This window comes from Hibiscus syriacus, unplaced genomic scaffold, assembly GCF_006381635.1.
Source record: "Hibiscus syriacus cultivar Baekdansim isolate YM2019G1 unplaced genomic scaffold, ASM638163v2 tig00110788_pilon, whole genome shotgun sequence".
Taxonomy (NCBI): Eukaryota; Viridiplantae; Streptophyta; class Magnoliopsida; order Malvales; family Malvaceae; genus Hibiscus; species Hibiscus syriacus.
The window spans coordinates 635,461-779,639 of NW_024062863.1; the positions used below are offsets into that span (position 1 = coordinate 635,461).

General features: G+C 32.8%; 13 protein-coding genes, 1 non-coding gene and 6 pseudogenes across 19 annotated transcripts; 7 read left to right on the forward strand and 13 right to left on the reverse strand.

The window, feature by feature from the left end:
* Positions 1–4,555: 4,555 nt before the first annotated feature.
* Positions 4,556–18,782, reverse strand: LOC120140923 (annotated as a pseudogene).
* Positions 18,783–21,364: 2,582 nt separating this feature from the next.
* Positions 21,365–22,743, forward strand: LOC120140704 (annotated as a pseudogene).
* Positions 22,744–26,846: 4,103 nt separating this feature from the next.
* LOC120140961 (probable ADP-ribosylation factor GTPase-activating protein AGD8) lies at positions 26,847–29,910 on the reverse strand. The gene is made up of 7 exons (XM_039155937.1): positions 29,695–29,910; positions 29,449–29,567; positions 28,563–28,998; positions 28,179–28,439; positions 27,564–27,689; positions 27,199–27,297; positions 26,847–27,098 (listed from the first exon to the last, which is right to left on the reverse strand). The coding sequence occupies exons 1-7, from the start codon at positions 29,764–29,766 to the stop codon at positions 26,991–26,993; spliced, it is 1,221 nt and encodes a 406-aa protein (XP_039011868.1). The 5' UTR covers positions 29,767–29,910; the 3' UTR covers positions 26,847–26,990.
* A 4,032-nt stretch (positions 29,911–33,942) lies between these two features.
* Positions 33,943–34,828, reverse strand: LOC120140751 (abscisic acid receptor PYR1-like). Its single transcript, XM_039155733.1, has one exon. It carries the CDS (start codon positions 34,767–34,769, stop codon positions 34,110–34,112), a length of 660 nt encoding a protein of 219 aa, XP_039011664.1. The 5' UTR covers positions 34,770–34,828; the 3' UTR covers positions 33,943–34,109.
* A 3,343-nt stretch (positions 34,829–38,171) lies between these two features.
* LOC120140819 (mitochondrial carnitine/acylcarnitine carrier-like protein) lies at positions 38,172–40,503 on the reverse strand. 2 transcript variants are annotated; one of them, XM_039155800.1, is made up of 5 exons: positions 40,487–40,503; positions 40,366–40,437; positions 39,422–39,844; positions 38,953–39,344; positions 38,172–38,852 (listed from the first exon to the last, which is right to left on the reverse strand). In XM_039155800.1, exons 3-5 carry the CDS (start codon positions 39,497–39,499, stop codon positions 38,354–38,356), a joined length of 969 nt encoding a protein of 322 aa, XP_039011731.1. In that variant the 5' UTR covers positions 39,500–39,844; positions 40,366–40,437; positions 40,487–40,503; the 3' UTR covers positions 38,172–38,353. The 2 variants fall into 2 exon arrangements, with proteins under 2 accessions (XP_039011731.1, XP_039011732.1); XM_039155801.1 differs by lacking the exons at positions 39,422–39,844; positions 40,487–40,503 and having other exon boundaries at positions 40,366–40,472.
* A 972-nt stretch (positions 40,504–41,475) lies between these two features.
* LOC120140817 (AP-2 complex subunit mu) lies at positions 41,476–45,745 on the reverse strand. The gene is made up of 13 exons (XM_039155799.1): positions 45,415–45,745; positions 45,051–45,228; positions 44,842–44,932; positions 44,383–44,477; positions 44,134–44,223; positions 44,000–44,048; positions 43,789–43,927; positions 43,389–43,505; positions 43,034–43,124; positions 42,808–42,950; positions 42,464–42,578; positions 41,984–42,028; positions 41,476–41,901 (listed from the first exon to the last, which is right to left on the reverse strand). Exons 1-13 carry the CDS (start codon positions 45,495–45,497, stop codon positions 41,821–41,823), a joined length of 1,317 nt encoding a protein of 438 aa, XP_039011730.1. The 5' UTR covers positions 45,498–45,745; the 3' UTR covers positions 41,476–41,820.
* A 532-nt stretch (positions 45,746–46,277) lies between these two features.
* On the forward strand, positions 46,278–47,278 carry LOC120140924 (annotated as a pseudogene).
* Positions 47,279–47,360: 82 nt separating this feature from the next.
* Positions 47,361–51,958, reverse strand: LOC120140590 (annotated as a pseudogene).
* A 782-nt stretch (positions 51,959–52,740) lies between these two features.
* LOC120140589 (lon protease homolog 2, peroxisomal-like) lies at positions 52,741–59,673 on the reverse strand. 2 transcript variants are annotated; one of them, XM_039155556.1, is made up of 17 exons: positions 59,513–59,666; positions 58,993–59,105; positions 58,781–58,883; positions 58,449–58,618; positions 58,054–58,145; positions 57,754–57,912; positions 57,591–57,686; positions 57,170–57,300; positions 56,710–56,911; positions 56,415–56,621; positions 55,761–55,891; positions 55,178–55,391; positions 54,411–54,713; positions 53,849–54,043; positions 53,352–53,597; positions 53,044–53,145; positions 52,741–52,831 (listed from the first exon to the last, which is right to left on the reverse strand). In XM_039155556.1, exons 1-17 carry the CDS (start codon positions 59,617–59,619, stop codon positions 52,748–52,750), a joined length of 2,655 nt encoding a protein of 884 aa, XP_039011487.1. In that variant the 5' UTR covers positions 59,620–59,666; the 3' UTR covers positions 52,741–52,747. The 2 variants fall into 2 exon arrangements, with proteins under 2 accessions (XP_039011487.1, XP_039011488.1); XM_039155557.1 differs by lacking the exons at positions 52,741–52,831; positions 53,044–53,145; positions 53,352–53,597; positions 53,849–54,043 and adding an exon at positions 54,060–54,293 and having other exon boundaries at positions 54,368–54,713; positions 59,513–59,673.
* Positions 59,674–67,242: 7,569 nt separating this feature from the next.
* LOC120140859 (BOI-related E3 ubiquitin-protein ligase 1-like) lies at positions 67,243–68,667 on the forward strand. Its single transcript, XM_039155855.1, has 3 exons — positions 67,243–67,301; positions 67,380–67,794; positions 67,882–68,667. The coding sequence occupies exons 1-3, from the start codon at positions 67,258–67,260 to the stop codon at positions 68,422–68,424; spliced, it is 1,002 nt and encodes a 333-aa protein (XP_039011786.1). The 5' UTR covers positions 67,243–67,257; the 3' UTR covers positions 68,425–68,667.
* Positions 68,668–69,155: 488 nt separating this feature from the next.
* LOC120140863 (FCS-Like Zinc finger 3-like) lies at positions 69,156–69,786 on the forward strand. 2 transcript variants are annotated; one of them, XM_039155862.1, is made up of 2 exons: positions 69,156–69,453; positions 69,553–69,786. In XM_039155862.1, the coding sequence occupies exons 1-2, from the start codon at positions 69,203–69,205 to the stop codon at positions 69,680–69,682; spliced, it is 381 nt and encodes a 126-aa protein (XP_039011793.1). In that variant the 5' UTR covers positions 69,156–69,202; the 3' UTR covers positions 69,683–69,786. The 2 variants fall into 2 exon arrangements, with proteins under 2 accessions (XP_039011793.1, XP_039011794.1); XM_039155863.1 differs by having other exon boundaries at positions 69,156–69,447.
* A 2,067-nt stretch (positions 69,787–71,853) lies between these two features.
* Positions 71,854–73,978, forward strand: LOC120140864 (annotated as a pseudogene).
* A 280-nt stretch (positions 73,979–74,258) lies between these two features.
* Positions 74,259–75,041, reverse strand: LOC120140861 (pectinesterase 3-like). Its single transcript, XM_039155860.1, has one exon. It carries the CDS (start codon positions 74,978–74,980, stop codon positions 74,306–74,308), a length of 675 nt encoding a protein of 224 aa, XP_039011791.1. The 5' UTR covers positions 74,981–75,041; the 3' UTR covers positions 74,259–74,305.
* A 3,715-nt stretch (positions 75,042–78,756) lies between these two features.
* On the reverse strand, positions 78,757–80,070 carry LOC120140862 (40S ribosomal protein S9-2-like). Its single transcript, XM_039155861.1, has 3 exons — positions 79,943–80,070; positions 79,211–79,592; positions 78,757–79,047 (listed from the first exon to the last, which is right to left on the reverse strand). Exons 1-3 carry the CDS (start codon positions 79,968–79,970, stop codon positions 78,864–78,866), a joined length of 594 nt encoding a protein of 197 aa, XP_039011792.1. The 5' UTR covers positions 79,971–80,070; the 3' UTR covers positions 78,757–78,863.
* A 233-nt stretch (positions 80,071–80,303) lies between these two features.
* Positions 80,304–82,530, reverse strand: LOC120140860 (transcription factor bHLH47-like). Of its 3 annotated transcripts, none has more exons than XM_039155856.1 (6): positions 82,301–82,530; positions 81,911–82,015; positions 81,220–81,335; positions 80,919–81,046; positions 80,574–80,818; positions 80,304–80,542 (listed from the first exon to the last, which is right to left on the reverse strand). In XM_039155856.1, exons 2-6 carry the CDS (start codon positions 81,976–81,978, stop codon positions 80,362–80,364), a joined length of 738 nt encoding a protein of 245 aa, XP_039011787.1. In that variant the 5' UTR covers positions 81,979–82,015; positions 82,301–82,530; the 3' UTR covers positions 80,304–80,361. The 3 variants fall into 3 exon arrangements, with proteins under 3 accessions (XP_039011787.1, XP_039011788.1, XP_039011789.1); XM_039155857.1 differs by lacking the exon at positions 82,301–82,530 and adding an exon at positions 82,166–82,246; XM_039155858.1 differs by having other exon boundaries at positions 80,371–80,818; positions 82,301–82,529.
* Positions 82,531–94,978: 12,448 nt separating this feature from the next.
* Positions 94,979–96,482, reverse strand: LOC120140685 (transcription factor TCP14-like). The gene has a single exon (XM_039155657.1). The coding sequence runs from the start codon at positions 96,375–96,377 to the stop codon at positions 95,250–95,252; it is 1,128 nt and encodes a 375-aa protein (XP_039011588.1). The 5' UTR covers positions 96,378–96,482; the 3' UTR covers positions 94,979–95,249.
* Positions 96,483–110,123: 13,641 nt separating this feature from the next.
* Positions 110,124–111,978, reverse strand: LOC120140736 (annotated as a pseudogene).
* Positions 111,979–113,048: 1,070 nt separating this feature from the next.
* TRNAL-CAG lies at positions 113,049–113,129 on the forward strand. Its single transcript has one exon. It is a non-coding gene; the product is annotated as a tRNA-Leu (tRNA).
* A 2,291-nt stretch (positions 113,130–115,420) lies between these two features.
* On the reverse strand, positions 115,421–117,680 carry LOC120140735 (eukaryotic peptide chain release factor subunit 1-3-like). Its single transcript, XM_039155718.1, has 2 exons — positions 117,596–117,680; positions 115,421–116,848 (listed from the first exon to the last, which is right to left on the reverse strand). Exon 2 carries the CDS (start codon positions 116,827–116,829, stop codon positions 115,516–115,518), a length of 1,314 nt encoding a protein of 437 aa, XP_039011649.1. The 5' UTR covers positions 116,830–116,848; positions 117,596–117,680; the 3' UTR covers positions 115,421–115,515.
* An 8,791-nt stretch (positions 117,681–126,471) lies between these two features.
* LOC120140700 (myb-related protein 306-like) lies at positions 126,472–139,261 on the forward strand. Its single transcript, XM_039155677.1, has 4 exons — positions 126,472–126,478; positions 138,020–138,177; positions 138,332–138,461; positions 138,551–139,261. The coding sequence occupies exons 2-4, from the start codon at positions 138,045–138,047 to the stop codon at positions 139,200–139,202; spliced, it is 915 nt and encodes a 304-aa protein (XP_039011608.1). The 5' UTR covers positions 126,472–126,478; positions 138,020–138,044; the 3' UTR covers positions 139,203–139,261.
* The last annotated feature ends 4,918 nt before the right edge of the window (positions 139,262–144,179 follow it).

The following is a 144,179-nucleotide window of genomic DNA, read 5'->3' on the forward strand; positions in this document are numbered from 1 at the left end:
CTTACAATCACTAACCTCTATTATTCTTTCAACTCATTGATTACAATAACTGTGTTAAATGTAAAATTCAATTTTTAAAACCATTCAGTATGCGGTATTTCAATTATTGTTATTGAAATCTTAAATCTAAGGTTCATAGTATGTTAATATTACATATGAATTTAAATCTAAATTTATTACTATTTAAATATAGAAATATTCTTATTATCAATCAATAGGGTATTGCAGTTAGATATGGTATAGGTCGGATCAGATTAGATTTTAACCCCACTTGAACTTGATTTAAGTTAACATTCATTCATCTATTAACTAAATCGAGTTTAGGGAAGATTCATCCAACCTAAGATCCTACCCAATTCATGAGGTAAAAATCTGCACCCGACCCAATATATATATAATATTCTTATTTTTTATTAGGTAGAATAAGGACCTAATTGAAAATATACTGTGAAGAATATTATAGTAACTATTCTCATAGATATAAAGGTTAATTATACAATTATTTTCTAGTTAAATTGGGTACTTTTTATCCTAAATCCAAATCTAACCCGAGCTTATAAAGGTTAATTATGCTCATAAAATTTGACCAAAACCCAAACCTAATTATTTTTTTAAAAAAAAACCGACATCGAAATTATTGATTTTGAATCAAATATCCATCCCTAATTATAATTATAATAAATACTTATATGATGGACATTACTTATAAATTTAGAAATGTATTTGAATAAATTGATAGAGTAAAAACGTTGAGAAGGCAGTGAGTGTGAATCTGAAAGCATGATTACAATTCCAATATTGTATAGTAACACACAACCTTATCACATGTAATCTGAATTGGCCAAGATTCTGAATAAGCAAGAATCTCAAGGGTTTGCTGTAATGTGTGGACTTTTGACCACTTTTGGTTGCTCCAAAACTTGTTTATCATTTATATATTTGATAGCACAAGTCAAGATTCTGAAACTACCACTTCATCTGCTTAAAATCTCCTACCTCTGATTTTCTTCTTTATATTAATATTTCATCTCCAAATTTAAGTATACAAGCTCCTACTCGATAAGTTTTGATCAAATTTGATCTTTTAATAAAATTCAGGTTTTTATAGAAAATTAATCTGGTTCCGATATAAGATAATTATAAAAATAATTTTTATGTACTGATATTTTATCAGTTAGGTTTTAAAAAGATATATATGTAGAAATTTAGAATATAAAGTGCTAAAACTATGAGGCTAAATTAAATTTTACTTTCATTTTATGTTATTAAATTGAATTAACTAATATTTTTTTAAAAAAAAAGGTAAATGAAAATTTTAAAAATATATATTAAATTAAATTAGGATCAGATTCAAATTTAAATTAAATTTATAGGTCGAGTCGGATAAAAAAATTGAACCTGAGTCAAGATCAATTTTATTGTTATAATATTACATCGTATATGGATAGATAGAAAATTCACTTCAATCTGACATGTGATCTCCCCATCAAGAATCAAATTTGGTCATACTTGTTAGACAACCTCAAATATAAGATTTAAAAGATATTAATTTATTTATCTTTTTTTATATTAGTTCAAGTGGTAAGTAGTTTGGTCATACTTGTTAAACAACCTCAAATATAAGATTTAAAAGATATTAATTTATTTATCATTTTTTATATTGGTTTAAGTGGTAAGTAGTTTGATATCGTTTAAACAAATCTCGTGTTCGAGGTTTTGTGTATGCAGAAAATTTCTGTTGAAAGACTCTCCCATCAAAATTAGATGTGCAACACGGATCGATCTGAATTAGTCAAGACAAAGTTTCGAAAAATAGTAGGACAAAAAAAATCTATTTATCATTTCATCGTATGTAGTTTGACATGTCTATTAGACTTAATTAAATGAGGGTATTACTACTGTGTCCATATAAAGAGGACAGTTGCAGCTTGCCAAGTACAACTCAATGGCAACTTCATGTTTCTACCTTTTCCTTTTGGTTTCAATTAATTATTAGACAGAATCTTTTCTTACAAAAGCTTTAAGTAAATGCGACAATTAGGTTACAGTATTTCCATGTTGGCCTTAAATAAATTATCCTTTTTGTTTTCTCTTTTGGAAAATGAATATAGTTTGCTTAATTATCCATTTCCAGGCAGGAAACAGCGGTGTGAGGCAAAGGGTACCCTAGCTGGGTGTGCGAAGAGAATCTTCATTCTCTGGGTTTCTGACACGTGGACTGGGGGACCTAGGGTCAACTTCAACTAGAAAAATGGAGTTCCAAAGTGCTTTTGAGAAACAGGTAAGCAAACTAGGACGAGTTACCGAGTTAGTCCAGTGTTAAGAGGCAAGTCATGTGGGGGGAGATGCCCCACGTTGAAGGTGGAAGTGTAGTTTTAGTATTTGGTGGGCAATTGCCTTTGCTTCTTCTTTCATTCTATGTTTCAAATCACACACCTAAAATCTCTTTTCAAACAAGTGGCACCCCAAAGCTACTGTTGTTCCTTTCTCATGTATCAACTTACCTGGCCATGGATGCATGTATGAACTCGAGATCAAACATCGGGACAGATTAAATTATTCAACTTCAAAAATACAAGTGTTTATTAAATATATGAACTCAAGATTAAATTTATAGGACCTAAATTATCATTTGACAAAAAAACTCAGAGGGGATGAAATTCTTAGTATTTTGAGATCTCGTATTCGAGTCTTTAGAATTTTTTTAAGATGTAATTACTCGAACTCAAAACCTCTAGTTATAACAACATTCTTTTTTACCACTGAGGTCATTTGATGAGTTCTCATCCTAGGTAAATTATGTGTGAATTATTTTCATATTTATTTTATATTAAATCTCACTGTATGTTACCATATCTAAATTTATTCTTATTATCAATTTGACCATGCATTATAATGATAAATTCTTATTATAAGTATTTAAATAAATATTATTTATAATTGTACTTTAAAAAATGTGATATGGATGCATAGGCTCTCCATAATTACCATGAGTGGGTTCATGAATTTCATGATCTCTAATTTTTCTATAAAAGAGAAAACATGTGACACAAAAAATCCAAGTTACAAATAAATATCTAACGTACCAAAAGATAAAACTAGCAAACTGTCAACATAGTTGAATGGATAGGCAATGATTGGTGGATTAAATTCGAGGAAACGTGGGCAAAGGCAAAAGGAAAGAAGCAATCCCAAAGCGACTTGGGTCCAAATTCCATCATAAACGATGCTCAATGAATAATAATGCAACTGTTCACCCATCAAATCCAGCAGCAAAAGAAACAAGAGTTTCTTAGCACTCGAATCTTTTAGGCACTGAACCGACGAGGTGAGTTTCACCATGCAGTCCCACCGCAATGAATGTTGCTGCTCAAAGCTTTCCAGTACGTGTTTCATTTAGGATGAATGCTCTATGCATGATTCTCTAGACAAGATAAAAAGTGAAGTAAATTATTTGGGAATGTTTTTCTCTTTGATCCAGACATGCATCTACGATGGACCCGTTGTTGTCCGAAGCTTGAGAGGAGAGGTGTTTTTTAATAGTTGGGATGATTATAAAGTAATATTTATTCTGAATATTTTTAATTAATTAATAACGTACATACCTTATAGATACAACTACTCAAATACAAGTCATGGGTGTTTTAGTTTGCTACGGACGTACCTTTGATAGCAGCAAATGATTTTTCATCCCCAGGTGAATGAGGCCTTGTATAATGAGTTTTGGGGTTGTGCATTTCACAAAATTTGGGTGGGTTCTACTTCTGTTCTGTGCTTCTCCAATGGGTCAAAAAGGTCCAATCCCATTTTGATAAAGTTTGGGATTGGGGCATTTGATAAATGTTTTAATTTAGTTTAGGATTGAGTTGAGTCCTATCTTATTTTAAAAACCAAACTCTTTTATTGTTAGATTTTTTACTTTTACAAGATTTAAAATCGATACATTATTTAAGGGACGTTAAACTCCTCGTTATTCAATTTAACAATATTTGTCTATTTTTTTTTTAATATTATTCAAAGTTGAATCAGGTCGAATCTTATTTTAAAATATTATTTTTGTCCATAATGATATTCTTTTGTGTTTCTGTGTCCAATACTTGAACCTCGAAAAAGGTTTGCCCTAAAGGATCACCTTAGAAATGGTTACATCTAAGGATGGGTCAGGATCAAACATCAAGAGTCGGGTGAGGTTCCGGCAGGGGCAGCATCAGCTCTAGTGGTGGAGGTGGTGACGGCTATGGTGAAAGAGGTGCTCATGGAGGCAGATATGGAGGTGGGAGTGGTGAAGGTGGTGGGCATGGGAGCTATGCTCCTTGAAAGTACCTTATCATCACTAGTAGACGACACTAAGAATATGAAATTTTATAAATTTTCTCACCGAAAGTAGTAACAAAAAACCAGTAATATGCGTAAGTAAATAAGCAAATACTAAATATTTGAACTCATTGGTTAACAAATCTACCATATATAAAGGAAAATAAATAATATTTACTACAAAAAATTCCTGGATTTACATTTTCCCTGTCTAAAGTTAAAAGTAAACCAGGAGCCCCTATGGGATTACCAAGAATCAACCACTTAAATTTAACCAAAATGACTCACAAACATTTCAGCGTTGGACGGCAACCGGGCGCATAAGATTATGGTTGCGTTTCATCCGAGGGCTGACCATTTTGCAAGGAGATGATCCCATTCTTTTCTTTATTTTACCTGCAGGTTGTGGAGTCAGCAGAGCCATTAATCTTGCTCCTCGTGCACTAGGCATCTTTTGGCATATCTCATTGCTTCGATTCTTCCTTGATTCATATCTGGTGTCTTGTCAACTGCTGCTCTTCTGCAAGCATCCCCACACTTCTCGTCTTTCGAATGAGCTCGTGGAACACATCCTGTAAATGCAAGCCATCTAGTTATGTTATGTTATCCTAGAAAAGAAAAACATGCTATGAAACTTAATAGTAAGGCATTCTTTTACCCGAAAGGTCAGTCTGAGATTTGGATGGCATCAAAGGGGAACCAACACCATTTGTAGCTTCATCAGAACAATTGGTTGGATTTGGTGGTGGTGTAGAAGCATCGGTCATAGGAATATCATCTATGGAGTAGGTGCACTTTGATACATGAAATTCTGATTCATTTGCAGGCACTCCAGAAATCCCATCGCCAATGACACATGGTTCATCAACCTTAGCTTCACAATGTGTTTCACTAGAGAACTGAGATAAGGCTCGATTGGCAACATCTTTAGATTCATTGGCACCACAATCAGCACTATCTATGTCATCTAGAACAGACTTTGGTGAAGAACCAGAGGTTCCATGGTCTGCATAGGGCTTTTGCACTTCTATTGCAGTCAAAAACCAAGGTATACCCTTCTTAGCATATAGCAAAATGTAGGCTTCCTGAGAAAGGACAGCTTCTTCAACACGAGTAACCTTAAAAAGGTTGAACACGACAATTTCAGTGAACTTATAGATTCAAAAATGTTTAAAACATCAGGGAAATTCAAATCTTCTGTAGCACCATTATCCTTAATAAGCAAGAAATTTTCAACAAGAAACATATTGGAACAATTTTGCAATTATGGTAACCATACTTGGTAAAAACAAAAATGAAAGTTATACTCGAACAAGTTTGTCAATCATTACCCTTGAGTCATTCATCTTATGCCATGTACCAGGAAAGGACCGAATGTAGCAAACATAGTGTCCAGAAGTTGGTCTGAATCCTTAATGCTTCACGACTGCATATAGTTGATATATCAATTCCTCCTGTTGAAAAGGATAACAAATTAGATATTCAATAATTTTGAACCAAATACAAACTGATCAAACATCAAATTGAGTCTTTTCTAAAGCTCACAAATGACAAAGGTGATATTGTAGATGATACCAACAAAGGTGATACTCACATTGTTTCCCTTTTTGACGATAGTGTAAGGCTGCAAATCCAACTCCAGTGGGAAGTCGACATGCTTGTCAATCTTCTCAATAAAAGATCCTTCAGCCTTAAATCTCTTCAAATGGAATGTCACAACTGAGGGAACCTCATCCAGCATTAATTGTTTTTCTATTGACACTTGTTCTTTACAATTCTCGCACCTAAACTTTGCCTCTAAATCATCTATCTTCTCCACTTTGGTGAAAGACTCTAGTGCACTTGGAAGGGTGTCAACATCTTCAATTTCCAAACTCAGATCATTGAAGGGCTCATAAGTGCACGAAATATGGCCACAATTGCAACAACATAGCTGAAACCATCAAAGCCAAACACATCCAATATATTATAAACATCCTAACTTTGAAAAGAAAAATCAAATATTTCTATAAAAACAACTGAACATGATCAAGTTGCATCATTCATACTCTGCTGACAAGGCGACCACCATAAACCTTCTTAACAAGGCAATCATCAACAGAGGACAAATCATTCTTGGGCTTTGAGCAACAGCTTTCAATCCTATCTATCATGCATTGCAGGAACTCATGAGCATCTTCCTGCTGATATCTCTGGAAAAATGATGAGATGTCTTGTTCGATGTGGGTCAAGAATCAAATCATGAACAAAGTTCAATTATATCATAATTTTCGAGCAACTATGTATACTTGAAAAGCACATTTCTACGCACATTGATAGCAAATATGGCAATCTCATCAAATTGCAATAACAAAAGAAGAAAATGAACAACAGTTACTAAAAAAAACCAATTTTGAATCAGAACTTATCAATACTTATCGGAACAGAATAAAGTGATCGACCAAATTATAAATCAACAAAGCTAATAGTAACTAAATAAAGGATACGGTTCAAGTAGTCGAAAATTTTGGAAGGCAATACAATTCCTCCAGATGAATTCAATGAAAGCTCAATGTGATCACGAATAGCACAAAGCAAACAAAAACTCTCGTTATCACCTGGAAATTCCAACAAGAACAAAACAGTGAGAAACCTGAAAAGGAACAAAGAAACGGAGATTGAAGCAAGAGACTTACGATCACAAGGCTTCTCGTGATGATTCAATGATTGAAGACCCAAAACAAATGGAACAGTGTGAGTAAAACATTGCAACACGGCATTGATAAAACATGTGTTACCCAAATTTTCCAATCCAGCACCCTGCATGAACAATATCAAAAAATTGATTTATACAATTATCGTTCTACCTAAAAGTATGTTTATAGAGAAATTGACCGTAAAATACTGAGACAGGAACATACCACGCCGGTCGGTTTATCTTCAGTTCCAGAAGCTTCTATAGGAGACAAGGGCTCTGACCACGAGTGTCCCCATGTAGAACATTTAGATGCGGGGGATTTGAATTCGTTGTCTCTGAGACCATTGTTGTAAGGATAAGTATAGTCACTATAAGGCCACTTATCGTCTTCTTCCTCTTGCGAAGAGTTTTTGGGTTCCTTAGATTGACAAGGCACGAATGCTAGACCCTGAGACGGCTCGGATTCAGTATGAGAACCCGACGAAGGAGGATAACCTCCGGCAGCGGTTTCTTCTCCGACGGCGGTTTCCATGGTTTTAGGACCAAGAGAATCAGCGTCCATTACTGAAACAGAGGAAGACACGGACAAGGAATCGGGCGTAAAAGGCGAAACTCGACTGAACCCTTCATTCTCTTGTGAAACAAAGGATTCGGAAGGAGATGGTTTAGTTGGCATTAGCGTTTCAGAAAAAGGTGTTTGGATTTGCCTGTTTTGATGAGCTTTGAGAGGAGAAGAAGAATGGGCTTAGTGGGAAACGAGATTTATAATTCGGAAACAGGAAAGCTCAATCTTGTTCTTAGAGGAAAAATATGAAAATCGAAGAGGGAACTTTGAGGAGGGAAATTGAAAAAAAGGGTTCTTTTTTATAAAACCTCATTTAAAGTGAGATTTTGAAAATGGAGGGAAACTTGAGCCGATCGTGATTGCTATTATGCCAGGCCAGCTCTGTCATTTATTTTGGCTTAATATACAATGTACCCCTCGAGATATAAATATTTCTCAATTTACACCATAAATTATTCATTTTTTTATAATTCCTTAGAAGAGAGGAAAGAGAAATTTTACTCCTAATGAATATTGAACTCATAATTTAGGAGAGATATGAGATATCAACTGAGAGATTTCAACTACTAACACTAGAGATTGTTGACAATAATTTATTGTGTAAAATAAAACTTATATTTAAGAAAAAAATCATGAATTAAACTTTTTCTAGTAACATGACACTAGATTATGACTAATTGGCTTCTACAACTCAGGTCAAGCTTTGTTTTATTAAATAATTAATTTTGTGTTCAATCTTTTAATATCTTAATCTAACATTTTCTTAGATGTACTGACTTGTACTTTGATTAAAATTATTCATATATTAATGATTAACGTTTGTTACTAACATGATATTATTACATCATCACGTGATATATGTCAGCTATTCCATCTGACATATTATAACTTTTGATACGTTATATGTGTTATGTTATCACTTTCGACACGTGAAATGTATCATGTTATCCTTTTTCAACACATGATGTATGTTGCATCATCCATTTTAATATGTGACATGTATCACGTCATTATTTTTAGATACATGATAATCTCACTTTGCGACATACATTAACTATGTCAATTAACGATTTTCATCAAGTCATGAGTATTTTACTTTACAATAAAATGTTGAGATCAAAGTGCGTAAAAAATATAAATACCAATAAATATTATACCAAACATTAGGTATAAATTCTGACATTATGTTGTGTCTTTGTGTTATATTTAATAAAATACAAAATAAGTGCACCAAATAGTGTTTTAACCCCTAAGTAGCGGTAAAAGTTACGCAATTAGTTCACTAAAATATTATCCATTTCTTAAAATATCCATTTCTTAAAATATCCATTTACATTTAATTCAAATATGTAAACTATTTGTAACTTTTACATAAATTGATTCGTTTATTTGTTGATTTTTGCTTTATAAAAATAGTAAGGTACTGAAGTGGCATGCCAAAACCAAAACTAAATGAATAAAAGGCAAAAGCTAATGGTGAACAAAACTCGACTTGAAAAATAAATTTTTTTTTAAATTCGAGTTATTCGAGTCAATTTGAATTTTTAATTCGATTTTCGAATTCGAGTCAAGTTCAAATTTTGCCGACTTTAAAACCCAAAAAAACTGAAATTTAAAACGGCGTCGTTTTACTATTTAGTTTAAATATTTCAAAAATTATGTTGTTTAGTTTTTTAAATCCCTTTGTAGACCACCTTAACCTAACGTGCAACGCCAACATTCACGCGAAAGTCAAAATCCCTAAAACTTTTCTCTTTGACAGCAATTGATATCTACGTTTTTGTTAAAGAAGTCTCACAAATTAAAGTAAGTTGTTGGCTGCTTTCCTTTGTTGATTAGGAGGGGTGAGCAAAATTCGAGTAAAAAAATCGATTTTTTTTACTCGAATTGAATTGACTTCGAGTTATAATTTCATAAACTTGACTCGAAAAAATTTAAAGTTTAAATCGAGTTGTAAAATACAACTCGAATAATTCAAAAAAATTTACTAATTAGTAGATTGATTTTCAAGTTTGACTCAAGTCCCTTGACTTTGTATCGTATATGTAAATCACATGGGAAAAAATATACACACATACATACATACATATACACATACATACATATATATTGTATGTGATTATAAAATATCATTTAAATAAGAATTAAATGATGTCATAATATTATAAATATTTACAAATAAATTTAAATAGAAACTCGAAAATTTGACAAGACTCGACTCGAAAAAATTTGAAGTCAACTTCGAGTTATAAAATATGACTCGTCAACTCGAATAACTCAAATTTTTTTGACTCGACTTGACTCGATTAAATGCTCACCCCTATTGATTAGTAATTAATTTCATTTATATTCAGTATTTAACATCTTTATTTTTTGTTTTCTCTCCCTCTCGCAAACAATATTATGAATTTTTTATATCTCTATGACATAAAGTATAAATGCATTTCATAGTAAAGTAACATGATAGATAAAAATGGGGTGGAAACAAAAAAAATTTAAGTGTGATATATGAGATCAGATAGCAGTTCTGGACATTTTTTTTCTAATTTCCATAATGATTAGTTTTGTAAACTAAAAATTGCATATATTCCCAAACATAGTCAACTGCACAATTAGTCTTGCATATATATCACATAATGATTAGCACTGATAATATCCATTATAAATTAAAAAAAATTATAAGTTTTTACTAAATTGGGCCATTATGCTATTAAAAGCAAGAGCTCTGCAACATTTGTTTTGTTAAAAACTTTGTAGATATTCACATGTGCATACCCAAAATAAGAGATTGTAAAAAAAAACTTCCACAAACATATGATTATTGAAGTCAAGTAGTTTCAATATTTAACTTGAATATGAATCATTATGATTATACTCGATATGAATCAAGAAAAACTCAAAAGCTAACTAAATGCATTAAGGTGTTGCCATACATAGAAAAATGATTATGTGAAGTCTTTGGTTGCCTTAGATGGATTTAACCATTGTCCAAACTTAAATTTCTTTCATTGTACAGAGATGTTATACCCCATAAATAAACTAAACAAGTTTGAAAGTTCGATTAATTGTTATTATTCTGTGAAATTGTTCTTGGTATGCCCATTGTTTCAAATAATATATTTGAATAGTGTAGTTTGATATTACTTTTTTGTTGATAGCAGAATTTTATATATATATTTTTTATAAATTTCTTGATTTTTTATGTGCGTTTAATCATTTGTTTTTGTCTTTTTTATGTTTTGTATATTCATCACAATTCTTATTTTTAATGATATTGTATATGAGTTAATCACTAGGGATTCAAAGCTCACAATCATGTGGTCAAAGTTCAACTCAAAGTTCACAAAGCTCTACATGTAAAGTCAATGATCCAACGAGTAATAAAAATGTTCAAAAAAAAAAAAAAACCAAGAGCAGCATGTTGAAATCATTTCAAAAAATATGTAACTGAATATAGAAAAAATACAATTATTGGGTTCTACAACTAGTTTGAATAATCATTTGAAGACATACTTAAAAAAACCTCGAGGTAACACTTCAGATTCTAGACAATCTAAAATAGCAGTACGTCGATCTGACCTTGAAAGTGAAGGGACAAGACTTCCAAATTCGAAGTTTAAAGAAGAGTCTATTAGAAAGACATTGATTCACATGATAATCGTGGATGAGCTACCTTTTCAAATTTGTAGAAGGTAAGGGTTTAGGTTATTTATTTCTTTAACATGCCCAAGATTTTATATCCCTTCTCGTTTTACAATTAGAAGGGATTGTCTCGATTTATTTAACTCCATAAAGATATTAATGAAGAATTTTTTTTTGAAAAATATACAAGCAGAATTTGTTTGATAACTGACATTTGGACTTCACTGCAAAGGGTATCTTATATGGTTCTAACGGTACATTGGATAGATAATGAATGGATGTTGCAAAAGAGAATTATAAACTTTTGTCCGATATCTGCTCATAGAAGTGAAAACATAGGTCAAACCCTTGAAAAGTGCATCCAGGATTGGGGGATTGAGAGTGTCTTCACTATTACAGTTGATAATGCATCTGCTAATAATGTTGGTATTGAATATTTGAGAAATAAGTCGAACCATCAAAATATTTGTGTTGTAAATGGGAAATATATGCATATGAGATATGTTGCACACGTTATTAATCTCTTTGTGCAAGAAGGTATTAAGTATGCTTCTTTGTATGTTGATAGAGTTAGAGTTGTTGTAAGGTGGTACATAAGAGCATCACCATCAAGGATGAAAAAAATTCTATGATCGAACAAAATAAGAAATGATAGATATTAAAGTTTGTTTGCGTTTAGATGTACCTACTAGGTGGAACTCAACATATATGATGTTGAAGGTGGCTGAAAAATATAAGAATGCATTTAATTCATATGCTCGTGATGACAATAATTTTTTCTCTCGACCTCACAGTTAGAGATAGAGTCCCTACAATTGATGATTGGGAAAATGTTCGAAGATATGCAAACATTATAACAACCCAACCCGTACCCGACCCGGATACAAGTCTGAAGTGTCACGTTGACTTTTCAAACTTTGACACTTAAAGAAAACATGGAAATTTTAAACTTTCATTAAAACAAAATACATTAATTTACATTAAAAAAAAGACCACAAAATACAAAATTGATATGAGCATTCGTAATTAACAACTTATTACATGCCAACACTCTATACACAACCAAAATACATACTTTGTCAATTACTTCTGATCTGATCTTTTAGTAGTGATATTGTCATTGCCACTTCTATTACTGCTCTTCTTGTTTCTTGGTACCTACGTGTAAATCACTTACACGCTAAGTCATAGACTTAGTGAGGCATAACATAAATATATGTATACACATGTATAACAATGAATTTATGAATATACATTCTTATCATTGATCAGAACATTTCAACTTTCATGTATCTATTACACTATAACATATATGGTGATAACATGTACTCATAACACATACATTCCCATGCTAATTTCACTTTAATTTATCTTTGGATTGCCCATGTACATTATTGAGAACAGAAGGTACGCGAGTACACTGAGGTTGTGCATAATGCTGTCACCATAGCTCGAATAAAATCCCACTAGGAGCACTGAATATTTGTCCCGAATGACCACTGATAATACCTCGACTCTTGGCATGCCAATTATACATACAGCTCTCATATTAAATAACATGGGCTTATTTATAAATGCATTTCTCATTTCATATCTCTTTCATCATTGTCCATGTAAACGCATAAGTCACTTCATATAATCATTTCTCTTATTACACATACCTGGAAGGATTCTTCGATGATGGCATTCATTCATATAATATCATGTTAAATCATAAATGAATTATACATGAAGTCATTATATTATTAATACATATATATATGTATGCATGTGCATGAATATGGAATTATAAATTCAATTCTAAGAGATAAACTTATCACAAGTCTTATCTCAATATAATTCTATCTAGGATAGACACTCACCTTAGCCTTGCGTACTTTGACCGATTCTAATCCTTTGATTGTTCTGGAACGAGATTACGTTCTAAATCTACATAATAATACATTGATACATATCAATATACTAATTGATATATTCTAAACTATCACTCCTTAGGCTAAAAAAGTTATTTTCATCTTTTAATGAAGGTATGCATTGATACACTGCACCATGTATCGATGCATCCGTTGACGGGTGCATCGATGCATTATCTATGCATCGGTACATAAATCCCATTCGATGTTTGTATTTTAAGCGGGTGCATCGATGCACTACTTGTGCATCGATACACTGATGACATTCGATGTTTTTATTTTAAAGGAGTGCATCGATACACTCCATATGCATCGATACACCTTGAACAATTTCTGGGATTTTACCCTTGATGCATCGGTACACATTGAATGTGTATCGATGCACATAGCCCAGAAATGTTATTTTAGCACGAAAATCTCTTCATAATCTTCTCAACACTTTATATTTCTCCTCTTTTTATATCCTTAACTTGCATACACCTACTTAAACTAATTAATACCCATTCAATACCTCTTAAACTTAAAAATCCAATCCTCCACATAGATTTCAAGAATCTCCCTCAATTTCAAACATGTTCTAAATATAATTATAACACTTTGTATGTCTTAATTAAGTCGATGACAAGTCAAATTCAACCTCCGATTTCAAATATGAACTCTATTTCAAAATTTCATTCAAGAACTCCTGATCTTTAATTCTTCCTACACCCTTCATCTTGTTGCTTAAAAGCAAATTAAGCTTTCCTTAAGCTTAATTAGCATCTAAGGAGCAAAACCAAACTTATATTTCAGCAAACAATTAGCTCATAAGAAATATCACCTTTGTTTTTACCTCTTCACGTGTGGAGAAAGAAGAGAAGAAGAGAACTCTGGAACCTTGTGTTTTGCTTACTTCTTTTCCACGTGTAGCTAATATATATATCCCTTCTTTAATTATTTCCTTGCAAATGACCATTCTATCCTTCAATTCTATCTTCCTTGCAATTTAACCCTATACCAAATTACAATATTATTCAATTATTATGCTTTAATTACCAAATTCTGAAGTTTTACAATTTAGTCACTAACCCGGTATTGAGGATGTTACAAATCTCCTCCCTTAAGAAAATTCGTCCTCGAATTTTCATTATGCGAAGAGTTGGGGGTACTGAATCCTCATGTCCTCTTCACGTTCCCATGTTGCTTCCTCTATCTTTTGATTCCTCCATAATACTTTAACTAATGGAATAGTCTTGTTTCTTAGTTGCTTAATCTCGTGAGCTAAGATTTTAACTGGTTCCTCTTCATAAGACAAATCTGGTTAAACCTAAACCTTTTCAGAAGTCACGATGTGGGAGGGATCAGATCGATACTTCCGAAGCATTGAGACATGAAAGACATTGTGAATTTTCTCTATTTCAAATGGCAACGCCAGTTGATATGCCACTGGTCCAACTCTTTTTACAATCTCATACGGTCCGATGAATCTAGGACTAAGTTTTCCCTTACGTCCAAACCTCAAAACTTTCTTCCATAGAGACACTTTAAGAAACACTTTATCTCCAACTTGATATTCTATCTCTTTTCTCTTTAAATCTGCGTATGATTTCTGCCTATCAGCTGCTGCTTTGAGATTACTTTGAATTACTTAGACCTTTTCTTCCACTTCCTGGATCAACTCAGGACCAAGAATTTCTTTATCTTTAAGCTCAAACCAATTTAGGGGCGTATGACATCTTCTTCCATAAAGAGCTTCATAAGGTGTCATTTTGATGCTTGATTGATAACTATTGTTGTACGCGAATTCAGCAAGAGGCAAGTACCTTTCCCAAGATCATTTGAACTCGATAACACAAGCTCTAAACATATCCTCCAAAATTTGGATTGTTCGCTCGGATTGCCTATCGGTTTGAGGATGAAATGTTATACTAAAGTTCAACCGAGTTCCCAATGCTTTATGTAATGATTTCCGAAACCGTTAAGTAAATCTAGGATCTCGATTCGAAATAATAGAAACAGATACTCCATGTAGACGTATAATCTCCCGGATATACAACTCGGCATACTTGTCTATGGTAAAGTCAACTCGTACCGGAATAAAATGAGCTGACTTAGTCAATCTATCTACAACCACCCAGATGGAATCTCTTTTATTCGGAGTCAAATGTAACCCCATTACAAAATTCATTATTACATTATCCCATTTCCACTGAGGAATAGACATTGGTTGCAATAATCCTGACGGAACCTGATGTTCAGCTTTGACTTGCTGACACGTCAAACATTTGGATACGAATTCCGTAATGTCTCTCTTCATTCTAGGCCACCAATATCGACTCTTGAGATCCATATAAATTTTGTTTCCTCCAGGATGCATGGTCAATGAACTACAATGAGCTTTCGTTAACAAGTCTTTCTTTAACTCATCATCATCTGGAATCACTAGCCTCCCTTGATAATATAGGTTCCCATCAGCTTTCATTTCATAATCCGTAACCTCTTCATTCCTTATCTGTTGTAGCTTCTTTGAATACTTTTCATCTCTAGCCTGCAATTCTTTAATTCGATCTAGCCATGATGGCTTGAGAGTTAACTCTGCATATATTGCACCGTCTCCGCTTAACGATAGTATGGCATCCATAGCTCGTAAGGCTGCAAATGTCTTTTGACTTAAGGCATCTGCTACAACATTTGCTTTTCCTGGATGGAAATCAATCACTACATCGTAATCTTTTAATAATTCCACCCATCTCCTTTGTCTTAAATTCAACTATTTCCGAGTAATCAAGTACTTTAAACTCTTGTGATCTGTATACAAATAACACTTTTCACCATACAAATAGTGACGCCAGATCTTAAGTGCAAACACTACTGTAGCCATCTCTAGATCATGCGTTGGATAATTCTTTTCGTGCGGTTTTAATTGTCTCGATGCATATGCTATCAATTTTCCCTATTGCATTAACACGCATCCCAAACCGTTATAAGATGCATCACTGTACACTATATAATTCTTGCCAGATTCGGGTTGAATCAACATTGGAGCTTTTGTTAAAATCCTCTTTAGCTTTTCAAAACTCTCTCTGCACTCCAGAGTCCACACAAAATTTTCCTCTTTCCTCAATAATTTAGTTAGGGGTAATGCTATTATCGAAAAGTTTTTAACAAACCTTCGGTAATAACCAACTAACCCCATAAAACTCTGGACTTCTGACACATTCTTTGAAACTTCCCACTCTAAAATGGCTTTGATCTTTTGAGGATCCACTCGAATTCCTTCTGCAGAAATTACATGTCCAAGGAACGCACTTCCTTCAACCAAAATTCATATTTAGAGAGTTTAGCATAAAACTTATTTTCTCTCAAAGTCTGTAAAACAATTTTTAAATGCAAACTATGCTCTTCTTCCGACTTTGAATGCACTAAAATGTCATCGATAAACACCACTACAAATTGATCCAAATAAGGTTGAAATATTCGGTTCATCAAATCCATGAAAGCAGCTGGAGCATTTGTAACTCAAAATGGCATTACGATAAAGTCATAGTGACCATATCTCGTTCTAAATGTTGTCTTTGGAATATCTTTATCTTGAATATTCAATTGATGATAACCAGAACGTAAATCAATTTTCGAAAACACTGAAGATCCCTTTAACTGATCAAATAAATCGTCAATTCGGGGGAGTGGATACTTGTTCTTGATTGTCACTTTATTGAGTTGCCTATAATCAATGCAAAGACGCATGGATCCATCATTCTTTTTGACGAATAAAACTGGAGCTCCCTACAGTGAGACATTTGGTCTGATAAACCCTTTGTCCAATAATTCTTGTAATTGGATCTTTAGTTCTTGTATTTTTTTGGGCCATTCTATATGGTACCATGGTGATAGGTGTAGTTCTTGTCATTACCTCAATCTGAAATCCTATCTCTCTGTCTGGAGGCAAACCCGGTAACTCTGCAGGAAAAGCGTCAGAAAACTCTCTAACTATAGGAATTTCTTCAATTCCCTTCTCTTTAGCTCTCACATCCAACACACTAGCAATAAACCCTTGACATCCCTGCAGCAATAACTTCTTTGCCACCATCACTGATATTAAATTAGCCAATGGGTTCCATCCTTCACTAAATACAATAATTTATATACTTTCTGAACTTCTCAACATATTCCTTTTTAGTCTACAGTCAACATTAGCATAATAATGATATAACTAGTCCATTCCCAGTATCACATCGAATTTATCAAAAGGTAATTCCATCAGATTAGTAGGGAATTCAATTCCTTGAATCCGTATGGGACACCCTCGACATACCATATTGACCCGAGCACTGTGCCCTAACGTATTAGTCACTATCACCTCGTTGCTAGTAGCTTATAACTGAATATTCAATTCTCTCACTAACTTACTACAAATTTAAGAATAAGTAGAACCTGAATCAATCAATACAAAAACATTATTGTCATACAGTTGAAAGGTACATGCTATAATCTCCGGGTCATCTCTATCCTCGCTAGTCTTGATATTATACACCCGAGTTGTGGAGCGTATCTCTTGTGGAGTCGAGGACTCTGACTGACTTCTTCATCTACCTCTACCTCTTTCCCTCGGAATAACCGAGGCAAACCTCTCTGGCTATACCGATTCACCAGCTATCATAGGATAATCCCGAACAAAATGTCTTGTGTCCCCACATTTAAAACAAGCTCCAGAAATCATTCTACATATCCCCGAATGGTTCCTTTCACAATGTGGACATTGCCTGACTTGGCTCGGTTTAGATCTCCCAGCTCCAGATCCCACAGACTGTTTCTGTCAACCCCTCATCTGATTTGATCCCCTTGCAGAAGATGCAACTGACTCTAATCTCGCTTGGGGTCGAGAACTCACATCTCTACCCCTTTTTAATGGTGCAACACTCGATGATGCGCCCAATTTTTTCAAAGTCTGAGCTCGAGAATCTCCGAACCTCTCATTCTGAGCTCTTTCCAGAGCTTTAGCATGATTCACCACTTCTTGAAATGAAGATAAGTTCAACACAATAAGCATCTCTTTTAAACGATGACATAATCCCTCTACAAACCACTCGCAAGCATCATTCTCTGTAGGAATTAACTCAGCAGCGAAGCGGGTCAACTTGTTGAATTCACATTCGTACTCATACACTGTACGATTCTATTACTTCAAGTTCATGAACTCTTACTTCATTTGTCAGATGAACTGATCTCCGATATATTTATGCTTGAACTCCTCTAAGAACAGGGACCAAGTTACTTGATCATCAGACATTCTCAATGTAACGTTGGTCCACCAAATCCTTGCTTGCCCTATCAGCAAGGAAACCACTCCATCAAGCTTATCAGCATCAGAACAATGAAGTCCCTCAAGCATGATTTTCACGTCATTAAGCCAAAGGTCCGCAGCAATGTGACATTCTTCAGTTTCACCTCTAAACTCTGGTGCTCCTAAACCCTTCAACTCCTTCGCAATATTCATTCTTGGAGTTAAAGTAACAAAAGGTTGGAAACGTACCAATACCGTGTCCAGTGTTCTAAAGAACACATCTTGACCACTTACAAGCACTCTAGAGGGTGCATGATCTTCACTTTGCCTCGCCAGGGCAGGTGAATTACTGCTTTCAGCGGGCCTATCGTCTCCTGTTTCACTCCTAGAGCTACCATGTCTGGACATCTATAAAAACATAATCATGTCGTTCTATTAGCAAGACAACATACTTACTATTATATCAGATCAGAAGTTTTCACTATTTTGTTGGCATACATACTTTATAGGACACTCTAGACTCCGGTTTATGCCGAGAATCGACTAAATCGTAGCTCTGATACCATTAAATGTAACACCCCCAACCCGTACCCGACCCGGATACGAGTCTGAAGTGTCACATTGACTTTTCAAACTTTGACACTTAAAGAAAATAGGGAAATTTTAAACTTTCATTAAAACAAAATACATTAATTTACATAAAAGAGACCACAAAATACAAAATTGATCAGAGCATTCGTAATTAACAACTTATTACATGCCAACACTCTATACACAACCAAAATACCTACTTTATCAATTACTTCTGATCTGATCTTTTAGTAGTGATGCTGTCCTTGCCACTTCTATTATTGTTCTTCTTGTTTCTTGGTACCTACATGTAAATCACTTAAACGCTAAGTCATAGACTTAGTGAGGCATAACATAAATATATGTATACACATGTATAATAATGAATTTATGAACATGCACTCTTATCATTGATCATAACATTTCAACTTTCATATATCTATTACACTATAACATATATGATGATAACATGTACACATAACACATACATTCTCATGCTAATTTCACTTTAATTTATCTTTGGATTGCTCATGTACATTATTGAGAACAGAAGGTACGCGAGTACACTGAGGTTGTGCACAATGTTGTCACCACAGCTCGAATAAAATCTCACTAGGGGTACTGAATATTTGTCCCGAAGGACCACTGATAATCCCTCGACTCTTGGCATGCTAATTATACCTACAGCTCTCATATTAAATAACATAGACTTATTTATAAATACATTTCTCATTTCATAACTCTTTCATCACTGTCCATGTAAACACATAAGTCACTTCATATGATATTTTCTCTTATTTCACATACCTGGAAGGATTCTCCGATGATGGCATTCATTTGTATAATATCATGTTAAATCATAAATGAATTATACATGAAGTCATTATAACATTAATATATATATATATATGTGTGTGTGTGTGTGTGTGTGTGTGTGTGCATGAATATGGAATCAATAATTCAATTATAAGAGATAGACTTATCACAAGTCTTATCTTAATACAATTCTATCTGGGATAGGCACTCACCTTAGCCTTGCTTACTTTGACTCGATTCTAATCCTTTGATTGTTCCGGAACGAGATTACGTTCTAAATCTACATAATAATAATTGATACATATCAGTATACTAATTGATATATTCTAAACTATCACTCCTTATGCTAAAAGAAAGTTATTTTCATCTTTTAATGAAGGTATGCATCGATGCACTACACCATGTATCGATGCATCCCTTGACGGGTGCATCGATGCACTATCTATGCATCAGTACACAAATCCCATTCGATGTTTGTATTTTAAGTGGGTGCATCAATGCACTACTTGTTCATCGATACACTGATGACATTCGATGTTTTTATTTTAAAGGAGTGCATCGATATACACCTTGAACAATTTCTGAGATTTTACCCTTGATGCATCGGTACACATTGAATGTGCATCGATGCACATAGCCCAGAAATGTTATTTTAGCACGAAAATCTCTTCATAATCTTCTCAACACTTTATATTTCCCCTATTTTTATATCCTTAACTTGCATACACCTACTTAAACTAATTAATACCCATTCAATACCTCTTAAACTTAAAATTCCAATCCTCCACATAGATTTCAAGAATCTCCCTCAATTTCAAACATGTTCTAAATCTAATTATAACACTTCGTATGTCTTAATTAAGTCGATGAAAAGTCAAATTCAACCTTTGATTTCAAATATGAACTCTATTTCAAAATTCCATTCAAGAACCACTACAGTAAAATGGGTTTATAGCGGCATTTTTAGCGGCGTTTTTTGAACAAACGCCGAAAAAAACCTAAGTTTAGAGGCGTTTGTATACAAACGCCACAAAAGATCTTACTTTAGTGGCGTTTGTATACAAACGCTGCTAAAGATTAGTATTGTAGTGGCATTTTTACACAAACGCCGGTATAGAATCGTTCTTTAAGGGCGTTTTTAAACAAACGCCGCTAAAGACTCGTACTTTAGTGGCGTTTTTATAAAAGCGCTGCTATAACTCATACTTTACTGGCGTTTTTATAAAAACACTGCTATAACTCATTCTTTAGTGGCGTTTTTGTTTACAAACGTCGCTATAGACTTGTACTTTAGTGGCGTTTTTATACAAACGCCGCAAAAGACTCGTACTTTAGTGGCGTTTGTACCGCAAATTTACAGTTTTAATACCCCTTTAACCCTTTTTCATTTTTTCCCTTCACCTATTTTTTTCATTCCCGCCGTTTACTCAAACCCATCTGCTGCTTCTTCTCCAATGGGGGGCTCTTCTTCTCAACGCTTCGTTCAAACAAATTCTCACTACAAAAAAGGTTGTAAATGCAAAGTTGTCTTCAGTCTAGAACTGTTTGGCATGACGTTATCGAAAAACATTGCCCCATTTTTGTTGTTAATCGCGAGGTATTTTTCTTCTTCTTCTTCCACCTCAATTTTTTGTGATGATTTGCATATAAATAAGGTACCTTTCTTTTTTCCTTTTTAGTCTAGGAATTCTTCGAAGTTCTTTAAAAATATATTGCTACCCACATGGGATTGGTTCCAAAAGGGAAACCCAGAATCGTAGGTCTCAAAAAGCAACAATAGTTATACCAATGTCAAACATGGATTCAAAATTGGGTTTAATCCAACAATCTTTCAACTCTCGTTATTTCGAATGGGTCTGGGAAGCTCTCGACGAATTGTCCGACAATTTCACCATCGCGAATCCTTTGATTTCAGGCCACCCAATCATTTTTGCAAGCCGAAACTTCTTGAAAATGTTGGGTTATTCCCATGAAGAAGTAATCTTTCAAAATGATAATATATTTCAGGGTCCCAAAACTAATGGGAGGGCGGTGATGGAGACAAGAGAAGCGATTCGAGAAGAGAGGGGTATTCAAGTGAATTTGGTGAATTACCGTAAAGACGGGACGCTATTTTGGATGTTGTTCCATATGAGTCTCGTTTTTGGGAAAGAAGATTGGAGGGTGATTCATTTTATGGTTGTTCAGGTCCCGATAATAAGGCGTAAAAGGGGGAATTGAGGGGTAAGCTTGAGTAAGGAGGCCTCTAGCTAGCTTGAATGAGATTATGTTCGGTTGTTGTAGGAAGAAAGTGGATACCAATTATGTGCTTGAATTGGGTCGTGTTTTGTCCTCGGATTCGAGTAGTAATGGTTCGTTTTCTCAACTTCAGCTTTTATATTGTAGCAATTATTGAATGATCAATTGTAGTACTAACTAAATATTTTCATTCTTTATGCTTTTACTAGTATATTTTTTATCAACTATTCATGTAATGTGTCAACATGTTCATAAATAGCAGGTATAACAAGTATGTTGAGTGTCATTATCAAATGCAATTCACAATTTTATTTCAAGTCACTTCTTTGACCTTCTGGATTGAGTTTTAGTTATATGCTACTTGATGTTTCACTCTTTGTTTCGATGATAATAATTGACACTATGTTATCATCTTTCATTGCAGTTGGATTTAGTTGTTTTGAGTTCTCAACTAAGTGTATTTTACAGTATTAAATGTTGAAGAGACATGCAAGGCAAGAGATTTCGAGAAGCGAATGGCAGCGAATGTATTTAACAACATCTTGTCCGTGCTAACCCACTATAGTGAGTCGACTGGCAGATTGGTCTACGGGAATAGATGCAGTGTGCCTGGGGTAGGTTACATCAGTTCATCACTAAATATATCACTTGGTAGAATCAAACAGAGCTTTGTACTGTGAGTTTGCAAAATTCTTTATTTTCAATTTTATAATGATAACCAACTTTAGCAGGGATTTCTGATGTCTCTTACAAGAACTACACGGTGGGTGGTTCCCTCGGCTGGTTTGACACCTTTGAAAAGCATGATGTCAATTACCAAAAATAGGCGGATTCCAATAACTTCAGCTTGGGTGATTTCCTCAGTAAGTCATTTGATGGGGTTTGGCTTTCACTTCCTTCTTCTTATTATTATTATCATAAGGAAAATTTTAAATTATTAGCGTAGGAGAAGTAGAATTATCTACTGAACTTTGATGGGGTTTGACTTTGACTTTTATTGTTTCTATTTACCCATATATGAAAATTTGTTGATTTCATTGTTTTATACTAACTTCATTTGATTTTTAAATGGGGCACCATCTCCATGAGATTATAATAAACCAATTTCACCCTGAAATTAATCATATTTAAGAGAACCCGGGATTATTTTAGGAATGGTGTCTTGTTTGGGGAAAATCTAAAAAATGAATATCTAATAATAAAAATATAATCTAAAATGTTATTTTTTATAATATTTTCAGTTGAATATAAAATATTATTTTTATAACATTTTTAGTTGGTAACATAAAATGTTATCTTTTTCGTAATATTTTTTATTTAACCGAAAATATTAAGAATAATGTAACATTTTAGGTTGTTATGATTTTTGATAATATTTTCGATCGTGTCATTCATAATTTTTAACATTAAATTATTAGGTTGTACTGCAAAATTACTCTCTTGTTTGAGCTACCATCGGCTTTGCTTATAAAATAGATTAACTTGACGCATCTAAGTTCAATAGTGTATGTTACCATATCTAATCTAGATTTTAATTACTTGGGTTATTTTACTTTGATCTTAGGTTCAACCTTGTGTTGGTGTTTGGAGTGATAAATGCACATCAAAGTATGGAATGAGACGGCCTTTTATCCTTGCTGGATCACTCATGATCTCTGTTGCTGTAAGCATTGAAGTCTTACATGATTCATTCTTATATACTAGGTTTTTGTGTTTTATATCTGCTAAATTGAGTTTTGCATTAGGTGATAGTAACCGGGTTTTCTGCAGATGTTGGATACATTTTAGGTGATACAACAGAGCATTGCAGGTATTCATTCCTGCTTTGATTTCTTCTTAGCTCTTATAGTCCCTCCCTCACTCTCCCAAAAAAAAGGAAAAATTTGAATGATATTTTCCCCCAAGGGCGGCTTTTGTCTTTGTTATTGGATTCTGGATGTTGGATCTTGCCAACAATACAGTGCAGGTAAGCCTTCCATGGTGATTTTTTCTTCCTTCTGCATGCAGAAATGTGTTGTTAACTTTTTTAACGTAAGATATAATGGATTTTCATGTAAACTGATGATTTATTTGGATATGAAACTAGAGATCGGGTTTGCATTGCCATGGATGGGGCCTTTTCAAGTGGCATGCCAATTGGAGTAAGACCTCATGAAGCAAAATATTTGTGCAATAAATGACAGGACGATACTAGCTCTGCATCATTGTTTTCCCATATAAACTGGATTTATCTCTTTGAATTTAAGCGCCTCATTGTGACGAAGAGTTTTGAAGAATGTGTAAGATTAGAAGCAAAATATCTTAGATATTATTGTTTATTATAGTTAATAATGTTGAACTACATTATATTTTACGTTAATGTAAACTTTGATTTATTATTATGGATTTCATTTTTCTTGTTATGGATTTTAAGTTTGTTGTATGGATGTCAAGTTTATTGGAAAATGCTACAGTTATATTTGGGTAATAAAAGAGTATAAAACAACATTTGACAAATTAGTTTTAATTTGCAAAATCAATTTCTTTTAGCTATAGAGGTAATTAGCGGCGTTTGTATCTTAAAACGACGCTATAGATATGACATTTTGCGGCGTTTGTTCTAAAAAAATCCGCTATATACCAGATCTTTTGCGGTGTTTGCGGGAAAAAAGTCACTAAATCTAAAGACCTATTGCGGCGTTTGTGGGAAAAACGTCGCTAAATCTCAACACCTATTGTGACGTTTGTTGGAAAAATGCCGCCAAATATCAACATCTATTGCGGTGTTTGTTGGACAAACGCCGCTAAATATCAACACCTATTGCGGCGTTTGACCTATATATCGTTACCTATTGCGGTGTTTTTTGTTACCAAACGCCGCGAACTATAGCGACGCTATTTGCAGCGGCGCTTTTTGCGGCGTTTGTCATAGCGCCGCAGGTGTTTTTTGCGGCGCTTAAAAACGCCGCTATAGGTAAAAAAAACGCCGCAAATGTACAGTTTTGCTGTAGTGAACTCCTAATCTTTAATTCTTCCTACACCCTTCATATGGTTGCTTTAAAACAAATTAAGCTTTCCTTAAGCTTAATTAGCATCTAAGGAGCAAAACCAAACTTAAATTTCAGCAAACAATTAGCTCATAAGAAATCTCGCATTTGTTTTGACCTCTTCACGTGTGGAGAAAGAAGAGAAGAAGAGAACTCTGGAACCTTGTGTTTTGTTTCATTCTTTTCCACGTGTAGCTAATATATATATCCCTTCTTTAATTATTTCCTTGCAAATGACCATTATATCCTTCAATTCCTTCTTCCTTGCAATTTAACCCTATACCAAATTACAATACTATTCAATTATTCTGCTTTAATTACCAAATTTTAAAGTTTTACAATTTAATCACTAACCTGGTATTGAGGTTGTTACAAACGTTTTAGAGTCTTTTTATAATCTTACATTGAAGGTGTTCGGATCATTACATGTCACCTCTAATTTCTTTTGGGAAACATTGATAGACATGCATTGTTTATTTGATGAATGGATAAATTGTGAGGATTTAGAAATAATCTACATGGCTTCAAAAATGAGGGAGAAGTATGACGAATATTGAGTTGATGTCAAGAATATCAACTTTATAGCTTACTTAGTCATTATCTTAGATTCACTACGGAAAATGAACTTTGTGAATTTTGGGGTATACTTGCTTTTTCCTAACGTTGCTAACGAGGTTATGAAGATGATTGATAAATAATTACATTGTTTGTTTTGATGAATACTCTTCCACTGTCGGGAGAACTGTGAGCGCTCATGAAAGCCAATAAAGTATTTCGACAAAAGTGTCAATGTCTATGGACTTACATCAATCAATGGCGAGTTGGCTGTGCAACAATATTTGTTGAAGAAGCAACAAGTTGGTTTGGAACAAAAGTCTGAGCTGAATAAATATTTAGCTGAAGAGGAAGATGAAAACAACTTGAGTTCATTTGATTTATTATTGTGGAGGAAAATGAATAGTCCAAGATACCTTGTTCTTGTACAAATGGCTCAAGATGTTTTCTAGATTCCTATTTCTACAGTTGCCTTAGAAAGTGCATTCAGCACCGGTGGACGTGTTCTAGATGGTTTTAGAAGTTCATTAACTCCGACGATGGTTGAAGATTTGATTTGTACTCTGAATTGGCTTCGAAAATCTAAGGATCCCATCAATCGTGACGAGTATGTTGTGATACTTCAAGAAATGGAAGACGGTAATATTTTTGTTTTGATTTGTAATATTAATTTTTTTACTTTATTTTATATTATAAATTTATTTATAATTTAACTAACATGTTTGTTTTGAACTTTTCTAGATTTATCAAGAATAGTTGATAAAGAAGAAGGGTTTTTTTTCGAAGTTACCGATAGTGCATGAAAAAGAAGAGGAAGTTTAGGGTCTTTGACAAATTCAAAAACTCAAGATGTTGTTTGTTGTTTGACTTTTTAGACTATCACTTTTTTTGGTATCGTTTTGTGATGTTAAATTTTATAAACTCTACTATGTAATTGTTCGATTTAGTTATTAATATATTTTGAGTACTCTTTTCCTTCCTTCCCATGTCTTAGGTTTTACTTTGGCATAACTTAGATAAGAAGGGGTTTTTAATGAGACTTGTTTTTTAAATGAAAAGAATATTATTTTATAGAGAAACTCGAATAACTAGACTCGAATTTCTTAAACTCGACTTGACTCGAAAAAATTTCAAGTCAACTCCAATTTGTAAAATAGGACTCGTCAACTAGAATAACTAGAAATTTTTTTACTCGAATCGATCAAATGCTCACCCCTACTAAAAGCAAACATAATCAAATCCTAAAATATCATAAAAGTATACTTGGTGGAGGATTTTGAAATATTTATTTGTCCTGTGAAAGAATTGTTATTATAAAATCAGTCTACATCCACTACCAAAAGATATTGGCCGGTGATCTAGCATTACACACTCAGATATATATTCAAGAATCAAGACCAGATACAGTGCATTAGAGGATTCTGTCCTGGAAATCCGAAAGAAAATTGGACGCCAACGAGCTCAATTTCTTTCCGGTCTCTCCTGCTATGTTCTTAAGGTTCGAGATATCCTGTTGTGCCTGAAAGTCGAAAGAAACGAGATAGAGATGAATTTCATGACATCACATGCACAAATGAGAATTCAGGAGATGCATAAAAGAAGTGTTATACAAAACAGACCTGGAACGAGAGTCGGTTGATGAGGTCACTCGCAGTAAGGTCAATAGAATTATCGGCACTTTGACCGAATAGATCGGCACTAGAGATGGCTGTTGAACCCTGCCAAAAATACATACAGGTTATTAATCTCAAAAAGCCACATTTCATGCATAAATTTCCTTCTATTACAGAAGAATTACAGAAATAAGAAACAGTTTACTATTACTGTTATTCTAAGAATCTACTTTGTTTAATGAAGATTGCAAACAGAAAACAAGAAGGAAAAGGATACAACAAGATGATGGTACGAACAATCCCAGATGGATAAAGTCTTTCAAGCCTGAAAAAAGAAGGTTTTTCGAAAAAGGAATAGCTACCGCACATACTGAGAATTTCTGCAGGGTAACTTGAGTTTCATTGTCTGCTGCTCTAGTCGGATCACCGAAAAATTGGGCAGATGAAATAGATTTCGCATTTGAGAACTTCTTCCTAGCTTCATCGGTTTCCTCAATCTGAAATTAAAATGAAGCAATAAGAAGAAATAAAATAAAAATGCAGAAAAAGATACAAACACACTAAAATAGTGAGCCCAATCTCTTCCATCAAATTCTCACATTAAATTACATGAACATGTACAGTATTTAACATTTTCTTTTCAAAAATTCAATTGATTGGGGATGTGCAAGCAATACACTCTACCAGGTTCAAGGTGCCCCATAATGTCACGCTAAAAGAAAGATGACATGTCTTGAAATTAGATTTTCAAGGAAAAAGTTGCAACTTCACATAAGCTCAAAGCATGACCGGACTAAAATAGTGAGCTCAATCTCTTGATTCCAGACATCAATTTTATGAAAGTTCAAATCACCTCCAGCAGGCAGCAGTACATGTATAAATTCGAAGAAGAGCAAGGTTCTAAAATCAAAGGAGACAGTTCTATCGAACTAATCAGATGTATAAAAAAATAGGAAGGCTCTTGGTATCTATAGATGTAGTATTACTTGCACTTTTGAGGAATTTGAGCTTGATTTCTTCTGAAAACCACTGTCCATTCCAAATTCTGAAAAGAAACTTGACGACTTTGGTGGAGCAATATGATTAAGCACTTGTGGACCGCCATGATTTGACTCATTGGATTGAGCATTTTCTACATACTCAAAACGAGATGGGAAAGATGAGCCAGTGGGTGCAATGTCATTAGTTGAGGAAGCAACAGGGGCAACTGAGTCTTCAGGCTTCTGTTCGTAGAGATTTTCACTTGGCTAGAATTAAAGAAAACCACGTTAACATGAGGAAAGGCATTCAAAATAACTCCAAAATTAAGTAACTATCCTAACGATGATATCCTTCCAAGCATTCTACAGTAATCACATTGCTCACTACACCTTAGTAGTAAGCTTCCGGGCACCAAGCCCCCCAGTTTTCCCAGCAAGCTTTCTGGCACCAAGAGGCTTTTTGACAGTGCTGGTAACAACAGTATGAGAAGCTTTGGGGGCAGCAGGAACTTCTGGTTTTTCTTGCTTTCCTATAGAATTTTCTTTAGGAACTTCATCAGTCCTGCTATCAGTAAATCCATTAGGTGCTTGTGACGACTGAGAAGCGACAGGAGATGAAGGCAAACCGGCATCTTCTGCCATACTTTTAGCGACTTCTTTTGATAGTATTTGCCTATATAAATCGGCAGCTCTTGAAGTATATTTGGCCTCGATTTGGCCTCCATCAGTCCATCCATGTTGCTTAAAGAAAACTTGTGCACGGTTGTTTCCACCATAAGTCATCATTTTCAATTGTTCAGGAGACCATGAATCTAAATTTGTAGACCTACATAAAATATACATGTTTTTCATAAAATAAAAGAGAAACACAAAGACTAGAGAATATAAGCAGCAGCAGATGCATCTTCAATCATATGTTGGTATAGTTATTACAAAATCCAAAAAGAGTAGCTCTTTTTCTCACTTTCATTCCTTTTGAGAAGCCCAGTAGATAGAAAACGACAGAATATAATATGCTCAATGAAACATTGCCATATGATAATTTATAAATTTCCACAGCTGATATTTCATTTTTATCCATAAATTTCCTCACGAAAACAAGAAGTGAAAGCGAGAAAAAGCCTTTTGTGTTCCCCTGTGTAATAATAAAACAAAAATTCCAACTATTTTCAAGCATAATTTGCGAATTCAGATGCACAAAATTAAAAAGCATCAATCGATGCACAACATGAAAAAGGTAAAAGCATTCGAATTAAAAAAAAGGCTAAAAAAATACCTGACAAAGCTGATATGGACACCGAGACTCCGGTGAACGGCTGAGCAATCGATGCAGAGAAAGATCCCATATGTAACCGACGCCCATGTCGGATTCTTCGCATTACAATCAAAACACATCTATAAAAAAAATACAAATGAGCCTAATTTTAAGATGCAGTGACAGAAGTTCCAGATCTGAATCAGATCTAAAAACATATTATAATAAAAATCCAAAATCCAAAACAAAAAAGAAAAAGAAACAAACCTTGTTTTCTGATTTTGCTTTCAGCTTTCTGAAAACAGCGTTCTTGTCGCTCAGGCTATCCGACGACGCCATCTTTTCCTCTCTTTTTTTTTAATTTTCTCGTGGCTGGTTTTGGAGAAGATATAATATTTTTCCGAAGAGGTGTGGGATCGAACACCTCCTCCTCGGGCTTTGAGAATTAGAGAAGAAGAAACCTGGTAGTATTAAAAACAAATAGCAGACGCTAACTCCGAATTTACTACGAAAACAAATTAATAAAATTATTATTATTAAAGTTTATAATATGAAAACCACAGATTATTATTAGACTTCATTTTTAACTTAAATGTGAGTAATTTCATTGTTGAATATATAAATATTTTTGGTGAAGTGCTCAAACGGTACCTCGATTATAGGTACTATTTTGTTGAGTCCCTAAATTATTAGAAATTATAAAATGATCTTTAAGTTATAAGTTAATGCTTTATTAAATCTATCGACTATTAAAAGTTACAAAATAGTAACTCGACTATTCATATATTTCAAACTCGTCATTTTCTGTTAAGAAATTTATAGTCGTATGAACAAGACGTTAATCTGTTAACTGTAATATGATAAAATCTAATCCAGAATCTCAAAAAACTGCATAATTCAAACGGTTATGAAATTATATTTTATAATATCTCATTCAATAAATTAATGTTTAGCTCAGATGACCTCCCATTTTTTTAACAAAAAATAATGAATTTAAAACATATGAATAATTGAATAATCATTTTGTAACTTCTAATAGTCGAATGACTCAACAAAATAGTGACATATAATCAAGAGACCATTTGTGTACTTTACCCATATATTTTTAGCACAAGTTAAGTGAACTTACTAATTATAAAATTATTGTTATTTCTTAAAGTTTCAGATTTGAACATCTTGTATACAAAGATATGAACGTTTAATGTCAAATAATTAAAATTTTTTGTATAAATACTATCTTTTATTCACCTAAATTAATTAAAAATATTTTTAGAGTTTAAGGTTCTATTTTCTAGGGAAAAACTATATTATTTTTAAATTAAATATAATTATAATATATATAATTAAATATGATATGAAAATTTTAATTATAGTTATAATATAATATACATTATATTATAATGTTACCTTTTTCATATGACGGATTCTTTCTTTTAATTCTTTTTCTCGTTCTTTTTAAAGTTATCTAAATTTTATTTTTTAATATAGTCATTAATCGACAAATTTTTATCTATCTCAGAAAGAGTAAACGATTTAAAAACATTACGATCACCATTTATCTTATTAACAATAATAATTATATTTTAATACAATTATATTATAAAAATTGAATATATTATTATTTGAAAATAGAATCAAAAGGAAACCAAACAAATAGTAGTGCGCTTGAATCTGGTTTTTAGGGGGATTTGGGTCCATATAACGATTATGGCCTTTGGGTTTAGGGTTCCCAAAGACCATATTCAGGTTACTAATGGCTCAAATTTAGATATTTTGCAACCCATCATTTGTTTTCCAAATAGCATAATTATAAATATTATATTATTACCGTCGTATAATTTTTCTTAAAATGTTATAATTATAACTTAAATTGATATAATAAAAATTAATGGAGTTTTGTTTTAATTAATATTTATAGAAAGTCATGAATTCAGATGTATTCATAGGTAATTGTCTCTCAATTAGAGATTTGAAGAGATTATAAATAATTTAAATATTAAATTAAAAAATTAATAAAATGTAATTATATGTATTCATAAGCAATCATTATAACGTACAATCTAATTAATAATTAAAATATATTCAACTATTTAAATAAAAGTCACAAATAATGAGATTTTTTATTAAACAAATTAACGAGGAGACTTGATCAGTATAAAATTAAAATTCAACTCATACATGATATTTATAAATCTTAATCATCCAAAAGGTACTACTATTATTTATCCAAAAAAATGGGTTCTACTAAAAATTCTTTCATTTTCTTAATCAAAATATTATAACATGTTGATTGGCTGTGTCGCATAAAGTAAAAGAGCAACTAACAATATGTGTCTTACGTAACACAAATAAATTTTATTTTAATAATAATTTTAAAATTTGTCAATTAAAATATTATTATATTCTGATTGGAGGTGTCGTGTAAAGTAAAGAAATAACTAATAATCTTTATCCTATGCGATACAAATATATGTTATTTTGATAAAATATCAAAAGAACCTTAAAGGAGGGAGTCATTAAAGTAAATAAGTCAAAAATCCAAACAACTAACGGGTGTCACGGTAGGTCTTATAACCCAGATATTACTTAAAAATTAATTTATGGATTAACATTCAAGACATATTAATTTTTAAATTTAAAATTTAAAATATATAAATAAATATGATCTTATAATTATTTTAAATTATTCAAAATAAATAATAATATATAAGATGAATTTTTTTTTATCAATTCGCAACTTAGAGAGAGGGGAGTCTGAGCCTATAAGATTGAAGAAAAATATGCAGACGGTTGTGATTGGAGTTGAAGTTGGTCGAAAGAGTGGAGCCAGCATGGCCTCTTTTTGCACGAAATGAACCAATTAATAACCTAAGGAAACGCCTAAAAACTAGGGAAAGATTCTCTATGACAAACGACAATCCACCCAACATTTTTAGTATATATATTTTCTCTCTTTAGAAAGCTGCTCCTTGTATGTAGCTTTTATTTCTCTCAAGGGACCTACCATTATTACTACAAACACACAAGATCTTGCCTCATTTGCCACACAACTTGCCCCCCTAGCATCCAATACCAATTTGGCCTTTCGCCTTATCAAAACGCCAAGTCGTTTTCCATTAGACTTTGTTGTCAAATCACCGGTGAACTCAGTGCTCCATCACGTGGTTTCGAATTATATTACCAAAATAAGAAAGAAGGGTCAATTATTATGAATTATGATCAAATATTAAAATAAATTAAATTATAAAACTTAGATTGCTATCATGAAATACAAGACGGATCAATTATAACTTTGGACCATATTACTATCTTGATGAATCAAATGGTATTGTTCGAAGAAACCCTAAAAGATTAATCTTTATAGTCAGTAAAACAAATATGAAGATCCTTCGTTTAAACGATAAGAAAAACAATGTAACAACTATGCCACTTAGAAGCCACCCTATATAAATTTACCCTAACATTAATTTAATAAGCTTAGCAAGCATATATTATTTTCCTCCTAGCATAGAATAATACAACTTAAAAACCCATATTTGGATTCACCATAGGTTCCAAGTTTAATTTCTTAATGAATTGTAATAGCTAAGTACGTGCATTTCAAGGGCCATCTAGTAGGAAAAAAGAATAAGAAACTAACATTAACGAGCTTAAAAAGCTTTAAAGAGAGATTTAAAAACATAAAACAATGGGCAAGTAAAAATAATTTGGGGAAACCTGATGAGTGAACCCTAGACGTTTTCTTACGGATAAATCCCATGATCCAAATCTCAGAGAGCAGCTGAAAACTCTTTAACAACATGAAAAAACAAGACAGCTTTTGCTAAAATAGTCATGGCCGGCCCAAATATGCATCTTCTTGGTGTTACAGTTCATTAATGTAATTATGTAAGAGCCGGCCTGCATGCATAAACTAAACAATATATGATCTCATATAATTAGAAACCCTACGGATTACGACACTTAGACAAGGAAAATAATGGCATTGATTGATAGGTAGTCCTAACAACGATCTGTGCATGATTGTGATCCAACGGTTCAATACCATTTGTAGGGTCAATGCAGGCACTGAGAAACCCTTACCAGAAAGAAACCGCCCCTCTTCTCTGTAATTTTTAAGCTTTCTATGAAATTCCATCATAGGTCACCTACCCTCCCTCTTTCTCTTACTTTTTGACAGTAGATTCTCGATGCAGGAAAACGCAGTCCCACGCTGAAGCTACTAATGAATCATTTCTTCATATATAGGTAAACATGAAATTGTGGACGATGGGAAGGTAGGGGACGCTCATCTTTTAGTTTATCAAGGATCAAAATTAACAAAGAAAGCAATATCCGAATCCCTAAATAATATATAGCTGTTTAGATAGTAATTTAATCTAAATCTTTGCTAAAAGAGTATCTAGCTCTTTGCCATTTGACCCGATAAATATCAGGGTCTTAGTCACTTTTAGCCGTTAGGGTTAGACGATCATTATATATATGTATATACATGCATTATATAAAAATATAAAACAAAATGCAGTTTAATAATGGTTCAAATGATCAAACATCCATGTACAAATGCAATAGGAGAAATACATTAAAATTAAAAAATTTCATATCTTCTTTTATTTTTAAAGTATTCTTAGTGTCACTCCTAACCCTAGTTGTCCATTTTCTTTTGTTTTTTCTCCATTTTTTCACATCACCTGTGGTTTGTTATTACTGTCGGCAGCATCACGCGCTAAAGCTTCGGTGACAGAGGCCAGCTGCTGCAAGTTTAGCTTGACGACTGTATCAGCAAACAGCCGTGTGTCTTCTTCGGAATTTCCTTCCGGGATATCAACGACGTATGATTCCAAAACGATGGTCCAGATCCTTCCTTCGCTCTCGAAACCATGCACCGTCGTCACCGACCGGTAATTACGCAACCGATGCTCGCCCCCGAGAACGCTGAACCCGGTGACTTGTCTCTCGTCATCTAAAACATCGAGTCTCTCCGTGCTCGTGGAAGCCGGCAACCCGGAGATCACGGTGACGTCACGCGTGCAACCCACGGCCATTTGGAAACCTTCTTTGACCGAACAGCTCTTGATGAAGTGTTTGTATGTCTGGGGTTTGTCGAAGCGTTGGACGACGGACCAGACAACGTCGCGAGGGGTGTTGATACGTTGGGTTAGCAAGGAAGAACACTGACCCGGGCTAACTGTGTAGGTGTGGAACTGAGTGATGGAAGGGATCAACTCGGAGAACTCTTCGTGGGTTAACCCGGTAGGGATGGTGAGGTGGTGCGAGGTGGGTTTGGAACAAAGTGATGGGTCGGGCATTGAAGAGGAAGGTTCGGGTTTCGGGTCTGCCATTTGACCTGAAGAAAAAGGACGATGATGAGAAGGATAAGGGTTTAGAACTCTAGCAGGAGCTTATAATGGACGGCGATTACGGGAAATGGTCGAGGGCAAAATAGGAATTGAGCTTTTTACTAATATAAATTTTTAAGGGTTAATTTCATCTAACATCCTCAAACTGTGCTCTATATTCTAAATTGGTTCTATATCTTTAAAGTATTTTAATATAATATTCAACTTATAAATAAGTGTACTTACTATATGGATAAATTTCACATTTGAAATGTTAAAGAACAAAAATAACCGTTCTAAATTTTATTAGCATTATATTTTCTTTTTTTAGAAATCGCTAATTTTATTAAAAATAAAAAATATTCAAATTACAATGAAGATTACAATTAAAATGGTAAACAAAATACTTAATAAAAATATTTTTCTTAACAAAAAAAAAATTTAAGAAAAATAGTCACTTAATATCACACAATGATCATACAAGGAAAATGTTAAAAACCTAACCAAAAAAACTCGAACAAAAGTTAGATATGAACAGATCTGACTATATATATCGATAAATAGACCACAAAAGAGGATGAATATATTGAAAGACCACCAATAAGCTGCAAATCAGAATCAAGCGACGTGAAAATACTAGCTACGAACACAAATTGAGTATCCAAATTCAATTCGATGGTCCAAAGAATATAAACGTCATCTTGATCAGTCATGTCGATGTTAAATTCAACCCTAAAACAATAATAAACAAAAACAATGACTAAATAACTGAAAACGTGATATAAAGACAGATAAAAATGTGTAATAAAGATATAATTATTAAAAAAAGAAAAAAAATAAAGATACATTATAATAAAACAAAAGAACAAAAATGAATATCGACGATTGACAATCAATATCAGAATTAATGCCATCACCGATTACAAAGAAAAAAAGAAGTAAAATGAGTAACAATAACTAAGGAAAAAAAAAGGAAAAAAAGACAAACCCTAGATGAGAAAGTAGTTTTTTTTTTTCAATGGCTAAGCCATTGTTCCCCTAAACTTATCACATTCAAATTGTTTATATAATAATTATACACTTATAATTTAATAAATTATTCTAAATACATTTGATATAAAAAATAAAATTATATTTAATATTAAAATTGACTGATCAACCTGATTAAATGCTTTAATCGATATAATATTAAAATTTAATAATTTAATTAAAATATTTTTAAAAATAACGATAATTTAAAGATATCATATACGATCAACACAAATTTGTTTATTTTAAAAGGCGATGTGATGGGATGGATCGTTGGGAAGCATGTGAAGTGTCACAGCCCGCACGTGACAAAGTGAACAATTAGGTTCAGATTCAGAGAATTCGATGTTAGGTTGCCGAACATGAAAGTCTGATTTAATTAAGACTCATGGGAAAATAATTACCTTTTCCGACTCTAAATTAAAGAACAAATATTACTTGAATAATAACTAAACGTGAATTTTCCATATTAATTGTAATCAATCAATTAATTAACGGACTAATGCTGTTTTCATATATTCAGCTGATGTTCTGTGTTGGCTGTTTCTTTATATCCTAACTATCGAAGTCCATTTCAAATGACACAAGCCAAATTGCTTTTCTTTAAATATAGGTAGAATATCGAAATTATAAATATTTATGGTTCTCCATTTTCTAAGTTTTGCCTTATATAATAATTTTCATAAATTCGTATGACCAGACAACTTTGGCAGCTATGAGATTTATTATTACTTTTTGAGATTTTAGATTCGAGCACCATATATATACAGTGTTATGAGCGTTCATTGTCAAAGAATTAAAAATATTTGAACAAATATTATCTTGTATATACTAAATTAATCAATAAAATGAAATAAAATAAGCGTGTAATAAATTCGAGCCAAAATCATTTTATATATATTAATGGTGGGGAAAGAAGGACAATGATTATTTAAATATTTGCAATTGTTTAAGTGAAATGTGGGTTCCTTGAATCTTGAATTGAAATATGCATGTTGTCCACTTGCAATCTATGTTTCCATATATTTTTGACTTGTAAATCATGGGAAGCTTCAAGTCCCCACGAGAGATGCCTTGGACTACAATAAAAAACCAGCTCATGTTTAACCATACCATATCTTGCTCAAATTTTAAATATATACATACATGTTGCATAAAAGGATTAATAGAATGTATTATATGCCAAATATTAGATTAGAATAAGTTCAGGTAAGATTTGTATATAATAAAATTTAAATTAAATTCATTTATAATATTTATGTATGGTGACACTTAAACTATAATCAACGAATATATATATATATATTGATGGATGCTTATATATTATTCAATGGTATAAATACATGATTATTTGGTGGTTCAATTACTAGGCCTTGACATAGAAGGATTTTCAAGTCAGATACGTTTGTTTAATATTGCCTAATTCCTGGGGAAGAATTAAGTGACAAATTAGGTCTAATTTCTAAAAGCGAGAACATTACCAATTAGGCCCCAAGTGAAGAGCATATACTATGATGAACTAAATTAGTCGGGTGTGATGATTAATATTGATATGTAATTTTAAAGATAAAATATAAAAATGATTATTTAATTATATTAAAATATTTTTTTATTATTAAATTTTATAGATTATAAAATAATCACTAATTTTTTTTTAAATAATTACAAAATGATTATTAAACTTATTAAAATGTTATGAAACAATCTTTAAACTTATCAAAATTTATCACTACTTTATAACGTGTAATTATAATTTAATTGAAACTAAGAGTGAGACATGGTCATTGTGTTTCAAACAAATATGTTTGCATTTACGAAATAAGGAAGAGGAGAGTTTTTTTTTTTTGAATAGTCTAAGGCGATTTCAAGATAATATATGTTAAGAATCTTATTAGTTATTGACAACACAAACCGAAAATAACTTTTTGAATCGAGTACTTCTAATGAAAGCATCACTCCCTTTAACCTATAATGAATGAAGGGTCCAGCAAGATTGACTTCGAATATTTTGGTTGCTTCAACTTGTCCTAAAGCTGCTTTCACATGCATAGGTTAAAGAATTGGTAAAAGTGGGGTCAAGGCCTAGATCAAGTTGATCATCCAAAATTTCTATCCTTTTTGTCAAAATCCCAATTCCGTTTGCCGTTAACTTGAAAATTTAGCCAACACGTGGTAAGATCTTATTGGATTTCAAATATCTTCATATGGACAAGAGAGAGAGTGATTATGGTTTACACGAAGAATCATAATCTTTGAAGAGCATAGAGGAACTGCTGAGAGAGGGGAAGGAAGATGGCGATTGATTTGCTTTGGCGAGGCCCCTCAATCAAATCATCTACCAATGAAATCCTTTAAAGAAAAATAAGTTACTTCATAGAGTTGATGTTAAATTGATGAAAGAATGTTGTTTTCTTCCACTCATTCAATGGAAGCTACAGCAATCTCGATGGATTCGGGTCACAATATTTCCGAAACTTCGATTCAAACATTGTAACTCACTGGCGATGCCAAACTTATATCAATATTTTGTGAGAATCAGAGTGCAGAGAACAATTGATTTAGGCCAAACTAGACTTGGTCACTTCATATGCCAAGAAGCATGCTGCGTTTGCAGGAACGCTTCGTGCCATGGCAGGGCCAAACCCTTTGTAAAGGCCTTTCAGACCTTCTGAAGCCAATATCCTCTTGAAGGCGTTTACGGAGCCTCTGTATTTGGGGTTATTGTAATCATCGACTTGGATCACACTCTTGACAACATCAGTGGGGTAGACTGCGAGCCAGAATGCAGCGCCAGCCAAGCCTCCTGCCGTAAGAATAGAGCCTCTTCCTAGCTTAGATGTGTCTGGCCCTCCTGCCATGTATTGCTTCAGCGCTTCGTAGAAACCAAACACGACGGCGTTTCCGGGAACCTCACGAGCTAAGGTTGGAACCATTCCCTTGAAAAGACCCCTTACGCCACCTTCTGACCTGAGGACATGCCTCGCTACATCCATCGGCCCTCCGTACTTTACCATTGCACCGGCTGATCCATCTGCCAACGCGCTCTGTGCCTGCAATCTGATCAACTTGGTTTAAGCACTTTATGCATTAATAGTTATAGCATCCAAATGACAAAGGGAACAATCATGTAAAAAATCTCGTTAGCCAAGATGCCGACCTGCATTTGATCAACTCAGTAGGACAAGCTAAGAACGAAACAGCAACACCAGCACCAGCCCCACAAATGACCTGCTGGCCGACTGTAAGAGTGGCACCGGGTTCCGATCTTAACAGTGCTTCTATTTGCCCTCTCACTGTAAAGAGGACAGCGTTAAAGGCTGCCACAGTGGCCAATGGAGCCCCCATTCCCTTATACAAACCCCGTAGCCCTTCCGCAGCTGTAGTTTGTCGGACAGCATCCATAGCACCAGCATATTTGGGTGGCTGCCCGGGAAGCGGAGCAGACTGGCTTTGAAGCTTAACCTTGATGGTATCAAAAGGGTGCCCAACTATCAACTGCGCTGCTCCTCCAACAGTTCCAGACGTTAGATCTTTTGCAACATCTCCCATCTGCAGAAGTTAAACATGGACTAAAACAGTTAGATTTACCGAAGTGGCATGGAATGCTTTAAGCAGAACACAAGAACCTTGAGATAGAATGTCTCCACTTCACTTAAATGTCTGCAAACACAAGAATAAAGGGTGATAACTTCCAATAAAACCATTTCTCGGTATCAAATCATTTTCGAGTTGAATGCTTCACTTATAAATATCACATTTTGACATGATGGCCATCATCTGCAACTAAAAAAGGCTTATCCTAGGGACCAATATGCAGGGTTTCGAAACAAAAAAGATAACTCGTTTTGTCATATATGGATATACTAGTCACTCACCAACTAGGCTTCCACTACTACTCTCCACATTGTTTCTATCCTAGAGAACAACTACAGCTGGAATAGCTCCAAAACAACATCATCCTCACTAATGAAAGGGACAGATCCACCAACATATCTTTCCTCGTCGAATGTTGGTGGAATGCACCCATGGCACATCTCTTACTTGCAAACCTTTATGCAAAAAAAGCCATTCGAGCTTAAATTTGATCCGCAAAGTTAGACACGACGAATACTTTTTCTTCGATGAGGGAGGCGAAAGGGGTTAGATCGAATTCAAAAGATGTCTTTTGTCACTGCACCACAATGACATTAAGAACTGCAAGCAATATTGATTGAAGAACAAACTCGCAAATCCCAACAATCAATTTACTAAGCACAAGTCACAATTAAGAGCTAAAGCAACAAAGAATCATCCGATAAAGTTGTAATCCAGAGAGATTGGTCCGAAGAATCCATAAAGACAGTAACTTTGGGTCTCAAGGATTCTGCTAAAAGGTCCAAAGCTTAATCCTTTACACCATTTAAAACACGCACTTTAATCAAAGTTGCCGAAAGATTTTACGACAATTGAGTTCGAAATCAAAGCTTCAAAGGGTTTGGGGAAAGTGTACATGAAAACTCGATCTCAGGAAACTAAGCGGATGTTCTACTCACGTTTCTCGTTCGTATTCGACAAGAAGTAAGGACCTTACCTTGAAAACGTAATCAAATGAGGAAGGAATCGAAGTCGATGGATGGTTAAGACCCAAACCAGGAGATCAAATCTGATGAAACGAAAAACCAATAAGATTCAACTTATTAACCGAAGAGTACAGACACGAGGAAAACTCTGCCAGAAAAATGACAGCGCTAGTTCCCACAAAAAAAATCGCCTAAAACTTTTCTTTATATGGATGTTTGGTGAGACTTTACGGTCAAACTTGTTACTAGTCCCTGTACTATGTGTAAATTACTTATTTAGATTTATACTCTAATTTGATCGTTTCTTTACAACAAAATCATATATTAACACTCCACCTACATTCGTTTATTAATAATTTAGTCATTTCAATATGTATACCTTTCAAACTTCGAAAATTTGGTGTTGATCCAAATGATAACCGTTAAATTTGTTATTAATTCTTAGATTGTGAGTAAATTATAGACTTAGTTCTTCTTCTCCAAATTGATCATTATAACCATCACATTAATGTTTGGCTAACACTAAAATTTCAAAATTCAAACCATGTAAGGACTAAAATTAATTATATTAAAATATATAATCTAAATTGTAATTTCTGCATAATATAGAGATTAATAATATAATTTGACCTTTTTATAAGTGGTCTTTTGAGGTGGGCGGCGGCTAATCGTTGTTGAAAGAATTCAGCAACGATTCAACGTACGCTACTAGCTTGCTTCATCAGCCCAACACGAAAAGCAGTTTCGGTACTACTTTTGGATTTTCCTTTGGATAAAACAAATTTTAGTCCGTAAGTTTGACGATATTCTTCAATTTTATCCCTTATTTTCTTTCCTCTAGTGCAGCTTTTCCAAGTTATCTAAAGCAACGATAACTGAAATATATTATTTAATTAATTTAAAAGTATAATAATTTCAACATAAATACTATATTGCAATATATGTATAAAAAATAAAGTTAATAAACTTAAATATAATTTAAATTAATATGTTTTAAATTTTATAATATAGTGTCTAAAACATATATATCTTTTTAGAAGTACTATTCTACAAAGTTAAATTTTAAACCAAATTTTTTAAAAACAAATAGCAATGTCAAACTGACTCGATCTCGAAAAGAGAAAATGTTGAAGCTTATCCCAATCATAATTGTCTTAAAACGGACCCATGTATGGTTACAACAAAATGTGTGCCAACATGCAATTGCAAACAAATAACACAGCTTTGTGAACAAAAGGGCTTAGCCTTAACAAGAGAAACATAACAACAACCAAATACTCACTCTTCAAATCTAATAATATAAACAAAATGCTTTCGGAGGGAAAAGAAAATGCCTATTAAATTCACCCAAGCATATAACACAAGCCTGCATCCTTTCGGAGAGAAATGTGGACTCATGGGAGTAAATATTATCATCACTGCTCATGTTTCTCTTGTACAACCTCACGGTACCAATCCCACGTTTTCTAGCACCTGATCTCGTATGAACCAGCCTTGGTAATATAGCGAACCCATTCAACCGTGTTATACCCACTCTTTTCCCACACCTGCGAAACAATGATGAAGGCAATTCAGCAAACTTCACCTAAAGGAATCACTTGTACGTTTAGAACAAATATGTATGCTTACCTTAAGAAACCGGACACGTAAACCAGAGGCTGTAAACATTGGAACCTGAGAAGAAAATGCAAATAAGTTACAGATGTGTTTTACTAGTCTGAAGGCTTTCATAGATGTGTGCTAAGCTGTCAATATCCCCAGTTTAAGTCACCTAAAACTTATGTTCTTCGGCATTTTCATGAAATGTAATTAACCAAATAGGACCTTGATTCTTCCTTTTATCTCCATTAACCATCCAATTGTTCGGACTACCCCCACCAAATTTCCAATTTTCTATTCATGTATCATGAATGGAAATTCAAGGATCTTTAGGAGGGTAAAATAGGGAGTCTAAAATACCAATGACATGGATTACAAAATAATACATGAACTAAAGCGTATCTAATAAGTTTTTTTTCCCTTCTATATTTAACAAGAAAAGATATTGCATCAAAACAAGCAGAATAATTCAACATAATCAAGAAGTAAAATATTAATCAATTTTGGCACCTGAAATTCCATCTGAATTGGTGGCCTAGTCCAAGATTTCTTCTCTGCCATCGTGGAAATTAACTCAACTTCTGCGCTCAAGGTTGGTTCTGTTTGTCCGGGGAATTTTCTTATCCTAAAATACCAGACAAATATAACATTGAGCAATTGCTTAAGCCAATCTAGAGATGAAGCATAAGTAGAGCTAAAACTACTGATTATTGGCAACCAGACCAGATGGCTGCAGCAGAGAGTAAACGCTTTGGCTGATCCACTTTGTGATGAGAAAAAAGCAGGCAGCAAGAATTTCAACACAAAAGTGTAGTACAGAAGATATGCATATATTAACAAACTGAAACACTTACTTCCAAACCAAGCAATCGATAGAAGCTTGATACTTTGCTCGACCTGATGTTACTTGGAAACTAGTTTTCGCGGTCTGTTTTGGAACGGGAATTTTGATGACAACCCCAAGAGCAAACATCTTTGCTCCAAAGACACTTTTAACCTAAAATATTAATGACAAATAAGTCAATTACAGATCCACGGGCTTCAATATTTTGGCAAATTCCAAAACGTTTGATTACAAACCTTAACATTTACTTCCATTCGTGTTCGACCAAGCTCCTTGATTGTTGGCAACACCCGGAAAGGAAGATTAACTCCCTCAGTGATTCGGTACCTTAGCATCATCGGGTTAGAAGGAACATTAATCATGCATACGTAAAAGAATTCCCTTTCACAAAGTATATCCAGATTTCTAGGTTCAAGGGATCTATGATCAAGAAAAGCATTCTAAAAGTAACATGCTAAGAATGGGCATACCGCATTAGCGTAAGAAGCAAGCTACGAATAACATAGAACTCACCAAACATGGCTTTTCATGATACTATATAACATAAACTAAAACCATAAGCTAAATAAGGGATAAGACTTCTAAGCTTACTTCATTAATTCGAATTCACCATCTGGTGGCACAAAACTAACAGTCTTTTCTGAGTTGAATCTTGTAAGATTTACGCACTGATGAAAAGTAACATCATCCAGCTCAATTGTCTTGCCACTGCAATAAGTAGTAGCATTGTAAGAGATTAAAAATTAGAAAGTTCAACTTGCTAGCACTGAAACCAGTATCAGAAGATTGACTTCATGGCAATAAGAACAGTATATAACCAGAGTATACAAAATTCTATAAATTAAGCAGTTTGATATGAAACCCTTTAGAAAGCCCCATGAAAAAGCAAAATTTAATCATAAAAACTGCATCATTGACAAGAGAGCAAACAAGAAGATATATGAATAAGGCAGAGAATAAAAGATGAGAATAGCAGGCAATTAGAAGCCACCTTTTAGCAGGCCGGGACTTTAATTGTGATTCTTTCTCGAGCCCAATTTTATCATTCAAGCCCAATTTCAGATCAGGCATTCCAGAAAGGAAGCACTTCATAAGAATCTTCCCTGTAACATCACATCGCAGAACACTGCCTGCAATCACAAAATGGTTTATATTAGAGCAAGCAGACATCAACAAAAACACTTGATATAACCAGTACCAACCTTTTGAAGACATCAGTAGGTTTACACTTTCCACAATGTCCAGAAACACCTGAAACAAACAAATGTTAATACCATTGAACAGCCACACTCAATATAGAAAGGAATTTGACAGAGCTCAGAAGCAAGATCATCACCTCATTCTTTTTATAAACAAGTCCCTCTCTTCGCCAGCCAACCGCACCTGTGACTTGTAAAGTTGCATTTGGAACAGGCTTATCCGAAGGCTAATTATTTGTTCCACACCACAAATCAAAATGGTTAATTATAATGTAACTTTACATAAAAATAAAAGCACAAACTAAATCTACATATGTTATACAAGCATTGCCTTCATGCATTAATCCTCAAACACAATAATCCATAATTCAAAAATTATAACTTACCTTGGATGAAAATGGAGACCGAACTCCTTCCTGAGTAATGTAAAGCTTTAAAATTTCAGGAGAAAGATTTTGTGGGTAGCCAAAGTCCATGATCTCTGCAATGGTAATCAATGAATCAAACATTTAGTAACTCATATGAACTCATAATTAAATGATTTTCTCTTTCCTTGAATCCTTTCTACAAAACAAATGCCTATATTATTATTTGATTTTCAGTTTTTTTATCAACTGATTCTACGAGCAATCTTCAATCTTTCAGCAGATACAACTAGTAAAAACAAAGTCAACCAAGCTTACTATCGCAATCCATAAGACCAAAAGTCAAGAATCACATAGCTAATCAGCACAATAAAGCACCACAATAGAATATCATCAATCAAGCCGTGTCTAAACATACAAGAAATCAAGTAAGACAATGCATGCTGAAGTATAAGCATTCATCTTGCATTGAATACATACCATCCAACAACTCATAAATCAGAACGAAATTATTACGAATAGCATCTTCATCAAAAGCACCACCGAAATATGATTTAAACAAAGCAACAGCCTGCAAAAAAGGATGCAAGCATCAATTATGACAGAGGAAAAGAATTGCACATTTTTCTAGTGGATTATGAGGCTAATATTTTCATATTAAACATAAAGAACAAGAAATCTTCCACTACCTCAACAACGAACTTGAAAGCACAAGCTACATTAGCATTACTGCTGACCACAATTACGATGTATACATTGCTAATTCTCATATAAAAGAAAGAGCAGCCTCCAATCTGTCGCACGGGACAAGTTCCAAGTTCTTTTGTCTGCATAATGTGCATTCGGAAGGCATCCACCATATTTCCCCTAAATGAAAAATTATACGAATAAAAAACACTTATATAAAAACACTCAGCAAAACTCCTTCGTCTCATGGAAAAACATAAACCTAGCTATGCGGAGAACCCTCGATGCGTTCACGGCAATACTTAGCTTACCTAATTCTATAATTCAATAGTAGGTAGAACTGAAAAGAAGAAAAGAGAGAATTACCCGACATCGTCGCGGTAGAGACGATTGATGAGGACATCACCGCGAAGATTCAAGAGGTAGATTGCAGAAGCGGCCACCGGCATCTTCGTTCCAGTGGATCGCGTAACACGCTAAATGAAGTGATATCAATTGGTGAACTAATTGGATCGGAGGTTGCTGAAACCGGCGACGGGACCGGATCTGGAAAAATAGAGAGCGTTCGCGTTCAACTTCAGTTCGGTGATCAAAGCCTCGGCGAAGGAGATAATTTGAAAGGAAAAGGATATTAAAGAGTAAAAAGAGCTTTGAACAGTTCGTTGTTGGAAAGATATACAGGTCAGGTCAAGGGACATTTCGGTCTTTATGGATATAAAAAAACAGCTAGGAATGTCTTGGTTCGGGTCGGATTGAGTATACCGGGTATTATACTTGACTTCACCTGACATCCAATCTGACCTGACACATACATGTATATTTCATTTTTATTTGATAAAATAAAAAGTTAGTTGAATATATATGTATATATATATAATTGATAATATTATAATAATTATTTTTAAAAATATAAAAATATAATTTTATTATATTAATATTTCAGATCAAATAAAGAGTTTTCACCTTAAATCCAAACTTAACCTCATCATTCACAAAACTTGATCTGGACTTGAATTTCAAAATAAAAATTCAACCCTATATCGGATCAAAAGGCTCACCTTTTGGATGAAGACCAAGAATATGTTTCTCATGGAAACTATATTCTACAATGTCATGGATGAAGTCTTCGAGGGTCGGGGGACAGGTTGAGCTCGTTGTGGAACTTGCTAATGAAATGGTAAGCAACGAGATTCCACTACTTATTCGACTATTATCAGCCCTTCTAGATGATGCTATCGGTTCGATATGGCCGTAGATTGGTTCGAGAAAATTTATGGATTTGGTTTGATGCCTACGAAGTCACTTACTCTGCAATTCTAGATGTTTATGCTAAATTTGTGTATATAATTGGGAGCAACACTGCAACGCTAAATATATACGGAAGTGGAGGAAATGTCGATAAGGCGATGCAGTTGTTTCAAGAGATGTCTGAGGTTGGTGTTGAGCTTAATGTAATGGGAAGCATTTGTTTGATTCAATGCTTGGTTAAGGCCGGAAGAATAGACGAGTTGGTGAGGGTATTCACTGTCTCGATCGAACAAGGAATTAAAGCAGATTACAGGCTCTGCTGATGCCTGTTATCCGTGTTGTCACTGTGCAAAAACAGAGAAGATATCGATAAAGTTCTTGCTTTTTTGGATCAAGCCAATTCTCAGTTAGTCGCATTCGTGGAATTCATCGAAGATGAGAAAAGTAGTCTCGACACTGTCAAAGAAGAGTTCAAGTCTATCATCGGTGACACTCAAGATGATGCAAGAAGACAGATTTGTAATTGCTTGGTCGATTACGTCGAAGCAAGAATCTCCATGAGAGACCACACGATCTGCTTTATCTAGGAAATCTATACGGGTCGTATCCACGTTTACACAATAAAACAAGGGACGAGTGAAGTCTGAATGTCCGAACGCTATCTGTAGGTGCAGCACTGAATTCGCTCGAAGAGTGGTTGGGGACTTTGATTCAGTGATTGGGGACTTTGGCCAGAGTCATTAAGCGTGGCCAAGAGATGTCTGAGGTTGGAAGTGGAGAAGCATTGCCGGAGCTGCTCTCGGCTCAAACTGGTACCAGAACTCATAAATTCGCTCAAGGACTGTCCAATTCCTTCGGTTCTCATTTGAAGAAACTTGGGGCACCGTTCAAGCAAAGTGAAGGCAAAGCTGGCTTCTTTATCGGGGAGGATTTGGTGCTGTGGTTGCAGTCAAAGATTGCATCATCAGCTGTTACATCTTAGATGGTTATTCGGCTCAAATATATATTTTTCAGAAAATTGTCACAATTTTCATCTTTCTTTACCCGAAAAGGAAATTACAAACAAAACTGAAAACATGTCTATAATTTACCAACTCTTTAGTAACTTCTGTGACAAGAAAAAGATAGTCTTTACTCTTTACATAAAGAGAATCATGGTTAGACTTTTCGAACTTGGATGTGATGGGTGGATTCGCGACGCCAGATCGGTTGTGCTCCACTTTGGACGAGAGTAACAGATTCCCCCTCTGTCACCATGTTCTTGTCCTAAAAGTCATAGAAATTTTGTATAACAAAAGCATATCAAGTACTGCATTTTAGTCTCTGTGAAGGGGATGAAACTCTTATAATTGAATAGAAACACAGGACTTTTTCACAACACAAATCTTGGGGCATTCTTAATCCGTTCAGAAGGAGTGCCAGCTTAGCACTGACATTGTGTTTTTTTCTTTCTATAAGCCCCCTATATTTGGCTACTAACATCTAGAACTGAAGAATCTAGATAGGATATTTACCACTAACAGCTTGAGTGCTCGGGAAAAGTCTCCTCTTCATCACCTGAAAACTGCATATATATCGGTATCACAACTTGATAAAGTGCCAGTCTCTGCTTAATCCTTTCCCTGCCAAGAACAAAAATTATGGCACAATAGTGGAACAGGGAACGAAAACAAGTTCTAATTTGGAATACCTAAACACTTCTCAATTAGACTATCATGAATTTGTAAATTGATTGTCGGGAATAATTTCCATAACTACAACGTACTGAAGCCAAGCTGCAACCATTCAAACCCTAAACCAAATCCAAATAATGTGAAAAGAATAGTTTACGTAGTACAGCTACTAAAACTTACTCGTTTGTGAAGGCAAAGATCGAAGAGGAAGGACGGTAATGACTCAATAGTATAGCCATGGATCCGGTTCTTGTAAAAACCAGGACTGGTGTATCAAGAGTGTTAGCCATGGTTGTTGAATGGAAAGCAAACATTTCACCCATATGACTCTGCAAAAGAATGCCATAATACGGCCGGGTTAGGAAACCAAAACTATAAAAAGGCGATAAAGAAACTGAAAATTAAAAGAACTAGAAAAGATCTCTCAGCTCTCTTCAGCCCAATGTCATATATCTGTATTATCATGGCATACAGCAAACAAAACAAACTTGAACGATATATAACAAATTCGGAAAACCAATTACCTTGTGAGCATTAAAGTGAACTGGAGGCATAACACTGACTGGAAGACTTAACTCTGTCCTCAATGCCACGGTGCATAACTTTAACAGCTTTAATTGGATACCTTTGGTTGTTGTCATCAATGGAAAATTAGCCAATATTTAAGATGCAAATACCAAAAAAATTATGTCATAATGTAAATGTTGGATTAAGTTATCTAAAACGACCAAGCATCCACAATTCCAGCGGAAAACATGTATTCCTAATAACATCTAACAATTACCTAAATATCAGCTGGCACACTTGATCGAGATCAGCTTATTCTGCCTATATTAATTACAAATAGATAGAGAAAGAGTTGAAAAATATCATATAAGTTATAACCGGGAAATTAAGTACCGCTCAGTTAGTTAAACAACAAGTTTTAGCCAACTTAACTCACTTTCCATGTGCGGTTTCTCCGGAAAGCATAACATCATCAGCACCTTCTCGAACAGCAATCGCGATGTCAGAAACTTCAGCTCTTGTTGGTGTAGGATGATTAATCATACTTTCAAGCATGTTCGTTGCCACGATTACTGGTTTGCATATCAAGACACCTTCTAATGATATCTTCCTGTTAGAATGACAAGAAGACAAGTTGGTATATATTTGGAAATGTATCTTCCATAAATTTCTTAGTTACGGAAAGTATATGGTGTTTACACCACTTCATCTTTCTTGGTATGGCATTCCATTCAAATTTTTGGGGAAAAAAAAGATGCCACATGCATTCTATCAAACCTATATTCTAATATAGAGTTAAAAGGAGGCGCATCAAGAATCAAAAGTTACCTGCAATAAAGGAACCTCCTCAATTGGAAGTTCGGCTCCAAGGTCTCCTCGAGCAACCATTGCCTAAAATAAAATCCATGCCAGCAGTAAAGTTTGAGTTCAGACACCAAAATCTCAGTCTACATGTCCTTCTAAAGCTTTTCGAGATTATAAATACATTGTTCAAGAATATCGAAACAGACCCCATCAGAAGCGGAAATTATCGAATGAAGATTCGGAATAGAATCAGCACTTTCGATTTTCACAATCACATCAATGTCTGCATTGCAAACTGCAAAAGAGTTTGGTAATGAAAAAGTCACAATTGTGGAAACCGTATAATAATATTGTACACACCTTCATGATTAAACAAGAATTATTTTACCTTTAAGATAATCTTTCAACTCATGGACTACTTTAGCATCCTTCACAAAAGAAACGGCATAAAAATCAACTTGGTTGTCCAACCCGAATTTGATATCTTCCCAGTCTTTGTCTGTAAATATGATGCATGTGATCCAAATTTTGATTAGCAAACAGAATTGGAAAGAACAGACCAGGTTTCAGGATGCAAAACGCCAAAACGGCTGCATGAATAACCCGTTATTGACGGCAGAGTGGCACTTTTTCCACGCACGTTTAAATGACGCCTTCACTTTAGTTCTCCACCATCAACTACTACACACGTAACCAAGTCCTTTGTCTTCGACTTTACCGCTAACGACATCATTCCACCTGCCATATAGACACAGTGTACAAGTAAAATCTTGACAAAAATTGAACTTTTTTTTTATAGAAATAGGATAGGCCTCGTTAAAACCCCCCTTCTTATCCTCCATGTTACAACAATAACATGAAGGGCATAGGAAGGAGGAAAAGAGTGCCTAAATATTCATTAATACCAGAATAATACATAGCCATATCCTAAGAAGTTTCTGTTACAACATAAGACTTAAAAACCAAACAAAGAACATAAATAACCAACTCAATAGCCGTACAACCTAGGCAATACCCTAATATTCATCCTATTCCTTCTTTAGCTAATTTATCCGCTTCCCAATTAGCAGCTCTCAAATTATGCCTGACAATTACACCTCTGCTCTCCACTAAGGCAGCAATATCTTTCACCAATGACTGGAACATAGGAGTACATACAGCCGGATTTTTAATCCATTTCAGAGCATTAAGGGAATTCGATTCAAGGATGACCCTTGGAAATGAAACCAAAGCTTTCTCCTCAATATACAACAGCCCTCTTTTGATAGCCAATAACTCTCCAAGAATAGGAGGACCCCCCCAATCCTTTCGGAAAACGAACCCTGCTACAGCCCTTCAACATCCCTTATCAACTCATTTTGATATTAACAACTAGAAACATATTGTGAAAACGAATTTAACAGGATAACCGAATCATCGGTTTCTTCATGTTAAAGATCAAATACATCAAAAGCAGGAGCAGAAAACAGGATGAGGTTAAAAGTCAAAGATTTTGTCTATCCAAGAGGAAATGACAAAAAAAAACAATTAATTTTATCTTTGATACGAACAATTCGTTATACTTATTCAATCGGTTCAGATTATAGCATCATACATTGGAAAAAAATATTCTAAAACAAAATACAAAAACTCAGCTTGAGCTTACAAAGACATCAAAATAGAAATCTATTCATACCATCTACCAAGAGTATGTCTCCAGCTTCCTCATTGTTAACAAAGTCGTCGTAGTTTATGCTGACGGTATTTTCTGTACTAACTCCTCTTTTGATAGTGAAATTGAACTCTTGACCCTCTTTAAGCTGAATCGGTCGAGGAACATCGCCACTTCGAACCTCGGGAACCTGCATAAAGAACAAATCGGGTATACTTCAACAGGAAAACAAAACATCCTGTTACAATAATCAGACAATTGTTCCATTCAACATGAACATATGTTGTCTGAAGATGGATATACCTTGGTGTCCAGCATGATGGCAACGACTTTGTCTTCAAATTGAGAATTGTATTCCTTAACAAGATCAATGTTTTTCTGATGAGAAGCATGGTTTCCATGGGACATGTTCAATCGAGCCACATTCATTCCAGCCTCGGCCAGTTTCCAAATCATCTCACGCGAGCTCGTCCAAGGACCGATGGTACAGACAATCTTGGTTTTCCTCCGAGGACCTTCTGAAAACCGGAGATTTCACCTTGTCCTGAAAATCGAAACAATCGAAAACAACAATCATAAATACATAAATAAATAATAAATTAAAAAATGAGTCTGAAACGAAAACCGAAACTGACGGCGTTGAAATGGCCGTTGGTGGAAGTAACAACGCCGGTTTGGATGTTTTGCATGGATCTGATGGGAAAAAATGAGTCTCCTCTAGAGATAAATAGACGCCGTTTATTATTCCGATTGGTTACGGATTCAAACAAGGAATGGTCGGTTATGCTACGGAAAGACGACAAATCAGCGGCAGCGTCGGTTAAGAGAGTAGTGATAGCCGCCATTTGGAAGTGGAAAATCACCTGAGCAGAGCAGAGCAGAGCAGAATAAAGGAAGATTTTTTTAGAGAGGAAACAGAGATGGGTGCGTATTAAGACACTTGAAAGAGTTGAGAGCAGTTGCCGTCGGAGTGGCGCCGTCGGTGTCTTGCTAACACTTAAAGCAGTTGAGCGTCATGCAAAATGTCCCCTTTGCTAACACTTACAATTCAAAGATTTTTCCCTAGATTACTATTTGTATAAATATATTGGTAAACTACATCATTTTGTCATCGTACTATTACATTCCTCCTATTGTAGTCACTATATTACCGTTTCTATATAATTAGTCACTAACATTTCTTTGCTAATAATCCAATCCCAAAAGATGCCGTCTCTTCCATCGTACCATGATTATGAGAACAGTGCACGTGATGTTGCAGACGTAATGCTTTCTCCTCAACTCTGCTATCATTTTATTCATTTCCCTGTCTTCGACATCGATTCAGTATCGTATTTACTGTTTTCTCCGAAGTTTTCGAGATAACGAGATACTTTTATCGTTGTACTTGCTCTTTTATATATCGAAGTAAATGAAGAAAATGAGCTTATACGAGAAATGCTAATATTTGATCGTTCATCAGAATCTTGTTAATGTATTTCTTAATTGAAAGTTAAAAGTAAATGCACGTTGCATGGTAAAATTATACATATAGAAGGGAAACACCAAAAGGTAAAAAAAGATAATTAGATGGAATCGGACACCTTGCTTCAGATGTACAAGAGAGCAATGGGAAAATATGTTTGACGATCAGCAATTTTCCGAAGCCGGGGAACTTGTAAACACACCTATATAGGAAGGCCCATTTGCCAGACCATTAACAGCTAACCTCATGTACATGTTCCAAAAGGCAACCTGTTAATCAGACAAAGCCGAATAAACCGGTCACCTGCCACGACACTTTAGCTGGATGTGCCTTTTGAGTTTGAAGGCTTTGTCATAATTTAGCGTGCTGTCTCCAGGGACATCCCCCATCAAATGCATGCTCCAGTACGTCCTCCATTCGCTTTGCCACCAGAATCTGGCAATATAATATGTTATACACAGTGAGCGAAAAGGGGAATACTTTCATTCAGTTTTACTCTCTCAACCATCATAATTATGTCGGAAATGCCTTAGGAACTCACACCAACAGCAGAGCCGAATGTGCAATAAACAGAACCGAATTTTAGTTACAATTTGACATGCTTGAGGACATTTTTGCTTCAAATGGGGGGGGGGGGGCAAAATTACCTCTAGAGTGGAAAGCACAGCTGCAGGTACTTCAACCAAGTCCTTGAGATTTCTCTCTGGTAGAATAACTCTCTTGATACCGTAACGGTGTGCTGCTAGAACCTGCAAATTTCATATTACAGAAACAAGATGTATTGGAAACGATGAGAAGAAAAGGCATTTCCAGTCTATCTGTTTGTTGTTGTATATTATCAGATTGTAAAAATCAGATGAAATCAAACATATCAAAATATGTATTATTACTCAATGCCGTGGACATATTATTTGTTGGACAGGAAGAAATAGTAGGAATAACTCACTATACACACCTTATCCTTGACACCGCCAACAGGTAACACAAGACCCCTCAGCGTCATTTCTCCGGTCATTGCTGTATCTGCTCTTACACTTTTCTCGCTAAACAGTGAAACTAGCGCTGTTACGAGGGTCACACCAGCTGAAGGGCCATCTTTCGGCACAGCCCCAGCAGGAAAATGTATATGAATATCTCTACCCTGCAACAGATTGGTTTCCATAGCAACTGCCAAGTTAAGATCTGCAGCCCTGGTTCTTACCTGAAAAATAGGGAACTCTTTCTAATAAAAAACCCACATAAGGAATATACACCCATATCGGTTCAGATTGTCAATCGGTAAAGTTGACTGATTAGATAGCAGTTTGAAGAAAATTTCTGGTCCAAGAGATAATACACCCATACTAGCAGCAATTTCATTTAGCAACTTTTAGATTATCAGAAGAAGCATTGATAACGATGAATTTTACACAGCACAAATGTAGAAAATACATGTGATTTAAGAAAAGATACCCATGTCAGTGCTATCTGTGCTGATTCTTTAATAACATCACCAAGTTGTCCGGTAAGATGCAATTCACCGTTTCCAATCACTGATGTGGCCTCCACAAACTGAACCTCTCCTCCAAAATTGGTCCAAACAAGCCCAACAGATACTCCAGGAGTGGCAACGCGATCTGCAGCTTCTTGGTCATCAAACCTAGGAGGCTACATTAGAGAGAAAATTAACACCCTCCGGCATGTTAAGAAAGAAATATGAACTCAAATGCAGTAACCATTAACCTACTCAAGTCATTGGATCATATATACATGAAGAACTTAAGCTTGAAGCAGCGGGAAAGGAGAACTCAAAACCAAAATCTTTTAGTCAACTCACTTCTCGTTTTTGAAAGCTTTAATACCATGAAAGTGTGCCCCTCCCCAGAGTTTAAGTTAAAGAAGGCAGAATGATGGTTAACTAAATTAATAGGACACCAAATGAAGAACACCAGTTACAAAGATTTACGAAAGGGAATCATAAGGCATATCCGAAAAAAGTGAATGACCTGATAAGAGTCAAATGAGGAATAATTACCCCCAATATTTTTTCCAGCATAGCCTCATCAACAACCAAAGGTGAGGCAATTCTGAATGCATTTGATATCTCATGATTATTTACACCCATCGGAATGACTTCCATTTCCATTTCAGCTCCCTCAGCAAGCCTGTTTTCCAGCAGTGGAGAAGTTAGCTTCTGAACATCTTTGCTAACTGAGACGGCATGTTCTTGCTCAGCGACTCTTACTGCAGCAGCACGAGCCAAGGCAGCCAACTTCCTTTCCAGATTACGGACACCAGCTTCCCTGGTGTAGCTCTGAATGACAAGTTTAACTATGTCCTATAACCCAAAAAAAGATGTTAAGAGAAGATTACCTAATGTTAGGTGTTGGATTGCATCGAAATAAATAAACTTCAATGCATTATACAGAAAAATTAATGCTTATATTCTGATCAAATTTGCATCTTTTATCTAATGTCTTACTCTGACATCTCAATCTAAATTTTAACAGAAGAGTTCAAGAAATAAAAGTAGCTTCATTTTGACATATGTTGAAAATGAAACAGTTTACAGATCATCCATGGAGGTAATAAAAAAAGGCAATAGTGTGCAGACCTCAATACATTAGTACTGTAATTGTTTATTCAACCATAGAGGTGATAGGGATGCGGAAATTCTCAAAGCATCTCAGTAATCAGGGAGGAACTGCTTTTAATGAACTTAGAGTGACAAGATACCCGATATTATCTAAGTATGGAAAAATAAGCTTCAAAATGTAGAAAAGATGAATGTGTGACAAATACCTCTGGAATTTGAAGGGACGCAGAACTCAATCCATGCTGATCCAAGACTCTTGGGATCAAATATTGCATGGCTATTCTAAGCTTTTCTTCAGCTGTATATCCAGGCAGCTCAATGACTTCCATCCTATCCAAGAGTGGAGGAGGAATAGGCTGCATCCTATTTGCTGTAGCCACAAAAATCACCTTTGATAGGTCAAAGGGCACATTCAAATAGCTATAGACCTCAGTTAAAGAACCCCAAGGCTGTTTTGATTGCTTGTATTGGATATTGCTGGTATTAGTGTTACTTGTTGGTATATTAATAAAATTCTGGGCACTCTTTTCCCCCTCCGCTGTCTCGAACGAGACTTGCCTCGATCAAGTTATGAGGGGGGTTTTAACGAGGCCCCTTTTACTTTAAAAAAGAAAAAAAGAGCCCCAAGGCCCAAGGGATCAACTGACATTAATGAAATTGTTAATGATGAAGGTAATAGATGCAAAATAAACATGTAAATCTTCAACAACATTATATGCCGTTAAAAAAAGATATTTGGCGAAATTGAGGCCCATCATGTTAATCTAGACTTAGAAGAAAGTAGGATACTGATCATTAAATGATTTATTCTGCTCAGGATCAAGAACCTCCAGCAGAGCTGAAGCGGGATCACCACGCACATCAGAACCTGTCTTGTCAATCTCATCCAATAGCATGACTGGGTTGCAAACACCTACTCTCTAGAAGCCAAAAGGTACAAAGACCATTATGGTAAGAACAAAAGTCATTGATATAATATAAATGCTCCCATGACTCCATGAGGATGTTGATTATCTTAACTAATCAGAGATTCAGTTCTCCAAACTTCAGATTCTATATACTCTCAACAGAAGATCATTCAGCCAACGGTAAATTTGATATTAAAATCTACAAATTCAATTTCCCTTCATCTCTAAGCATGTCTTTAAGGTTTTTGAACTGACCGATGGGGCAAAAAAGCACCATCTCTCCCACAATAACATACATTAATGCAATAAAGCACATAATCACTCAGCACAATGCAGAATGAAATGGTAGAATATACAAGCTGAATAAATCAAATATATGAGCATATTTAAGACCAGTAATTGACAGCTAATAAAGTTGCAGATACTAATAATGTCCCTATAGACCAATAATTCTTAACCAAAAGGTAGTTAAATCACATTCTGTTAAAACAGTATGCAATATAGCAGAACATCTAATTCATAAAATGAGTTATACCTTTAGTCCATCGATAAGACGCCCTGGCATGCTTCCAATGTATGTTCTCCTATGTCCTCGTATATCAGCCTCATCCTTAACACCACCAAGGGATATACGTATAAATTTTCTACCCAAAGCAGAAGCAATTGATGATGCTAATGATGTTTTCCCCACACCAGGTGGGCCAACAAAGCATAGAACTGGACCTCTTGCATCTGGCTTAAGCTGAAAAAATATTCAAATCAAATGAACTTCAAAAGCGAAAATACAAGATTTAACCTTCAAGGCAAGCTGATAGAGATTGTTGGTCAACCTTACGAACAGCCAAATATTCTATAATCCGTTGCTTGACCTTCATTAAACCATAATGGTCACAGTCGAGTTGGTCTTTTGCAGCCTTTAGGTCCAATTCCGGTTCTTCACTGGCCTTCTGCCAAGGCAGATCAGCAAGAAGCTCCAAGTAAACACGTGAACTATTATATCCAGGTTGCTGCGGTTGCATCTTCTTAAGCCTCCTGGAACAAAAATAATTAAAAAAATGAACCTTGTTAGACATCATATCCAATTGAAATATAGGACAGTAACAAGTTCGGATCACATAGACACAAGAGAAACAAGAAAGGCCAGTGATATCACCACCAAAAAATTTGAATGCCGTAAGATAATTTGCTTAAAGCTTCCATTAATATCCCCAGGACTTAGAATGCTATCAAAAATACTTTTCTTCTATCCAAACATAATTGTACCCTTTGTACTGTTATCTCAAATTATACCTCAACTCCCTCTGTGCATGCTTCCAGACACTTGAAGGCATCCCAGCATTCTGCATCTTTCTTTCCAGGGAAGCCAAATCATCTTCATCATCATCATCATTGTCTCCAAGCTCCTCTTTTATTGCTCTCATCTGTAATATATGTGAATAGTCAGATGAAGAATAATTAGGCAGTAAAACTTTGTAAAAATATGTAACCATCAAGTGACGTTTTTTCTTTTCAGGAGCCAACTCAGCACCAAAAACTAGGCCTCAGAAGCCACCAAAAACGATTATTACATGTGGACTATATCCACCTCTACTGGCGCTATACAAACAGCTGGACAAAAAATCATAATTTATTAATAATCTCAATAACGTCCCAAAGCTATAGTGCTTTCCACTCCATTAACAATACCAGTAGCAGAAGTAAGAAAGCTAACCTGCTGTCGCAAAAGATATTCCTTCTGTGATTTTGATAATTGCCCTTCAACCTTTTGTGTAATCTTCTCTGCTACACGTATTGACTGCACAAGTAAATCATTAAAACATGGATTAAGTCCATAAGAATTAAAGTGACAATTTAACCTCAAGTACACACTCAAACTCAGTAGCTTTCGAAAGCCTTACTTTAGGATCAACGGAATCCAACATAGAGAGCTGCTCTTCAAAACTCATCTCAAAGCTAGCAACAAATATATCAGCCAACTTGTGAAAAGGAAGTGTCTCCAAAAGAACTTTTATCCTTCCACCAGTTTTCTGTTTCTACAAGCAGTACAGGAACATGAAGTATCAGAAGAATGACAACATAAAACCTAGCTGAAGTTTTCAATCAACAAGAGAACTAACACTTATGGCATGTGAAAAAGTTACTAATAAGTGAAAAGAATGGGTTACATATTTTACCTGCTCAAGAATAGAAATTAGCTCCATGGCAGTTGCTTTGAACTGGCGAGACAGTGTTACAAACTCTGGATCTTGTTCCACTTGCTCCATCTCTAAACAAGTTAAATAGAAGATACAGATCAGAATATAGCCTAAAACCAATGTATGATATAACCATAAACAATATTCCATTAAATGTTTTTGAAAAGAAATCTTGCAACTATAATAAAATAAATTACAGATTGTAATCTGGCATGCTACTTTAGACATTCCAGAGTTGATTGCAGCCAAAGACCTTAGGAAATAATAGTTATTCTGAAACTAGAGATTCAGAAAGAGAGACTTGTTGAAGAAAATATATATGCAATAGAAACAGAACTATGCGTACACAAGAAAAAACCCTGTTACCAACTTACCAGCCTTAGTCATCTCAAGCGGAGATATCTTCGCAGTGCAGTAAGGTCCTCGTGTGCTAAGTTCCTCTATATTGAATCTGCATAAACCTTCAAGCACGACAATGTATGTCACCCTCCCACTTGGTTTCTCCACTCCTCTTGACAGATGCAAAGCACGTGCCGCCACACCCCTGATACATGCATACAAGCAAAATCCAGAACCATAAGTAGAGAATTACCTCATGACAGGAACTAAATTTCCTGTCATGAGTAAATTACAAGATTTTTTTGAATCTAGATGCAACAATACTCTGAATGCAAGAAATGATAGCAGAAGATGGATTAAAAAGTACCTGTCATGCCAATGAATAACTTCTGGAGGACTTTTCCCATCAACCTTGTGTGCATCAGATGTGCTTACCTGAACTTTTGAGCTTCGCTCACCTGATTCACTTCCAGTATCTAAAAAACCGTTGAAAATCACCTACTAAATCTAGACGTTCTTCTCAAATTTAAACAGTGGAAACTGGACTTTTGATAGCAAAACAAATCCATAAATAACCACCTTGAGATAACATCGAATCCATGGAGGTCGTCTCAGCAGCATCACGAACCGGAAGAATACCTATTAATCCTTTATCCTCTCGCTGCCATAACTCTTGCTCCACCAGTTTCACACTGCGTAGTCAAACCTCTTTATTATCTAATATTCAAGTTTACAAGAAGAGCAAATAAAGAACCGATTCCTGATTCTACTAGCTTTATATTTATTATCCAGCTAAAACAAACAGAAATTTAAATGAACTTAGATAAGTCAACAATTACTAAAGCCGCAAGAGTTTCCCGAGAGAAAAGCATCAGAGTGAGAAATAACAAGTAGGATCGAGCCTGATATTGTAAGTAAACAAATTTTGAAAAGCTCAGTATTGATGTTCTGAAAAGAGAGAATCATAAAATATCATAATTCATAGTTTTGACGCCATAAAAATTTCTTCAGCTGTGATTTTCTTAGAAAACAAACAAGAAAGGAAAATTCATACCTCCTGAGAAAAGTTTAGTCAAATATCAAAAGAAAAAAAACGGACCTGCTGAGTGAAGTGCAGCGAATTCGAATAAAGGCACCAGGCAATAAAACTTTGTTTCTGAATGGAAGAATGGCTAAACGACCTGGTAACTCCACCGATTCCGCCATTTTTTCAGCTTCTAAGAAGAAAAATTATAAGTAAACAGATACCAGAGAAAAATGAGATCACTAATTTGTTCAGCCAATGCTTAAATAGAAGAATAAAGAAACAAGAAATGGAAAACGTCTTGGGTGCCTACCACTGCCTGCTCTGCTCGGGTGCAGATTGCGGGTGGGGCTTTAACTGAACCAACGCCGACCCATTTTTGCCTCTCTGTTTTCTACTTATTTATTATTATTTTAAAATTAGATAAAGTACATTAAATGTCACTAAATTGTGCTTAAATATCTTTTTAGTCATCAAAATTTAAAAAAAATTATAAATGAATCATTAAATTTTAAAACGATTATAAATTAATTATAATGAAGTTATAATAATAATAACAATAATAATAAAGTTTGGTAAAACTAAAGATTAATTTTGTAATAGTTATATAAAATTTATTGACTATTTTATAATAGTTCAAAAAATTAATAATTATTTTTATAATAATTCAATAAATTTAATGATTATTTTGTAGGTGACCATTTTAAAATAAATTAACAAAATTAATGATTTTTTTATAATTTTAAAAGTTTAGTGACCAAAAAGATAATTTAAGCATAGTTTAATGACCTCTAGTATACTTCAGCCTTTAGAATCCAATATCGGGGGGGGGGGGGGGGGGTAACTATTATCGAATTAGGGATAAAACGACTTCTATTGCCTTTACAATATTTTTGAATTTGGTTTCTTAAATTATTTTTGCCTACTTTAGTATTTTTTATATTAATATAACGTGATCATAAAATAATATTTTTTTAAAAAAATTAATCATTTAAAAATAAACATTTAAGCTTTCTATGAACGATGTACTCAAACTCAAGATATTTAAAAATAATATTTACTTATTTAACCACTAAAGTTACATTATTCATATTTATATACCTTAATCTTAATTTTTTTAATAAATGCTACACAATCTCAAAACGCCACGTTATCAAAATGACAAAAATAAAAAAGTTAAACCAAAACTATAATTATTATAAGCAAAAATATCTATGGATTAATTTGAAAAAGCTGTCAAATTTGAAACTCATAATTTACTTTATCCCTTTAATTTATATTTTAATTCTGTGACTTACTACTAAAATAGGAGCACTTTGTATGGTTCTTTATATCAATTCCCTTTATAAGATGTTTACATATTAAAAATAGTAATAAATAAATAAATACAATTACGATGATGTAGATTGAACATAATAGTTGAATTTAGTGACCAAAAGTTACTTATTATTAACATTTATTTAATAATAATAACTAATTTCAAGAATAATTTACAAAATAAATATAAAAATGGTTCCAATGATATGTTCTGATTAAATAATTATTAATAATTATAAAAATATATAAAAAGATTAATCTCAATAATAAATAAGTCGTACTATACTACTATTGAAATAATAATACGTTACAAGAGTGGATAAAATTATCTGCCAATTTCATGCAAAAATCTTTAATGATGTATAATTTAAAAGATTATAAAAATGATGTGATGATTTTTTTAATTCGATTCTTATATTTATTTTTATTTTAAAAACTTATTAATAGATTGACAATTTTTTACTTTAGAAAGTTATTTTATTACTATCACTCTGTATTTTACTTGCCAAAGTAAGGGGGGCCATACAAAATATTAAGTAAAACGTGAGACGTTTTCCACCGTCCGATGAGGAGACTTCGGCTACATAGGAAAGTTATGAACCGTCGGATATCCGGATAAGAAGAGGAGGAGATACGCGTCAGCATGCCGATGGATATGATGATCTAATAGCTGGGGCTGCTGCAACATGGAATCCACGTGGTAAGTTCTCATAGGAGTAAAGGCAACGTGTCTAGATGTCATTGGAGGTTTTGGATAATTCAATTAATCTTTAATTAAAAAAATTATAGGAACTCTAAAATTCCACGTTTCAAGGATGGCTAAATTTCGATTGGCCACTCATCTGAAGGCAGAATTTAATATACCATAGTAAACGATAAGAATTAAAATAAAAGAAAATATTTATATGATAATATTCAAATTTAAAATTTAAAATTCGCAATAATTCAGACTTACAATAAACAGAAGCTTTATTAATAACATTAGAGTATTTGAAGATTCACTGGAGTATCTCCGAATTTTTTTCATATAGTAATTTTAATATTTTGATTATGTTCGTATAGTCTATAGTGTTGTAATTATATTAAAGATTTGTATATCTGGACGAATTTTAATGTGTTACAAAATCATATTTGTCGAGTAATATTTTTTTTTCTGATAGAGAGATTAATATTCATGTATCATGTTCTTACAACCAACTTTTAATACAAAATAATAGAATGTTTCGTAGCACTCAAGTTATTTAATGATTGCAGGTCGAATCCCAGCCGGTTTATTAATATCAAAATTATGCATCCAAGCCATATGATCATTTTATTATTCGGACCATGTTTTTATTCTGCTTAATATCATAGGAGATTTTTTTTTAAACAAAAAAGTCATTAGAACTAAAAACATAAAACAAACAGTTTTGTTTTTAACAAACACTTAAAGTAACTAAAATTGATTAATTTATAAAATGTATATAATTAAACAGTTCATAAAATTTGAGTTCTGCAAAACTAAACAGTTTTACAAACTATTTATAATAAAACAAATGAGTTCACAAATATAAATTACTACGTAAGGGTTTTATCAATATCATGTGCCCAACTAAAGTAAAAAAAGTGATAGACGTCGTTAAATAATTATAACATGAAGCAAATAATGATAACAGGTTGAACATAAATATGACATCAAATGTATATAATTTGTGAGTCAATTGTGTGGGAGACAACATTTGTCGACACATATGCAACTTGGAAACAACCCAACCTTAAAAATATAATTATATCTTCTACTACACATGGATTCTCTACTTCAATTATGACTCCTTCACTGTATACTTAGTGGGTAGCTTCAAGTTTAATATTCAATAAATTTATTTTCTCAAAAAAAAAATTCAACAAACCTATCATTAACTAGGCTGCTTTCACTAGTTACCCACTTATCTTCTTTGATATGTGCTAAACAGATTAATTTTCATTTTAAAATACGAAGATATATTCCTTTTGAATATTTAAAATCATTATATTATTTGTTTCTCTTTTCCTAAAAAAATATTATATATATAGGTATTATATATTAACCGATTGAACCGAACTACTTAAAAAATAATATCAATCGAATTAAAATTCAGCCAAAATTAAATAAAATACAATGTTAATTTTCTTGAGTGTCTATGGATAACCCGAAACCTATTTAGATAAGGCCATGGTCTAAGCCCACATTATTGAAAACATTGAATCTCGACTATTCCTAGTCCAAATAAGCCCATCCTTCTGTTTCACTTAACATGGAGGCTCAAAGCAATGAACTTAAAATTTCATTAAAATATCTTTGTTCGAGTTACCAAATTTTTTGTTGATCAACATATCATATGATGAATAAAGTGAAAACATCTTAAAATTAATTTTTAAAATAAGTACTGAGATAAAAACAAGAAAGCATCAATGTCTGGTGGTGTTTGGTTGGATTTATATTTTTTTTCCCTCTTTCTAAATATACATGGATTCATTTGCCTTTTTGAAAAGTTTCACATGTGTATGTGAAGGCAAGAATCATGGATTCTCTATAATTGTGTACTATTAGAGCATTGATTGATGCCATTTCAATGCCAAAACTCCCAAAGGACCGCATGGCCATCAACATTAATACATTATTCCCATTATAGCAAAGCACAAAATAGACACACACACACACACATATATATATATATACATCATATTTGATATGTTTCGTCAAAAATTTTAACAATTTTTTTCAGAAGAAATCTATGAAATATCGTTTATCATAAATAGTGAGATATTTTTACTGTGTGAGTCATATAAAGTTCTCTGTAGAATTAGAGATAAAACCCTAAACGTATACAATATCATATATTAAAACTGCAAATAAAGTATGAACAAATACATATAATTGGAGTCAAACAATCATCCATTGATTGAATTATTTGTGCCCAAAAACGTGTATGTTGAGCCAACCAAACGTATCCCATTTCTTGGTCTGATATGATTAAATATAGTTGGAATTTAATGGCAAACTCAAACCATCAACCCTTTCCCATCTTTCTTATATAATGAAAGCGACCTAATAGAAATGTAAATAAATAAGTTTTTGGTTAGGCAAACACGATGAGATAAGCCAAAGAAAATCAACAATAATATTCAAGATAAGTGTCCTTACCATGTATGCCATTTAATCAAAGTATATATTCCCCTAGACTAATGCTTCATTGAGACAGCTCAATTTGGAGTTTGTAGATTATATTTTTAGTCAATCGAGGCCGGTGAATGTACTTGTCGGTTCAAATGGCGTATTTGAACGTGTTCTCTAAAGGGATTATCCCAACTTTAATCAAATTCAAACCCAAAATCAAAACCTAAAACTAATAAAGAATTTATGGTTTTGATTATCAATTTTAGAAATTAGTTTCTTTAATTAATGACATCAAAACAGAAATATCTATTTACGGTCAAATAAAAATATCAAAAAAATATAATAAAAGATTTAATCAGACTTAGAATTACATGTATTTGGATTTTAAATGATTATCAGATATTGACGAGTCATGTATCAAAACATAACATAAGAAAGAGGATTAACCACAAATATTAATTATCAATATTTAAGCACCAAAGGGAGTATTAGATGTCAATTAGTGCATGTTTCTCTCACAAATTAAACAGTTTCTTAACATTGAAACCAAGTTTTCAATGTCTGCCACTGCCCACCTTTGCTATACAATAAAGCAAGAAAAGGGTTTTTAGTGGGACATGAAAGCAAATTAATTCAATTAACCATTAAAAAACAACTAATCTTTGGGTAAATTATGCTAGAGATTGCTAAATTATGTTCAAATTATCACCTTGGCCATTAAACATGTAAAAGTTATAAAATGATAATCAGAGTTATCGAATTATTACAAAATGATTATTACATTTTTATCATAACTTCAAGATTATAGTAAAAATAAATCAAGTTTGCCCATCATCTATGAAGATAATAGGAGGATCACATCTAGCTATAGGTATAGAAATTACCCCACTTGACATTGCTTTCTATTCCTATTAAGACTTCAACTTGGAGAATTCATGTTTAAGTCTCATAAAAACACATGTATACCGTTTTTTTTTCTAAAATAAATCAAAGAAAATTACCTAAATCAAACATGTCACTGTAGTAGAACTTGTCCCATTTCGAAAATGTCACGAGCGATATAAGTATAAACCTTTTTCATATCAAGCTAAAATTATTGGGAACAATCAAAAAAGAAAGTGCAACACAACACGATGAATCAAAGTAAAGAAAAAGAAACAAGATCGGACTGAAGATATGCTCTCACTTTTTCATCTCAACGAGATATATTATTTTCATAATTCAAGAATAAAATAATATATTTACTCGAATTTCCTCTCAATTTTTTAGTTCAGGCTAAATTTTGTTACTGATCTTTGTATCATGTGTACGTTATGATTTTAGTTCTCATACTCTAATTTGATTAATTTCAGTTCGTGCGCTTTTTGAATTTTGAAATTTCAGACACGTTCTAAATGAGACAAAGACTAAAAATGATCAAATTAAGAAATGAAAACAAAATCTACAACTAACACGTAGTATTGGGACTAGTAACTGAATTTGACCTAATGAATTTTGCAGTTGGAGTTAAGACCGAAATTTCAAAACTTGAAAAGTACGGAAATTAAAAATGATGAAATTAGAATTCAAAGACTAAATTCATAAATTATACATAATACATAGACTAATAACAAAATAAAAGTTTTACTTTTGTTCAGTGCATAGAAGCAGAAACTAGAGAAAAATAATATGTAGAGTAGTTTATAAAATAGAATCCACCAAATACCATTTACCTTGGCCTTTAATATAATCAAGAAAATAAAAACAATTTATTTAAAAAAATGGAATCAAACAATAAAAATGATTAAATGGAAATGTGCCCACAATGAATATGAAAGGTCAAAGCCCCCACTCATTTGTTCAAAAGTCCTTTTGTTTCGTTTCCAATATCTTTTACCCCACCTCATTTGTTCGTTCATAAAATACACATGAACAATAAGATAATATAGTATATTGTAACAGATCTTATAGGCTAATCTACCACTTATTCCTTGCTTTTCATCTCCCACCACAAAAGGGATATATTTATTGTTTGAATAAAGTGCAATTATTTCCCATTTAATCACCAATGTTAATAATTTGATGGCATGGAAATAATGCATTTAACCATGTATAGAATAAACACCCCAAGGTTTATTTTAAAGATAGTATTTTATTTATTATCAATAAAAAAATTAAAATAAAAAATAGAGTTAGTATGATAATATCGTATTCTTTAAGATATATGAAAAATGTGATAATACATAATTTTGATATAATGATCTGATTCAATTTATAGATGACTAATATAAAAAAAATTATCAAAAAAATATTACGAGACAATTTCTTCCATTCTATTTATATTATTTATCACATCGTAATTTAAATTCCAATTTGTATTTAAGATTTTTCGGCCCATCTAAATATGTGATGAAGCAAATTAAAATTTTGGTTCATTTTGATCTCGATCACCCAATTTAAGAGTAGATATAATGTACAATTAAATAATATAGTCATAATAAAATCTAAAGCAATATAAAGTGGTTCTCAAATAACAAAGAGATGGCAATTAGGGAAGCTTCGGGGTTGATCACTTTGTTATTGTGGTTAACTTTTTATCGTTGTATATGAATTCTGGAATCTCGTGACCTTGTTTATGCCCCAATCCCATGCAAAATAATATTTATTGCTTTTTACCTCTGTAAAATTGAAAAGAGAGAGAGAGTAAAATTTGATCCTAAAACGTGTGGACTACCCTTGTTTTTGTTGTTTCTCGATCGGCTGTTTCTGTGTTGACTCGGGCAAACAATTGATTGTTTTTATCAAAACATTATGTATTCAAATTTCCCATTAATCTAGAATATTTTTCACTCTACCTGAGAAGATGCTTCGATTAATTAATTAGTTATTGTAGTCCACGCCAGATTACCTCAAATCTTGCTGTAACTTTGGATGATTTCACGTCTGGGTTTGTTTTAAAAAAAATTTACAACTTACAATCCTAAAACCTTAAAATTTTAAATTTTAAATAGAATATATAAATTTATATATAAGATAATTTTTTTTAAATATGTACAAAATGAAGAGAGATTTGATTTTTCTCCGCACACATCTGATTTAAAATATTTATTTTAAATTATAAAAAACAAAATTTAATCTAATTAATCATGATATTTAAATACTTATTTAACTCTGATTCTTTCCGATTAGCATCTTGTATTCCTCTCGTTCCCCGTTGTTCAACCTATATATGAAAACTAAGAAATAAATACAAGCAAACGACGAGCCAGAGCCAAAAACCACAAAAAATGAAGAAATGAGAAGCAAGAAGTGTTCTTGTGCTTATTATCATCGTTGTTCGTTCTTGATTGAATCTTCACCATCGTCTCCAAACTGCTCATTTAATATAATGGCCGTTCAAACTCAGTACCCTTCAAATGCCCTTTTAAACAGGTTCCATCTTGGTCATTTATGTCTCTTTCTTTGTTTGGGTTATCGTTTCTGAGCTAATCAGTGTTCTTATATTTACAGAAATGGACGGGAGGAGAATGAGTTTCCATTCCAGCAACAAGCAGGGGGGGTTTTTCTTGATCAATCCCATATGCTTTTCAACAACAATTCCGATTATAATAATCCACGGAAAAGAGGGAGAGAAGTTGAGGTGGCGGATATAACAACGACGCCGATGAATTCGTATTCTTTGCAGACGCAGCCGACTCAGTTGATCGACATTTCTCAGCTCCCCCAGCCGAATATAGTCTCCACCGGCCTCCGTTTATCTTTTGACGACCGACAACAAAAATTACAGAAAAATCATAATCAAAGCTATCGGCAACAACAAAATTTTGTCTTGGATTACTCTGCTTTTTTGCCTATGGTATCTGATGATTTGGTTACCCAAATCAAACGCCAGAGAGATGAATTGGACTATTTTCTTCAATCCCAGGTACTGATTCTCTCTCAAATTGGGTTTTGGTCAATTTTTTATTAGGGGAAATGTGAAGTTGTAATATTTTGTTATTGTTTTTGTTAGGGGGAAGAATTGCGACGTACTTTAGCAGAGAAAAGGCAGAGACACTACTGTGCACTACTGGAGGCGGCGGAGGAATCGGCGGTGAGGAGTTTAAGAGAGAAGGAAGCTGAAGTGGAGAAAGCAAAGCGGCGGAACGTCGAATTAGAGACACGGGCGGTTCAGCTTAGCTTGGAGGCACAGGTTTGGCAGAAGAAAGCCAGGACACAGGAGGCGACGGCGGCTTCCTTACAAGCGCAGCTTCAACAAGCTATAAAGAGCGGCGGAGGAGCTGCAGGGCAGGATAGCATGAGAGGAGAGGAAGGACGAAAGTGCGTCGGCGGAGGATTGGAGTCCCAGGCGGAGGACGCCGAGTCAGCTTATGTAGACCCGGAACGGGTGGCCGCTTCGGGCCCGTCGTGCAAGGCGTGTAGGACGCGCGTTGCGGCGGTGGTGTTGCTGCCATGTCGACATCTTTGCTTATGTACGGCATGTGACCGACTGGCTCAAACCTGCCCGATTTGCCTCACTGTCAGACATTCTAGCGTCGAGGTTTTTCTTTCTTGAAAAAAAAATAACCTTCCAAGTAAAATAATGGAGTAACCGAGTAAGAATTTACAGTCCCCTCAATATTTTTTTGTCTAATATTTGGTTGTTTTACTCAAGAACCGGACATTTTACCCTTTTTCTTAATTTTACTTCTACTTGGTTCTCCCTCTTGGAGGTAGTGTACATGGTCACTTGGGCAGTGACATTGTTTCTTCATCTCTTTTTTATTTATTTTATTTAATTAATATATAAACATTCTTTATTTGATAAATCCGTTGATTTTAGTTATCTTTTATCATTTTACTTTTGGAATGGTAAATAGGATTATAGAATAATTAAATTCCACAAATTAAAATATCACATTAACCATAGTTCCTATGTTTGAATAGTACATGGATTTAGGACATATTGAAATAAAAATTCAAATGTAATATAACTCTCTCTATATTTACTAATTTTCTCATTAACCATCTTCTTAAAATACCATAATAAATCTTTTTAAAATCTTTAATTAAAAAGATAGTTGTCCTCATCTTCAATTAAGCATAAAATAGGGTTTATATATAATTATAGATTATAGATAAGGTTAAGTTTTATATATAGTTCTATATTACAATAATTTTTCATTTAATATTAACAATATTCACCAAATTAAATCAAACACAGTTAATTTTAGTCACCAAAGCACGAATCATTTCCCTATTAAAAAACTAGCCATCTGGTTTCTTCTTCACCCCCCCCCCCTCTCATCTTGTAATTTTCTGTTCCTCCCTCGTTTCCTTCGATCACCATAACCATGGAAGCTGGATGTTCAGGCAGCAGCCGTTGCCGAAACCATAAGCGGCGAAATGGGTTTTTCTTCAGATTTCTTTGTTACACAAGGAATAGCAGTGATGATCATATAAGCCCCAAGAATCTGTCTTCTTCGGTTTCTTCAAGGTCGTACGATCATGGCGGATTTGAAGAACGTCAACAACCCCATTTCTTGGAAGCTTGTTTCCTTTGCAAGAAGTCTCTCAGGGGTAACACAGACATCTTCATGTACAGGTTCGTGTCGTGTTTTACGTGTCTTGTTAGTGCTTATCGTTCGGATAGTATAAAGGTATCGTCTTCTTCGAGATGTTTTTTTTTCTTTTGAATGTGCAGAGGGGACACGCCTTTTTGTAGTGAAGAATGCAGATACAAACAGATGGTGATTGATGAAGTTAATGAGAAGAGATTAAAGCTTTCTGCAACGCTAAAAGCTTTGCGTACAGGCACTGCGGTAGCTGCCTGAGATCAATCACCTTGTAATCATATTCAAATGGTTGAAGAAACAAACGATATAAATGGGAAGATCCATGAAGGAAAGAAGAGGGGAGGGAGAAGGGAAAATAACAAAATTTGAGGGCTAAATATCCAAATATATATATATATATATTTAATTTGAACTGTACAATATCATGGATGAAATTTAATTTATTTTTAATGAGAAATGAGACTTAATAGGTTTATAATTAGGCCTTTGTTAAGGTCTGGGCTTAAGGCCCAATGGATAAGTTTAAATGTAAATCATATGCTAAAACAAGTGAACGGTAAAGGAAAAGTGTCCTAAGCAACCATTATCAAATGTTAAAAGGAAAACATGTTTTCAAGCTTGAATCATATATTTGCCAATGAAAATGTTCATTCTATTTCATTTAAGGGTAAGTTACCTATTTAGTCACCACTTATATATATATATATATGATTATTTAATTATTTTTAAAAATCATATCTAACGTTATGCTACGCTATTGTGTTTGTCAATTTTTTTAATTAATCACTGGTATCCGATCTATTGACCAACTAATCCAGATTGAGTACTGCAAAGGTAAGGGTGACCCTCCCAACACAATTTGCTCTATTCAAAAACACAGGGTTTGAACTCCTGACATTGCTTAAGGAATCAAGTGCTTCATCCCACTGCATCAATCGATTGTTGATTGTTTTAGTCAATTTTTTATTGTTGACTTAATGGAAATGATGATGATGTGTTATAATATAATAAAAATTTACTCCCTAAAACTTATATATTCTATCAAAATGATACTAATTCAAAATAATTCAATGAATCCGTTATAAATTGAAATAATTTAATAGAATGTGTAAGTTTTGGGAACTAAAATTGTTATTATATTATGTTATACCATCATTTTCGTTAAGTCAACAGTCAAACCTAATAGCTTGTGATCAGAATAAAAACGAAAGTAACACGTTAGATATGATTTTAAAAAAAATTAAATAGATTATCAAAATAAAAAATGTGGGAATAGATGAATGACCAAATAAATAATTCACTCTTCGTTTAATCAAAGAAAGGCATACTAAAGTTCAAATGTTTTGATGTTGAATTAAGATCAATATTGGTATTATATAGTTTGAGAACCTCAAAGCTTGTTTCCTTGGACAGCAACTTTATTCTTATCATAAATATTTTTCAGTAAATTACATATTTAATATCTAAATTATTACTTTTGTTTCATTCTAATATCTAAACTTTATTTTTTTTGAATTATGTCTAGCGGTTAGTTTAGGTTTTAATTTAGTATCCATCATTCAAAACTTAACGGCACCGATGAAGTGGAATTTACATTACAAGACACATGGATTATCAAAAAAGGGAAAATAACTTAAGGTCATGGTTGCCGTTAAGTTTTTAACGGTAGGATACAAAATTGAAACCTAAATCAAATGTTAGGTATGATTTAAAAAGTAATAAAGTTTAGGTGCTAAAAAAATAAAAGTAATAATTTAAGTACTAAACGTATAATTTACCCATCAATTTTCAGAGTGTAATGTTTTCCACCATACTTATCCGCCATGATTACTAGCTTTAGGTTGGCTGCAAGTTCTACGTAATCGATTCAATCATATAATTATCCTTTTAATAATATAATATAAATCATTGAAAATATCATATAGTTTAAATTTTATATTAATAATCTCACTATCTTAATAATTAAATATTTTAACCGAACCAATCGAATGAATCCGAACATATTTCGGATTAGTATGGGGGAAATAAGGCAACGCGTAAATGACATGGAAAACCATAAATCCTATCTACCGTGCAAGAAATACATGGAAGTAATTGATTAAACATGAAACATGTAATACCGAAAATAACACATAAAATGATAACATTTTAAAAATTTCAAAGAGGTTTTAAAAGAATTTAAACTGATAAAATAATACATGATAATAAGGTGAATTCATCATTGTGTATAATCAATAACATTAATAAAAGACACGTAAAATGATAACTTTTTAAGATAATTGAAATTAAATGAAAAAACATTATTTAAATAAAGAAGATAATATATATACATAACTATCAAGTTATTTTAAATTTAACAGTCTAATGATTTAGTTAAACACAAAATCAAAAATTACTAGTTACGTCACCTTCAAAAACTTAACCAATATTTTCTTTATAAATGAAAGCAAAGCCATCTTCAATTGATTCCGACATCATCTCCATTTCTCTAAACTGCAAAACCATGGCATTAACATTACGTTCTTCTACTTCCTTCATCAATCCAAAAGAACCCAAAACCTTCAAATCTCCCGATGATTTCCTAGGCACCACCATTTGCTTCGCTCCAATAAAGCCATCGTGCCGTCTCCGAGCCAAGCAGTCAATGTCGATGCAACAAGTTTCTCAGGCTAAAACCTCGAACTCGGAGGAGAAACTACACGGTTCACCGGTTCCCCACACCGGAAACGACTCGAAGGTCCCCGTTTACATCATGTTACCGCTCGACACGGTGACTCACGGGGGTCACTTCGAAGGTGTCATGCTGGACGCCTGGTGGGGTTTGGTGGAGAAAGATGGACCTTTGAAGTACAACTGGGAAGGGTATGCCGAGCTTGTCCGAATGGTCGAACAACATGGCCTAAAGCTCCAAGTTGTCATGTCGTTTCTTCAGTGTGGTGGCAATGTCGGAGACTCTTGCAGTCATCTCTTCGACCGTCAAAGATAGTTAGATTATGGTTTTAGGAACATAAATTGATGTTGTTTTGTTGCGTTTGCATGCTTTAGCATTCCACTACCGCCGTGGGTGCTCGAAGAAATCAGCAAGAACCCGGACCTCGTCTACACCAACTGGTCCGCACGGAGGAATCCGGAGTACATTTCTCTGGGATGTGATTCCGTACCGGTTCTCCGAGGAATAACACCGATTCAAGCTTACACAGATTACATGAGGAGCTTCCGTAAGAGGTTTAGATATTACTTGGGACGAGTTATCGCGGTAAGCTAAACATCCGTTATATCCGTAATCCTCTGATTCAAAACAGAGAAAGAAAAAGGGAATTTGATAAGAAAAGGAACTAAACAAAGTTGTCAGCATCATTTCCACACATTGATTAAGATTAGTGTCTAAAATCCAACCAAATGTGGACCAGTGGTATAACAAACATCAATGTCATGTTTTATGTACTTTTTTCATATATTTGGAAACTTGTAGGGACTTAAATGCAAAGTTTATTACAGGAAATTCAAGTGGGAATGGGGCCTTGTGGGGAACTGAGATACCCATCTTATCCAAAAGAAATGGGACGTGGAAATTTCTTGGAATTGGAGAATTCCAGTGCTATGACAAGGTAACTTTAGCAGTATATAGAATAAACTGAACTTGAGTGATCAAACTAAGAATATTGTTGTTTTAAAACTGTTTAAATAGTACATGAGATCTTCACTTGAAGCAGAAGCAGAAGCAGCAGCAGCAGCAGCAGCCATGGGGAATCAAGACTGGGGGAGAAGTGGACCACATGATTCAGACCATTACAAGCAATTTCCCGAAGAAACTGGGTTTCTCCGAAACGACTGAACATGGAACACCGAGTACGGACGGTTCTTCCTCGAGTGGTACTCCGGGATACTACTAGATCATGGAGATAAACTACTTTCTGCAGCAAAAGGAACATTCCATGGAACCGGAGCTAAACTGTCGGCCAAGATTGCTGGAATTCACTGGCATTACAATACAAGGTCCCATGCTGCTGAACTAACGGCGGGGTACTATAATACTCGGCATCGGGACGGTTACCTCTCCATAGCTCGAATGTTGAGCAAACATGGAGTTGTTTTCAATTTCTCCTGCACGGAAATGAGAGATGGGGATCAACCCCAGCATGCAAACTGTTCGCCCGAAGGGTTGGTCCGGCAAGTGAAGATGGCAACGAAGACTGCCCGAATCGAACTTTCAGGAGAAAATGTATTGGAAAGGTACGACAGCAGTGGATATGCGCAAGTTTTGGCGACTAGTAGATCGGAATCGGGCAACGGATTGAGTGCTTTCACGTATTTAAGAATGAACAAAAAGTTGTTCGAAGGGAACAATTGGAGGCACTTGGTGGAGTTTGTGAAAAACATGTCCGGAGGAGGTCGGAAAATATCGGACAGCGACTTTACATCGGGTTTATAAGAGAGAAGAATGCTGAGAAATTGAAGGAGGCTGCTCTTGCATAGAAGTTTTGTACAAGTCCATGAACAAGTATACATATACATATGGAGTTTCAATGTACTACACACAAGGAAAACCAGAAATAAAGAACGAATACTACAGTACATTATGTTATATACACTCATGCAAAATTAGCAGCAGATGGGTAGAAAATAAAATAAAATGATTGAATCTCCAAAAATATATGGAGATTTCCTTCAATCTATGCTTAGGTGGGGGGGTTCCAGTTCATTTGTTCATCCTTCAAGATTGAAACAGTGCAATTCATCTTGTTTAGTATCATTGTAATCAATACAAAAGAGCTATAAACTTCTTTTATATGTATTTCAATCAGTAGAGCACTTGCAGGAAGATAAGATTTGCATTGAAATCTTTTCAACTGTAAAAGAAAAATTACATATTTAGCAATTTCAGTGCATGGTGAGACCAAATTTTTGTACAAGTTTTTGCAAATTAGCAACAATAGCCAAACTATTACTAAGAGACTCTTTAAAGGTTCGAGATTGGGATTTGATTTCCTCACCAGCCGTCCATCCCATCTCTTCCAGTCCATAATTACACGTGTCCTGATCAGTCATTGCAGCACTTATCCAGGTCTGGATATCACTGATCTTCTCCTTGGTAAATTGAGCCTTCGTTGCAGACACTGAGTCATGGAGTCGAGTCAGGGCTTCATCGAACAGGGTCAAGCAGTCTTTTAAAGCAGGCTGAGAGTGGAGATCGTTGAGGGACCTGAACGAGGAAGAGAGATTCGAGAGGTGGGTGATGGCCAGTCGGAGAGAGAGATCGAGGAAGGCTTCTGGGTCGGGGTTTTTGGAGGCGTTGAGAGAAGATAGAGCGGCGAAACAAGACTCGGGGTACCGGGTCACGTTGCAGATGGTCTTGATCGAGTCAACTGAGTCGGCGGGGTGTTTGTTGTCTTTAATGGGTTCTTCCAACATCGAAACAAAAAGGGTTAAGACGGTGAGCAAAGTAAAGATGAGAAGAGCAGAGACGATTATGGTGGTTGAGGAACGCCGTGGCGAGGTTTTAGGGTGGCTTTGACTGATTTTGTCATAGCCTTTGAAGTGGTTAACGGAAGCCATTGTTTGAGTTGCTTCTTTTTGAAGTCGGTGGATCGGAACATCTGCTTTCTAATGTTTCGTTTACTTTTCAAACGTCCAGCAGGCAGCAGCTGTGGGTTCTTTTACACATTCACTGTGTTAAGGAAAAGGTTTTCTAAAAATAAAGATCCGCCACTAGTTTATTTAATCTTTATCTAAGTTCATTCATACGTAGGGATTTACATGGGTTAGGTTGAGTCGGGTTTTTGATCTATACGATATGACTCAAGAATAAGGGGTCCTCCACCCAATACTCGACCCGACTCGATTAAAATAAAATTTCACTTGATCCGAACTCAATTCGATACATAATTTAAAAATCAGACTCGACCCGACCCGACTATACCCGATTTTTTTTATTTACTAAAAATTCGACCAGACTCTATCTAACCAACACTACAAACTTCAATTTTTGCTTTTAAAGATTGAAAATAACTTAATGAAGAAAACACTATTTTGCTTTCAAAGAAAACAATAAAACTTACTGAAGAAATAAAAATTTCTCGAGTTTTGAAACAGATGATACAAATTGAAGCAGAATACTCCTCGAATTAGCAAATTCTGAAGCCATGCCCTGGGAACATTTGAGAGAAATATAGGAATCTTCAGCACCAGCAATGATCAATACTGGCAACTCTTCAACCGTTTTTAGCAGTGATGCTGTTTTTTTACGTTTTTTTTTTTTTTTGAATTCAGACACTTTAATGGAAAGTAAAGTAAAGAAGAAAAAAAACACTATAATTGTTTGGGAGTAAAGTAAAGCTGTAAGCAGGGAAAGTAAAAAAAAAGTTTGCACTAAGATATTGATTGTAATAATTAAATGTATAAAAGGAGAAGGGATGTCCACTTTTAGAACATTGAATGACAATTTAACAACTGACTAAAACAAGATCCCGTAATTAAAGAGCCCGAACCCGAACTCTACAAAACTTTAGGTTTCAGGAGATGAAACATGTTTTAACACTTTCCTTTTGATTGCTTCTTGCATGCTTTTTCATCATATTTCGCTCCACTTTGAAAAAAATAATAATTGGGTTACTGTTTGGATCTGGTCGGTAGGATTATTTTAACCCTAAACCCGACTCCGACTCAAATTCAATTTTTTTAATATAAAATCCGATCCGAACTGATTTTTTTTAAAAAAATCCGACTCGATCGGGTCGGATCGGTTTTGAGCCCGTCGGCCTCGGTTCCATGCTCCCTAGTCATATGAGTGGTTTTTCGGTGTTAGGCAATGATAAAGGTTTCAATAATGAGGTCTCTTATGATCTATAGAACTAAAATCAATCAATAATCAATTATATTAATTAAGTTTATTTAATCTCTCAATTAGCTTACGAATAATTATCATATACTTAATCTCACACTAATATTAAGATAAAATATAAAATTTTGTTCCCATCACCAATCATCCAACTTTTTATCTGCAGCACTCTGCGACAGTCTAGGAATTACAAGCAAATCGACGGGATCTTTCCCGCCCTTTTGTTCCCATTTTTCATTATTTCATTTTATTTTTACTAGTTTTCAATTTTAGTAGTAATGTAAACGAATCGAACGAACACGAACGGAAGTATGTTCATGTTCATTCATTTAATAAATAAACGAACACGAACATAAACGAACAAATTTTTTTTGTTCATGTTCGTTTATTAAGGAATATAACTTGTTCATGTTCGTTCATTTAATAAATAAACGAACATAAACGAACACGAACATAAACGTTGGAGACTCTACCTTCCATTGTTCTTTCATGAAAAATAGTCGACAATGCAAATCAACCAAATCTACAGTGATAAATAGCGTAAGAGTTGATTAGCAGTGATGAAATGTTTGAAGATATCAAATATTTCGATCGATCTTTTAAAGATATTAAATGATTTACACGACTTTAATTTAATGCTATAACATTTATCTTAGTGGTCCATAATTACATATGAACAATCATTTTTCACTACGTTATTCTAATAAATTCGCCGGCTAAAAGTTTTGTGACATCAATGTTAGACTTTAGTGATGTTTGTTAATAATGGCTCTTTCCGTTGGTAGAGTAGAAAATGTAACAGCATGAAGATTTCGAACGGTACAAATTGGACTACAAGACAATAACATAGATCCGAAATCCCTTCTATGCTACATATCGTAACTGATATTATTGCTAAACCACCATTCAAAATTTTAGCGTACCTAAAGTCTACTCTACAACTAAAAGTCATACAAGAACTATGAAAACAAAAGTTCAATGTCAAAGTGTATTTTCTATTTATTAATGAGTTCTTCTTGGAAAACCCATTACTTCCGCTATTACACTCTTTTTCAGAAATTGTATAGAAACCTTTGTTTTGTTTTCAGGCAAATTCTATATATTTTTCTATTTACTAATGCTTATATACTTTTGATTGTTACATTTATCTTCCTATCTATTTCTAGAAAGAAGTATGATGTTTTCTTGAGTTTTAGATGTGAAGATACCCGCAATAACTTTACATATAAACTATTAAGCCAAATAAAATAGAGAAAGAGATGAAAACAGACCTGTAAAACTTCATATTGCACTTTAATATAACTTGTTTTGAAGCTTTCAGCGATCGTCTTCACTCTCCAGTGAACACTAGGGTTTGGGAAAAAAAAATGAGAAAATGAATATAGGTGCGAGGTGCGTCAAGGGTTAACATATTGAATTTAATCTCCAAATAAAATTGGGTTAATTATGTAGTAGGTCATCAGAATATCAGATTAATTAATATTTTTAAGATACTTACAAATTGGTCACCAAAATTGATTTAAGAAGATTGAGTTAAACATAAATAAACATAACCGAATGAACATAACCGAACGTTCACGAACGTAAATGAACGAACGAGACTTATGTTCATGTTCGTTCATTTAATTAAACGAACACAAAATCTTGTTCATGTTCGTTCTTTTAATAAATAAACGCACATAAACGAACTTCTCGCCACACGATTCATGAACGATTCGCTGAACGTTCAGTTCATTTACGGGCCTAAATTTTAGTTTTATCATAGTTTAATATTAATGTTTTCTCTTGATTATATTTTTTTAGTAAAGGGTATCATAGTTATCGGTGTTTGTAGATTCCTGTGCATGTTTATTTATTGGTTTTTCTACTTGGTCTATATTTCAACATGCTTCCATGGATGAGATTGTCTTTATGGGGAGATCACCTTCGCTGTTTGTCGTTTTGAATATTCTTCAAGTTTTATTCTCTATGGTTGGTGCTCGGAGCCGTTGGTGTGATCAGTCTATATACATCGTTGCTTTATTTGTTCATACTTTTGCTTATCAAACTATCATTAGGCGATCATTATAAGATTTTATGATAATTCCGACTGTATTTGTTCAATCTACAATTGACAAGACGTTATTGATACGGTTTATGATAAATGAATATTTCTTTGTATTACTTTAAAACAAACTTTTTCAGAGTTCAATCCAACATTTACATATTTTATAATTTAATTACTATTCATTTCAATTAAGTATCATTCAATGTAATTGTAGCACTTAGATTAGTATCACTCAATTATTTAAAATCTAAATCTGTCCAATTTAGAAACCTAAAATGCTAAACTAGCAAACACAGTGGAATCATAGGCCACCACACCAGTTGGAGAAAAAATATTTCTTTGATGTAATTCTATCATTTAGATTAGTATCATAATGCGGGATACTTCTAAACTCATATTTATGTGGGAAAATAAACAAATTAATAATGCCTAAAAATATTATTAATCCAGAAAGGGGGAAAAACAGACATTACTTTCTAGATCATGGAAAACTAGCTTAGAATGAGAATAGAGTCCTACAGTGACCAGCCACGAAAGAACAAAAACCCCATAACTTATTCTTCATCTTCTTCGTCTCCATCTCCGCCGGCAGCCTTCTTGGCAGCAGCCCTCTGGTTCCTTCTCTTCACTCTCCCAGGACGTCCGCCGCCAAATGGACTAGTGAGAGAGAAATCAAGGTGCTTTTGCGAATCAACCCTCACCATAAATGAAGGAATGTTGACTACCTGCCGTCCGAACCTGTAAGATCAGAGGAAATCGAGCAGAGTATCAATCAGCAAATGATAGATACGAACAGAAATAGAATTGGATCGAAATAGTATCAATCAGAAGCATGCCGGAGAAAACTCCAAATCGATATAATCCTATGAAGCTGTCAACGAAAAAAGTTTGATATGCCCACCTGATATGCCTTTGCCTGATGAGCACTCGGGCATGGTGGATGGATTTGGCCATACCAGACTTGAACACAAGAGTCTGAAGGCGACGTTCAAGGAAGTTCTCGACAGTCAATGCCAAGACATAATCAAACTTGTTCTGGCTCTCATCGAGGAGTCCATATCGGTTCATCCTGCGAAGAAGGGCCTCGCCCTCGAAGATCCGACGCGGGTTCTTCTCGTCAAGGGTCAGGAGATCTCTAGCAGCATTTCTGATACGGCTCAAAGCATACTGAACTCTCCAAAGCTCCCTCTTGCATCGCAGCCCGTACTCTCCCACCAGCCTCAGCTCGGCATCCAATCGTTCCTTTTCGTAAGGACGACGAGGCTTCTTAAATGTCTTCCCATTTGTTACCATTCATGGAATCGCAAAGAGAAACGAAATAATAATCCAAAAAATCATTTAACAAATCGAACACAAGCAGTTCAGCTCAAAGCACCCAATTTTATCAGAGCAATGACGACCCAAGAAACCACATATCCTCTCCTCCGCTCAACCCTCCATTAACTATGCAAATGTAACTAAAATCACATACAAAAAGGAACCCAATTCCTCTTCTTCCAAAACAAGAAAACCCAACAAAGAATTAGCCTAAAAATAGTGGTGGGGAAAACGACAAGATAATGATCTATGGAAAATACCCAAAGCAGATCAAAGTAACAAAATTTTGTTAAATAAAGAAGAAGAAAGAGCTTACAATTGCGGTAAAACGAGACGTGAACCATGGTTTTTAGGCGGAGGCGCCGTTTCTATTTAACGCTGTGGCACTGCTAATTGCATCTGACAACGTAAGTGTAGAAATATCTTATAAGGCAACCCTAAGTGAAACAAGTGATGTTGCTAAACAAAGGGATTTTACTCAAATTGGTTTATTTTCTCTTTAGGCCCAAATAAAAAAAAGCAAAGAGTTCAAAAAGCCCATTTTTCCTCGTGGGAGTATTCATATCCAAATCTCAATGAATTTATTTTGATTGTGAAGTGTTTTTGTTTGACTTTATAAAAAAACATAAATTAATTTTTTATTGTAAATTCATAGTTAATTGTGATGGCACCTTCATTGAAGTTAAAATTAAATTGAATTCATCCAAAGCACATACAAAACATGCTATTAACTCATCATCCATTACACCCATAAGAAGAAATGTACAAGCTTGGCTTGAGTTTTCTATCATCAAAGTTGTCACTCATTCCTAATGTCTGATTGCTCCCCAAGAAGTTTAGAAGGCCATGTATCCGCAGGGGTTGGATATCGAGCATGTGGTTTCCTGACAATGGAGTTTGGTTTAGCGGCAGGTTGTGTCTCTGGATCAAGCATAGGATATCTCCGGATGTCAGGATGTAAGGGAACAACGAGGAGAGCCGATGGTTGTTGCGGGGCAGGTTTGACAGCGGGCAAACCGGGCTGATCTCCATGAAAGTGTGAAGGTAATTGGGTTTGCTGAAAGTCGGGGCGAGGCTCTTTCAGGTTGGGTTTAGATTGAGCCATCTTTGTCCCTATATCACTTTGCAGCTCCCGGATTTGAGTTTCTAGGGTGAAATTCTCCTCCTTCAGCTCATTCTTCTCAATGTTAACCTGTCCGACATATATTCAAGAACATGGATGTAAGGATATCCAGCATTCACTCCCGATAGTGATTAAGCAAAATTATCAAAGACAAGATCAGGAGTCGTACATAGTGAGATTCAGATAACAAAGAAGAATTTTCCTTTTTGAGGGACTCGATTTGGCAGAATAAGTCCTTTAACAGTCGAGTTGCTTCACACAAAATAGAGGCCTTCCCATTATTCGGTTGATTTGGATCTGAGCAAAGAAATTCCCCGAAGTTAGATATACCATAATCTCTGAACACAAAAAAGAACCAATTTTACAAACAGAAACCTATTTAGATCATACCCGAGAATCATTTCTACGATACCATCGAAACAAAGTTCTAGTAAATCTTAAAGATTGATAAGATGGACTTAGGACATTACCGAGAGCATTCGCCAAGTCGAGGAAGAGTTCGTTCAAATGCTCACGCTTGAGCTTCTCCCTCTCTGCCTTGTGAATTCTTTTAGGAACCTTTCCCTTGGTCTTCGGAGCACAAGATCTGCATAAAAAAACAGTTTTCAGACAAGCCATACTCGCCGCATATTTTCGTTGGCACTTCTGAATATGCTTAAATGCACATGTTAGCTAAAATCCCATTCCTAGTAATTATGTCACCAGGATTCGGATTATGAGTGTATGTATACTACAACAGCAGTTAAATCCATATCCCTATATCCATGGTGGATGAGATTTCCGGTATCAGACACAGATTCTTCGGAAAACGAAGAATCAGAGCAACATAGCCTATATGTTGTTATGCAGAACAATTACTAAACATTAGCTATCCAAAAGGCTCGAAAATCTTTGAAACCAAAAACTACAAAGAGTTAAGGCTTTGTCACAACTATGTTACTGTAACTCACCGAATCGGGTGAGTTACGTATCCAGCACAGGTATGATCAGATTTCTTAATTTTTCCTATGTATCTAGACATCATTGGAGGCCATATACCAATACACAGGTGCCGATACTTGAGAGCAACATAACCCATGAAAATGAATTCAGACACAAACCAGGAAATTACAGAACAGAGAGGTAACCAAGGTTGGTTCCTAAGATGATTCAAACACAAACCTCCCAACAGATGTCTTCACTGCTGCATTTGTCTGCTCAACCAATGTTGCTGGAGTCTCAGAACCCATGTTTTATCAATTAGTTCGAAAACCACCAAAGATTTACCTACAAAACACCAAGAAATTAACAGTTTCAAAATCAATAAATCAGAAAAAGGGTTTCCTTGATTATCACAACAACAAACAGAGATTCCATCTAAAATGCTGAAATTTTGGATCAAGCTAGTAAATAAGATTCAGATAATGAAAGGGTAACTTTAAAATCATGAAATCATTCATCTCGATGAATCAAACGAAATAACCAAAACCGAAACCAAAGACCCATCAAAGCCCAGTTCAAGATCAAGTGTTAGACAAGACAGAACTGAGAAGACAAAGATGGTGGAGTAACCTTTGAATAATAGAAACGCGTGGATTTAACAGTACGAATGGGGAGGAAAAAAAGCTTTTAGTGGAAATGTGTTTTAGGGGATAGAGAGAGAGTGGCGGGAGAGAAGGGTACACAGGGAGGCGCGTGGCCAGCAACTGATGAGTGGTGGATGGAGACAAGACACGTGGAATGGACGCGTGCCCGTCTCATTTTCACTTTTGTCGGGTTTCATTTTGCTTTTGCGCCATTTTGCTTGTTGCATATTCTTCGCACCTCAGCTCTTTTTGTCCTAAATAAATAACACAGAAAAATAATATGTAAATAGATATTTTAATATTTAAATTTGATTTTAAATTTTAATTGACCCTTAAATTATTTTTTATCTAATTAGATATTTATTTATTTTTAATTAAATATTTAAATTTGTTTTTTTTGTCAAATCATTCAACCTTATCGATTGTTGGACACGGCCTAACTGACACAAGGCTTATGTAATTTAGGCTATGACCCAAAGCCTCAAGCATTGAAGTGTTCCAGCATTTGGGCAATATACGCAATCAACAAAGGATTTAAAATTTCTGGATTGCTTTGATTGAGCTCAAATTTAATAATAAAAAAATATATTTTAATTATTTTACTTGTAAAAATATATTAATGTTAATATAAACTGACACAAGTATTTCCCAATTTAACCATGAACTGGAAGAAAACGAAAATAAAAATAGGGATAAAAAATAAAAAACAATTTTTAAATATATATTAGATGTCAAAAGGATCAAGTCGAGTTTGAGTTAAATTTATGTATTAATACAATCTATGTTTATGTAAGTTTAGACTGATTTTAAATATGAACCTTAAATTTTGTCTAGATTCATTTATATTTATAAAAAGTTAAGGTCAAACATAATTCAATGTTTATTACATATGATTATAGATTGAATAATCAAAGGATTATATAGAAATTTATTAGTCATGAATCTAATTTTTAAGTATAATTTTTAGTTGTTTTTATTTAAACGTTATTATTATATAAAAAGGTTATATGGTGCACGATAACGGAACTCTCTCGGTGCACATTAGCAGGTCTAATGGAACCTCAGTACTCCGTTGATCTACCGACGTTCATTTTTGATTCTCCTCCTAGATCATCTCTACCTCTTACCTTCTCGTTCGTTGTGGTTCTTGCCGCTCATTATGGTTCATGTGGTTCTTTGCGGCTCTTGCTTGATAGATGGATTGGCGTAATTTGTTCGGAGGCTTGGCAGATCAAAACCTAGACTTCCTCCCTAACTTCGCGATGGAACCCCGACTATCTTCCCTCCATCAGAGATCCTCGATGAAGGAATTTCCGAGTGGAAATCTTCTCTAGTGGGCCAATTCATGGGGTTGCTCCAAGCTTCACTTCTCTTCATCGGACTGTTGAAAAACTATGGAGTAAAGCACAGCTGGGATCTCGAATCCAGGTCAGTCTTACCGGAAATAACATCTTCATTTTCTCTTTTAGTAATGAATCTATTAAAGACTGTGTACTTGAACATGGTCCTTGGCATGTGCATAATAAGCCCTTAATTCTTAGGAAATGGGAACCAAACCTGAAAACCCTTAGCTTAAACTTGTCTAAAATCCCTGTCTGGGTTCAATTGTACAACGTTCCCCTTGAACTGTTCTCTAGATCGGGCTTAAGTTATATAGAAAGTGCCATTGGAGTTCCAATCTCTATGGACTCGATTACTGCTGCAAAAACAAGGCTTGAGTTTGCAAAAGTCTGTGTAGAAATAGGTATTAAAGACTCAATTCCTAAACACATTGAGGTAGTTCTGAAAGATGGGCAAACAACCTCGATCAGTATAGAGGTTCCTTGGATACCCCAATCTTGTAAGTAATGTAATGTTTTCGGCCATAATGAAAAAGGATGTTTGCATAAAGCAAACACAAATCCTACTGTTTCACAAATTTGGAAGAAGAAAGGAGAAATCATTCCCAATTCTGCAGTCATTCATGTTGGAGGAATAGAAGCTTTACAAGAACCTGGAAAAATAGAGAATCACGACACTTTTATCTCTGAAGCAAATAATCATAATACCACAGACTCATCTACTGCATTTAGGAAAGTTAATGCTGCTGGAAGTGATGCTAATGCACTGAGTAAGGTGGTTGTTCCTCAATGCGACACTAATGTTCCAGTTATATTAGAGAATATTATTTCTTCTAATGAATCTGCTGCTGCTGGAAGTGATACTATTGCACTGATTAAGGAGGTTGAGGTTCAATGCAACTTTACTGCTCCAGCTATAAAAGAGAACCTTAATTCTCCTAATGAAGCTGCTAATAAAGAAAACGATGATAAAGATGTTGTCTCGCCCCCAAGTTATTGTTGCTGCAATAATCAAACAGCCTGCTGCTATTGATGTAATTGATAAAGCTCAACCCACTGTGCTTAAAAGGAGTCGAGGCAAAACTGAAAAAGCTAAAGCTCAATTTACAGGGTCAACCAACAGGTTCGATATCCTTAATTCTGCAGAAGATATTCCAAATTGTTCAGAAAGCTTGCAAAGAAAACCGAGAGTTCCTTCATTGGGAGTTGCTAACCTAGTGAAAGAACTTAAATAAAAAAAGAAGGAACAAGTTGATAAAGCTAAAGGTCTTAAAGCAGGAGGTCAAGGGGATCCTTTGGGATCACCTACTCAATGATAGTTAGCTTCTGGAATATTAGAGGACTGTTAAGTCCTCTAAAGCAGAATAAAGTGGTACATCGAGCCACTCAGAATAATGTTGACATCCTTTGCCTTCTTGAGACTAGTGTTAAGGTGGACAAAGCAGAGTTATTTTCACTTATAAATTCCAGAACTAGAATTATTGTTCTAACTATGATTTTGCTTATAATGGTAGAATTTGGGTTCTTTGGAGGAAGGGTATTCATCTGTCTATCATTCAAATTATCGATCAATTTATTATTATTAGAGGATCTTACCTTGGTTCCCATTTATTTATCTCGGTAATTTACGGTAGTAATGATGGGACTGCTCGAAGACAGCTCTGGCATAGCTTACGACAAGTTGATTCTACTGTTAATAAGTCTCATTGGATTCTAGGAGGGGACTTTAATATCATCATGCACTCCCATGAAAGCTCCGACCATGATTTAATTGGTCATTATCTCACTTCTGATATGAAAGATTTCCAGGACCTATCTAATGAGCTCGAACTCCACGACCATCCTTACTTTGGTCATTCTTACACTTGGAGTAACAAGCAAAAATAATTTTTCCTTGCAAGAAAACTCGACAGGGTCATGATAAACTCTAATTGGGCTTCGATATTTCAGAACTCTTTTGTTGAGTTTATTGCTTCAGGACCCTCGGACCACTGCATGTCTCTTACTTGGATTTCCAAAGAAGTTCCAGCTAATAGACCAAAGCCATTTAAATTCTTCAATTTTTGGACTGCTAATCCTTGCTTCTTGAATGAAGTAAGGCAATCCTGGCTACAAACTGCTTATGGAAATCCTATACAAATTCTCCTTACTAAACTCAAAAGGCTCAAATCTTGCCTTACGAGATTTAACAAGGATAATTACAGCAATCTCTCGGTATGAGTAAAAATGAAAAGAAGCGAGTTGGAATAGCATCAAATCCTCACTTTAAAGGGAGAGGAAACAATCGATAAGGAACTACTATTATTAGAAGAGTTGAAAACCTTAGAAGATGCGGAAGCTTCATTTCTCAAGCAAAAGGCAAAAGTCCAGTAGATTAAAGATGGAGATAAAAACTCCAAAATATTCCACTCGATGATTATTTTTAAAAATAAAAGAGATACAATCCGTATTCTTATTGATGAACAAGGCAATCGATTGGAGTCCTTTGAAGCAATGTCGAAAGAAATTATCTCTTTCTTTTCTAATCTGATTGGAACAGCTGACAACATGGTGAAAGAAATTGATCCTAACCTCCTAAAAGAATTACTCAACTTCTCACTGACTTCTGAAGATTCAACTAGCCTTGTTAAAGAAATTACCAGAGAAGAAATTCAAAAAGCTGTTTTTTGCCAAGGCAACAACAAAGCTCTAGGTCCCGACGGTTTCACTCCTTACTTTTTCAAGAACACATGGAATATAGTGGGAGAGGAAGTAGTTGCTGTAGTCAAATTCTTCTTTCGTAATGCTATAATTCATCATACTTTCAATTCTACTATTATTGCTCTTGTTCGTAAAAAACCAAATCCGAGTGCTGTTAAAGATTACCGACCGATCTCATGTTGTTATGTTGTATACAAGATCATTACTAAAATCATTGTTAGAAGACTGACTGATTTCCTCCCAGAGATTATTATTTCGAATCAATCGACATTCATCAGAGGAAAGAGCATCATTAATAATACCCATCTTGCTCAGGAGATGGTAAAAGGATATGGAAGAAAGTATATCTCCCCGAGATGTGCTTTGAAAATTGATCTTCATAAAGCTTTCGATTCAATTCATTGGGCATTCATCTCACAAATTCTTAAAGCCCTCCAGCTACCTCATGCATTCATTGCATGGATCGAAGCTTGCTTTAGAGGAGCAAGGTTCACAATTTCTTTTAATGGGACCTTAATTGACTACTTTAAAGGTGCAAGAGGCCTAAGGCAGGGAGACCCTCTATCCCCTTATCTTTTTGTTCTTACAATGAATATTTTATCTCGAATGCTTAATTTAGCTGCCAATCGAGGAATATTTGGTTACCATCCTAAATGCAGGAAAATTGGACTTACTCATCTATCGTTTGCCGATGATTTAATGATCTTTTGCAAAGGTAAAACAAAATCTGTTGTTGGTGTTCTCACTATTCTTGATCACTTCTATGTAATCTTTGGGCTTAAATTGAATCCTTCCAAATGTGAGATTTTTGCTGTGGGGATTACGTCAAGAACCATTGAGAAATTAAAACAGATTACTGGGTTTCTTATCGGAAGACTTCCTGTTCGTTATCTTGGTATTCCTCTTGTCACTCGCAAACTTACCGAAAAGGATTGTCAACCTTTAATTGAAAACATCAAGCTCAAGATTCATCACTGGACTGGGAGAAATCTCAGTTAAGCAGGGAGATTAGAGCTCATTATATCAGTCTTATTCAACATCAGCAACTACTGGTGCATACAACTTGTTCTTCCAGCTTATATTCTTAAAAAAGTATAACAAATTTGCTCAAGGTACTTTTGGAAAGGAGCAGATAAATCTGCTGCTGGTGCTCGTGTGAGCTGGGATTTTATCTGTTTCCCCAAATCATAAGGTGGCCTAGGACTGAAAAACATTAAAGCATGGAATAGAGCTTGCCTCATTAGTCTAATTCGGAAAATATTGACAGAAGACGGGTCACTGTGGGTTGCATGGCTTAAAGCTTATGTTTTTAAGGAGCAAGACTTTTGGCACTTCCGAGCTGCTTCAAATATAAGTTGGAGTACCAGCATAATATTAAAATTAAGAGCTGCAACCCTTCCAATTATTTCAGCCAGTTCACCGAATGTTAAGGAAATTTGGGATTTGACTCGATTCAAAAGGCAGAATGTTTCATGGCACAAACTTATTTGGTTTCCATTACATATTCCCAAGTTTAGCTTGATAGCTTGGATGGCTTTATTGAACAAATTGCCTACTAGAGACCGACTTCTTCGAATGGGAATTAACACTGGCGGTCTTTGTGTTAATTGTAGCAACTCAAACGAGACGAGGGACCATCTCTTTTCGCAATGTTCTATGGCAGTGGAACTCTTGTACTCAATTTTGAAACTTAACGGGATGAAGACCAATTCCTTCTCATGGGAAGAATTGGTTTCAAAGGCATGTTCATCATGGAAAGGGAAGTCTCTAATTACCACCATTTTGAAACTTTCTTGGTCTGCTTTTATCTACTCTCTATGGCAGGAAAGAAACCAGAGAATATTCCAAGGAAGGCGTAGAACGATCGATTTCTTGCTCAAAGATGTTAAAGACGTTGTTGGAAACTTGGAATCCGACTTAGGGGAACTAATACTAATAGACTTGATAGTACTAATTTAATGCTTTGTAATGCTTGAGGTATAGTCTAACCAATCATTTTGTAGGCAGTTTCATTCTTTCATTGTAGATTGGTGGATTGATTGTAACTAAACCTTGATTTGGGTAATAAAATCAGAATTATCCCAAAAAAAATTATTTTAATTAATATTTATACAATTAAATTGATGTCGAACGAATTCATGATATTAACTTGGTCTAGAGTATTATTATAGTATGCATTAAAAGTTTAAAATGTTAACACATACCTATAATATTAAAGTTTGAGTCCGACCAATATTTTAAATAAAGATTATTTTTTTGTCGGACCTTCTTGAATTTTCAGATGAGATATAATATGTAAGTAAATGTACATTTTTGTCCTTGAACTTGGATTCAAGATGCAATTAGGTATATGAACATGATTTTAAGGACCAATATGATATTAACTTCTTTGTTAGTTCAAAGTGGTTCTGAATTTCATTTTTTGGTCCAAATTAATACTTCGGACGAATGATTTATTTGAACCATAAAATTAAATTAAAATATCAATTCGAACCAGAAAACTAAATATAAATACATAATTGGAAAACAAATAGAAACCAAATTGCACCTTAAAGCAAAGTTAATGTACCAACAAATATATTTACACTAATATATTGTACGATTCAATATTGGGTTTATTGGCAACGGGCAGCAAATAAACATTACACATGCAAGTGCGAGCTCAATTAACTAAGCTTTCACCTTTTGCCACCTACCACTTTTGATTGATACTTTATGTCACGTGAGATGTCTTTCATTTTTATCTTTTTGTTTATATAGAGAATTGAGATATCATTCTTAAGGATTTAAGGCAACAAGTTTCCCCCCCTAAGATATAAAGATATATCTTTTCATAAAATTGTTTCATGGAAAAACCTCAATCTCAAAATTTATTTATGTAGTTATGTTCATGATATACGTATACACACACATACACACACAAGGGAGTATCGTGTAAAAAGTTGTTAGAAATAAATTATTACTTTAAAAATAATTTTATCTTGATCGTATAATTAACGAATTAACTTAGCCCCTAAAATAAACATATAACTTCGCCCCTAAAATAAACATATAACTCTTAAATTAGTATACTCAAATGAAGAATGTGAAGGACAATTACATTACTCAAAATCATGAAGAGAATAGGGTAAAACAATAGAAAAAACAAAAGGAGTAAATATCTTATGTATCGAATGAAGTTATTTATTTCTCTATTTATAAGTAAAGTCGGGGGTTAAAATCATAAAGACGCTGAGAATAATTTTCATAGAACTTGTAATAGCAGCGTACATGTATGAGTCTTAGCTCTGACTACTTAATGAAAATAAATTATCAAATTATATATAAACACCGGAAGAATAAATAATCAATCGATTAGAAATATTACTTATTTGTATAGATAAAATTAATCGAATAAATCTTAATCGTGAATCGAGTAAAGGATTAAGAGATCTTATGGGGCCTAATAAGGGCATTGAAAACTGGTATTAAGGAAACCTTATGGACCAAAATTAAAAGGATTTGCTGATTGTTATCACCCACTAAGCAAACACTAAAGGACTAATTTGCAATGCCAAAAAAACCCTTACCCACTTGCTCGAGTGCTGTTAGGATACATAGGTTGAGATGGACTAATCATGCCACTTTAATAGATTCTGACAAGGACCCTAAATGTAATTTAAAAAGAATTTTATAAGAAAAAATATGATATATCTTAAAAATAATTTAAAAAATAGATATACAAGACAATATCATGTATGGAGAATTGAGATAATCTTATTAAAATTAAAAGAAAATTAATTGAGATACCACTAAACTTTGTTTATTGATTTGTTTATATCATTAAATATTCAATTTTGTCAATTATAATACTGAACTTTACTTTTACATTCAATTATACAATTCTACTATCAAATTATTAATAGGACGATGACATGACTAACAATTGTTGACGAGGAATACAACACAAAAATAACAATTTAAAGATCAAACTTAAAAATTTTATTTTGAAAGAATGTAAATTAAATAAATTGTTTTTAAAAGAATTAATATATAAAATTCATCAAAATAACATAAATAAAAAATAAATTTATAAAATGATAATATATAATTAGTTTATCTTTTTGCAATTGTAGCAAACAGCGATGTTAAGTCCACGTGCACCAATTGTGCAGGAAGCAGACAAGTTTGTATTAGAAGAGGGTTTAAAGCATTTCCCTACACGGAAACATTGTACCCATTGAGACATCAATGCTAAAACATGTGCCTGCATTTATTGGATCCAACAATTTACATGCTACTCTCGTACACTGTTTTATTACCATGCACGCATGCACCAATATTTTTTGGGTGAATTTGTATTTGGCATAATGACAAAAACAGCCCTAATATTTATTAAAATGATCATTTTAGCACATATTCTTTTTTCCTTGAACATTTTGGCTTCTAACATTTTACCTTGGGGTAAAAAGCTCCCTCTATAGATGAAAACTATTACATAACACACGATTAATGCTCTAAAATAATAGCATTTTTTAACCTAAATTGAAACGTTGAGAGCTAAAATGACCCATAAAAAATAAGGGACAATCTGATTATTCTGTCAAATGTTAGGGCCATTTTTCTCTAATATGAAACTTCGGAGGCCAAAATGCTCCAAAAAATAAAATATAAGACAAAATGATAATTTTAATAAACGTTAGGGGCTAATTTTAACATTACGTGTCTTTATATTTCTTATTCCAAACTCAATCACAGTAACATCATCAGCCTATATGAAACCTCCAGACCACTAAATATCAATCAAACCGCCTCCTTGATTTGATCAACCAAGCTACCCACAGATAAAAAAACATCTTTGAAATATAAAGATAAATGATCTCCCTCTTAACTTCAGATATGCCTAAAGCAGCTCATCACCCCAATCAAGAACGAATCTAAAATGTTGGTATAAACTTGGAACACCAATATTAGTTTTAAAATATATATAATTTCAAATATAATAAATATTTTAAGAATTTGATTGTAATATTTCATATGTATCCTCCATTTTTATCATACCTATAGAGTTTTACCTAAATTAAAAGAATATGCAATAATTTATTTGATATAAACAATTTAACTGTTAAATGTATAATCAATAAGAATAATAATATTTTTAAATTATAACTAATATAATAGAAACACCATATTACCGTAAAAATTTACATATATAATAATTAAGTACAAACATATCTAAATTTTACTATAAAGATTATAAATTATTTTATTACAATTTAGGTTAAATTTAAACTCAATAGACATATTTATTTAAATATCATATAACATATTTGAATTATCATAAACCTTATATTATTGATCAAAACTCTAAATCATAAACGTGACATATTACATATGTTATACCTCTGAAGATAAACTTCGAAAATTATCATTTTTCTGCCAACATAGACTTTTAGACTAATCTTTCCACTCACTAAAGTTTCTACGGAACCCACGTCCTACGAGCACTAACTTCTGAGTCAACCACATCATGCAAACAAGACTAGAGTGATATTCAAAATGTGACTACCAGTCTATCAAGTCTATTTTGTCCGTTAAGTTGCAGATAATTTTAATCACCAGCAGTTAAGAGTAATAAAGGGACGAATGTTTAACAATATATATATATATATATATATATATATATATATATATATATATTGTTTTCTTCTTTATAATCAATTTTATTCCGTAGAAAACATCAGTCAATAATTAACGGAATAAACTTATGTCTGTCAACAACGTTAACACAATTCCGTTTTGTAGAATACTTCTTCACTGTTAATAATTTTAAAAAATTAAACTTAAAACTTTAAATGAGTCACGATTTTGTTTGAATAAAAATATTTTTATTACTAAATCACGGACTTGATTGACTAATTGATAATTTTTTAATTTATCTTAATGTGTCACTTTATATATATAATATTTCTTTGTCTTTTACTTTTTTTCCCCAATAATAACCCCTGGTGTAATGATTTGATTAATCTACTCATAAAGTAGTGGGTTAATTATGGCAACAGCTTTCATTAATTTGGGATTAGAATTTGTTGAGCTTTTATATTAATGCATAACGACAAAACTAATAAAAACTTTAATCAAACATTAAAAAACTAAGGGTAAACTACACAAATGGTCACTAATGTTTGAGCAAATTTTCGTTTTTCACATTGGAGTTTTAAAACTAACAAATTGATCACTAACGTTATCGATCGATAACAAATGAGTAAGTCAACGTTAACATCCGCTAAAATACCGTTACTTGTTTACTTGGCATCGTTAATGAGTATCCTTCTCAAAATCAAGTCAAACTCATGGTCAAACATCTCAACAACAACAATTGATCTTCATTGTTAACGAAGGTCCTTCACTTCGCAAAAAAATCAAAGGAAAATCATGAATTACTCGCTAGAATTGATTAATTTTTCATCAAGGTGTTTGATTTCATGAGGAATGAGGAATCCCAAATTAAAATAGTCGAAAAAGTTTTAAGATTTTGGATATATTGTCAAGTAACATTTTTTTTAAGGATCCATCGGTGGAAACGAATTGCTTGTCGACGATTCTTCTGGTTTTACAAAGAGAGAATTCATATTCACAAATTCCAACGATTCAAATACTAGAGTCTGCAGCGGTCGATGGAGAACCCAAGCTCAAAAAGAGGGATTGATCCCCGAATTGGTGAAATCTCTAAAGGGAAAGAAGAACCCAAGATTGATCGAAGCGAGCTTATCTGGTTTGATCACAATCACAATGCTGAAACGCGTAGAAATCAAACTAATTTAACACCAAACAAACCCATAAATAAAGAACCTTTTATCCTAACCAAAAATCATCATTTCGATAACCGAAAAGTCACTGAAGCTATTGGAAGTGTTGTCGACATGCAAAAAAGAAAGATCTTTTCGAGATGTGGCAGAATTCGATGTTTTACAAAGGGTTGTTGGGAAACTAATGAAAGTATCAAGCAATGCAACAGTGCACGCGGTGGCCAAGGATTACAAGGGACTGGTCGGGGAGTTTGTTGAAGTTGGTATGTTCGAAAATAAAGGGCATGTTGCTCTTTTCTCACTTACATTTGTAGATCTAATGTTTCTCGTTTTTCTTTATGGTGTTTTGAGATGCCATAGCGTGTGGGCACATGGAATGGGTTTCCAGCGTGGCGGTTGACGTTGTCAGGTAAGCGGTTAACGGCCAGGTAAGCTTTTCGTCGCTAATTTTAACGAATGTTAACGTTGACGGATTGATTTTTTATAAATCGATAATATTAATGATCAATTTGTTAATTTTGAAACTTTAGTAGGAAAAACAAAAATCTACTAAAAAAATTAATGATTATTTGTGTAGTTTATCCAAAACTTATTTGGATTTATATTTATGTTTACGCGTCGATAATTCTTATATATATATATATTAAATCATGCCGAGACTAGTACGAGATATTTTGTTTTAGTAAGGTGTCGGTAATTTGAAGATATTTTGTAACAAGATATTTTTGTTACTTTCAAAGAAAATCACCAAATTTAAAAAAATAAACCAAATATACAAAATAAAATAGTTCGAGACAATTTAATTTATATTTGAAGAAGCTTTTATTACTAATTGCACTTTTAATATTATTTTAATATACTGATTAATTTATATATATATTACTAGATTTTTAAAAAAATAAGAAAAATTTAAAATTTAAAACATAGATTTTTTTATTAACTATTTAGGAGAATAGACAAATTAATAATATTAAACGCATATTTATGTATTTTAATTTGTAATGATCGAAAAGATTTATGCAAATATTCATTAAATGATTTTAATAATAAAAGAAAGTAATATTTTATAAAAAAATTATAAATTTGAGCAGTTGTATTTAATATATATAAATTTCATTAATCTACAAATCTGATTAAAGAGGGAGAGAGAGAAACTATATTGATCAAATCCAATCATACAATTAAAGGTGAATGGACTAAAATAAATAAAAGAAAATTAAAAAAAGAAAAAGAAAAAGAAAATGAAGGGTTCCTTTGTCCAAAAGTAGGGTCACTCAATAACACCCACCACTTATCTCTATGGTGCCAACTAAACATTAATATATGAAAAAAAATGTAAAGTCTCTTCTTTATTCTAATTTCATCTTGTTCTTAATTAAAATAATAAATATTATTGAAACTCGTGTAATTATGAAACATGTAGGAGAAAATAGAAGAAAAAGTCCATCTGTTTGTTGTCAGTGAGAGAACATTGGTTTGTGAAAAATGAACAGAAAAACTGGGTTCCACTTGCTGACACCAACACCTGGAAACTCGTAACCTTCTCTTTTTCTCTTTCCCATTTCTCTGAAAAATCTTAATCATTGATGCAGTAAAAACCTTGACATTCATGCCACAGATTTTACAGAAATTCGAAGGAAAATAAAAAGGGTTTTTAAGACAGGAAACCAAAGACATGCGGGGGGGGGGGGGGGAATAAAAGAATGTTTGGGAACACAAGTCTAAATTTACTGGAAGTTGTTTTTAACTAAATTGATTCAAACTCCAAAGATGTAAGAATTACAGGGGGAGAAATGGGGAAAACAGTCGATGAAATGAAATTAATACGGTGTAAACAAAATGAACGTGAGAAATATTTAGCAAAACAAGCCAAGAACAATGTTAATATTGTCTGTCTCTTGTTCTTTTTCTCAAACCCTAATCTCATATTGATCTCACACAAAAATTAATTAATTTCTTGTTTTTTTATCAGTATAGTAAAAACTCGATTCTTGTTTTTTTTTTTTAAAGAAAAGCAATCAAACCTCACGTGCGTTACACATCAAACTAACACAACTGATCGAAATTCGAATGAAGCAAGGATGATGAATGGTGGTGTAGCACGTTGTTATTCATCACCGCCGCCGCCGTCTCCACCGTGCTGTGAATGTGACCCGCTCAATTGAGATTCCGATATGCCGTTGCCGCCGGAGACTTGCCTATAAGGATTCAATCCGGCTAACATATTTAAATGCCCTTCACTTATGCCACTACTTCCACCGCTGCCCGAACCCAATTGTTGGCCCGGCAACAAGGCCATCGGAGTTGGAAAATTCATGACATGTAACCCACTGGACATAGTTCCCCTATACAAACCACTGTTGTTAACCGAAGGAAATGTCCATATGGGATCACCGCCACCACTCATGACTTGATTACTGGGATTAGTTAACATCCAAAAGTTAGCCGGAACCTGTGTGTGGGTCGCCGGGATCGCCCCGGTGCTCGACTGCAACAAGTAACTCCCCATTTGATGTTGCGAAGATAAATCGTGTTCGGGTCTTCTTTTCCTTCCTATACTGCCTTCTTCGGCTTCGGATATTTCCATGGAAGACTCTTGCTTAGCTTGGAACATTGGATTCAAATTACTACTCGATTGGAAGTTAAGGAACGTCGTGGACGGTGTCGTTTCGAGTCCGATTCCGGGAAACAAGCTTCGACGTTGTTGCATCGAGAAGTTAGAGTTGAAACCCGAGGACCGAAGCTGAGAAGGGATCGACATACTCGAACCAGAGCTACGGAGCGAGATGTTGAGGGAAGTGAAGTTCGCTGGGATGGTGCCGGTTCCCGTGGCGGCAATCACGGCTGGTTCGGCTTGTTGGAGCAGCCACTCGATCGTTTCGCCATCGGATTTGTGGCCCAGCTCACGAGTGAGTTGAAAAACCCTAGCTGCACAAAGAGCCGGCATGCGGATCCTACGACCACGTCCATCTACCTTGGTGTGACGGTCTTTGGTTGAAGTACGCTTAGGTGGTGGGATTTTGGAAGGCTCCGCCGAGATCTGGTGGCTCGAAGCGGAACGAGTTGCGGTGGTGAGTTGATCAGCTGAGGAGGAGGGAATTGGTAGGGAAGGGAAAGGAAGGGTGGTGGAAGAGGTGGAACAAGGCTGGTTATCTTCTTCTTTCTTCTCGAGTAATTGGAATGGGAAAGTAGGACGGTGGTGGTGGTGGTGATCATCACTTCCTCCTCCTTCCATGATAGCATGAAAGTAATAGGTTGTTTCTCCAATGGTGATGAATTATGAGTGATGGAGGTGTATTTAGATCCAACCTTTTACTTTCTGTATTATATTGAATGTTTAAATGAGTCTTTTAGGGTTTTGTTTTCATAAAATAAAATCATTTTCTTAAAATATTAATAAAATCATTTTTATATTTGAATTATAATTCTATTGATATAATTATTATTTTAATATTATTATTTGTGTATGTTTAAGGATCAATAAATATATATATTAAGAGAGGAGGGCAAGCTTTAAGGAACAAAGGTCCTGAGTGGGAATTATATGGGTTAGCTTTAAAAACAATTAATTTTTTATTTCTATAATTTAGAAGAAAAAATATTTATAAAGACAAATAATAAATTTAGTAGTTGTGATGGATCGAGAGGTATTAGGGTTGAGATCACACTCCCTAAAAAATTTAAATTTCTTTATATTTTAAGTTTTTTTCTTGTATTTTATATAAATTATTTAATTTCGCATCATTTTAAATTTTATAATTTCCCACCCTTAAATTTTTAATATAATTTCTTAAGTTTACACATCAACATAAATTCTTATGTCCGTTCCCAATTTGAATCAAATCGTATTTGTTAATTTTAAAATAAATAGTCATTAAAACATTTAATTAATGATATAGACTATAATTTGATCTAAAGTTCATTTATATATTAATATATTTTTTGTTTATTTTAACATTGAAAATCAGGGACGGGGTTAGTGTATCATAGAAGGTGTTATGTTTTTTTAAATTGAGTTTAACTATTTTTAAATTCCTATTAATTTTAATATTAGATAAATTAAAATTTTATTCTTCTATCTGTTTTGAATTTAATTTCGTTTTAGGTCCTTTCAGTTTTGAAATTATATGAATTGGATCTTAATCCTTCATTTTTTTGTACAATTATTTTTTAGGATTTCATAGTTATGAAATTAGGTAAATTAAACTTTATCCTACCTTTTCGGTTTAAATATTTATAGGTCCATTTCAATTTTAAAATTAAATAAATAAGATACTGTAACATCCTCAATATCGGGTTAGTGACTAAATTGGAAAATTTCAGATTTTGGTGATTTAAAATAGAATGAATGAATAGTATAAAGATTTATATGTAAATTATTGTGTAGGATTTAATTGAAAGGAAGAAGGAATGGAAGGGCCAAAGAATCATTTGCAAGGAAAATTAATTAAAGAAGGGATAAGGATATATATGAGTACAAGTGGGTTGAAAATGAGAGAACAACAAAGGCTTCCAGAGTTCTCTTCTTCTTCTTCTTTCTTCCTTGTGCGTGTGAACCAAAGCAAAGGTAAGATTTCTGATTATTGAGTTTCTTGTTAAATTTAATATTGGGTTTTGATTATTGGATGATAACTAAGCTTAAGGAAAGCTTAAGTTATCTTAACATCAAAGGATGATTGAGTTAGGAGAGATTTAAGATTTGAAGTTCTTAAATGAAATCTTGGAATAGAGTTCATAACTAGAATTGAAAGTTATATTTGACTTGTCATCAATCTATTTAAGATATACGAAGTGTTAAAGCGGAATTCAAACATGTTGATTTATTAATGTAATTCTTGAATTACATATGAAGGATAGGATTTGAAGGTTTAAGATGAAATAAATGAGTATAAATTGGTTTAAGGATGTGTACTAGAGTTAAGAATGAAAAAGAGGATTAAACATGAAGGATTTAATCCAAAATGAATGAATTTTCGGGTTCAAAAAGAGGATTTTGGGCAGAGTGCATCGATGCACATTCATAGTGCATCGATGCATCAAGGTTAAAACTCAGAAATTGTTTGAAGGTGTATTGATGCATTGGTAGTGCATCGATGCACTCTTTCAAAATAAAAACATCGAATGCAATTCATGCATCGATGCATAAGTAGTGCATCGATGCATCCCATTAATAATAGAACATCGAATACCTTTTATGCACCGATGCATCAGTAGTGCATCGATGCATACCTTCATTAAAAGATGAAATTTACTTTTCTTTTAGTCTAAAGAATGAACCATTAGAATATATTAGTTATAATACTGATATAGATCCATGTGCGATTATGTAGATACTAAAAGTAAGCTTATTCAGGAACGATCAAAGGGTTAGAATCGAATCAAAGCAAAGCTAAGGTGAGTGCATACTATATGTATATTATAATGGAATAAGACTTGTGATAAGTCTAATCCCTAAGTTGATTTTTATAATATAGTAGTGGTGAACATGCATATATGATAATTATTGTGATACATGCATAAGACATATATATGTTCATGTGATATGATATGTGATATGACATGTGATATTAGAACATGATATGAAGTGATATGAGATACATGATCACAAGAGAAATGATATGAGTACATGAACATATGAAATATAATAATAATGCCCATAGTATACGATATGAGAACTATAGGTGTAATTGGCATGCCAAGAGTCGAGGGTATAATAGTCATTCGGGATGTAGTCATTCGGGATGTAGGGGTCCTACGGGACATAGATAATAGTTATACGGGACGAATACTGAACTAAGGTTCGGTGCCCCATGAGGGAATTGATACGAGTTGTGGTGATAGCATTAGTGCACAACCTCAATGTACTCACATACCTCTATTCTCAATAATATACATGGGCTATGTAATTGAAATACCGATTTACAGTGAAAGTGATACAAGAAGGTAAGTTTCGTATGTGCATTATATGTTATCGTACGATAGATACATGCATATTGAAATGTCATGATCCAATTGTAAGTATGAACATTCATAAGTTTATTGTTGCATATTCATTTATTACCTCACTAAGTCTATGACTTAGCGTGTAAGTGATTTACACGTAGGTACCAAGAATCAGGAAAAGTGGAAATAGAAGTAGCACGGACAACAATACTACTAAGAGATCAGATCAGAAGTAATTGACAAAGTATGTACTTAGTTATGTATAGAATGTTGGCATGTAATAAGTGTTAGTTACGAATACTTTGATCGATTTGGTATTTTATGGTCTTATGTAAATTAATGTATTTCGTTTTAATGAATTTATCGTGATGCCGTTTGGAGTTACGAATGCACCAGCTGCTTTTATGGATTTAATGAACAGAATTTTCCAACCGTATTTGGATCAGTTTGCTGTGGTGTTTATTGATGATATTTTAATATATTCAAAGTCAGAAGAAGAACATAGTTCACACTTACAGATTGTTTTAAAGATTTTACGAGACAAGAAGCTTTATGCTAAATTTTCTAAATGTGAATTTTGGTTGAATGAAGTGGCATTCCTTGGACATGTAATTTCTGAAGAAGGAGTTCGAGTGGATCCCCCAAAGATTAAAGCTATTATGGAGTGGGACGTTCCAAAGAATGTATCAGAAATTAGAAGTTTTCTGGGGTTAGCTGATTATTATCGAAGGATTGTTAAAAACTTTTCGATTATAGCATTACCCATGACTAAACTGTTGAAAAATGAAGTAAAATTTGTTTGGACTCAAGAATGTCAAGAGAGTTTTGAAAAGTTAAAGAAGATTCTTACAGAAGCTCCAGTGTTAGTTCAACCCGAGTCTGGAAAGAACTTTATAGTGTATAGTGATGCATCTCATAGTGGTTTGGGATGTGTATTAATGCAAGAAGGCAAAGTAGTAGCATATGCTTCGAGACAACTAAAACCGCACGAGAAAAATTATCCAACACACGACCTAGAGATGGCGGCAGTAGTGTTTCCTCTAAAGATCTGGCGTCACTACTTGTATGGTGAAAAGTGCTACTTGTATACGAATCATAAGAGCTTAAAATACCTGATGAATCAGAAAGAGTTGAATTTAAGACAAAGAATATGGGTGGAATTTCTCAAGGATTATGATGTGATGATTGATTTCCATCCTGGAAAGGCAAATGTGGTAGCTGATGCCTTGAGTCGAAAGACGTTTGCAGCTTTGCGAACTCTTGATGCTAGATTATCGTTAAGAGAAGATGGTGCAATTTGTGCTGAACTGACAGTCAAGCCCGTATGGCTAAATCGAATTAAAGAATTGCAAGTTAAAGATGAAAAGTGTTTAAAGAGGATACAACAGATAAAGAATAGAGAGGGTACGAATTATGAGATTAAGTCTGATGAGAACCTGTATTATCAAGAAAGATTAGTAATTCCAGATGATGATGAATTAAAGAATGATTTGTTAACAGAAGCTCATTGTAGTCCATTGACAATACATTCGGGAGGGAACAAAATGTATATGGATCTCAAGAGTCGATATTGGTGGCCGGGAATGAAGAAAGACATTACGGAATTTGTATCAAAGTGTTTGACTTGTCAACAAGTCAAAGCTGAACATCAAGTTCCGTCAGGATTGTTACAACCGATTTCAATTCCTCAATGGAAATGGGAAAACATAACGATGGATTTTGTGACGGGTTTGCCTTTAAATCCGAACAAAAAGGATTCAATCTGGGTAATCGTGGATAGATTGACTAAGTCAGCCCATTTTATTACAGTACGAACTGATTTCTCCATGGATAGGTATGCTGAGTTATATATTAGAGAGATTATACAGTTGTATGGTGTACCTATTTCCATAGTTTCTGATCGGGATCCTAGATTCACATCACGGTTTTGGAAGTCATTATATAGAGCATTGGGAACTCGGTTAAACTTCAGTACAACGTTTCATCCTCGAACCGATGATCAATCCGAGCGAACTATTCAAATTCTGGAGGATATGCTAAGAGCTTGTGTTATTGAATTCAAAGGATCGTGGGAAAGGTATTTACCACTTGCTGAATTTGCATACAACAATAGTTATCAATCAAGCATCAAAATGGCTCCCTATGAAGCTTTATACGGAAGAAGATGTTGTACGCCCTTGAACTGGTATTAACTTAAGGATCGAGAAGTTATTGGTCCTGAGTTGATTCAGAATACGGAAGAGAAAGTTCAAGTAATTCAGAATAATCTGAAAGCTGTAGCTGATAGACATAAATCATATGCTGATTTAAAAAGGAAAGAAATTGAATTTCAAGTCGGAGATAAAGTGTTCTTGAAAGTGTCTCTGTGGAATAAAATATTGAGGTTTGGACGTAAAGGAAAGTTGAGTCCTCGGTTCATTGGACCTTATGAGATTACTAAGAGGGTAGGATCAGTAACATATCAGTTAGTTTTGCCAGCTGAAATGGAAAAGATACACAATGTTTTTCATGTCTCAATGCTTAGGAAATATAGATCTGATCCATCTCACATTGTGACTCCTGAAGAAATTGAAGTCCGACCAGATTTAACTTATGAGGAAGAACCTGTTCAAATATGAGCTCATGAAGTTAAACAACTAAGGAACAAGACTATTCCATTGGTTAAGGTCTTGTGGAGGAATCACAAAGTAGAGGAAGCAACATGGGAACGTGAAGAGGACATGAGGATTAAGTACCCCTACCTCTTTGCATAATGAAAATTCGAGGATGAATTTTCTTAAGGGGGAGAGTTGTAACATCCTTAATACCGGGTTAGTGACTAAATTGGAAAGTTTCAGATTTTGGTGATTTAAAATAGAATGAATGAATAGTATAAAGATTTATATGTAAATGATTGTATACGATTTAATTGAAAGGAAGAAGGAATGGAAGGGCTAAAGAATCATTTGCAAGGAAAATTAATTAAAGAATGGATAAGGATATATATGAGTATAAGTGGGTTGAAAAGGAGAGAACAACAAAGGCTTCCAAAGTTCTCTTCTTCTTCTTCTTTCTTCCTTGTGCGTGTGAACCAAAACAAAGGTAAGATTTCTGATTATTGAGTTTCTTGTTAAATTTAATATTGGGTTTTGATTATTGGATGATAACTAAGCTTAAGGAAAGCTTAAGTTATCTTAACATCAAAGGATGATTGAGTTAGGAGAGATTTAAGATTTGAAGTTCTTAAATGAAATCTTGGAATAGAGTTCACAACTAGAATTGAAAGTTATATTTGACTTGTCATCAATCTAGTTAAGATATACGAAGTGTTAAAAGCGAAATTCAAACATGTTGATTTATTAATGTAATTCTTGAATTACATATGAATGATATGATTTGAAGGTTTAAGATGAAATAAATGAGTATAAATTGGTTTAAGGATGTGTACTAGAGTTAAGAATGAAAAAGATGATTAAACATGAAGGATTTAATCCAAAATGAATGAATTTTCGGGTTCAAAAAGAGGATTATGGACAGAGTGCATCGATGCACATTCATAGTGCATCGATGCATCAAGGTTAAAACCCATAAATTGTTTGAAGGTGTATCAATGCATTGGTAGTGCATCGATGCACTCTTTTAAAATAAAAACATCGAATGCAATTCATGCATTGATGCATAAGTAGTGCATCGATGCATCCCATTAATAATGAAACATCGAATACCTTTTATGCACCGATGCATCAGTAGTGCATCGATGCATACCTTCATTAAATGATGAATTTTACTTTTCTCTTAGTCTAAAGAATGAACCATTAGAATATATTAGTTATAATACTGATATAGATCCATGTGCGATTATGTAGATACTAAAAGTAAGCTTATTCCGGAACGATCAAAGGATTAGAATCGAATCAAAGCAAAGCTAAGGTGAGTGCATACTATATGTATATTATAATGGAATAAGACTTGTGATAAGTCTAATCCCTAAGTTGATTTTTATAATATAGTAGTGGTGAACATGCATACATGATAATTATTGTGATTCATGCATAAGACATATATATGTTCATGTGATATGATATGTGATATGACATGTGATATGAGAACATGATATGAAGTGATATGAGATACATGATCACAAGAGAAATGATATGAGTACATGAACATATGAAATATAACAATAATGCCCATAGTATACGATATGAGAACTATAGGTGTAATTGGCATGCCAAGAGTCGAGGGTATAATAGTCCTTCGGGATGTAGTCTTTCGGGATGTAGGGGTCCTACGGGACATAGATAATAGTCCTACGGGACGAATACTGAACTAAGGTTCGGTGCCCCATGAGAGAATTGATACGAGCTGTGGTGACAACATTAGTGCACAACTTCAATGTACTCACATACCTTTATTCTCAATAATATACATGGGCTCTGCAATTGAAATACCGATTTACAGTGAAAGTGATACAATAAGGTAAGTTTCGTATGTGCATTATATGTTATCGTGTGATAGATACATGCATATTGAAATGTCATGATCCAATTGTAAGTATGAACATTCATAAGTTTATTGTTACATATTCATTTATTGCCTCACTAAGTCTATGACTTAGCGTGTAAGTGATTTACACGTAGGTACCAAGAATCAGGAAAAGTGGAAATAGAAGTAGCACGGACAGCAATACTACTAAGAGATCAGATCAGAAGTAATTGACAAAGTATGTACTTGGTTATGTATAGAATGTTGGCATGTAATAAGTGTTAGTTACGAATACTCTGATTGATTTGGTATTTTATGGTCTTATGTAAATTAATGTATTCCGTTTTAATGAAAGTTTTAAAAATTCACGAGATTTTCTGTAAGTGTCAAAGTTTGAAAAGTCAATGTGACACCTCAGACTTGTATTCGGGTTGGATATGAGTTAAGGGTGTTACAGATACTAACCTCTTCAATTTTCAAATTTTAATTGATGATTTAACAATTAAATTATCGTCATCTTATTTTTACTTATATTTGACTCATAAAGTTATATCCTAACTTCATCTCTACCGATAATAATAACATATAATTTTATATAATAAAAAAACCAATCCTATATCTTTTTTAAATACTATGATAATTTTGATATAATTAAAATTAAAATTTAATCAAATAAAAATAAATTAACTTAGATAGTATAACGAATTAATCGATGGTATATCAAACACTTTCTCCACTAAATTTATCTTTTTTGAATTTTAAAAGTTTTTCATAAATCAACAAAGAACAATATTTATACTTCATTTTCCCTCTTATTTGTTCTGCTTTTAACACCTATTAAAATAAATGTCAAACCTATTAACTATTTTTTAAAGATAGTTTGATCACTTTATTTATTTTATATAACTTAATATGTATATCTTAAAATCACATATTTAATCAAAATGTGATGAAAAAAATAGAACAGAGAGAATTAATTTTGTTATATGAATAGGAGAATCCTTTTTATTACTATGGAAGGACAGCCCCTTTGGTTCAGACTCCACATGAGGTGCTGTTTTTTTTATATAATTGAATCCATAAAGACAATGGTGGGCCAAGAGTAGGTCCAATATTTTCAAGTCAAAAAATAAAAAATAAAAAATAAAATAAAATGGTTAATAAATAGTTAGGAAAGATTATAATATGGGGACCCATATCCATTCAAGTAATCATTTCACCCTGCCTTTCTTCTGCAACCTTTGCTGGGATGAGGCTTTGGGATTCCCCAACTTTGCTTTCCCCACCTTCTTTATTAGGGGTTTTAGCCACCTTTTGCTTATGTTCCCCAAGGATTTTCTTTCAATAATTCTTGGACCCCTAATAATATCAAATTTACAAATTAAATCATTTATTTTTTTCAGTATCTGATTTACTTATACTATATATCCTATTAGTTTACCCTGATCCTTGAAAATATTATATGCATATATAAAATTATTATATATTTTATAATAAGATTCATCTATATTATGTAAAATATGTTAATTAGATAAACTTAAATAGGCAATTAAGATGAAATTTTAATAAATTAATAGTGATGTTTTTTTTAATTTTAATTTATAAATATGATTAATTTTATTCTTGTCGCGCTCATCTATTTAGATTCATTCAACGATTTTTACGATTAATATTTTAACAATTTAATTTAAGAATGATCATAGATCGAGTCGAATCAGATTATTGTTCTATTCAAACTTTATATGAATATAACACCCCTCCACTCGTCACATGACTCGATGAATATGGTACTAGGTAGGCAGGGTATATGGTTCTATTGCAAAAGTAGTAAGCTGGAAATTCCTGACTTGCATTCATTTGAACTACCCTTTTTTACCCCCCGGTGTTGTGTACTTGTTGGCTTTTAAATCACCATACCATTACTGCTTCTGGTAAATTTCTTTAATTTCGCCATTGCTACATCATGCCAACTATGAATCTAGTAAACATATCCATAGTTTTAATAATTTAATACAATTATCAATGTGACATGTTATAATACAGTCGAGATTATGCTTTAGAGCATGTTTTCTTTTTGTTGTTTTTTCAAATTCCAAGGGGGAAATTGGGATTGCAGCTTTATTTTACACACTAAACAATAAATAAATTAAAGTTATTGGATCAATGATAAATTATGTTAAAAAGTGTTTTTGTTGTTGAAGGTATCTATTACCTTTTTATTAAATATATATAAGGATACTATTATATTACACAATATAAAACTCATTTAATTTTATTTATAAAAATATTATTTATGTCTTACTCTATTATTAATATATTTACTAAGTATAAATTATGGATTTAGTATATATATTCTAGTTCAATTTTAATTGTGAATTGTTCGACCCTTGAAATTTTAATTTGATTCAAATAAAACAAAAATTATATAATTAAATAATATGATTTAAAATTATCAAATTAAATAACAGAGACTCAATATAAAACTAATGCACAATGCATAGACTAATTAGAATTTAATTTAACAGATTCACGACTATTGATTATATCAAATTTATAAATTGATAATTAAAATTTGATTTGTTCCTACGAAATTGAAATAATTAATTCATTGCTTCAATTAATAAAATAATAGTTTCAGAGACACTGGTAGCTGCTTTTAATAAAATTCAGGCTTTAGCTTTTTTTCTTGTTTTTTTTTTGTTGGTCGGATCTATTCAAAATCTCCCACAAAGATGGCGATTTTCCCGATATATCATCGGTCTATACACACGTGGCGTCAGCTCACCGTATAGCACGGTGCAGGGGGCGTGCTATACCACACGTGGTGCCAAATCATCGTATAGCGCGATGTAGGGGGCACGCTTTACTACTAAGGGAGTTAGATCGAAAAATATAGTCTGACCGGTGTTAGATCGATAATATTACCAGTCAACGATGATATATCGGGAAAATCGCCCACAAAGATCATGCTTTGTAATTGAATAATGTTAATTTTTTAAGTCATGGCGTTCTTTATATATATCTATATGAATATAAATATAAGATATTATCTGTTTAAGAATTATTGATCATTTGATAATGAATGCTTATACCACTGTATACATGGTGTTTAAATTACCCGATACTTCAAAAGATAACAATAAACCCCTTAATCATTGAGGTTGTTTGATTCGTACAAAAATTATATGTTTAAATAGATTGAATTGAATTATTAATCTTTTATAATGGCTGAAAATACATTTTTTGTTTTCATTTGATTAAAGTTTGAAAATAATTAAATTGAAATATTAATTTTAAGAGGGACTAAAATGTGTATGTGTAACGTTAACCATATATTTTATTATTATCTTTCAAATTAAACAAAATAAAAAACTTATCCTTATTTTTAGGAGGAAAAATAACCTCTTTCTAATAAATTTGCAATTTCTTAAAGGAAAAAAGGGTTAATTAATGAAAATAGTTAGATAAACGTGTATAGGTAGGAGTAATTAATTAACTGACGCGTAAGTTCGGATTATTTAAGCTAACAGTTTACATTAAGAAAATTGTATGTTAGTTGATTTAGCTTCACATGCTATATTTAATAATATTTGTTTAAATAAATAAAACAAAATGTTCCATTTAATATACTTAATTATTTGAGTTAGTGTGTAAAATTAAGTTGAGCCGAATAATCTAAGCTTAGTTTTAAATTCCAGATATAATATTTTGTTGAATTTTATTTTTAAAATCTGAATTTGATTCCAAATAAAAAATAAATATTAATCAATTAAATTTGTTATTGCTCGTATTTTTTTAAATAACATGAAGTGATTATAATATAATAAATGTTCATAACTTTCTTAATCAATTAATGCGTACATACCTTACAAATACATTTGCTTGAATCTAATATCTATTGGAAAAATAATATTCTCTTTTACCAATAAGACCACTTAATATGTTCATTAACGCTCATACTTAAACTCTAATTGGTTGTTGTATGAGTATTAAATTCATTTTTTAGATAAATACTCAAAATTCGATTTTTAATGACTAAGTTTGTAGTGTATTAACAAAAAAAACATTGTTTTAGTTCTAGTTGATATTAAGTCTTGACAATTTGATATTACTTTTGAAAAGTGATGTAAACAAATATATTTAAAAGTATTTAAAAAAAATAAAATTTAAATGTTTACGATTGGTGTTAAAATATGTTTTTAAAAAGATAAATGTTCATTTTAGACATTATATTGTAAATTGAAATATATTATTTAAATTATATTTACACTTATTACTAACAAATTTGAAATAAATTTAAAATAAAATAAAATAATTATATACTTAACATAAATATTGTAAAAAAGTACATTATTTTGTATTCAATGAAAATATTTAAAATTAAATAATTTGAACATTAACAAAAAAATAATTAATAAATAATTTATATATGTGTATTAATTTCAAAACTAATTAAAATCAAACAATTAAAGATAAAAATATAACTTCACCTCAAAATTGATTTTTCACAGTAAAAATTATAAAATTTAACTTTTAAAATTGGGTTAAAAATCACTTTCTCTTGCCAAAAACATTCCCAAATTGGAGTATAATACTTATAAATACATTATATAAATGAATTTGACTTTAATATTTAGTCTAATTAAATATTTAAATTTCTCTTTTTATTGAAAAATTACAAACGCTTTTTAATCTATTTGAACAAAAGAATTAAATTCAAGAATTTAATTAAAAATAAATATTAAATGAAAATATAAAATGAACTTCGGTTATCAAAATGTATATTTACTTAACGTGACTACAATTTTTGCATGTATAAATTCTTTTGAAAAATTACCATGCACGAGACTTTAAAAAATGTTAATTAAATTAATAAATGAGCTGGTATTGCATTTAAATGCAAAAACATATCAGCAAAGTTGACAGCACAAACTTGCAACAATGTCAGAGTAAAAGATGTTGTCCTCTGTCTTCATCAGGTCGAAATAACATATTAATTTTATAAAATAACTTTTTTAAGGAAGAAAACAATTTATACATTAGTAAACAGAACATCCCGGCCCATAAGACGTAACAGCCACACACACACACACATATATAATAAATTTGTACAATAATAAAATCAAATTTCAATTTCATTCAATTCGATCCATAAATATCTCTATTTGTGACGTTGAATTTTTTTTTTAAATTTTCTTATTTGAACTCTACGAGAGTTGGATAGTTAATTTTAGATGAAATAAAATCAAAATCATAAACAGTGTTTGAGACTAATAGGAGAGAAGCTGAAATATATGTTGGGGGTGTCCTACAAAGTTGAAAGAGCCATTGGATGCTGAGATCACATGCTTTGCCACTTATGTATGTTGGGTTTGTGAAGAAGACAGGTTACCCTCCAACCTAAGCCTTGGACTCAAGAGAGTATTTCAAGTATTGTGATAAATCTGGTGCTGGGAAATTTGGTTTTGTTGCAGAACCAGCAGACACCAATCTGGAGCCAAATGGGGGGCACACAGCTTTCTGATTTGACTCATAATTCATATCCATTACCTGCTCTTCTTACCATTCTGATCCTGGTAGGGAGGCATTGGATTAATGATAAGGTTAAATCGAGATGGAATTAGGATTAAATTATTTAATTATAGATTTTGAAGGGTTTATTGGTTGTAAAATTGAAGGAATATGACTTGAATACGAATAAACAAACATCATCAGATTTATTCTACTTTACTGACGCCATTCCAAGGAAATATTTTTTCAAGGAAAACAACAGCTGGGTCACAGCATGCATATCTCTCACTTTCTGGCCATCCCTCTCTTATTTAGCTTTTTAAATTATTAATTTTCTCGAGTATATCCTTTTGTAATCCAAATATCCAATCTTGTATTTTTGAAATATATTTAAATTGGATAAAATTTAGATCAGAGTCCACCCACCTTTCGTACAAAGCCACCACGTGAAATTCGTGAATCAATTTGCTGTTATTATTTAATCAATTTCGTACCTTTTTCTGTATAAATATATTGATTTGATTCCTTAAATGTTGATAGCTCAAATACCAACAGAGTTCAAATTAACACAAGTTCGATTTGGTAATCCAACTAGTATAATTATAAAAACTGATATCAACAAACTGGTGTGTGTGTGTATATATATATATGCATACTATTTGTATGGTTTATCTCTTGAAATTAGCAGAGTTAAAACAAAATCTATAATTGGTATTCAATAGAGTTGGATGTTGCAATAGGGAAGGAAACCAGAAAAGAAAAAAAAACTTGTTAGTAACTACAAGCCATCTTAAAGAAGGTTATCCTCCCCACAACCTTACTAACTACCACGACACAACTTTACACTGTAGGTCTTATGCAAATGCAACCAGCTAGCCATTATAAGGGCGGGAGTGATTTTAATCATCATCTTTTCCCTATTAATGGTGAAAAATAAGAAAAAATAAATAAACGAAAAGATACAGGAGAAGCATATTAGCCAAGAGAAGGATTTGATTATAAATGGACTATATGTACCTCTTCGTCACCATCACCCTCAAAGTCCTCTTCACCAGCTTCTTGAATAAGGAAGTTATCGAAACCAATAACAATTAGAAGTGGAAGGAAAACATGATCTTGAGCAATAGACATATAACAAAACTAGGAAGCTTTACAAAAGAACAAGAAGTTACATTGGTGAAATAAGTGAGAGGATTGGGCCATAATTCCTCCTTGATAATCTCAGCTACCTGTAATGTTTTACCAAGAGAAACTTAGACATGCTCTGCTACAGAATGAGTACAATAATAATAATAAAAAAAACTCCGTACAGATGGTAGATGCATTTAGATTTTACCACATCATGAATTCCATCCATGCCATCTTTCTGCTGAGCATCGGTAAACCACATAAAGAAGCTGCATCCGTGTGTAAGAAATTTAGCACGACATAGAGCTGATATGCAATGTGACTAAGAAATGAAGGATCAAATCAAATACAATCTCATAAATGGATGGAAACTATAGAATAATGCAAATCACTATAGAAGCAAATACCAAGTATTATGTTACTGGATCATAAACAGAGAAAACCGATGGTCCAATACAACAAACAAACCTTTCTTCAGCGAATTGCCGCTTGTTTCCTTTCTTCTCATGATTAGCTCCATTAGGCAAGCCCTTAGCATTTAGCAAAAGTAATTTAAGATAATTTCCACGGAAAACAAATAGCAAGAAGTTGAATACACATCAAAAGAGAAACTCTCACATTGTCCTTTTTCCACTTGATTTGGGTGGCAGTAATTTTAAGTCCTTCATCAAGAAAGGTAAAGGTCTTTGTATGTTTTGTATCTTCAAAAAAAGGATTGGGGTTGAAGTTCTGAAGAAATAATAGTATAAACCAGTCAACAAATAATCAGTACAGAATGAAAGAATGTAGCATCTACCAGCAGTTGCGTATAACAAAAATAAACTAAAAGCAAATTCAATTAACTGGATAACAAGGCAAAGGAAAGGCACATAGATAACTTACAAACGAAATAAAGTATCCCGATTTCAGATCTTTAAAATCCTCTACTTCAATCGAGCTAATATGCTTGAATGTCTACAAGATAATAATCGAAAAAGAATAAGATGAAGAAATAAGATAGCAGTGAACTACGACCACACAAAAGGCAAGCATTTTTTTTTGAAGAAAAAAAAATCAAACCAAAAATCAAATTTGAGCAGAAAAAATTATACTCTAGGAAAGAATTGGCATTAAACCTTCTGATCCTCTTCAGTCAAAAGTTCACCAAGAACAGGATGACATAAGAACTGCAAACACAACAATTAAAAGCCTTCCTCTGAATACAGAAACAGATTTAGAAAATGGTTCACTAAATTAATAGATATAATATAATCTCTTACTTCCGTCAACTAGAAATCTGGAATTGATTCGATGATGCCACTCCGTTTATCATAGACCGGCTTGCGTATCTCATTGTATTTCTGCTCCACTTCCAAGACTTTATCACTGGCTTCCTCATTGATCTACAACATACCAAAATGGAACCAAGCATATACATATAAATAACGCCTTCTTTACAATAAGACATAATATCCTAAAGAAATCGAGACATTTCAACATGTTGAAGAAATCGATTAAAGGAATAAAGCTTTCCACAAAAATTCAGATATATCCACAATAAAGACGACATGCAAAGCCAATCATGCATGTAATTTATCGATCAAAGAAATGAATTCTTTTTAACATTTATTTCATAGACTCTCCATTGCAATTACAAACAAATGGACCTTGTCGAGCTCGTCTTGGATCTCTGGAAGTTTCTCGATGGGAAAGAGGAGTGCGGAGTCAATTTGTTCGGAGTTCTCTTCCACTCCTTTTACTTGTAGTTTCGTCTTATTTCCTTTGTCCGCCACCATTTTTTGTTTTAAAAAACACTAAACTCTAGATCTTGGTTGATTATCTCTCTCTTGCTTTGTGCTCTCTGGTATCTTAGGGGCTGTTTGTTTGACTCTGAATGAAACCATTCAGCGTTGAATGTTGAACCGTTCAACATTTAACGTATTTGTTTCGCAACTCTGAATGATTTAGTGCTAACTGATTCAGCAAAACAGTGCTGAATGATTCAGCATCAAAGTACATTCTGAATGATTCAGAGCCATTATCAAACAGCATGTCACATTCAGAGCTAATTCATACAGAGCCTCTGAATCATTCAACATTTGAATCATTCAGCGCTTAATCATTCTGAAGAAAACAAACAACCCTTTACTCTCTTAAACCCTAATAATGTTTGGCTCTCAAAAGTGCGGGAGTGAGACAATAGAATGTCAGGGTTATGGGAATTTAATAATATGTTGTATTTTTTTAATAGTTAGTTAAAAACACATTTAACCTCAAGAATTACCTGTTCCTTTTGGTCTTAAAAACACTTTTGAAAAATATTCTGAAAGGTGTATGTCAATATGAGACAAACTTACTCTGTTATCTCTTTTAATTTTTTTGGTTTTTTTTTAATTTAAATATTAGTTAAATAAGACCGTTGTCTTTTCCAATTTTTAGATTCAAATATTTAATGAATCTTTAATTTTTTTTATATAAAACAATTTAACCCTTTTAACATTTGATCATAGCTCCGTCTCCTATATCAAGTATGATTTTTGGTAATTTACTTGAAAATTTAATGGACCCCAACATATCCTATACTTTATTGTAATTCTAAAAGGTCGATTATTAGCGAGCGCTACCATCGGAGGATAAAAGATAAATGTTGGTGATCATTGGTGATTATTGCCTTGAACGCACAATATATTGGTACATAATAGATTTTGTGATGTCTCTGTTACCATGCACTTGCTTCTCTAACTGCAGGAAAGTTTCAACAATCAATCTAATATATCATATAAAGGGGTTTCCATTTTTTAAATTCGGAGAGAGTGCTTTGATCCAGAATGAAACTTCTATTTATTATAAGAAAAAGAATTATGACACAACAGTCATCCTCGTCAAGATGGCCGAGTTGGTCTAAGGCGCCAGTTTCAGGTACTGGTCCGAAAGGGCATGGGTTCGAATCCCATTCTTGACAGGTGTAATTATTTTTTAATTTTCCAAGACATTTTTAACCAAGTTAAGAATTACATAAATTATTTCTTTATCTAACTTAAACATGATTTTTAACCATCGGTTACACCATTCATATGTTATTGCAATATTTTAGGAATTATTGATCCTTTGAGTTTTATAATTAAAATTTATTTAATTTGAATTTGGATTGTTATCTCTGAAATTATAAAAATCTTTAGTTGTAATTAACATAATTTTTTTAAGACATTGACAAGGGTTGCTCTATGGAGAAATACATTATGATAAAAGCTGTAAGTCGAGTTCGAGAGTTGTTATTTACGTTGTTCTTTATGGTAAAAATAATCCAAAATTTGAGATATGTTATTTATCTTACGAAAGATGTCAATTATTCGACTCTATTTATCGTCCTCTTGTGAGTTTAATTGAAACAAAATTTTGTATTAATATCCAATTTTGAATTAAACTATATCTACTAAATTAAATAAAATCATTTAATCTAAAAAAAAGAATTTCAAACTATTAAAAATCAAAAGAAAGTTGAGTTTGTTTGGTTTTAAAAAATATAGGCTATTTTTATTTTCATTGTCTTAGAAAATAGAAAGAAAACATGTTTAGTTGTAAAATTAGAAAACAATTTCTGAAAAAAATGAAAATATGAAAACATAAAAGAGATATTTTTGTTGTTCTCATTAAAATTATTTTGAAAATTTAAAAAATATAAAAATATAAAAACATGAAATCTATATTTTATATTTTAAAATTCAATAATCTCTTAATTCTTATAAAATATTAAATAAGTTTTCATACTTTCTAGAAAAATCAATTATGTCATCGAACTTAGTTAAAAAAGCAATTAAACCTATTTATCACATAATTGTCTATCGTGTACTACCATAACAGTATTGTAAATCTTTACATCAATATTGTAGATTATCTTATAAACTTAATGAATTGTCATGTAAACGTCATGGCAGACAATGTTTGATTCTATTGATCAAAGAATTAGATTGATTTTTGTTCAATTTAAAAGTCATATTGACCGAAAAAAATAGTTAGGAATTACACTAAGTTTTTATCCAAAAATTTAAAAACCTCACTTATAGTTAAACAAACATTTTTTTAATTTTTTTTTATTAAGAACATATTTTTTATTTTAATAACACTTTGTATGCTTTTATTTACAATAATATTTTTTATTTATTTTAAAATTTTAATAAATATTGAATATATATTATAGTTATATTCTTATTATAAACTAAAATAATTTTTATGTTATATCTGTCACCCTTATTGTTTTATAAAAATACATGTTAAATTTATTCAATGAATTTTTTAGTAATTATAATTTAACTATTGCATAATTATTTGTTCATTTTTAAATATTAGATATTAAGTATATTCTTTTTTCTATTTTTATTATTGGATTCAAATTTTTATTTATTTTGATCAAGCATGTTTTTTTAATTTTTAAAAGCCTAAAAGTAAAAATCATATTTTGAAAAAGAAAACGAAAATAAAAATATTTTCTAGAATACAAGAGGATCCTAAATTTCCCATTTTTCATTGGAATATTTATAAACGGGCATTTCCCATCAACGTGCAATTAAAATATACAGTTTAATTCTTACAGAAATTTGAAAATACATTTAAAATTAATTTTTCAAAAAATAGAATTTTAAAAAGTCAAGTATACTCAATTTCAATGCTCCTGTTCGATTATTATACTCAAATTCAAATTTGGATTTAAATAATTAAATTAACATTTTAAAAATATATATTAAAAAAACCGATTAGACAAGAAAACCTTCACAATTCTTCGAAGAAATCTAAAGCAATTCAAAGAAAGTAACGAAAATGGTGGATTTCAAGTAAGTTTTGGATACCAGACAACAAGATCCAGTCCAGAGATAAAAGGTAATATCCATCAGGCATGATAAAATAAGACAAAACCATCGTCTTTCAACCAAAGCCTACTAGGCAGAAGAATCTCAGATAAACACATCCTTGTATAATCAAGGCAAGTGCTACCACATGAATATCACAAGTTCCAGATTTAATATACTCAAGGCCCTTACCAGAACCGAAGCTCCATCGGATTCCCGGTTACGCCTTAACATATTTTTTCTGCTACATCATTCCGTTTGCCCAACATTGTCACATAGAGCCTGGCAGGGGAAGGGAACTAGATTCAGTCAAATAAAATTCAACATACATCTTATCGGAGTTAAAATAGAATTGGTTAAAAAACCTATACCTTAATTAGACGTATGAGAAACATTGGGGGCATTGCGTGCAGCAGTAGTACACCCAACAGCTCGGGCACTGGTGCAGGCTTTGTTTCTATCCCCATCATCCTGCACCGTCAATGGGGTAGAGTTGATTGGTTGCTATTCAGAATCGTCGTAAACTTCTCCATCATCAGAAAACTCATCAAATGACCTCATGTCAAGTTGGTATCGGAGGATGCCTCCAATACCACCAAAACCACGGCAGAACTGAGAACCCTCTTGTGATTTGTTGGTGACAAACTCAAGACTACAACCAAATCGCTTGTATTCATTAGCAAACCACTCTAAAAGTGGCATCTTCTCCTGGACCTCCAAATCAGATGAGCTGGCTGGATCCTGGAAGTTGGTCATGTTTGCTTCCTGCTCCTTGTTGAAATGTTTTATGACAACTTCACCGGTAACACTGTTCTTCAACACGTACCTAGTTATGTCAAGATTTTCCCACACAATCAGTATCTCAACAGCTCCCATCTCCAAGGCCTTCAGTGTGTCATCCACACCAAAAACATACTTCCCGGTATCTTGACTGATCTCCTCAAAATATTTCCCTATTAAGCGCTTCTCTTGTATAAATTTCACATTGGACAGGATCTCCGAGGAAAGCTCAATCGCCTGGTTGAAACCATTCTCTCCTCCATAAGAGACATCAACCACATTGAGAATCTTAGCCTGAAGCCGCTGATCAAACATATCTGATTGACTCAGTTCAGTCTTGAAATCAGCTGATCCAGCCAGTATTAATCCGGAAACATTAGGCTGACTGGTGGCAGGATTAATAAAAAATTGTGTGGCAAGTTCAGCAGTCTTTCTCACATAGTTGTGGCGCTTTTCCATTCGAAGCCGAGCAAAACGAAGAGCTGATTGTCCTCCTCTCCCATGCTTCTTCGGAAGATCAACACTGAACTTATGTAGCACCTCTCTAGAGTTACCGCTTAATGTCCCAAAGAGAGTCCCGTTACCATCCATCACTATAAAACCAAACTTATCATCTGATTCCAAAAGTTCATTAAGTGCCTCAGTATGGAACTTGTTGTCACAAAGATAAAGAGAGGCATTTATAGGCCTGAAAGGCTCAAAATCAATAGTGACTTTCTTCTCCTTCCCATCTTCAGTCACAATTGTTCCTGTGTAAAGAACAATCCCGTTGGGATGAACCTTACTATAAAGTTTGAGCCTTTGCTGAGCAGAAGTGATTGCACCCAACACAGATTGACGATTGACTCTGCTTTTGATGTTCGAAGCAGTTCCAAATTCATCTCCAAGCATCTTGGTAACCCTTGCTATCTGATCGCGTGGAGGCATTATCAGAGATATCATGCTGGTGCCATTGCCTCTAGCTGCTTCAAGCGCTTTAATCAGCTTCTTGATCTTCCATATCTCGATATTTTTGTCAGTCTCGTGACCGTCCGACATTGCTAGGTAAAATTAGAACCTGCCGAAAAATAAATAATAAAACTATTAGCCAAACAATTAACAAACCATAACTCAAAAGTACTAAATCTAGCACTCGTTGCATATAAAACCTTAATTTCACAAATAGAACGCATATCAATCAAACAAAAGTGTCACAACATGAATATTAACAATTAGTACATCTACATCTGCCCAAGATAAAAATCATGTTATAATCGAATCATATGAACAATGAAAGCAAACATCAAACGATTCTCCATATGCATCCACTTGCAACATATCAAGTATGTTTATATTAACTGCAAGTTCAAATGAATAATTGATAGATATATTAACTAACAAAAAATAATCGAAATTCTGGTTAGAATATTTTAATACTTTAATCGCTTCTAATAAAATATATAATAAATTCCTATTTATAATTCTTACAGAATTACTAACCAAAAATATACAACTCATACTAGGGAGGCTCTTTTTTTTTTTTCAATTTTATTAACCTATGCTAATCAAAAGAACATGTAGATTTAATCTAGATTTTCCACACAGCAACAAAAATGAAATTCAAAGCAAATTATGCGTAAGAACAAAGCAAAACTGCGAGTGCAATTTAAATTTAATTTCCGAAACTCAATCACAGAAAGAAGAAAGAATCATACGAAGATCTATCGCGAAAAGGCAAAAAAAAATACCTGTTCTGAATTGATTAAAATAACGTTAAAATTAGGCAGAAAACTAGGGGGGAAATAAAGAGAGAGAGAAGAAGAACCTGAGAAAATCCGAAGCGGTGAATAGAGAAAAAGGCTGCAAATTTGTTTGGTCCTCCGAGCGCAGTCCGATTTATATAATATATATTGTGATAAGAAGATGCTTTAAAACCTTGCTGCGGTGGTAAAATAGTAACTTCATATCTACCTTTTTTTTTTAACTTATTGTAAGAAGAAATTCTTACAAAATAAACTTTGATGTCATGTTTATCACGGTTGAGATTTATTCAAATAATATTATTCTTTGATTTAATTTAATTTGGTCTATATTATTTATTATATATTATATAAAAATATAAATTTGAAGATATTTAAATAATTAATATAAATATAGAGTAGATTAAATAGATTAATCGATAATTTTTTATATCATCATTAAAAAGTAAAAATATATCGTTTAATTTATAGAAAAAAGTTAATAAAATAAAAATCAAACAATTTTAAAAAAAAGTTAAAAATATACAATTAAATATCTTTTTCGATATAAAGGATAAATACTACTAATACTAATATAATAATAAAATATGTCAAATATAATATACATTGAATCAAATCAGGTCTTAGGTGTGCCCAATCCATGATAGAGGAATCAAAGCAAAGCAGGTGACAAACAGCCCAACAATTACTTGGGCTTCTTCGTTAAGTTTATTGGCTATTTATCTAACAAACCTCTACTGTTTCTTTTTTTTTTCTTTTTTAAATAGTCCGGGATATCTGTTGATAATTTTTCTTGGTCATTGACAATGCACACATATCTTGTATAAGCATTTTCTCGAACTCAGGACCTATAGAGAGAATAACACTCCTTTTAATCACTGGAATAACTAAATAAAACCTTTATTGTTTGTTTACTTTGAAAATCCATGTTGTATAATGTATGTTTATGCATTTATCTATTTGTTGCTACTTTCACTCCTCTGGTATCTAGGTAAGCATAAATATATAGATAATAGACACATACCAATGGTTAAAGTCTACTAAAATTCTATCTACTATACCTAAAAGTTTATTGTATTCCTTCTGTTATAGAAATAAATATTTTAGTCCCTTCATTATACTTAAAAAATTATTGTAGTCCTATATTATAAAAAAAAATTGATATTATAATCCTAGTATATTTTAAAAGTTAATATTTTGCTCCAAAATTGTAAATTTATAATTAGTTGACTTAAATATATGGATTAAACACACTTTAAATCTCTGTCAATTTTAAAATTGAAAAATAAAGATTAATTTATTCACTCTACATTTTGAAAGTGGGTAAATAAGAACGATATATGATATGTTGACTCTTTTTGTTAGTATAGGACACATGTCCAACTATGATTGGATATTTTTTTACAAAAAATAAAATAAAAGTTGAATTTTTTTATGATTTTATAATAATTTTTCATAATCTTATTTTTTATGATTTTTTAATCATATTTCCAAACTCTTATTCTCGTTACAATTCTAAACATTCCAAGAAATTTCAATGTACACTTTTCAATCAAACATTTTAAATATTTTATTATATTTTAGCTTGTACTTGTAATATTATTGTAAGCGAAGAAAATAAAGTTTAAAGTTATAATATGAATTATTTTTACATTTAAATCTCATAATTGTTTAAAAAAAACAAATAAAAATCACAGAAAATATTCAAAGAGAGAATAATTTGCTTAAGTTCAAAATTAAGAGGGACCTAAAGGATATTTAAGCTAAGTAGTAATACATTTAGTGTTTTAAACCAAATGTTAACTTTTCAAATGTATAAGTACAAAATTGTTTCCTTTTATATTAGATGGACTCAAATAAACTTTTAAGAACAATATAAAGACTAAAATATTTATTTGTGTATAATACATGGACGTCTAATAGACTTTAACCAACATAAATAGTTTGTTTAAGATTTTATGTCAAACAGACATGTGAGATATTGTTATATTTCTTTTGACAATGTTCTCTTAGTGTTATTTTTTAATTAACAATATTTAGATCCGAAGTATTGTTTTATTAGAAATAAATTCCTTAACATTCGATTTAATAAGTGTTGTGTAAAAATTTAAAACCTTCATTTTACCAATTCGAGCTAAATATATACTGTGTTCTAGTACCAACATAAGAGAAATAAATCTTATGTACCCATTTCGAAGAAGATTTCTAGTTCATGTATCAATTTAAGAGTTTTTTCAGTTGGTAGAGCACAAGGCTCTTAACCTTGTGGTCATGGGATCGTGTCCCACTGAGGGCAATTCATAACGGAGGTCTTCCACGGAAGCTGCTCTCAACCTGGCGTTGGGGGCAACCTACCACCCTACCTCCTATTTTCCCCATTACATATGGGAATAGGGTCAACTAATTTTTTGAGATGAAATGTTTAGTTTAAATACCATATATGGGACCTTGCTCAATACTTGAAGCAGAATTTTGAGCAATATATGATGGTCTTTGGGATACATAAAAAAAAAGGGAGAAATAAGAGTTATACTCGAAATTGATAATGAAGAACGACCAAATTATTTTAAGCCAATGCCTCTAGAGGAAAACAACTTACATTATTACAACATATCGATGTCTTCTTAGTTAAAGATTGGATGGTCTCAATCACACATGTGATGAGAGAAGGGAACAAGGTAACAGATACCCTTACCAAGCTTGCATGGACAATCCCAATAGGACTATATGACTCCACCAGTAGTCGTATAAGATAGGCTTGATAATTGAAGATGAGAAAGTCATTTAGTTTAAGGAAACAGTTTCTCTTCTAAAACGTAAAAAGATACTAAATATATATTAAAATGTTAAACTTTTGGAGGGATCACAGCTAAGAACTTTATGTTAAAATGACTTAAATTAAATAATTATTTTTAAAAGATCAAAAGGGTTTTTCCCATTTGAATAAAGTGCTTAAATTAAAATTGAAAATATTGAATAGGAGACTAAACATGAAGATGGATGTAATGTGAGATTATTGCTTTAATTTTGATATTTTGACAAGTGTCCCTCGCCTTCTTAATACAACAAAAAAACAAAAATCATGTAGGAAAATTTTAAATTAATTAAACAATCTTGAATCTTGGATAGGAGACTAAAAATCATTGAATCTTGAATCTTTAAATTAATTCAACAAAAATCTTGAATAAAGTGCTTAAATTAAAATTGAAAATATTGAATAGGAGACTAAACATGAAGATGGATGTAATGTGAGATTATTGCTTTAATTTTGATATTTTGACAAGTGTCCCTCGCCTTCTTAAATTTTGACATCTGGCACCAATTATATTAACCAACTGCTGATACGTGGGCTCCAGTTGCTAACTATCAGGCCCAATCATGGGACAGATGTCCTCTTTGGGGGCCTAGTAATTTTTTTTATGTAAATGAGTACTATTTTCTTTTTGTTTGTGTGAAAAAAATTGATTTTGATGGATCAATACTCTTCAGTCAGTTTTATATTAATATAAATCGAATTTTATATTCTCTCTCTCTCTCTCTCGAGCCAATAGTCTTATATTTTATATTATTTTCATGAATGACAACGGCACAAACAAAGTTGATTTTTTTCTTACATATTTTTTTTCTCACATTCATATGAAAATAGTGAATTGTTTTTGTTTTCATGTTCTTTACATATTTTTTTAGTATTTTTTTAAGGTTCAAATGAATGTTGTCTCCAGTGTTTTGAAAATCGGACCGGATCGGCCGGTTCAACCGAGAATCGTTGTCTAGTCCGGTTCAATCTATACCGGTTGAATCGTTATTAGTGAACCGGTCGGAATCGCTGAACCGTTCGAGCCGGACCGGCTGAAAATTGGAAAAACCGAAAAAAGCAACCAATTTTGTTTTTGTTTTTTTTTTAAATTAAACCAAACGACGCCGTTTGTTAAACGAGCCAAGTCGAACTCGAGTATTGTTGAGCTCGACTCGAACTTGAAAACTTTAAAAGTAAGCTCAACTCGACTCAAACTCACAAGCTAAAAATTATCAAGTTCAACCCGAACTCGAAATATAATATTGAAACTTGAACTAAAAAAGGCTTGAACTCAAAAAAAATTTAGAAGCTCAATTGAAGCCTAAAATTCGAGCTTGTTTGTAGTGAAAGAATAGTTCACTCAATGCTCACCAAAAGGCTCCATAAATTTGAATGTCAAATTACCTCTATTATTTATAGAAGTTAGTTGGGACGCTCTTCTATGTTTCTTAGTCATGTGGGATTGTTTTGTTCTTATATTTTTACTCTTTAGACTTTTGGGATGCTCTTATATGTTTCTTAACCATGTGGGATTGTTTTTTAAAAAAAAAATTAAACCAAACAATATCATTTTGTTATGATTTTTTTAGCCCCAAATTTATTTTTTAATTATAGGTATATAATTATATTTATTATTTAATATGTTTTACCTTAAATATTATGTTGTAGTTAATTTGAATCATTTTGTTTCATTTGATTTTATGGTTTTTAACTTAAATATGTTATTACTTGCTTTGAATATGATTTGTGATATAAAAAAGTATTTTTTATTAAATATTTTTGGTATTTTTATTTAATTTTTTAAATAATTATGTCGTCGTCCGGTTCTTCGGACCGGTTCGACCGATTGAACCAGTGAATCAATAGCATGTCCGATTCGCTAACTGGTCCGGTTCTAAAAACCATGGTTGTCTCCTTAATTTGAGTTTATTTGATTATTTTATTAATTTACACTTATTTTAGATCCATCAATTAATTCTCTTATATTCATAAATGCTCACAATCATTTTGATAGGTTACGTTTGAGTTGTGATAAATTCAGTTTGTTAACAAGTTATCGTTGTTATATATATATTTTCTAGATGGTGTTTATTTGTTACTATCGATAATATTTTTTGTTTGTATTTTTTGACTTGTTTGATTTATTTTTTATTGATCATATTATATTATTTAATAATTAATTTATATTTGATGATGATTTTAAAAAAATAACACGTTGGTGTAATTAATTTATTTTAATTTTATAAACTCTTATTCTTTAAGATCATAATTTTATTGTATATCTCTCCATTTATTCAATAAAAATATTATATATATATATCCAATAAATTATTATTATTGTTTGTTAATATATATATTTCTATTAAGATTATTTATTAACAAGTATGGTGCTGGCCGCCTCTTTAAATGTTATAGCCCACGTATCTCTTCCCTCAACTAAATTGAAACAACAGTGAAGGATGACGTGGAAATATGGACATTTGTACAACTATTATATGTAAAGTCCTATTTGGTATATCTGGTAAATTTGTTAACGTATGCTCTATCTAAAATTTAATTTAACTAACATCATCTCACTAAGATAAATAAGAATGAAAGTGGTCATATTTAGTGAGAAATAGATATATAATCAATAGATGGAGTGATTTTAACAGTTAAATGAAGTATTGTTTTACTTGAAGTTTTGTATTTGAATAAATACATTTGTTAGAGGTGTTTACAATTCAATTAAAATAAAATTACTCGAATTTTTTTCCGGTTAATTAGTCAGTTAATTTTAGATTCGATCGGTTAACGGTTGATGATTTTTGCAAATTTCAGTTACTGGTTAATTCAGTTCAAAATCGATTAATTAACCGAATTAACCAAAATTATTAAATATTTAATATATTATTTATATATTAGTTAACTTTAGTGATGTTTAAACTTCGATTTTAACTAAATTAACGATCGTATTAAATATTAAATATTTAATATATAGTATATATTATTTATAATTTTTGATTAATTCAATTAGCTGACGAAATTAACCAGACTTAGTTCGATTCATTTAAAATATTTTTAAAAATTTCGGTTCGATTAACGGTTAAAGAACAAATCGGTTAATTCAATTAATGGTTATTCGGTTCGATCGATGAATGAATTAACCGAATGAACACCCGCTAACATCTGTATGATATTTATACGATGTCAATTATTAAGAAATATTATGAATATGTTTTACCTTATAATTACTCTAAACTATTAAAAAAATAATAGATATATAATAATAATAACTTAATTAAAAGATGTGACCATGAAAACATAATAATTTGTAACATGGATTCCATGACGTGTGAAGTTGTGTCCATAATATCACATACACGTTTGTGCCATTCTTTTACCTATAATATTTGATAACTATCATATACATATATTTGGAAATTTCGAGAACACCTACAAAATAAATAAATAAATATATGTGCTCAATGTACTATAATTTACAATCAGATAGATTGATTTAATAAAAAATTATATTTTGATTAGATTAATTATCGTGTTTAAATGTTAAAATAAATATTTTTTATTCTATATATTAATAATGAAATTCGTGTGCTATCGTATTATATATTGACGAGTCCTTAGGTCTTCATTTACACATACTAAAATTTATTAAATGATATTTTTAAGTAATTAAAAATTAGAAAATATTATAATAGTTTTAATTTAGTTTTTAAATACTTCTGGATGAACCTTTAACTGTTTTTGAAATTTATGAATATGTTATCTTATAAGTTGACTTGTAACCATATATCGTTTTGCAATCAATCTTTGTTTAATGTAAATTTAATCCCACGTTGCTCGATGCCGTACACGTTTCATTTAGGCTAAACGTCAATTTAGCTTATTACAAGTAATTTTATTTAAACAATTTATCTATCCGACAATTTATATTTTATTACAATTAATTTTATTCAAACAAACAGATTTACGTAGAAGATCGTTTTTCATACTATTTTCCATACTATTATTTTTAGGTTTAATATATTTTTAGGTGTTTTTTTAGTTGAAAAAAGGTACATGGCCCGTCTAGCTTCCCGTTTTATCCACTAGCAGCATATCCTCGGCTTCTTTAGGGCATTCTTCTAGAAAATTGGAATCTTCATAGTGTTTTCACATCTGCTTGGCGATGAAATCGGCGACTCGATTGGCCTCTCTAGGTACGTGATGCAGTTCTACAAGCCAGTTCTTCTTAAGCATTTTCTTAATGTGTTGCAGAATGGTAAATTTCCTGTGTGTGCTCGATCTATTCTTTATTAGATTGATAGCTTCACTGTTGTCTGTTTCTAAAATCACGCTTCTTTCTCCCCTCAACCAAGCGATTCGTAATCCCTCATGGATTCCCCATAACTCTGCTTCTAAAATAGAACAGATCCCTATCTTTTTCCCAAAACCCCACCGTCAATTACCATTGTAGTCCCTTGCAACAACCCCGCACATAGCTTCTCCATTGATATGTCTTTTGGTTCCATCTGTGTTTATTTTGCAGTAATTGATTGTTGGTTTTTGCTATTTGCATCGAGCATTATCTCTGATCTGTATACTTCCAGCATCAGTAGTTTCAAAATTCTGCAAATCTTGGGTCAGTCTACTAGCTTGCTGAATAATTGAATCCCTTTCAATCATCTCAGGATCGAAAATCATTTGATTTCTTCTCTTCCATATGTACTAGATTACTGAGCTGAAAAAACTTGGCCACTCCGCGATTCTTGACAACGGTGACTGAGTTTCTTCAAGGTTTTCAATGATCCAGTCCTTGAGTCTGCAGTTCAGAAACCTGTCTATCTTTTGGGGGTTGATCAGGTCAGTCCATATTGCCATTGAATTAGGGTAGTACCTCAGCACATGATTAATATCTTCAACTTCATAATTGCACATAGAGCAACTTGCATCCTTAGTCATATGACTTTGAGCTCTTTCCGAGTTAGTCAGAATACTATTTCTTCTAATTAGCCATAGGAAAATTTTGACTCTGGGAATGTTTTTGTGCTTTGCTATGATGCCCCAAATCTTATCTTCCATATCATTATTAATATTTGCAATCCATTTATATGCAGATTTGACTGCGAATACCCTATTCTCTGAGGGAATCCATCCCAGGGAGTCTTTAATGTTCTCATCCACTGGAGGGGGAATGGCTTTTAGCATATTAATGGCTTGAGACTGCAGCAGCAACGTAAGTTTGTTCCAATCCCAGTTACCATTTTGGTTAATCAATTCCTTTACTTTTGACTTGTCCTTTTCCACCTCTAACGGTTGGTTGCAGAATCTGGACAGAGGGCCATTATGATCAAGCCATATGTCATGCCAGAAGCTAATATGATTACCATTTCCAATATTTCAACAAATGTTCTGCTTGAATTTAGTCCACAAGGAGCATATGTGATTCCATAAAGGTGATCATCCTCTTTTTTAAGCTCTTCAGGTAGAATTTCTTTCATTTTGTATTTGCTTCTCATTACCTGCACCCATAACAGACCAGTTCGATTAGTAAGTTTGTAAGCTATTTTAAAGATGAAAGCCTCATTTTGGAATCTAAGGTTTTTTAATCCTTGACACCCTCCTTTAATAGGTTTACAAAATTTGTCCCAGTTCACAAGGTGTACTCCCTTTTGCTCATTCAAGTTTCCCCAAATGAAATATCTTGTAAGTCTTTCAAGCTTATTGCAAGTTCCTTTGGGGATTAAAATTGATTGCATGGTGTATGCAGGGATCGAGTTGAGGACAACCTTGGCAAGAATGATTCTTCCAGCTAGTGATAGAGATTTAGCTTTCCACCCTGTCAATTTGTCCTTCACTCTTTGGGTGATGTTGTAAGTTCGTTTATTAATTCTGTTGTGCAGCAGGGAAACTCCCAGGTAATTTCCAAGGTTCTCAATCTCCTTGATGTCAATCAAATTTGAAATAATGGTTCTGGTATGGGCATTGACATTTTTGGAGTAGTATATATTAGATTTCTCGATGCTAACTTTTTGTCTCGAGCTATTGCAGAATTTGTTGAGTGTGTTCTGGATAATTCCAATTTAAGTGTTGTTTGCTTCTGCAAATAATATGAGGTAATCTGCAAAAAAAATGTGAGATATGTCAGGTCCATTTCTAGATAATTTAATAAGTTTCCACCTCCCTTGATTTACTATTAAAGCAATCTCTTGAGCTAATCTTTCCATGCAGATGATAAAGAGATAAGGTGAAAGAGGGTCTCCCTGTCTAATTCCCTGGAAGGCTGAAAGGGTTCAATAAGTTCCCCATTCCAATTAATTTGAATAGTACTGGAAGTAATACATTTCATAATTGCCACAATAATTTTATTTGGCAGCCCCATCCTTTCGATGCTATCTTTAATAAAAGGCCACTCTAATATGTCATAAGCTTTTTCAAGGTCTAGTTTGATGGCCAACCACCATATTCCACCTTTCTTCTTCTTCATCGAATGGATCACTTCTTGAGCAAGGATAATATTGTCAGTAATAACCCTGCCCGGGATAAAACTAGTTTGAATGTTGGAAATCATAGTAGGGAGAATAGGCTTAAGACGGTTGGCAATAACTTTAGTAATTATTTTATAGATCACTTGGCAAAAACTTATAGGTCTAAACTGGTTTATTCTATCAGGCTTAGGCACCTTAGGGAGTAAAACAAGACTAGTTATATTTAAGGCTTCCTCAATCTGACCACCATTAAGGCACTTCTTGATAAGAGAACAAACTTTTTCTCTAAATATATCACAATTCTTTTGAAAGAAATTTGCATGGAATCCATCAATTACGGGCGCTTTGAGAGGACCCATACTGAAAAGGGCTTCTTTGATCTCATTGTTCTCAAACGATCTATCAAGCCAATTCCAATGATCCCGAGTTAAGTTAGGAAAAGGCTTATTGTTATCAAAAGAATGTATGATAAAAGGGTCACTAGTGAACAACTTCTCATAATAGTCCTTGACATGATTTTTGAGCATATCTTGATCCTTACACCAAGTGTCAGAATCCGTTTTGAGGGTTGTAATCAACTTTCTCTTACCTTTGGTGATCGCACATGAGTGAAAATACTTAGTGTTCTTGTCTCCGTGGTTAATCCATTTACATCTAGCCCTTTGAGCCCAAAGTAATTATTCCTGTCTCAAAATAGTGTCAAGTTCAGTTTTGAGTTCTGACTCGAGGGCTGTCAATTTGGTAGAACTATATCTGCGAAGAGCTTTGTCAATACCTTTCAGTCTAGCAATAATTTTTTTCTTCTTTTGATTGATGCTACCAAAAACCTCAATATTCCAAATTTTAATACTATGCTTAAATTGAATGAGGTTGTCTATAAGACCGTCTTGCTTAACCCGTTCATCTTTAAGAAAATTCCCAAATTTAGGATGATCCATCCAAGCAGCCAAAAATCTAAAAGGCCTATTAATATTCCCATTGAGTTTATTCATAGTCTGAAGGAGAATGGGACAGTGGTCAGACCCAAGTCTTTCAAGATGATGAACAATAGTGGCAGGGTAGAGCTCAATCCACTTCAAATTTGTAATGCACCTATCGAGATGTTACCAAAGATTACCTCGACGTCAAGTAAAGTCATCCCCTTGGTAACTAACCTCAAGCAATTCATTGTTAAATATAAAATCCTGAAAATGCTTACTCCCACCTCTGTACTGAATACTGCCACCAATTCTCTCTTCAGGTCTAATAATGCAATTGAAATCCCCTCCTAGAATCCAGGGTTCATCATTGCTAGGCTTGATATTATCCAGAAAATCCCACAATTTACATCGAACATTAGGGTTGGGGCTAGCATAAACAGCTGTAAAATAGTTCCAATCGTTATTGTTGAGCCCTCTGAAAAGAGTATGAACATACTGATTAGAGACGGTTAAAAGCTTCACTTCTACTGAGTTATCCCAAAGCACCCAGATACCACCGCTAACCCCTGTGCTTTAATTCTAAAATAGTTATTGTACCACATGTTGTTAATAATACTATTAGCTCTTTTACCACTCGTGTGAGTTTCCATCAAAGCAATAATCTTAGGCTTGTGCATAATAACATAATCCTTAAAATATCTTTTAAAATAAGGTTTCACAACCCCTTCTGTGTTCCAAAATAAGAAGTTCATAGAAATAGAGCTAGAATTGGTTACTATGAGACGAATCATTTTCCTTCTGAACAGAATCTTGTAGCTGGCTCTGATCATCATGATCTAACATTCGAATTTGATTGGTTGTAGATGTGTTGTTCTAAGACGGGGCCAAATTCTCCGAGTTCGTAGTATTCTCTTTGATCCATTCTGAAAGAAAAAGAACATTAGTGTTGTTAGGAGTTTTGGGCTTTCTGACTTTAAGACCTTTCTTTGCAATGATAGAGATAGGATTTGGCTTCTTGTTAAAATTCCATCTAGATGTAGGATTTTGATTGTTGTTATCCTCTTGAATGGTTATAGCTGTGTGTGAGCCATTTCCCCCCTGAACTTTGTGTTTTCTGATTTGGGCATTATCCTTAGCCATGATCTGAATTCCTCCTATGTTCATGTCCTTAGGTTGATCTTTATCTTCCATCGTACCTCCATCATAAGTGGGACCATTAATAGAATTGGTATTCTTAATTTTAGGGTTGGTGGGGTTAACTCTCATTTGGGATTGATCAATTTTTCCTTCTGCCTGAATTAAAATGCCTTAGTTTCTCATTTTATCTTTATCCCTCATCCTGTTTTTTGTCTGAGTACCTGGAGCATTCTGTTTTGTAGCTGGTTTTGGAGTAGTAATCCTATTTATATGTTGGTCTTCTCTATTCTTATCGCTGGGACCTTCCTCCAAATGACTTCCATCGAGAGAGGCAAATCTGGAACCTTGATTAGTCATTTCTTCTGCTTCTCTGTTTTGACTTTGAGTTCTATTGCTTCTTCCTCTTGATTGAAGCATCATCCAAGGGTTAAAAGGGCTATCTTTACTGTTATCTGCACTTGATTGTTTTTCTATAGTATTGGCAGGGTTAGTGATCTCCATTTGCTTTTCTTCCTGGTTTATTTGGAAGGTTTCTCTAGCATGCCCGTAGGTACCACATTTGAAGCAAATTTATTGCAGGCCTTCATATTCAATATTTTGGATAAATTCATTTATTTCCACCCATGGAATCAGAGGTTTGTTCAGGTCAATAACAACTGCAATTCTCGCAAATTTTCCTCTTTCTCCAACTTTGTTATTGTAGTCTATTTTGATGACTATTCCAATCATGTTTGCAATCATTCTAATAAGAACAGTATTATAATACCTGTAGGGTACATGTAGGCATATCCAAGCAATAACCTGAGATAAGTGCTTTTCAGAGGTAGTGAAGTTTCTTGACCATGGTTGAACTGTCAGGTAACTTTCATAAATCATCCATGGTCCATCTATAAGAACTCTTGAGTAATCTTCAAGATTCTCAAATTTCACAAGAAAATAGTCATTATCAAGATCAATCAAATTGAAGTTTCCTATAGGTTTCCATAAAGCATATATCTTGTTCATCAACGCTTTGTAACCTATCTTCTTCCCCTGCAGTCTTATGATAATAACTTGTTTCAAGTTTTGATAAATCAAATAATGTATACTGTTATAGAAAGCAATTTTAGGATAGTCACCAGAAATATCCATGGTAACATCTCCTTCTAGGATGACTATCTCTTTTTCAGGCATCTTAACAGGGGGTTCTATTCATCACCAAACCACTTGCAGCCATGGCAGCATATGAGATCTTTTCGAAACTCTTTGGACGTTATTTAGTCGCCTCATCATCATCTTGGGATTCATCTTCTATTTGCATGATATCTGATGGCTGACTAGATTCATCATCTTTCGTTAAACTATCTCGATTCTTCACTTTCTTTGTGGCTTTCAGTTCTTCTTGTTCTTGCTCGCTCTCTTTGCTCATCTTTTTTAATAAGTTGTTGACTTTAGATATTGGTTGTTTTGTCTCAGACAATGGGATTTTTATATTTTTAAGTGTTTAAATAACTTAAAATTAATTTTTAATATTAATTTTTTATTAAAAATAAATGTTTAATGTTTTTTTGTTACATTTTTATATGTATGAGGTATAACGATTGTTAAGTTTTCTCGTTAACGGAAATGTGCCACCCTTATATTTTTTGAATTTTTTTATTTTTAAAAAATAAATTATTATTATTATTTTCAAAAAAGCCCATATATTTTTCTTATTTTCACAAAATATCTCCAAATTATAAAACCCCAAAATACTTCTAAATCTCTAATCCAAATTCCGACAAACCCCACCCACCGACGGTGAAATCCACTATTGACCATCCCTAACCCAAAGTTCGATGAAGCCCACCCACCGTCTTCAATCAATTTGCGCGCAATTGTTAGCAATTTGTGCATAATTTTTGGTCATTTGCGATTGATTTTCAATTAGCGACTGATATAGGGGTGATGAAAAGAGACTTGACAACAATGGAGCCTGATGATTGGTGAGTATACGGTCGACGACAACAACAATGATCGATAAAAGAGTTGAATGATTTGAGTTTCAAAATATAGGGGTCGTTTTGATATTTTTGAAACATTTGAATTTTTAAAATAATATATATTTTTATTTTTTAAGATAAAAAAAATCTCAAAAAATATGATGGTAACACGTGTTAGTTAATGACTGAATTTAACGACCATTTCAACCAAGACATCTAAAAGTGTAACGGAAAAAACTTTAAGCACCTATTTTTAGTGAAATTTTTTTAGACACCGAAAGTTAATTTGAGGTATAATTTAAGCACTTGAAACTGTATTAAGCCTTATTTCTATGTAAGTATTCTAATGAAGCTAAATGCTAATGCTCTTAAAGATATAAAAGGTATATATTAAGCAATATTATGGGGCGTTTGGTTTGCAAAAAAGACCATTACTAAAGTAAATAGTATTTTCCTAAATTGTATTCACACGTTTGATTTACAGAAAAAATCATTATCAGATAATAACTTATTATCAATAGTAGTAGTTTTTTTGTTAAAATTATGGGAATGTCATTACCTCCAAATTCTTAAGAATTACACAATTCTCACTACTTTGGACAATAAATTCCCTATAATAATAAATTATTTCCATATTGATCATTCTCAATTATATATTATTCGTGCTTTACTTAGAATTAAAAACGTAATAATAATAATAATAATAATAATATACAAACAATTTGATTTAGTAAAATATTAAAAATTTTGAGTAGTAAAAATTATTTTATATTTTTAATATTTAATATATTAGTCATTCATAATTTTATGAGGTGAAAAATGATATAAAACATGAAATCATTTAAAATAATGTCTAACTTTGAATTATTAAAAATAGATATTACATATTGAAAACAATATCTTCGTCCACACGATACCATAATATTATTTTTTTTCATATTATATAATATTTTATATAAATAAATATGATACTTAAGAAAATTATTTAAAACTATAAGTTTGATATACTAATTATGTTACTTATATGCTAAATGTATTTTTTCTCAAAAGTTAGATAGTGTAACAATTAAAATATTTTTATGAATTTTCATTCAAATATTTATAATTTAATATTAAAGTTTAACTTGTTGAAAAAGACATATATTACATAGATAATTTGATAAAATATGCATCCAAGTAATCTTATATTCCTTCAATCAAACACTGTAATCTTACATTCATGCTAAACAAACCAAACAAAGTAATTCAACATTCACAAAGTAATGTGACATTCCAATAATCTTATTCCAAACGTAATCTTACATTATGTGAATCAAACATCCCCTTAGTGACATAAGAGAGTGTTATTTTCTCTAAATGTTCTAGTTTAGAGCAGTTACGTCTACAATGTGTATGTACGTTGTCATTAATTAAAAAAATATATAAACATATACTATTTTGTAATCACTTTAAATTATTTTTAAAAATATTTTAAATTAAAATATTTGCTTATATTTTTTTTTTTAAATAAACCAAGCAAATCACAATTATGTACTTTCCAATAGGACATGAACCCAATTTATAAGCCTTCAAATTAGTTAGTTGTTAGTCATGATGTTGATTTCTTTGCAACTCTTCTTCCTAATTACCTAAACCTATCTCCCCAATAACGTGGGATTCTTATACTATAACAATAATAATAAATGTTAGTACAATACGAAGGTTACACCATAAAATTCAAATGAATGGTTGGAATTAAAATAAAATTATTTATTTTCTGTGAAAATTTAAAAAGAAAAAAGACAATGTTAATGCACAAAATTTTAATCTGAATTGTACATTTAAATTTACGAAATAATTATATTTTCGTGTAAATTAACTAATTTTATACGATGTAAATAGATCGTCCTATATTATTTAATGATTTATGCTGTTTATGAAATTAAGATAACATCTAATCGAACTAGTTCAATGGTCACTCGACATGATTGAACCTCCTATTAAAACAACAACCATTCATATATTTTAGTACATTATGATTCTACGTGATAATTTGGATTTGACTACCCAACAATATTCATGGATCTTTTATTCTAAGAAATCAAGAATTTTATTCTGCAAATCTTTACATACGATACTGAGATTTGAATTTTATATTTTTATTTAAATCTTTGATATATTTATATGGTCGTACGAATACAATAACGGTAGAATTCAAGAATTTTCATATTTATCACAAATCTTAATTTTCTCTAAATTTAGTTTTTATTAGTAAAACCATATCTATATCTATATCTATATTGATTTTACACTTACATTTTCTTACAACAACGTAATGTGGAAGTTTGCATCCAAACAGCTGCAATTTATAGCTTATTAATTAGTAAAAGGACATAATTTGGGACCCCAAAATAAACAAACAAATAAAAGGGATGACTTCTTGAAATATTCCCATTTGCTGTATTTGTTCTTTGTCTCTTAATTGAGCAGCGAGCTCACTACTTTCATATATTTATACACGGCTTATTTATGTGTAAAATTCTTAAATTGTGATTTAGATTTTAAATTATTTTTAAAATATCTTAGTTAAATTTATAAAAATATCGTTATTATTTTAATTAAAATTTTTCAATATTAAATCCAGCGATTATTTTTATTATTTTTTATTTTTTCTGTTGCCAACGAACTCGTGGCTTGGGAAGTATTAAAATCATCCACCCGTCCAATAAATACCCTCTTTGATGCATGAGAGAAAGTCAAAATGTTCATTAAATAATATTTCATGGCATTATCAAAGTTTCCAAGGATGCCACCCTTTTAATAATAACATTAACATATATATATATATATATATACCCAATAAATTGATAAATGATTGAATTCAAATTTCTTCTAATATTATTGATATTTGATGCATTATTTAATTAATAAAATTTACATAATTTAAATGTATATTATAAAATAATTCTTTAAATTTAGTTTTCTTTATTTATAATACTAAAATTTTTAAAAAATTAAATTTTATTTTAAAAAATGTAAAACCAAATCTTGACTAAACCAACAGATAATTGACGTTTTTCAAAATAAAACCAAAATTTTATTATTTTCTTTACTATTTTTTATGATTTTATTGTACTTTCCTCACATTTCTTCTTTTTTTTTCCAATTAATTTGACATCAAATATGTACCTATTATTCGGTTACTATTGTGAATTGAGTATAAGTTTAGATGATATACATATTTCACAATTGGTTTGTATTTTCTTTTAAAAATATGTCTCATTAAAATCGTTTTCATATCCTTCCTAAGGTCGAAACTTAAGATTTAAATAACAAGAGGATACTCAATTTCATTATCATCTCATAATAGTATCTATGGACATTTAAAAGAAAGAAAATACTATGTTAAGTGGTTCGATATTATTTTAAATATCCTAATAAAAAACGATAACCTAAAAAAATCAAGATATTTAGAATTGAATTATATATATATATATATATATATATATATATATATATATATTATATCATAATCTAAAAATTGAAGATAATGATTAAATATATATATATAGGGACGGACGCAAGATTTTATGTTAGGAGGGGTACATTTATAAATACGGGTGAACTTATAAAATTTTAGGGAGGTCGAAAAACATATTTTTAATAAAAATACAAATAAAATATTTAAAATGTATAAGAATTTGAAATTTTTAGGGGACCTTCCCACCCGCCCCTCCATCCATATATATATATAATTATTTTAAATGTGATGACATGAAGAAATAGATTTAAATCTCGAGTTTTTATATAATATGAATTTATATTATGGTTTTACATGGGGTTTTCAAAGCTTCATTTAAGGAGAGCATGGGGCATTTGCTTTGAATGGACAACGTTACACATATCGTTTAAAGATTCATGAACGAAGTTACTATTTATGTTCTTCCTCGTCGGCAAACATAATTTTTTATGTAAAAAAAATCCATTTATGTCGTTTGTTTCTCTATATGCATATGTTAATTGTATGTTTTCAAATGATTTAAAATCATATTTCAACATAATAAATCAAGTGATTTGTCTTCTTGTCGTTTGTGAATTGTTATCAAAGCATGCTTGATTTCCCATCAGTTTGGGTATATTCAATGATGGGCCCAGCTTTCACACTTCTATACATGTATAAAACACAAATCATTTCTAAACTTGATAAGTTTGGTTAAATTTATTATTCTTTTTCAGTTAAATCGATTCTCAAATTTGATATGTTTGGTTAAATCGATCTTCTAAATTTGACAAGTTTGGTTAGATTGTTTCATGAATTTTTGAAAACGTGACACAAAATGAATGTGTTTATCATAAGGGTCATTTTGTGTTATGTTTTCAAAGTTAATGGGGAATTTGAAGAAACTTGATAAGTTTAGGAGACAATTTGACTGAAAAAAGTTTAGGGGCCAATCGGACCAAACTTACTAAGCTCAAAGGCCATTTTTGACAAATTTTAATAAGTTCAGAGATCAATTTAAGAAGAAAAAAATCATGAGGCAGCTTCACTAAATATACCAAATTCAAGGGTGATTTGTGTTTTAAGCCCCCCCCCCCCTCTATATATTAAATGGACACGTAATGTGTTGACAAAACATCCCGAGAAATAGCAACGAGATAGCAGATACTCTTGCAAAGTACCAAAACGCCCTAATAATCATTGATCATTTCAATTCAGTACCAAAATACAGGGGAGGCGGATGTTTTCGGTGAAGGTGTTCATCAAATGAAAACGACACTAATGTGAAGGAAAAAATGAATAAAACGACGTGCTTGCATGTTGCTAATCCATTCCCTCAAATAGGGTTTTTTGTCTTTCAACCACAGCTTTATCTAACCCAATAAGCTTCTTAGAGTATTTATAAGCCATATCCATGAACACGGCATGAATGATGATATATATGTATGTGGAAATGATGATGTTTTGCTGTATGATGATGAGTTGAGCATGAAAAGAACATGCATTTACATGTCAAATATGATACAATATATGTTCCTACATTGTATATATACATGACTATTTGCTAATACATGAACATGCTCTATATATGTGTATTATTTTGGTTGAATGCATAATCGTAAGCAGACATGCAAAATAATGAGAAACACATTGTAAAATGGACTAAAATGTCATAATACCATAAATATGGAGTAATTGTATATAATTAACGTGCCATATGATTCAAGATCTATTATCATCCATCGAACACTTTTCAATGAAACTAACTTGCATTGGAGCAATTAACTTATAAAAATACTTAAAAAAGGAGTCATAAATTGAATTTAATTACAAATAATTAATAAAATTATTAAAAATCATAATCAAATAACAAATTATCATATTAAATTCTATAAAATTTCTGCTCGATCAATCTTAACCAAAATATATATATATATAACTTAAACTCACGACATTAGATTAACACGTTCCAAGATACATTGAAAAGTTAAGAGACAATCGATCTATTCACAAGAAAAAACTGAGTCCATAAATATCTAAATCACGTAAAAAATACGTTACATATTATGTTTCATACTTACAAAATAACCTTTTTCGAAACATTGAAATCATTTAATTTTAATTTTACATTTATACAAGTAGGCCATCCTCGTAATATAATATATCACTTGTATTCCTTTATTACTAATTCATCGAACCTGACTTTTTTTCTTCATATTTTCATTATTGGTATAGTAATGGGCCTGACTCTTTCAAAAGCAAATAAATAAATAAATTGCAGTCATTATAATAAGCTATTGCCTATTGGAACTTGGAAAACTGAAATCTTACTCTTCCTTTATACCTCTCTTGTCTCATGTGATAAATGAGTAGGGCATGCATTCTTCATTGCTTCATTTCTTTGATTTGAAATTAGGTTATTAACTGTCAATCACTATCTTGTTAGAAGATTATTTAAGTGTCCGTTAAAAACTATTAATTTGTGAAGACAATATTTTTTTAATATTATTAATTATTGTCTTAGTTATTTGATATTCGAATTGATTCTCCTATCTTAATATATACTTATAATTACCAAAAATATGTTGTTTTTGAGTTGTGATAAAGTCAATTGTTGATGTATTGTAATGTTATATTATTATATTGGTGTTGAAAATGAATTTCTAGTTATTTAATTCATTTTCTAACTCTTTCCTTATATTTACCTATTTTATAAAAGAATTAAATTATATCTTTTAAAAGTAAACCTTAATGGATTCACATGCAAGATAAGAAGTCTAATTAAATTAAATTAATTTAAGGGTTTTTTTTAAAGAAAAGTCAATTGTGTTTTCATTTGTATTTTTCCATGAAAAATGAAGGTTTCTTTTGCATGCAAACGGGTAAAACATTAACTTGCCCTAGAGAAGTCCACATTTACTAATTCATGAAACAAGCCTTTAAAGAGGATAAATAAATAACGAGCGAGTTAAAAATCAGGGTTTCTTTTCGGTGCTACACCTCCAACTCTTCAAGTGCCCCCAACAATGAATGCCACACTGTTCGAGGGTAAAAGAGACAGCTTTTTTTTAATTGAATCGAGTAATAAAAAGTTAAATATCTCTTAATAAAATTTTAATTTTATGGATTGAAATTTTCTTTATTACTTTAACCATAATTTTATTGACTGATTTCAAATGTTATAAATGAAGAAAACAATTACTTAGCTTTTCATCAAAAGTTGGATTTAACTCGAACTCATTAAATAATCTCCATAATAAAGAAAATATTGTTATTTCAAGAAGTATAAAGTTTGAGTAGCTATATTTATGGGGTGTATATTAAAAAATGATTCTGAACGTATATGGTTTTTGGCAAACAATGAGTAAATGTTGCTTGCTATCTGTTTTGACTTTTGACTCTGCATATCCTCCGTTTACCTCATCAACTAAGGTCAGGTCACCCTTAAACACCCCTTTTCCCCCGCGGGGGACCGGGGGGGGGTGCTTTTTCTTCTCTATATATATAGGCAAACCCAAACCCTTTCCCTTCGGAGGCTAATCACAAGAGAAAAAAAATTGGGCTTTCAAGACTCTAGTCATACGTAGCTCAATCTCATAGCTCCATAGAAAAATTCAATACCGAATCCTATAACTCTTCTTCTGTTTTCACACACACAAAACAAAAAACCCTAAAATCAAATCTTCATATTTTTCTTCACCATCACCAACTTTGAACATCAGGGAAAAGAAAAAAAAACAAACAAAGTGAAAAGATGGGTAGACCTCCTTGCTGTGACAAAATCGGTGTGAAGAAGGGTCCATGGACCCCGGAAGAAGATATCATACTCGTCTCTTATATCCAAGAACATGGTACAGGAAACTGGAGATCGGTTCCTACTAATACAGGTAACATCTGGTCTAGGGTTCGATCGTGAATGAGGATGCTTATCTTTTTCCACTTTTGGTTTGGGGTTAGTTGTGTTCATTTAAGAGTGCAATAAATATCAAGGCATGTTTTACTTCCCCACCATTAATGTTTGTTTGTTTTTTTTCTTCTCAGGCTTGCTTAGATGCAGCAAGAGTTGTAGGCTTAGATGGACTAATTATCTGAGGCCAGGAATCAAACGTGGTAACTTCACTGAGCAGGAAGAGAAGATGATTATCCATCTCCAAGCTCTTCTAGGCAACAGGTAAGATGGTAGATATAAATGTCATCGGAATTTAAATCCATGAAGATCTGTTGTTGAAGTTGCTGGGTTTTTTTTTTCGGGTTTTGCAGATGGGCTGCCATAGCTTCTTATCTTCCTCAAAGAACGGATAATGATATAAAAAATTATTGGAACACTCACTTGAAGAAGAAGCTTAAAAAGGGTCAAAAGCAAGATGGAGTTTCTTCTTCGTTCCAATCGGTCACCAAGGGACAGTGGGAGAGACGCCTTCAAACGGATATCCGGATGGCTAAACAGGCGCTGTCCGACGCATTGTCGCTCGATAAACCGAGCTTTTCGACGGATTCAAAGGACTTGAAGCCGTCTCAGGAAAATACGTATGCGTCGAGTGCCGAGAACATTTCTCGGTTGCTCGAGAACTGGATGAAAACCTCACCGGAACCAGTCACCGGTGCTGATCATCGAACGAACTCGGCTGAGACGGTTACTCAGGGTTCGTTCAGCTCTAGCGACGAAGGAGCATTCAGCGCCGAAACGACGCCCACTCATCAAGGTTTCGATTCTTTCTTCAGCTTCAATAACGGGTCCTGCAAATCTTCAGATGATGTTTCTCGTGAATCTGTATCGGTGGAGCTGCAGAACGCCAGCTTGATGACGCCTGAAAACGGCGTCGTTTTCCAAGATGAAAGCAAGCCCGATTTGGGGGATCAAGTGCCTCTAACTTTGATAGAGAAATGGCTGTTGGATGATGGGTTGTTTTGATAACGAAAATCATGGTTTGATTAGGGTTCTTTGTTTAGAGTTTTTAAAGGATTTATATCGAATGCACTAATATATATATATAATTTTATACGTAATTATTGAATCAGATGATACATAATAAAACAAAATATATAATCTGATTTACTAATAAAATATAAAATTATAATATATCATTTATGCATTAAATATAAATCCGATTTCTAAACTTTTCACGATAAGGAAAAAGATAACACACCCTAGTCTTAAAATTACTAGGAAGTATCAAGAAGTGTAAATTAAATATGTACTACATAATATATGCTATATGTATTGAATCCTAATAAACTATTAATATCTTAGCATAATATCTAGTTCACCTATTGTAACTAATTTCTCTTTATTGTTGTTATATTATATTCCCATGACATATTAATTGTAGTTATTTTGAGTGGTATTTATAATTTTCTTTAAAAAATTTATTAAAAGAAAATATCATATAAAAATATCATGACATGCATTGATAAATTCATAAATATTTTAATTATTAACATTTTTTTAAATGAATAAATTGATTATGTTTCAAAGTATAAAGATTTAATTGAGTGTAAAAAAGAAAGAAAAAAGAAAATCAATGGCCCAATTGATTTTCAAAAAAATTAAGGCTTTTCACACCCTTAAACAAAAAAAAATTATTATGATTTATTGTATGAACATGAATTTAATATTTAATTTTGTATGCAACATCTAAAATATGTATACCTTCAAAATTTCTATATTAGAAATTATTTAAACATATTTGAACCTTAATATCTTATATCATAAGAATAATAATATCAATTAGGTTAAAATTTAATGGATGAATAATGACAAGATCTTGAAAATAAATGAAAACGTTTTCCCTTATTTATATGATTCCTTCTTGTTGTTCTTGATGTGGTACCATGTGGATGAAATTGGAACTGGATACAGCTAAAGCTTAAACTTGTAGTTACAATTTACATATAAATTTGTCGACAATCATTTTCGTCCTAGACTATCATATTATTATTATTATTATTACAAAAAAAATTGGGAGCCCATTTACAAAACCAGAGGACCATATCCAATCTAACAAGAATCATAGGGTGAACCCTAGGGACTATTCCGGCGCCGCCTCCAGGTGCCCCAACCGGTGACTGCCACGACGCCGCCGCCTCCACCAGAAGACTCCAGAAGTCGCAGGAGAGCCGCACACCTCGCCCTATGGTGAGTCACCATAGTAGATCCGGTGACTCACTAAAATGAACGGTTATCTGAAGCCTTCCAAGGCCTATAAAAAGTCGATCCTACAAAGAAAAAAAAAGAAAACAACGACAACGGGAAGAGAGCAAACAACACCAACAAGCAAAAAACAAACCAAAAGGAAAAGAAAAGAAATGAGATATTACCTTCGTCGAAGCCCAAACATCGTCGGAAAAGTTGTTTTATCGAAGGTAAAATCTTAGATCTAGGTCGTTTTGAAGTTTTTTAGGAAAAAAGAGGGTGGTTTCAGGTTTAGGGTGAGCCGATCTACGATTTGAGCTATTTTTATTTTTTTCGATCGTGAATAGTAATCAGAATAGTGACCTGCGGCATGAATAGTGACCGGTCGGTGGTCAGAATAGTGACTGGCCGGTGAACGGAGCTTCCTCCGGTGAGGGAATTTAGAGAGAATGGAGAGCTTCTCTCCCTTTAGAGAGAGAGCAAAAAATTACAAATGAGAAGAATTAATAATTTTAGGCTTATATTGATTTATTTATACATTTATCAAAACTACGTCGTTTTGGGGAGAGAGTGTCTGTGTAATTTCAAAATTGGTTTAACCCCGTCCGTGGTCCATGTATTCTATAATCTTCCATTATAGTCACCAAAATCAGGTTTCTATATCTTTTAATTTTGTCTTCGCATTTTATTTATTTTTATTTTAGTCACTACCGTATATTTACATATATTTAAATAATATTTTAGGATTATTTACACTTTTAATATATATATTTTATAATATTTCGAATATTGACAAATAATTTATATATTTTTTAATTTAATCCCATATTATTATTTTGGTTATTATTTAATTGCAATTTTTATTTTATTATTACCTTTTATGTTTAAATATTTTAAATCTAGTACTTATTTATTATTTTTTATTTTAGTCATAAATGTGTATCCTAATAATATATATTAGTGCTTAAAATAAAATAATATAATGACATAAAATAATATCATTATTAAAAGTAATAATAAAAATTAGAAAGTAGAGCACTATAATTATGGTGTTCAATTTTAAAATACATTCCACTAAGTTGTGTCCACAAATATTTTAATAAACCCACGTTTTTTTTATTTTAATTAATTATAATGATTCATTTTTTTATTTGTTTTCTTGAAATATGTATTTTATTCTCTTAATTTTTATATTTTTAATATATTCATATTATTAGAGGATTATTTACAACTATAGTACTTTGCATATTAAGTAGTTATAATAGTAACCTTAATTTTTATATTTTTTTGATTAAATCATTAAAATTATTATATGTAATTGGGTTATATTATTATTTTTATGAGATCATAAATTGAAATTAAATACAAATTTGTTAATTTATTGCAAAGACATTAATTAATAAACAAAGGTACCAATTTTGGGCGTTGTGGGGTGCTAATCTTTCCTCACACGTAACCGACTCCCGAACTCATTTTCTGGTAAACATACCCTTTTTGTGTTATTTTAATATTATTTTTATAAATTTTATTAAAATAACATACCATTTTTAGTGACCAATCACACCTCGATAAAATGATTGGTGGCGGCTCCACAAATTGTGTTTTATCTTATACCAGAAGAAAAACAATTATCTTTTCGAGATGAGATTTAGAAAGCAACGACACTTGTTTTCACCGGGCGGAAAACCATCTCGACAGCTTGGCGACTCCACTGAGGACTATTTTTTTTAGAGAGTCAAGCCACCGGTTTATTAATTAATTGTCTTTGCAGTAAAATTATAAATTTGTTTTAATTTATTTTTTCCTTGATTATTTTAATAACCATTTTTTTGTGAATTAATTAACAATTAAATAGTCCAACTAACTTGTTTGTTAATGTTTTTAGATTTTAAAAAAATAAATTTGTGTCTTGTACATTATTTGTTTATTTAGATTTAAAGAATAAATTTGTGTGTTTTCTGCTTTTCCTCATGCACTGTGCACTGCATTCATGACATGAGCCAAATCCCCGCTCTTATCCTATTTAGTTTGAATGAGAAACTACTCTCTCGTGTGGTTTTCACCTTCGTATGGGATAGTGGACCATTCTTTGAGCTCACACCTTATTTTCCTCGTGTGGTTTTCACCTCCGTATGGACATAAGGAAGTGTGTTCCTTCAAATTAAACTCAATTTGAAAGTCTGTGATGGACCAGGATTGAGGGTTTGATAGCCCAAGGGGGCACCAACAAAGGACAATTTGATTACCCTTTTACCTTAAATCCAAACCCAACATATAATAAACCTAGAACTTGAGTTTAGGCAAAGTCTAACCCAAAGAGATTCTTATAAGGTTAGCACACAAGGAAAATCATGTTGAGTCTTTTAATTTATGCATTATTACTTTGTTTGTTTTTTTAAATCATTTTCATTATGCATTACATTTTTCATACCATGATGTTGATTCATGATTGATGTTCATATAGAAGGCTAGAAATATGGAACGAAGAGTCCTACATGAAGTAGAAAACAATGCAGATGTATCTGTAATATATTTAAAACTTCGTTTTACTATAAAAGTTGTTCTAAGGATTCATTCCAATATCAACACCTTGCATTTTGCATCTTACATATGCATATGATTTTTTACATTACATTTTAGTCATATTTATCATATTCATTAATAAAACATTCATATTTATTAAAAGGTTTTTTTTTTTGTTTTTTTGAATAATACTAGACCCCTATAAGCATCCATATCATACTCGAAAAAAAGTAATGGATGATAAGATATATCAACTTGAAAGGACTCAACTTGAAATGCAAGAAAGCTTCAAGAAAGTCCAGGAAGAAATGCATGAACAAATGCTGAAATCCCAAAATGATCTGATTGAAAAAATTACAAGCATGTTACAAGGAAGAAGCATGGAATGAGAAAATACTCCAGTTGTCGGTATTACCACTGAAGAACCTCTGTACCCTCCAGGTTTTACACCGCAAGAAAATCGTGAAAAAGCTCCAGTTATTGGTGTTATTGAAGAACCTCTGTATCCCCCAGGTTTTACACCACCTCATGTTAAAGCCCATCAAGGAATGATTACTCAGTCAGGAAGAGTAAACATAAATTTACCTAGTGCCTCTACAAACCAACAATAACATGAAGATATTCCGAATTTTGATCAAGAATGCAAGAAATAGTCAAATAAACAAAATGATAAAAAATGGGAACAACTAGAATAGGAAGTTAGGACTATGAAGGAGGGCCCTAGCATGTATGGAATTGAAGCTAAAGAATTGAGTTTGGTGACTGATTTGGTGTTACCACATAAATTCAGGATGTCTGATTTTGAAAAATTCGATGGCACGAAATGCCCCTATGTTCATATCACAATGTTTTGCAGAAAAATGACAGGTTATATAGGGAATGACAAATTATTGATCCACTGTTTCCAAGAAAGCTTAACAGGTTCGGCCATGAGATAGTACAACCAATTGAGTAAAGATCATATTAAATCTTGGAAAGATTTGGCAAAATCTTTTCTTGAACAATATAAGCATGTAAAAGATATAAGGCCCAATCGACTGGTGCTGCAGAACATTGAAAAGAAATCCAACGAGAATTTCAGACTATATGCGCAGAGATGGAGGGACATAGTTGTACAAGTACATCGGCCCAGGGAAGAAGAGGAGACAAATGTACTTTTTGTAAACACTTTAAAAGCTCCTTTATTTACTCACCTCATAGGGAATTTCTTTAAGAACTTTGCTGAAATAATCA

Excerpts from the sequence above, each read along its gene's own strand:
- LOC120140735 (XM_039155718.1), bottom strand. The coding sequence starts at position 116,829 with ATGTCGGACGGTCACGAGACTGACAAAAATATCGAGATATGGAAGATC.
- LOC120140860 (XM_039155856.1), bottom strand. The coding sequence starts at position 81,978 with ATGGGTTCTGAGACTCCAGCAACATTGGTTGAGCAGACAAATGCAGCA. Across the intron at positions 81,047-81,219 it reads CGACTTGGCGAATGCTCTCG|ATCCAAATCAACCGAATAAT; the intron begins GTAATGTCCTAA and ends TTCTTTGCTCAG. Across the intron at positions 80,543-80,573 it reads GTTCCCTTACATCCTGACAT|CAACCTGCCGCTAAACCAAA; the intron begins CCGGAGATATCC and ends GATCCAGAGACA.
- LOC120140751 (XM_039155733.1), bottom strand. The coding sequence starts at position 34,769 with ATGGCAGACCCGAAACCCGAACCTTCCTCTTCAATGCCCGACCCATCA.
- LOC120140700 (XM_039155677.1), top strand. The coding sequence starts at position 138,045 with ATGGGTAGACCTCCTTGCTGTGACAAAATCGGTGTGAAGAAGGGTCCA. Across the intron at positions 138,178-138,331 it reads ATCGGTTCCTACTAATACAG|GCTTGCTTAGATGCAGCAAG; the intron begins GTAACATCTGGT and ends TTTTCTTCTCAG. Across the intron at positions 138,462-138,550 it reads CAAGCTCTTCTAGGCAACAG|ATGGGCTGCCATAGCTTCTT; the intron begins GTAAGATGGTAG and ends CGGGTTTTGCAG.
- LOC120140862 (XM_039155861.1), bottom strand. The coding sequence starts at position 79,970 with ATGGTTCACGTCTCGTTTTACCGCAATT. Across the intron at positions 79,593-79,942 it reads CGTCTCGTTTTACCGCAATT|ATGGGAAGACATTTAAGAAG; the intron begins GTAAGCTCTTTC and ends GAATGGTAACAA. Across the intron at positions 79,048-79,210 it reads ATCAGGCAAAGGCATATCAG|GTTCGGACGGCAGGTAGTCA; the intron begins GTGGGCATATCA and ends CTGATCTTACAG.
- LOC120140817 (XM_039155799.1), bottom strand. The coding sequence starts at position 45,497 with ATGCCGGTGGCCGCTTCTGCAATCTACCTCTTGAATCTTCGCGGTGAT. Across the intron at positions 45,229-45,414 it reads CTCTACCGCGACGATGTCGG|GGGAAATATGGTGGATGCCT; the intron begins GTAATTCTCTCT and ends TTTTTCATTTAG. Across the intron at positions 42,029-42,463 it reads CAATTCAGATGGAATTTCAG|GTTCCAATGTTTACAGCCTC; the intron begins GTGCCAAAATTG and ends TTTTCTTCTCAG.
- LOC120140861 (XM_039155860.1), bottom strand. The coding sequence starts at position 74,980 with ATGGCTTCCGTTAACCACTTCAAAGGCTATGACAAAATCAGTCAAAGC.
- LOC120140819 (XM_039155800.1), bottom strand. The coding sequence starts at position 39,499 with ATGGTTTTATTGGAAGTTATCACCCTTTATTCTTGTGTTTGCAGACAT. Across the intron at positions 39,345-39,421 it reads TGGAGACATTCTATCTCAAG|ATGGGAGATGTTGCAAAAGA; the intron begins GTTCTTGTGTTC and ends TAACTTCTGCAG. Across the intron at positions 38,853-38,952 it reads ACTGAGTTGATCAAATGCAG|ATTGCAGGCACAGAGCGCGT; the intron begins GTCGGCATCTTG and ends CAAGTTGATCAG.
- LOC120140863 (XM_039155862.1), top strand. The coding sequence starts at position 69,203 with ATGGAAGCTGGATGTTCAGGCAGCAGCCGTTGCCGAAACCATAAGCGG. Across the intron at positions 69,454-69,552 it reads ACAGACATCTTCATGTACAG|AGGGGACACGCCTTTTTGTA; the intron begins GTTCGTGTCGTG and ends TTGAATGTGCAG.
- LOC120140685 (XM_039155657.1), bottom strand. The coding sequence starts at position 96,377 with ATGGAAGGAGGAGGAAGTGATGATCACCACCACCACCACCGTCCTACT.
- LOC120140859 (XM_039155855.1), top strand. The coding sequence starts at position 67,258 with ATGGCCGTTCAAACTCAGTACCCTTCAAATGCCCTTTTAAACAG. Across the intron at positions 67,302-67,379 it reads TCAAATGCCCTTTTAAACAG|AAATGGACGGGAGGAGAATG; the intron begins GTTCCATCTTGG and ends TTATATTTACAG. Across the intron at positions 67,795-67,881 it reads ACTATTTTCTTCAATCCCAG|GGGGAAGAATTGCGACGTAC; the intron begins GTACTGATTCTC and ends TGTTTTTGTTAG.
- LOC120140589 (XM_039155556.1), bottom strand. The coding sequence starts at position 59,619 with ATGGCGGAATCGGTGGAGTTACCAGGTCGTTTAGCCATTCTTCCATTC. Across the intron at positions 58,884-58,992 it reads GGATTCGATGTTATCTCAAG|GAAGTGAATCAGGTGAGCGA; the intron begins GTGGTTATTTAT and ends TTTTAGATACTG. Across the intron at positions 56,622-56,709 it reads AATATTTGGCTGTTCGTAAG|CTTAAGCCAGATGCAAGAGG; the intron begins GTTGACCAACAA and ends ATATTTTTTCAG.
- LOC120140961 (XM_039155937.1), bottom strand. The coding sequence starts at position 29,766 with ATGGCGTCGTCGGATAGCCTGAGCGACAAGAACGCTGTTTTCAGAAAG. Across the intron at positions 27,690-28,178 it reads CAAATTCCTCAAAAGTGCAA|ATTGAGGAAACCGATGAAGC; the intron begins GTAATACTACAT and ends TTTTAATTTCAG. Across the intron at positions 27,298-27,563 it reads TTACCCTGCAGAAATTCTCA|GGTTCAACAGCCATCTCTAG; the intron begins GTATGTGCGGTA and ends TATTTTTGGCAG.